The sequence below is a fragment of the Amblyomma mixtum genome, chromosome 1, assembly GCF_055824585.1.
Source record: "Amblyomma mixtum isolate Tamu chromosome 1, ASM5582458v1, whole genome shotgun sequence".
Classification (NCBI taxonomy): Eukaryota; Metazoa; Arthropoda; class Arachnida; order Ixodida; family Ixodidae; genus Amblyomma; species Amblyomma mixtum.
Genome location: NC_143012.1, coordinates 64993597 through 65125436, shown reverse-complemented (window position 1 = coordinate 65125436; position 131840 = coordinate 64993597). Strand labels below are relative to the sequence as shown.

Genomic DNA, 131840 nt, shown 5'->3' with positions numbered 1-131840 from the left:
ATCGAAACAAGAGCGGAGCTCTTTCATTACGAATCCTGCGGCGCTGAAATTTTTCTCGCTGCTTGAATTGGTGGCCGCAACGGCTAATACTTCCATAGCAAGAGAAACGCTTGAAGTATGAAGGGGAATGACAGACGTGGTGCCGTAAGCCATGGATGGCGTGCCACAACAGGAAGACTTTTTGACTTGTTAGAGGATAAGCGAGCAAATAAGCGACAGGGCGGCGCTATACTGCGAATGCCGATGTGGCCGCGATGTCCCTGCTTGTACTATTCACGGGAAGGCACGGTGCTGTGTTCACTTTGCTGACAAGCGATTACGGCGAAACGCAGCACTGCGCCAGAATAGTACAAGCTGAGCCGTAGTGGAGGCGCCAGTGACATTCTTCTAATGCCTTTCATGTGGTGGCCCCCCCCCCCCCCCCTCCTTCGCTCTCGCCCGCGACTATTGTCCGTCTCCCCGGCCGGAACCTGCCGGGTAGGCGGACAAGAGAGAAGGCTGTGGCTGCCGGCTCTGCGGTGCGCTGCGAGTGGCGAGTGGAAGAATTTAACCTTTTCCCGATGTGCTGCTGCAGCGCTACTCCGTGACCCCGCGACCTCGCGTGCGCCGTACGCAGCCCTGCCTCCGCTTCCCAGAACCATCCTTTCTTCTTACAAGGCGCCCAAAACTGGTTGCTTTGCCCCAACGTTGGTACTTGCTAGAACGAAAAATGCGTTTCTAGCCCCAGCTAGCTTTTTTTTTTTTTAGCGTTTGTACTATCCTCCCGTCCTTGTACATGCCCTCCTGGATGGTCTAGACACAAATCACTTCCTGCTGTGCATGCAAGACGCCCAGCGCACCACAGCCATATTCGCACTTCCACATATATGATACATGCTTTGCCCAACTTAGAGCCTTGGGCGTTTGGTTGTGAGTAACACCGTATGGCGCGTAATGCATTCCCATCAGGCAGAATTAAAATATGCGAAAATTCATCGCAAGATATATTTCCTTGTATTCTCCAAGTAAATTACTTCTATACTAACTCCTCCCTTCTGAAGTGACCAAAAGATAAAACAACTCAGCGTGTGAAAAAGGTGAATGCAAAAATACACTACTTTTGTGCAAAATTCACAGGAAGTGCACTTAAATTGCCACAAGTGCATGGCCAATTAAGGAAAAAAAAACAATGGCAAAGGACGGAGACGCACAACAGGAACACAGGACGACGCTGTGTTCTGTGTTCCTGTATTCTGTGTTCCCAGTTCTGTATCCCCGTCTTTTGCGCTGGTTTTCTTTCTACAATCGTGAACCAATTAACTCGCCCAGCTCTCCACTCTACTGGACCAATAAGGCATCAAGCTTCACAGTGCATTAGTGTTATATCTTACGCTACATATTTTCGAATTGTTTTTGCTCGGCATACACGTCTTTCATTTGCTTAGGAAGAAAGCAGCGCAGTCAAGAAAGTTACTCCCTCCTGCCAGCGAAAATTAAAAAAATGCGGGTTTTTCAGCGCCAGTATAAAATCTTTGCATGCTGACGGCATGTTGAAATTTTCGTTAATGCACCGTAATAATTATCTCATGAAGCCCCAGCTCTTGTGGCCCAGGACGAAGAGTACGATGATTTATGGCAATATTTGAGGTGCATTTATGAGCCAAGTTCTTATTGCTCTAACGTTCTCCTAAGCAAATAAAACTGAAAATTGTGATAATTTTGATAATGCTTTATGGAGCTAACACTACCAGGACGTGGTAAATAAACAAAAAATAAATTCTTTGATAAAGGCCTGTACGCTGCACTTGTGCTGCTCATTTATTTCATGCTGTCCATTTTCTCAGTGCAGTGTCTTCTTTGATATGCATATTTCTGGCTCATTACATACTTTGCTTCGGTTCACAATTCTTCTTTTAGCTATATTTCATCCACTTTCCTGCCATAATCTCTATTCAAACGTAATTTGTGTAATTTTGCTTTGTCCGGGCTCCTGCAATGTTCTAGTATATATGAATGATGTGAAGACCTGTTTCAAGCTGTTGCACTATAATTCAGTCTAACCTCCTCGATCACGATCACCTAAGCCTTTCCTTATCTGTTGCCATACTTTTTTATGGAAACACTTAAAAACAAAGCACCATGATCTATTTCAGTATTGTTTTATTTGCCGATCTAATTTTTTCGAAGATAACATGGAATCCCAACTCCCCTTTAATGTCCCCGTTCTCGTCTCGAAGTCGCGAATTTTTAGATGTGCGCTCAGTATTCTTGTTAGTGCATTTGTGCTCACAAGGGACTATAACAGCCAACGCGGCTAATACGCTAGATTTAATCCTGACAAATCGATCTGACATAGTCTCACCTATTACATACCTGCCAGGCATCAGCGACCACTTGCTAATGCACTATGACATTAATCTAGCCACTCCGAACACTAACAAAAAGAAAAAAAAATAATAATACGAGACTACAATGGAGCAAATTTTCAGGCGATAAATAATGAACTATTTTTTTTTATCGATGCTTTCCCATAGCTTTGGTGTCCGCAGCATTCAAACCAACTGGAGCATGTTCACAGCTATAATCACCCAACTCACAGAACAATACACTCCTGAACGCACTGCTACCACCCACTCAATAGCTCCCTAGTGTAATAATCACATTAAACGTTTATCTAACAAAAAGAAAGCCTCTACCGCATCGCAAAGTTCTCGCCAACTAGTGAGCGATCGGACTTCGTATTCAGCGGCTTCCAACATGTATGTTCAGGCGCTCAAAAGCGCTAAAAGCACTTCCACTCACATGTAACCACCAATGTCAAAAATTCTGGCGGGTCATTAATCTTTCCACCGACGATAGTTTTGCGTTATCTGACCCGTTAGGCGACCTCATCCCTTCCGACGTTCGCGTCACGATTCTTAACCGCGTAATCACTGACAACTTTACACCCATATCTGATGTATACATATGCCTACAACTCACCACTTCAACTATGTTTTCATGCCACCTATAACTGTTGCTCCTACTGGTGTGAATAAGCTTATTGATGGACTCAGTGTTCATTCCGCTCCGGGTTATGACTGCGTTACTTAAAAAGCACTGCAGCTTATTCGCCCATTATACTAACCAAACTTTTCCAGCATTGACCAGTCAACGCTGCTACTGAGTGGAAGATCGGAAAGGTGGTTACAGTCTACAAATCCGGCAGCAAAGCATCCCCTATTAATTATCGTCCCATATCCCTTACCAATACTTGACCCAAAATGTTCAAACATATAATATTCACCAACCTTGTTAACTTCCTTTCATTGAACAACTTTTTATGTCAGCGCAACATTGTTTTCGAAAACTTTACTCTTGCGAAACACAGTTAATATAGTTTACACATGCATTGCACTGTATTCTAGACCTATCATCACTAACTGGCTGTATATTTCTGAATTTTTCAAAGGCTTTCGACGATGTATGTCACAACCTTTTGGCTCACAAACTAAAACATCTTAATATTGACTGTAACTTATTGAAATGGATTGAATGTCTACTTAATCGCTCACAATTAGTTATTGCTTACGGTTATAACACCTGTTTTACAGAGGTGTCTTCCGGAGTTCCACAAGGTTCAGTTCTTGGACCCTAGCTACTGTTCCTGATCTAACATTAATGATCCCCGCTCTCTTATGGATTCTCATATTCACCTATTCGCTGATGTTTGCGTCATTTTTAGAGAAATAACCAACACTAACAACCTTACATTACTTCAGTCAGTGGCGGTCACAGAGAGTGGTTTTAGGGGGAGCGGACAGACTGCTGTATATAAAAAATGAAAAAATAGAAACAACGATTTTTCATTTTATTTGCACAAAATTTTTTTTGCGCTTTGTTATTGAAAAATAAATGGCGAAAGGTATAGACGTTATACCATTACTCAATCTTTGAATGTTAACGTTTACGCGAGCAATATTCATTTCGATACCAGGGGAAACGAGTCGACGTCTGAGATAATTGCCACGACATGTCCACTAAGGTCAAAGCACCTGCCCGGACATTTCACCAGTGGGGTTAGCGGCCTTCATTTATCAGTTCTGGGAAGTGGCTTAATTTGTTCTGCCCTCAGTCCCCAAGGCGGCTGGTCGGCGCTCCTTGTCAAGCCAGAAAGGGATGGTCCCCTCGCTTGCGTCGCTGTGTCCCTGGTGGGATAAAGACATGAATGGGTGGCTCCCCCCCCCCCCCCCCTCCTCCCGCCGACGAGGTTGTTGGCCACCGCAACCGCAGGTAAATGGCACCGCCGTCGCCGCCGCGCCGGCGGCATGGCAAGACAACGGTGGCGGGAACTTGATTACTTTTGTATTTTGTAAATAGTGTACAAAGCTCTCCCCTGTCCTTTCTTGCTGTCGCTCCCCTCTATACTTCTCCTTACTATCCTCTCCCTTTCCCTGTCGTTTCCGCCGGCTGCAGCTCGGGTGCTTAAGATATTAGATAGCAATAGGCCGATTTCACAAAGCCTACTGCGCATGCGCGCGTTTACCGGAAGTAGCCAGCCGCCATCTTGGCTGTAGTCCTTCGTGGCGTCGTCTGCACGACAGCCTACATTACTTTGCGCTTTGACTGGCATTATAGCCGGCCGCAGTAGCTTTCCGCCGTTTCGTTTATTGTGTTGAGCTCTATAAAGGAAACAGAGGCTCCACGGCGGAGTTTCGAGGGGTGCAATGCTAATCGCGGTAGGAGCAGCGCAGAGAGGGTGGTCAGTTGCCGCATGAAGTGGACTGGCCGCGGTGGCGACGCTGCATTTGTTCCTCGAACCTTGCTTTGGAAAATGCGGCAGGTGGCGATAAAAACGCGCTTGACCGCCGCTTTCGTTAATTTTGTCAGCAGAACATTTGAACGCATAGCGATGCACGCGATTTAGTTGACGTTTTCAGACAGTATTTACATTTCTTGCCACCTCATTTTGCTGTTTCAGTATTCGCTGTATTCACCAAGGCATTCGCTATAGACGTGTCACACAGCGTTTGTTGCCTTTATTTTTTCATCATAGCCCTTGGTCAAAACCGGCCATGCGATTGATTTTTTTTTTGGTCACGTAAACACATACATGTATTCACGACGTGCTCGGCGGGTCACCAGCAGGAAAGGTGAGCGATTCGAGCGAGCTATGCCGTTTTTCTAAATGGAGATGTGACAAATGCTTGTGTTCAGTACAAAATAAGAAAAGGAGAAGCCAATCGGGGAGCTTTTGAGTACGCCTCATTAGGGTTTAGGGGATTTTAATTTCGTGACGAATAGTTTTATTTTGATTATTGATACACTAATTACTTTTTTATTTAGGTTAGTATAATCTTCTGCCAGGGCGTCTCCCGTGCGACTCACTTTCGCTATTTTCGCAGTACGAGTCTGAACACGTTGACTGATTGGTAAACACTAGATGGCCTTTTTTATCGAAAACAACTGACAAAATATGGGTGATATCCCGGCATAAATGACATGTGGCTGTTACTGGAATACCATGTATGCTCAACGACCAGTGAGCAACAAAACATTGGAAATTATTCCACATTTCGGCAGTGTTATAGCCTCGCTTTCTCATTCCGTGAAATAGAGAAAGCATTATCGCTAGTATGGGGGCTCGAGACATCAGGAGTGAATACGTGCACCAAGCTAACATTGTGGATTCCTGAATATAACAATAAATCTGAGCACACTTGTTCCCTTACAACCTCGCACAGGGCAGAAATCGCTGCAAAGAAGGCTTGAGGACGCAGCACGAAGGCAAATCCGATTGCCTCCTTTTTAACAATTTAAGGGACTGCCTCAAAGCTGAGCGCCGCGTAAAAGGCATTTAATACAGTTCAGAACTTGAAAATTTGTCATTGTCCACTGATCAACAGGGACAGTACGGCTAAATGTACTGAACAGCACTTCTTCGGCTGCATCTCGTGAACAGCTTCTACGCAATGTCGTTTGGACATTTCTCTTCTAGAAAACGAAAAATCCGGGACGCTCTGCTTCGCACAGTTGTCGGAGCTCACGACACACCTCAGGCGAACGCACTTGTCCCGCAAATACAGCATTCACGCAGAGAAACACCGTGTGGCAACGCAAACAGGGCTGCTTCTCGCGCGTGCGCCACGCACCGCGCTGACGCGGCCGCCGGCCGGAGTACCACAACTCCCAGAGTGCATCGCGGCGGCGGTGGCGTAGCGCAACTGCTTGTGAAATCGGTCTATTGCCGCAGCCGGCAACACTCTTTTGCTTCCTTTTTTTTTAAATAAACCACTACCACCAAGGCAGGAACACGATACCTATCAACGTGTAGAACGTGGAATTGTGTGAAATAAGACAGCCGCTAACAAGGTGAACGTACAAAGCAGGGGACTACTTGACGAGACCGCCACTGACTTCAGTGCGAAGAATGGTGAATGCAGCTATATATGAACAAATGCAAAGTCATGCGTGTATCTAGAAAAACTTCCGTCCCACCTCACTACTACATCGATAACATTTCGTTGGAATCAGCCTCATCATATAAGTGCATCGGCGTCCACATTACTTATTATCTTAACTGGTCTCTTCATACCGAGAACATAATTGAAAATGCTAATCGCATGCTTTGCTACTTACGTCGCAACTTCTTTAACGTTCCTTCCAATTTGAAACTACTGCTTTATCAAACACTAATACGATAAAAACTCGAGCATGCAACACGTGTATGGCACCCTGCTCATGACTTCATTAATGATCTTGAGCTGGTGCAAAATAACTCTGTGCGTTTAATCCTTGTTAACTACAACCGCACAGCTATGAAGTCTAATATCTGCCTCCCATAACTGACATCGCGTAGAAAAGTGTTTCGTATCACCCTGTTCCACAAGCTGTACCATCATCCCGCTCTTCGTGATCACCTCATCCCCCGTACAATTTCTGTATCCCGCCGCATTGATCATGATCACAAAGTTGGAAGTATGTCATGCAACAGAAAATGCTGCTCGCAGTCATTCCTGCCGCGAACCTCATGCGACTGGAACCACCTTACCGCAGAAGTTGCCGGCACTGAAAATTACGAGCAGTTCCGCGTAGCACTAGCTAACATTGTATATTCAGGCGCTGTTTAATGTTCATGTCATCAACTGTATTTTTCTCTCAGTTTTAGTATATTTACCATTCCCCCTGTGTAATGCCACTAGCCCGTTGTGCTCTAAGCGGTGCGGGCCGGGCTCTATTATTTTACTTTCCTTTTAGACTAGCCCACCCTAACATCTGTGTAATGCCACTGGCCTTGAGGGGTAAATAAATAAATAAACAAACAGAGTAATATGCAAGCCTCTCACACAACATTCACTAATATTTCTTTCTTTCTGTAATAACAATTTGTAGACAGCCTAAAGGCTCATATTTCACTGACGTGAAGGTTCATTTTTCAGTCACAGTTCCATACTGTAGAGCGCAGGATAGCGCTTGTGCTGCATAGTTATTCTTCTGTGTGTGTCATTGTAGGCGCTATTGTTTGTTTTCTCAAGTACTATGCACCGTGTATCCCAAACTGAAGTTCTTCTAAATCTTCTTTGATATTAGCAGTTGCAAATTCAAGCCTTCTGCAGGATTTGAAGGAGGCCCAAGGAGACGAGGACTAATTTTATGCATATGCAAATGTAAACAGCTAATCTATCTGTACTATTGTAACTTGCATTCTCTTTTTTGCTTTATGTGCTGTTCTTATATTTCGTGCCATAACGCTGAATGTCGTGATTTTTGTATGTATTATAGTGTAAATTGATACTGTATGTCTGCTGTCAAAGTGTTTTCTTTTTCTTTACTGTAATGCGCGATTGTAATGTTTATCTCTTATATTGTTTGGTGTACTTTCCATGTTCTTTTAAAGTACCAACTCGTTTTTCCTACGTTCAAAACTGTCATCTAATGGTCCCCTGGGCCTTGTCAAGCTGTGTGCACAGCTTTTAGCCCAGGGTGACCAGCCAGATTTTTCTGGTAAATAAAGTGCATTGACTGATTTATTAATTCATTGATATGCAACTTACAAATGATTGGAAATGAGGGGAACATGTGCACAGGGCGGAAAGCGCGTGGTCTGCCAGGAAACACTGAGGTGGCCCCGAGAAGGGCCTTTAGTAAGGACGACATCCGTTTTGTGCCTCTTCACTAAGCAGCGACGACACGGCGTGCGCAGTCCTCGTTTTGCACGAGCTGTCGAAGCAATCCTTGGTAAAAAAAAAACACGAGGGAACAAAGTCGTGCTGTGTATGCAGATGCGATCGCCTCGTGGTTCCATTCACGGCGAACAACCATCCGGCAAGCCTGGCTCTTTCGACGGATTCAGGAAACGACTGAAAAGAACAAAAGTAAGGAGCGAAGAAAGGTGCACTGCTTACAGGTTAGAACACAAAAACAAAGCTAGGCGCTGCACTCGGTTAACCCATTCAACGAGGCGTGGCGTGAGCTTTAAATCCGATTTCGACAAGGCGTGAGAAGTCGCTAAAGAAGCAAAGGCACACTGCACTGAATGAATGATATAGATAGACTAAGCGCAAGTCATAACTTCTCTAAAGCCACACTGCACTCGTTTAACCCTGCAACGAGGCCTAGCGCGGGTTCTGATGTCTGGCGCCGATTTCGACAAAGAGAGGGAACACGGCCGCGAGATTGATGCCCGCAATCTTCCAGGAAGCAATGAAGCGGCCCTGAAAAGGGCCGTTTGGAGCAGCTCTTCAACGTCAACCTACAGCGGCGTGGCGGCGAGCAGTAGGCCCAGCGTCCGCGGCGAACAATGACATCGGCTTCCGAGAAGCATATCCAGGGAACGACGCTGCAAAAAAAAAAAAAAAGTTTCGTTACAAGCACCGCAATTTGGTGAGTCCTCAATGCACGAGAAAACTTGCGACAATGTAGTTCAGTCCTTACCTCAGGGTTGAGAATGCGCACCCCCGACAAGCGCGTCAGCGTAGCTGTCAAACGGCGGTCCTCAAAGCGCGCCTGATGCGGATCCTTGTAGTGCCGCGGCAAAAACTTTAAATACGAGCACGACACTAGCCACGTGCTCGTGGGGAAACGGCGAAAGCCGCAAGCAAAAACTGCACAGAAATTTCAGCTGGCTGTCGCCGCCGAGCGCACCACGCACGAACGCCATAGCTGCACACGCCTCGAAACGAGCGCGCCGAGGATCACGAAACGAATGCGGCATGCCCGCTCACCACGCACGCGCGGCGCGGCGGGTGCACCTAGCGATTCCCCAGGCGCTCCAGGGAGAGGTCGAGAAAGGCGCGCTGACGCCACGTCCGGTTGAGAACGAGGGCGAAGTCAAAAAACGTCACGGAGAAGCGCATCCCATCGACCAATCAGCGTTTCCAGCCTGCCGTCCCGCAAACGCTTCTGCTATGCCTCTGTTCGAGGAGACGCCACACTGGGGCGCCACCCGCGCCGTCGACAAAATATCGAAGCAGGGATGACTGACAGCCATTCGTCTCGGTGCTTGGCGGCAGGCGTCGTGTTGTCTCCCTGGCGGTGGTACGCACGTGGTCGCAGGGTTCATTGCCGTGGCGTTGGGGGCAGTGAAGCCGTAGTGGAAGAAAGGAGTCGTCTAGACTCAGTCTCCGTCTGTCGTGTCGGGCGCCACGGTTCTTTGCAAGCGTCGCATGGGAGCGCGTACTCGGAGAACGCACTGCTGTAGCACAACCCCGCACTGCCTTTGGGAATGGTCTAAGGGAAGACGACTATGGCAGGAATGCACAAAAAAGGGGGGGGGGGGGGGGGGTAGAGTCACAATAGCGCTTACCCACGGCACTGTGGCCAAGGTCATCGGCACAACTTTTTCCGGGGGGGGGGGCACCCGATGGCTGTGGTTGGGGGAGGCGGTAGGTTAGCACCAAAAAGGAACTATTTATGGTCGCGCGCACTTATTTTCGGACAATGCTTGGACATTAGCGCGCGAGCGGCGCGAACTTGATTACTTTTGTATTTTGTAAATAGTGTACAAAGCTCTCCCCTTTCTTGCTGTCGCTCCCCTCTATACTTCTCCTCACTATCCTTTCCCTTTCGTTTCCGCCGGCTGCAGCTCGGGTGCTTAAGATATTAGATAGCAATTGCCGCGGCCGGCAACACTCTCTTGCTTCACTTTTTTATTATTTTTTTATTTTTTTTAAAATAAACCACTACTACTAAATTAGTGGTAGGCTTGGTGAACATACATGGAATTTTATTAATGAACAAAGAATTAAAGTAAATAAGCAAAATGCGAAAAGTTACTATCACTTAAGCGTGCTAATCAAGCTGTGTAGTTGTTTGCTCTGCTAGTGCATGAATAATATCCCTAATTCCAGGCCAGGGGGGGGGGGGGGGTGCAACCGCTCCACCCCCCCCCCCCCTTGCCCCCCCTTCCGGACGCCCATGGCTGTGACTCAACAAATTTTGGCTATTTCGGAGAGTTACATGCGCTGGAGAGATTGCTTTGCCTGCAAGCTTGTCGAAAGTGCGTATGCTTTGGCGAGATGAAGCCAGAATTTTCTGGGCCACAGCGCCGAGGGTAACCGCGTTTTCGAAATTCCAAAAACTGATACAAATATTACTCACCGTGGGCTACACGCCTGTCAGTAATAAGAAGCCTAACAGTAACAGTTAAAAAGTTAACTATTCAGTATTAGTTAAACAACCTCCTAGTTAGCACGTCTTCGCTGTATTGTGATGTATACTACACCGCTTACAATGCTGTGCCTAAAAAAGCGCCCTTCTAGCTCAAAAAGCCTTCAAAATTGTGTAAAGTCTCAGGTGAAACACCCTATAAACAGGATGTGTGGCTCATGCCTCCACTTCGTTGGTGCTGGCCACACCGGGCGCACATCATAACGCGGAGCTGTAGGCTGGGGATCACTGAAGATTTATTTATTTCGTAAATATTTTGTAAATAGCGTACAAAGCTCTCCCTTGTCCTTTCTTGCTATCGCTCCTCACTATCCTCTCCCTTTCATTTTCGCGGGCTGCAGCAGATAGCAATTGCCGCGGCCGGCAACACTCTTTTGCTTCACCTTTTTTACTTTTTGTTTTAAAAAATAAACCACTACCGCCACCAACACTTCGGAGCCACCCGCCTCCTCGGTGTGGTGGGAAGGGAGGACGGGGCTAAGATAATCGAGGCGGCCGAGGCCTTCGAAGAACTCTCTCTTGTCCGCGGTGCCTTCTTCGCTACACATGACCCGCGCAGTCACGGCCGGTCTCGAGGGGAGCGTTTGCGAGCGTGGTTCGCTGTCTTCGAGTTCAACCGTGGCGCAACACGACACGCTGCTGGGCCATCGCTTTCTGTTCCGGTACGGTTTCGCGCGAAGACCAGCCATAGAGCCCCGCTCGAAGAACAGAAACCATGCGTTCCAGGAAGGGGCGTCATAAACAGACAGACTGAACTGGTCTGAGCATATCACGAAACTTGTGGCGGACACATCTAAAACACTTGGCTTCATCAGGCGTTCTCTCTCTTTATCCCCCAGTAACATTCGTAAGCTCGCATATGAAGTATACATTAGACCTAAACTTGAATATGCCTGCGCAATATGGAGCCCTCATCAACAATACTTAATTGATTTACTAGAAAGCATCCAGAATCGTGCAGCTCGCTTCATCTGCTCAAAATATGATACACGGATCAGCGTTAGTGCCATCAAATCATCCATTGATCTCGACTCGTTAACTCATCGAAGGAAGACATTACGGCTGAGTTTATTTCATAATCTATATTACAACCGCCCTGACCTGCGAACCTCCCTTCTGGTACCACCTGTACGAACGTCCCGTCGGCTCTTCAATTCCCTGAGCGTGCAGCGTATGACTGGTTCCACAAATGCATTCAATAAATCATTCTTACCCTTGGCTATTGATGAATGGAATTCACTTCCCGAAACTATTGTCCATGAGCGTGACAACTCAAAATTCAGGCAGTTAACATCCGCTCATTTTTCTAAATAAACTGATGAGCAACAATAGGATTTCGTTTTTCTTTTGCTTTACTTTTCTCTAATACACTGCATTTTTTGTTCAGTACCCGATTGCTTTTCCTTTTTGTGTGTGAATATACTGTTTTGTTGTTTGTTAAAAGTATGCGGACCATAACTGCCTGTGTAATTTTCGTCCGTTTGTTTTCCCTGTATTTCAAAATGCACGGATCATAGAAATGCACGTACATCACCATGCCTCGTTGTGTTTTTTTTTGTCTGTATAAATATGACCATGGCCATACTTTCTTGTCCCCCCCCCCCCTTATGTAATGCCCAAACCAGGGCCCTTAATAAATGATGATGATGATGATCTTTCGAATCAGCGCCTCCAGACAGGTTTATTCTCTTCCTCCCGTTCCGGAAGAGGGATCCATTCGCGGCATATGTTTCGGCCGGCGTTCCCCAGCTGAGATGACAGATGGTCAAGGGCGTCCGCAGAACTTTTTGCGGGGGTGGGCACCATCAAAAAGGAACTATTTGGGGTCTAAACTGCGCACATGAAACAAAAATTAGAAACAGAAAATTAGTGCTAGGCTTGGAGAACATACATTGGATTTTATTAATGAACAAATAATTAAAGTAAATAAGCAAAATGCGAAAAGTTAAATCACCTAAGCGTGCTAATCAAGCTGTGTAGTTGTTTCCTGCTAGTGCATAAATAATATATCCTAATTCCAGGGGGGCAACCGTTCCTCTTGCTCCCCTTCCGGACGCCTATGCAGATAGTAGAGAATGCGTGACACAAATAATGATTTTAGATGAGTGATTTTAACTTGTGTTGCAAGTGCTTCCTTTCTGTGTTGAGAACAGAACTGCTAAACGGAAACGGCTGAGTCGCTTTGATTACTAACAGGACTGCGCGGATAGTGGTAATGAAAAGCCTTTATTGACTATGGGGGTTATTCCTGTAGTAACGCTCAAAGGGCTAGAAGCAGTTGTCGCTCTCTAGCACCAGCGTGCCAGCCCTAGCAGTCAGAGCTGTGACCCCCAACCCGCGGTGCGGTGAGTCGCAACCACGGCGGGTTCGGGCCAGAGGGGACAAACACGAGTATGCTACTCGGAGGAGCGTTTATTGCTCCCGAGCAATACAATGCAGCAGCAACAATACAACCGCCGTAACGAGGGCGAGTGTTCCGCTCGCGTACGGGGGTGGAAAACACAAAGGGCAGAACGCACGCAAAAATGTGGGGGAAGAAGGTTCCGCTCACCTCGCGTGGTTCCTCGCTCACGGCCCGCGGCGGTCAAGTCACACACGGTGGCCGGGCGATAAGGGCAGCGGTCTCTGTGGCAGATCTCTGATCCGTGCGTGTGCACGGCTCCCGCCAGAAGACGAGCGAGCCTCGGGAGAAACGCGCCTTCTTCCCGGGCTGTGGAGAGGAGGTCTCTCCGTTGTAAGAGAGGAAAGAGGGAAAGTCGCCGCCGCGGCGTCGCGGCGGGGAGCGAAAGGAAGCGGGGGTGGCGAGAGTGCCCTCCCTCGCAAAACCTCCCGAACGGCGCGCGCATAGCATCGCGTGATAATTACGCGCGGCCGTTACAATGGGGCAGGGGATTCGTGTGTATCCCCACATCACTCAAAAAGGAGGTGAGGCTCTTTAAAGAGCCCCGTAATGGGTAGAGTCCTTATTTCGGAACCCCTTGGTCGAAGCCGCCAGCTTAGCTCTCTTGTTCAAGGCCTTTTGGGCTTGAAGGTCCGAGCAAGCAAGCAGAACCGCCTCCTATTCTTATCTGGTAGGACTGTGCGTAGACTTTCGTCGACGGAGCCGCGCGCCCAGGAGCCTCACAGCTGTAAACGATGCTCTCTAATTGGCTTCCATTTTAAGATTAGTGCCGTGCGAACTGCGCCGTCGACCCGTCTACTCTCGGGTGCTCGTCTCTCCGTGTCCTTCAGTCAGTTTCTTCCCCCCCGGTCGCGTGATGTCTCCTCTTCCCTTCGGAGTGCGGGAGGCGTCGCGGGGTCCCCTCTTTCCTGTGACGAGCCGGTGGCTCTACACGTTAATCCCTTTTGTAGGCGCGGTGCGCTCTCGTCGGGGTCCGCTTTCTTCTGGCCATAAATTTGTAGAAAGTGCGTGCTGTCCGAAGGTCGAAGCAGTTAGCGAATTCTTGGAACGTCCTTGGACTGGGCGAGAAATGTACCCGTCGGCAGCATGCTGCAGACCTAACGTTCTGGTAACGTTCGTTACCAGATTATTTCAGGATCCCTCTTACATATTCGATTTCAGATCACTTTCTCTCCGCTGCTACAACGAAACGTCCAAAGATCAAAGGATACACTACGGACAACTTTAGAAGTTAAAGACGCTTGCAAAAACGTTTCGTGTGCTACACACACAGGGTCTCAACAAAAATCCCCGAGCTACAAATCACTGCGTTGTCAACAAAAAGAGGAGGAGCAGGAAATCCACAAGCATCTGTTTCCCATCAAAGGCAAAAATAAACAAGAATATACCATAGCCTTTGCCGGGAAGGGGGGTCCGTTCGCTACGGCGGCAAGCGACCCTTCCCGCCAATGACCCCGCACATTGCCTCATCCTTTGCAAAGATCAAGGAAAGCCGCCCCTCCCAGTTCTCCCTTTCTATCTGCCCGCCTAGCCGAGCATTGAAGAAAGAAAAAGAACAGAGACCGACGGCCCCCTCGACGGGACAGACGTCCTGGAAAAGGGGAGAGATCACGGCTCCGGTCGGGAACGCTGTTGAACATGTTCCTCTCCAAGGCCACCCCGGTCGACGCCGAGAGCAAAGAAAAAGGGGTGGGGGGGGGGGGGGGGGGGGAGGCGGGGAAGGGTGCTGAAAAGCAAACAGCAGCGGCACCTGCGCTGATTCCAGCGAGCGAAGAAACAGCCGGGGCAGCACAAAAACGTCAAGTGTTGGGGGGGGTGTTCCTTTTTCCTTGCTGTCACCGAGCTCTCTACGAAGCTTTTGCGAAGGCCCCATTACTCGCTTGGTTTCCCTTGGATTGTTTGGTTTCGCTGAACATCGCCTCCCTAAGTGGTCTCTGATGAATGCGACGGACAGGCGTTCAAACTACGTCTGAAATTCGCAGGATCGTTTCAGACACATTATTCACAACTTCACCAGCGCTGCGACGAGGAACAAAGACAGAGAAGGAAGGACAAGGACAAACGCTACTAACAACTGAAAGTTTATTTGAAAAAACACAGATTATAAATCTGTCTCTTCATTACAGAGATTGTCATCTGAACAAACCCGGTGTGTCCAAGGTGTCTAATAAAAAAGCACGCTTTCCACTGCTTTACAGGGCTAAGATTAAATTTAGACATCAAGATCAGCTGACTAGGGAGTTGTGTGAAGCCTATCACATTCACAAGAACAGCGACACGTGCGTTAGCACACCTTCTGTAACCATACATGAGTGTGAAATTTCGTATCTAGATTCGTAACTTTCTTTTGCGTGCTTTTTTGCGGGAAGCGCAGGCGCTTTGGGTTGTCAGTTGTGAGCATATAATCTGTGTTTTTTTCAAATAAACTTTCAGTTGTTAGTAGCGCTTGTCCTTATCATTCCTTCGCTGTCTTTGTTCCTCGTCGCAGCGCTGGTGAAGTTGTGAAGATGTACCAACTAGCTCAAACCACGATTTTGTTCCAGATCGTTTCAGAATGTGTCGCAAACCGAAGACGTAAAGCTGAACAGGATGGCGTCGAAGTGACTCCCAGACGCCCGAGCTGCACCGTCGTGCTACGCCCGTCGGAAGTTTCGGCTTACGGTTGGCGTGCTTTCTGATCCTGGCGTCTCTTCTCTTCCTAGCACTGCGAGGTCTCACGTCGGTATCCTGCTGCCATTGGCACTTTTGCTGTGCATCGATCGTGGAAGACGAGACTCGCTAAAGACTCGCTAAAGTTCGCTAAAGCTTCACGCTTGTAATGAGCTTAGCTATGCACCCTCCTCAGAGGCACCGTGTATTGCGCCCGTACCTCTCCGTGCCTCGAACTTGCCCCGCCGGTATTCTTTTCGTGCCTCATCATCATTTCGGTCTTCATCAATAAGATTTATGCTGACTCTCTGGCGACGGCCCGATATGTATCACTGTGGTAACTAACGTGCTCACACTGCGGGCTCTCCTGCCGGGCGGACCTTGCACATTTACTTTGGCAATGTGCTACATTTGCAACTGGACACGGATGTACACGGATGTACTGCATTCGAAAGCGCGAGAATGGTCCTACAGTCACTCCAGAACACGGATTACCCTACCGCGCTGCTCACGGATTCACACACGGCACCTATTAATTTCCGCATATGAGAGCCAAAGAGGCTTGGTCAGGGCGGTGTAGCGGTACCGGCTAAAGCCCTGCTGATCAGGTGTGTATAAAGAGCGACTGCCTGATACGTATCATGATGTCTCGCATTTACCACAAGTGTCCTGTTCTACATGAGACAAAGGCGCGAGCCCTACCATATATCACCTTTTTATGGGAGTGTGTCGGACTACAACGAAGCCGCGCCCAGCACATTACCCCGGATTCGGCTGCCTACAGGATTTGATTATGCACCGCAACTCTGCTAGCGGCGTCGACCGCCACATATGACCTTCTACTCAACTTCCTCTCTCAATAACTGGGCCACTGAGCCATCCTACTTGAAATAAAGGGTTTCAGTCAACCAACGTGCTACTCATTTTCCCCACTTACAGCGGTCTCGTGTCTTCCTGTTCAAAATAAAAGGACTTTCAGTCAATCAATGAACGTGGTCGTCGCTGGCAGTAGGCAACGTCTACGCAACGCTGAGCGACGTCACAGCGAAGGTGGCCGATTTATGGGTCTCTTGTTGGAGGACGCCTTTAGGGGTGGTGCATATGGAATCAAATCAAATCAAATCAAATCTTTATTTCAGCACCGCAAAAATGCTGAGGGTCGTGGACAGCGGGACAGCGTGGACAGCGGGACTTATGGGCTTGACTAGGCCCACGGCCCTTTTCTACATGGCAGCATGGCATACAGCAAGAGAAAATTGTTCTAAGTTAATTGTACACAGCTCTCAGAAAAAAAGAGAAAAAAAAAGAAAAAAAAGAAAGAAAAGGAACACAAATGGAAGTTCACAGAAGGTAAGCGACTTGGTACAGTTGTTAGGAATATAAATACAGGCATGTATAAAACAAATCTACTATGAAGGCAGTTCTTAATAGCATAGAAATATTGCATGAAATGTCAACAAGAGAATGGCTGCAATAAAAAACTAAACAATGACTAAAGAAATATAAAATTCGTAACAAAAAGAAAACCGGAAAAAAAAATAAACTTCTACCTACATTTGTTTAAGTATTTGGGAAGGAGATGACGCAACATTTGAAGCCCATAATTTGTTCGTGAGTATGGAATTTCCCAGGTTTCAGCTTGTCGTGTAGTACGAATACTAGTTTTTAGCTTTAGGTTTGCAATCTTAAGCACCCAACATCAGGGTCAAATGCCCCGCTTTCAACCAATCGTCGCTCCTCCATCGTGCCTGAACCGCTCTAACCACTAACCAGAAAGAAATAACAAGAAAGACGATCGACGAGAAAAGTTACACCATTCCTTGTCTGTCCCGGTCCATATACGTATACCGCCATTGAAGCAGCGTTGTACGTAAACAAGCTGTCGTACCGACACAAGGCTCCAAAAACTTTTCTAACACTAAATCAGGGTGTCAGACGCAAGCAAGAGGACAAGGCTACGGGTTCGTTTCGGTACATCAAAAAAAAAAAAAGTCAAGGCGCCATTCGTAGCCAGCTACTCAATCGCTAAAACCACTAAAAAAAAGAACACACACATAACGCACACACGCGCACACACACACACACACACACACACACACACACACACACACACACACACACACACACACACACACACACACACACACACACACGCACGCACGCACGCACGCACGCACGTGTGCATCGTTCTGACCCATCACTCCCCTCAGCGAAGTACTTGGCGAACACATACACCACCGAGCCACCCCGTCGCGAACACGCGCATCCTCTTCCGCGAACTGTGAAGTCAAACCCACGTCCCTCGGTCCTTTCAGCAGGTCACGCCGACAGCAAACGAGCGCAGCGCGCCTTGTTCCCTTCGACAGTACTCCTTTTTGTGGCACTTTCTCCCGCCATTGTGAACGCTCCCTTAGTTTATGGCTTTCCTTATCTGCGCCGCGGTGCCATCGTAACTTATGCCAAGGCTCCCAGATTTCGTCTTTCGTCTTTTCTCGAGCTATTCCCCCGGCAGCTTAGAACAGTTCACGCCGCGGACGCCTGAATCGACAGCAGCTGTTCTTGTTGCCTCTGAAGCAGTGGCGGTCCTAGGGGGGGGGGGACGGCGGAGGGGGCGGTCGCCCCCCCAAAAGCCTTTGCACATTTTTCCGAACGTCCGTTTTCGGGCTCTCATAGGGCGAGATGCAATTTTTTACGTAGAACTGGAAAGCTTTTTCTTCCGTGATGAAGTAGTCCCCTACTTTTCATGTTCACCGTGTTGGCGGCTGCCTTATTTCACACAATTCCACATTCTACACGCTGGTAGTTATACGAGCGGAATTCGTTGTGATTTTCGAGGTATCGTGGTCCTGCCGTGCCCCCACCGGTGTCTTGCCATGCCGCCGGCGCGGCGACGACGGCGGTGCCATTCACCTGCGGTTGCGGTGGCCAGCAACCTCGTCGGGGCGGCAAAGAGCCACCCATTCATGTCTTTATCCCACAGCGACGCCAGAGGGGATCATCCCTTTTTGGCTTGACAAGGAGCGCCGACCAGCCGCCTTGTCGGAGGGGACTGAGGGCGGGACAAAGCCACTTCCCAGAACTGAGTAATGAAGGCCGCTAATCCCACTGGGGAAATGTCCGGGCAGGTGCTTTGACCTTCATGGACACGCCGTGGCGGGATATCTCAGCCGTCGGCTTGTTTCCCCTGGTATCGAAATGAATATTGCTCGCGTAAACGTTAACATTCAAAGATTGAGTAATGGTATAACATCTATACCGTTCGCCATTTATTTTTCAACAACAAAGCGCACAAATTTTTTTTGTGTAAATAAAATAAATAAAAAATCGTTGTTTATAGTTTTTCTTTTTGATGTACAGAAATCTGCCCCCCCCCTTCCGCCCCCCCTAAAACCACGCTCTGGGACCGCCACTGCTCTGAAGCGATGGCACTCACCCACGGTGGGGGATTGGCCAAGGTTTGGTGCAGGTCCAGACAGGAAAAAAACTCATCCAGGTTTATCTCTAGCGGCTATTACATATAAATGGGTAAATCTGTGAAAAAAAAACCCCGAATTTTGAGAGATCTTGGGGAAATCGGAAAGAAAATTGAGGAAACAAAGCGGTGTGGGTGGAATAACTAAATTTTAAAGCAATAGTCAGAAATAAAATAATTTTGAGAGAATAGTAAAGGCGTCGAGAAGTTAACGCAAAAATCTCCCGGTTTCAAAATATACTTGTGAAGAAGCTGACACACCTGCTGAAGGGCACGCCCTTTGACGGTAGCTCCGAAGGAGAGGAGGACGGGAAGAGTAAACGGCCAGCCCTAGTTGAGCGAGAGGATTTTGCAAAAACTGATTTTTTTGCCGCGCCAACCGCCGGCAGAATAGAGGATGAAATGATCTGTCGTTTCACCGTCTCCGCATGACGCACACAGATTCGACAGCGTGAACCCAACGGCATAACTATAGATTAAGGAGAGGAACCCTGCCGCTCAACAGTGTCAGGGGAACCTCAAATTGCCTTGATGCGCAATAACGTAGGTTCCATGGGAATTTTAAATATTCGATATGTTATAAATGTTCCTTACGGTGCCGGAGTCTCGCCTTCTTCGGCACATCCAGATGAATGCAGTCATCACCCCGTCCCGCCTCTTTCTCTATCGCTATCCATCGGACCCTTCCTGTCCCAACTGCCCCTGTATCTATGTGGACCTGGCCCATTTCCTCTTTAATTGCCCGGCTACTCAGCAGTCGGGTTCCTACCCCCCACCCTCTCTATTCTGTATCTATGCGGACCTGGCCCATTGCCTCTTCTATTGCCCGGCTGCTCAGCAGTCGGGTTCCTTCCCCCACCCTCCCTATCCATCACCACCTGGCTCGACTGGCTTGGCGCTGAAGGGGAAGAAGAACAGCGACTTCTGGTCGCCCAGGCGGTCGACATGCTTGGCCTGTAAATTATGGTCGAATAAAGGTCTTTTACTACTAGTACTACTTAAATGTTTTAAATGTCCGAGCTGACAGTACACTTCTTCCTTCTCAGCGCCTCAGGCCCACGGCCTGAAGCTAATGTTGGACCCACACAGAGCAAAACGCGACGGCTATCTTCTGGAAAGAACCAAATTCATTGCTGGTCTAAACACCATTTCATCGGCATTCCCCAAGCCGGCAGTGCTTTTCCATTTGTTTTCTTTTTCACTCAGCGACCAGTGCCGACGGCGCTATGGTCGAAGCCTGTGCACGCGCACCAGAAGCTCGTGCGCCACGTCTCTGGTTCCTGCTTGGGCCACGTATACCAGTCTGCAGTAGGCGAGCGTCGTGAGCTGACGTGCATCATTCGTGCTCCAGGATCGAGTCTGTGCTTGCCGGCCGCTACGTTGGTCGGGTCTCTTCGCCGCTGGGATCAGGGCTTCAGCTGTATCTTGAGTCCGAGGTGACCGGGCCCCCCCCCCTCTGAAGGCAAGTTGCGTCACTGTTATTTTCCTGTTATGCCGTCTTCCGAAGGCGACGGGCTGCGGAACCGGGCGACTCGGCGGCAGCGAATGCTGAGAGCCAGGTGGAATTCGAACGCTTCGCCCTTATGCGTCTCATCATGCTTTCCTTTTTACCTCCCTGCGTCTCATGCTGAACGCAAGGGTCTACCTCAGTGCTGCCGCCTCGCGGTGGCAGCGGGACAGCGGATTTAGTAGAGCAGTTCCTTCTCTCCTCCGTGTTCGAACGCGTCTCCGGAGTGCTACGTGGCAGTGCTGCTAGGCGGCGCTGCTAGCACTGCCTGATTCTAGGACTCCTTCGAACGCGTTGTCCGTTGTGAGTTGACCATAAGTCTGCAACAATTTGCTAGATCTTCTAGGTTTATATTTTATCCCTTGCCAAGGGCTGCTTCTCGTTGCATCTTTTGGGACTGCGGATGACGAACCATTCCGAGTAGTGAAGAGGAGGCAGAAAACGCGCCGGCAAACAACGCGCTGTAGGACTGAGCGCCGAGTCATGTTGGATTTTTGCTTCCTCAGCCTCCTGCATAGCAGGTAAGGGTTAGCAGATGCCGGTGGGGGTTGAGTAATGGCACCTCGCGCCTCACTGTGCCACATCTCCCAGCATGCATTGGCGCTGTGTAGTCCTCTTTATCATGAGTGCAGTGACATGTTCGATTTTTGTTCATCCCAAGCCTAAACATGCTTCTTTAGGGTTATCGATCTTAGTGCCACGTAAGCTTACATAGGCCTAGTTAGGGTTAGCCAAGGCCGGTAATGGTGTATAGATGGCAGCACCACCTACCTTTGTGGCACAGCCCGGCAGGCCACAGGCGTGCACTGCGGTCTTGTGTGCGTTTTCTTGTTCGATATTCGTTATACCTTAGCTTACGTAATCCCAAGTTAGGGTTAAAAGCCGTTCGTGATGCATAGTACTACGTGGCACCTCCTGCCCTGCGCTGCGCAAGTCTTGTCTACGCTTTTACGGAACGCACTTCCGAGACATTCGAACGCTTGGAAAAAGCCATGCTGAGACGCCGAGACGCTTTCGAACGCTTAGAACAAGCCGTGCTGAAACTCCGAGACGCTTTCGAACGTTTAGAACGTTCATGATTATGTGGAGCCGCTGGCTTGAACCCTTGCGGTGGTTTGCACGTTGGGTGCAGCGTTGATCTGCCTTTTTGCACTTAGCTCTGCACACCAAAGGACGCTGAACGCCGCCAGATGTGGCCACTTCTCTTCGCCATTTTACTCTCTCCCTCATGGTCTTCAGTTGTTACCACAACCCACCGCGTTGGCTCATTGGTTAGAGCTGTCGGCTACGGAGCCAGCACAAACGTGTTCGAACCCGGACGCATCGGCCGCGTTTCGATGGAGGCGAAACGCAAAAGGCACCCGCGTGTGCTGTGTGGTGTCAGTGCACGTTAAAGAACCCCAGCTGGTCCAAATTATTCCGGAGCCCTCCACTACGGTACCTCTTATATTTTACGCCCACCTTCCTCCTTTAACCTGTCGCCGCGGTTGAGGTGTCCACTGAGAAGTGCAACTGCGCCATTCCCTCCAAACCAATATTTTTAGAGCGCAGCTCTTTGGCGCCCGTTTCTGCGTTTCACGGTGTCGCCGTCGCCCTGGTCCCTCGTAACCAGCATGGACACCTTAGTTGCGCTTTAAGCTGCGAAGCCAATGGAGCGGGAGCTTGGAAAGCAGAGGGCAAATTTTTTTTTGTTAACCATAGTTTTCCGTGCATCTTGGACTTAGCTACGGCGGACGCCAGCCCACGCGCCGCAAGGAAAAATAGTTTGTTTTGAGGAAAGGCAGGACTTTGAAACTCTCGCTCCTCGTCGGACACCTCTCCCGTGCCGCGTGAGGGAAGGTATGGAGGGAGCGTATTCGAACGTATGGAAGATGCGATGCACCTGTTGGGTCGTCAACGATACCGCACTTGTCAAGAACCCTTGGAAGACCCCGGCGATCATCTCCGGAGCACTTCAGGCACTGTTATGCCTGTTATCGTGAAGTGCCCCCCCCCCCCCCCCTCCCCCGTCTCACTCCTCAACGGACAGCTTAGCTCAGCCGCGCCGTGTTGAAATTCACTAAATAGGGGTCGAAAGAAGGGAGAGAGGCGCTCTAGTGGAGGGCTCAGGATTTATTTCCCCCGGGTAGAGAATTTCGTTCGCCTCCATCGAAACGCGGCCGCCACGGCCGGGATTGAACCGGCGTCCTAATGGGAACGGGCAGTAGGGAGTTTTAGAATAGCTGTAGGCCCTATCGATTAGGGGAATAGCGAGATGCCAGTGCGTATGCCCAGGAAACTTTTAAAATAGGGTGACCCTATCGGTTAGGGGAATGGAATAGCTGGTCAGCACTCCTTCCATTACGTAAATTCATGAATCTTCTACCAGACCAGTTTTCGTTGAACGTTAGATTTAATTACGCCCCTTCGGGTATTAATTGTCCTGCGCACTGGCGCCCCGCTATTCTCATATGCCCCTAACCAATAGGGCCCCCTGTTCCAAAAATTCATTTTTAGTGCCTTCGCCGCGGACTGCGTTTAGGTAGGCATCATTTGCGCCATCCCCGATTCGCTTGCTTCAACACATTTTATTTCAAACTCCAGGCTGCCCCCGTTCCGCGACAAGTTTGTTCTACAGCCATACAGTGCTGACTAAATATGCTGCGCTGTTCGGTCGGCGCGGATGCTAGCCGCGGTTACATGGCTGTGACATAAGCGTAACGGAACGAGCTATAGCGCGCTGCAAAAAGGCCCCTCTATTCACAAACCGATTGAGCCGTTTACATATGACATCGACCCCAGGAAAAGCGGTCTATAGCTGTGACTCGTCGAAGCTATGTAAACCCTGCCATGGCCTCTATGACCCTGCTAATCCTTCCTTTCCTTCCGGTGAATCGACCGGACGAATTCCTCACAAGTGTTTCTTTCTACTGGATTGCATAGCGCATTTTCCCCACTTCATTTCATCCAACAAACAATGCCTGCTCGTTGGCGCTGACGGGGCCTAGTTGTTCGAACGTTATCGCTACTTTGACGGGGAGGGTGCGGTTGCATATCTTTGATACGGGGAAAAAAAAAAAACGCAGACTGGAGTAAACACCTCCAGCTCCGTTGTTTTCCCCCTTCATTGGCATGATATGCTTCAGAGCGAATGGAGTACTACTTGATAAGCAACCGATGTGTTCAACGTCATCGCATGCTTCTTTGCTTATCGCGTAATTGTGCTGCTTTGTGCGCTCGTTAAACGAACCCTTTAGCGGAACAATGCACACTGCAGGGAGCGGCGAATGCTTGACGCGAACGTGCGACTTAACGTACGGTGAAAGATGCCTCAGCACCGGTTTCATTCGAATTAACGACAGACGAGCAGAATCTTAATCGGTTTTCGAGGACGCGTCGGCCATGCAGCTGCCGCCACGGAATGTCAGGAAAAAGTGGCGAGTCTCGAAAACACCGAAAGGCCGAGTTGTGTCTGGGTACAAAAAATTAAAAAAAAAAAAACGGTGCAGTGCGCTTCTTTATAGAATTTGTTTTATTTATATATTGCTATTCCTATCACTGCAGCCAGCTCTGCCGCAAAATTATGTACCCGCATATGATGCGAAGTTAAAAGGCACTTCAGGATTTTTGAGACACCGGCAAGACAGCGACAAACCCTTCTCGTTCCAGAAACTGTTAATATTAGTAACGAACGAAATGACGCACAACCACTTGGAATGGCTGAACAATTGTTTAATCTTTTTTTTTTGCAATTTTGATCTCTCGTTGCAAATGTCTACAATGAAAATTATAACGTTTGCGCATTTATGCATAAAAGCTGGGGGCGTAAATTAGCGCCTTCATCAACGGGCTAGATTAACCATGTTGCCTTAAAAATAGCTAGTGTCGATCTGGCGGCGTAAAGTGAAGCGAGCGTAAATAAAATTATGCTCTAGAAACGGGACCGACCAAAAGTGACGAAGCTACAGCTAGCCTTCGCAACAAGATGCCGACGCTATCACAAAGCGCTCAGCATGTAGCGCGAATCGCGTCGCGTCAACCCTTATCGAGGACTGCGCGAAGAATGCCGACGGCTGGGGTAAAAAAAAAAAAAAAACTGCGCGATGTGTCACTGCATCGTTACGCGTTGTAAAAATAGCCGCACGTTTTCCTTGCGCTTTCTTTTTCCGTTAGCGCCACCGCCGTCTTCTCGCTGAATCCGAAAAGTACGCAGATAGAAAGAAATTATCTGCATGAATCCGGCAAAAGTTTGAGAGGAAGAAGCGCGCATTCGCCTGTGAGCCATACTGATGGATTATAGCACTGAGCTGTTATTTGTGGGACGAAAAAGGCGAACTGTGTGCAGCGAAAACAAAAAAAAGCTGGCAATTCAGTTGTTTATTCTAATCAATTCGTGTAGGCGCGAGTTAGATGTGGTAGCGAGCGCCCTCTCATCTAAAAAAAATGAAAAAAAGATCAGCGACTGGCGCGCTCTCTACAGTGACCACGTGACAGAGTGCGGCTAGTGCGGGCAAGCGCGCTCGCGCCACTCGCACTTTGCTACCTTGTGGAACACGGAGGCTGACCGTCGAGGTGAGGCGGTGTCGCGCTTTTCTGTCGCGTCTTGGTTATTTTTGACACGCTTGGAACTGCATCTCGCAGCGTTGTTTTCGTTCCGTCCGCCCGAGCTTTTTGCGCGCGTTAGTTGCTCGAACGCGCGCAGTCCGTTGGGACAAACGCTAGGCCTCCGCAGTGTTTGACTTAACGGTTGCCCGCACTTTCGCTCTTGAACCCCCTGCGGATTAAGAATGGCCAGCGCTGCTTCGTAAGCGTGATTAATGGGGCATATATCTCGCCGCGCAGAGCTCGAGTTTTGCATTGTGAAGACAGCGGTGTGAGAAATGCGCGCTGTGTTAGCATTCACTTGTCAAAACTCAACACGTGGTTCCATTGTCGCGCTTCGCGTTAATTTTTAGCTTTGCCTAGCCTTCCTTTCGCCTTTGAATGAATGACATTAAGCGTTCAGTTCTTGTAAATGTGCTTGGCGTGCTCCCGTTCATTTTTTTTCTGTTGTCAGGAGGGTGGAGGCGCGGAGGGCAAAGGTTCTTTGTTGTGGAGAGCACTTGTTTGTGTGATGTCCGTCAAAGGCGTCTAAGAGAAACGCCGCCGCCGCCGCTTCTGAGTACGACCTTGTGTGTTTTTGTTTTGCAGGGGGCTTGAAATGGCAGAAGTGACTGGGTTTACTGCCGGCGGCTTCGGGTGAGTTTTCATTTTCCTTCGTTCTGCGCGGAAGCCTTCCTTCCCGAGCCGGGAAGACTTACTTATTCGTGGCGCACTTACTTATTCGTGGCGGCTACGCGAACACTTAACCCGCTCATCGTGGCACCCGGCAGGAAGCCCTAGTTTGCGCCGCGGACCTTGCACTGCGAGGTTTTGTTTTTGCGTGAAGCGTAGATAGGTGTCGTGCTTGTAAGGCAGTCTAAAAAGGCGCTTGGCTGTTTTCGTCGCGCCAGTATTATCAATGCGCGCCTTTAGTTTAGGAATTGGCGCGTAGACAGGAAATGGCGGCGACGTAAAGGGGTGTTGGGCGGCCTCGTTTGCCGAGCGCCGGTGACAGTTGTTGCAGTAAGGCCCAGACTGCGAGTTTGACAGGCCTGCCACGAGGCGTGCGAACTCTTCTCCGTACGTGGATCAAATTTGCATCGAATCATTCGTGTTGACGTGTAGTCTCTAGTCTGTAAATACCGTAAATAAATAAAAATTGTAGTCTGTAAATATCGCGTGGTCATGCATTGTGCAAACTCCGTGCTCGGCAACAGAGGGGTAAGACATGCTGGAATAATTGGCGTTCACGAAGCATGTGATGGTCGAACACAGATAGATGGATGTCAAAGTGGAGTAGATTAGCTGAGGAAGGTGTGGCCAGAAAGCATCCAAAATATTTGCAGTGTTCATGGGTGAATTGCTTCGGGCAGGTACAGAGCTTCACCGATAATTTGGCCTGAGCGCGGCGGGATAGAAATGCAACAATGCGCACACATGTTCAGTGCTTGTAGCAAAGTGAGTGCGTTATTTGTCCATTTACTCTGCAGTGGGCCCCACTAGACAAGCGTATTCGCTCACCTCTGCAAAGCTACTTGTGGGGATTTAAAATTTGCTGCTCGAAATTCAGCATATGCAGATAAAAGGCACAGGTTACTACAGCCCATTAAATTCAGGAATGTGTAAAGCTGCTGTTAAGTAAAGCCCGAATTTTAATCTTGGTGGTCAAGCTCGCGTGGTTATCACTGCCAGTGAGCTTAGGTACAGTCCCCGTCAAAAGTATACAGCCCAAGGGGTTTGCTTGCGAGACCTGCGGCATGCGTCGTTATATACTCACCAACCATAATCTCATGAAAGATGAAGGGCTTTGAGTTCTCAATCCCGCCAAGCTTTGGACTGCTGGATATGCTAGGGAACCCCGTTAAACATCTTGGGCTGTATACTTTTTGACGGGGGCTGTACATGTTGGGAATTGACGGCACTGTTTTATCGTATTCCTGCGACCTTGTGTACTCGCCAGCGTGCACTACTGTGCATAGATGGAGCTTTTGCAGTGCAGGCAGTTGCTGGAGAGTATTGTGGAGGTGTTTGCCTTGTATGGTGGCACGCTTAGCTGAGCAGGTTGGATGAGTTGCGAGTTAGCTGATGTACGCTGTGGGTCAGTAATTAGATATAGGGTTGGTGTTGTCGGTGCGCATGTATGTGTGCATGTGTTAACTATAAGTGCTTGCCTTCTGGAAGAAAGCTGTTAGCCTGTGTCACTGCGTGAGTAGAGGGTAGAGTTCAGTGTTGACAGTAGCCTGTGGCAGGTGTGTCTGTAGGGAGACTGCCAGCACTGCATTTTATTGCTACCTACCTCACTACCTCCCTAGAGTGCTTGCTTGCAAATTGCATTTGTGCAAGATGTCAGGTACAAGTTGCTTCTGCATCTGACAGCATTAATGCTTGTTGTATTCAGATTTTTAATGCCTTGTCACTGAGGTCTGTACTTGGCTACATATTGGGCATCGCTGTTTGAAATTCAGCTGCCATCATCATACATTACACTAACTTTAGTGATGCTGATGAAGTGTGAAAAGGTGTCATGCACTTTTTTTCATGGTCTGATTGATAAAATGGATGACTTGCTTAGACAAGCAAGCCGTGTTCTGTGCTGGGGATAGGGCAGTGTGGAGATGGGTACTGGCTGCTTCTTTACTTTTGCCTTAGTGTGCTTGTTGCACCCACTAGCCCTAACTGCCACCTTGGTCATGCAGCTCTTGGTCACTGTCGCCGTGTGTGCACAAACTTGTTTGGCTTTGCTTACTGCTGGGCTGTAATGTGCAGTGTGCGGCTGGAACCTTTTGTGAAGCAGCCTTGTAGTACTGTTAAGGCAGGCATACCATAGTAGGATAAAACTTAAGGGGGCACACTACCCAAAAAGTGAACTTTGAACCGCTTGCTCGATTTCATTGAAACTTGAGAATATCACTGCTGGGACGACCTCTGCCAAATTTTATCATTCAGCTGGGGGCCTGTCTTGAACATTAATTATAGTGCTTAAAATAAAATGGGGTGATTTTCAATCGTGAGTATTTTCCTCATCGCCTGTTTCTTCAGTAAACTGTCAGCTTAGAAAAACTATTCCAATATTATTTGATAATATTGGTATTGTAGCAGGTTTTCTGGAGTGAAATTTTATGAGGAACACAACTGTATGCTCAGTTTGTCTATTTTTGTTCCTTTTTTCACACTAAAAAATGACTTAAAAAATTGACATAAAACGAAAATCTAATGTCATTCTTTATATGGTATCATTCTTTCAAAATATAGAACTAAGCAAAATAATTCAACAGTTGTGTGCTCTGGACATTCCCAATACCACATAACACAAAAATTGAAAAAAAAAAAACCCTTATTTTTCAAACAGTAGTTATCCTAAGTAAGCATAGTCATCCTTGGCATAAAGGTTGCATAACCTGCTTCATACTTATTCTAGAATAATTAAATTTTGGCTGAGGTGGTTCCACCAATAATATAAACTAGCCCCACTAGTTCCAGTGAAATCGAGCAAGTGGTTCAAAAGTTCACTGTTTAGGGTAGTGTCCGCCCCTTAAAAAAGAAACTGCAGTTAACACTGGGTCACGTGCGAGCAGTCCTGTATAACTACGCTAGTCGAGCGCAAACAGTAAACGAAGTCGGCTTTTTAATGTTCGACTTTTTCACGAGCCAGGGAGCAGAATCCTAAAGCTTATTGTCTTGTTAACCGACAAGAAGCTAACCACGATGGACTACTTTTTTGTTTGAAGAATTCTGTGCGGCGGTCCGGAATGTGAGCGGAGATTCACTGCAGACTTCAGTTCTATCAGACTATAATGCAAATCATTCTGGGGGTACAGGATAGGCAAAAAAGGGTGTGAAAGCATTCATTTTTTTTCTTGTTCCATCCGTGAAGGTATTTTTTCCTGCATCTTTTCTTCTAGTATCACATATCTTCCTTCCCAGTATATTTTCCTCTAAATAATAGTTTTTAAAAAGGGAAAGTGCCAGGCCCCGTATTTTGTGAAGGCAGTGTTTTACATGCACTTTGAAGCAAAATTTTATGATCGCAACTCGAATGTGTTTTTCTGTTGGAGTAAAAACATATCTGGCAACAATCTTGGAGCTCTCAGCCTCCTTAACCTGAGTCTTTATTCACATCTGGAAGCAAGCACCAAAAAGATGCCTCTCTACAATCAGATGCCCTAAGGAGTTCAGCAGTAGATGCTGTTGAACTCCTTAGGGCATCAACATTCAGCGGCAGCAACGTGGCAAAATCCAAGGTTAGCCTTTGGGCTAACCTGAAGCCATAACACACTCCACCGGCTGATAAAGAGTTGGCCAGTGTAAAGTTTTGGTCTGCTGATGGAGCAGCACATGAGTAAAGAAGCACGAAGATGATTTGAATGACTGTGGATGCTGTGCCTACGGAGTAAATTGGTCAGCAGATGTTGGCGAAGCGCATAGCTTTGTATTTAAGTTAATTATTTTCAAAACGAGACCAGGCAGAACGCTCATTCCTTGCCTGTACCTTATAATGGTCATGAGGAAATATACTGAACCAAAACCGGGCATGAACAATGAATTTTAACGGATTGAAACTGTACCAGTGACCTTAAATATAGTCTTCGAGAGAGTTGCTTCAAGCTAGCGGTCCAGGTTTACATAGTTTTGGTTCAGTAGAATGAGCACAAATCTTATAAACAGGTGGCCACTAATTTGATTGGGTGTTGAGAAAAGTGCACCAGAACATATTCTAAAATACATGGGAAGGTGGGGTTTGCACCATCCCCTTAATTGCATGCCTGTGTTTTGCTGGAGCTCTGGTGTCGCTGGCACTGGTTCTAGTTTCTCAAGCATGAACAGTGCCTAAAATGAGTCTTGTTTACGTAGTGATATGACTGGAGTGAGTCAAGTGTTACTGAACCTGAGAGATAGACATGAAGACTGGTTGGAAGTTGCCTAATTGCCTAAAAGGCCAAATATTTTCTTAGTAGTCATGACATGTTCTTCAAATCTGTTGTTGTTACTGGAGTCGCTGTTAGGAACCCACATTTTGCCTTCACTTGGTGGGTGGGGAAGAGTGTTGGGTGGATTGTCCTTGACATCTTGTGCATTTTTACCCTGCAGCGTGGGCCGAGGTCGCGGAATGAAGGCGGCAGTTGGACCTGCCACGTCTACCAGGCAACCTGGTGAGTTGAAGCAGTTCCTTCTTAGTGAATGTTAAGCCCCCAGTCGTTAATCTGGAACCCTCCGTATCGTGTCGGGGGCGTTCTCATTCTGCTGCATGTGCTGCATGCTAAGTATCGGAACTTCACCGACCACCTTTGGAAGTGTTTGTGGAGCACTCGGAATGTATCATTAGCTCAAGTGTTGCCGAGCCGTCCGCGTGGCACGGGCATCGCCAGCCCACATGACGTGGGCGTTGTGCGGGTGGTTGGGCGCACGGGATTTCTGGCGGGTGTTTTGCAATCCTTTCTCCCCCTCCCCCCTTTCCTGCTCAGGTGAGGAGTCTAACAACGGATGGAGCAAAAGTGCCACCAGCACAGGTCCCTCTGGGTGAGTGTTCTTGCCTGTCGAGTTGGCTGCGGTCGTTTTGCCACATTTACCGTCCCCATCCAGAGCTTCTGGGCAAGCCCTGTGGGAGGAGTGCCGGACGCTTGGTCATGTCTTATTAAGCAAGAACCCTCTGATACATGGCATGCACATGCGACCTTATTGAGCCATAATTCTGATGTGAAGTCGTACAATTTCGGCTTCAACCGAACACTACTCCAAGCAAACTGCATTGCTGGCATTCCCATAGTCTCTGAAGCGCCTTGGAACTCTAAAGGCAGTGGTTGAGCTTTTTTAAGGCGAAAGCCTTGGATCATACTCGTGGTCATGACTCTTGTGTCCATTGCATTTGAAATGAGTCGTAACTAGTCATTACAAGTTAAGTCTTGACTAACTAGTCATTACAAGTCGTCTTGACTAACTAGTCATTAACCAGTCACGACTGGCTAGTCATGACTAGTCATCGCTAGATAGTCGTTACCAATCATGACTAGTCATTAACAAATCGTGACTGTTAGTCATGGGTCATACTAATTAGTCATGACTAGCCAATCCAAGTTGCCCCATAGCTGCCTCGTGTGTGCCTACGGCCGTCGAGCCAAAGTTGCATGGAAAGGCTTTCGCCTCGCGGACTTCAGATCGTCAAAGTGCCTCCTGAATTTTTTTTTTGCTCTGGGTAATTATTCAGAGCTATGATGTGCAGTTCTTTCCTTCAAAAAGTGCAGTGACTATCTTGCTTAGTTTCAGCTGTTTGCTGTATAGGCTGCGCGTGCAGTACTTTGGCTGTGGTTACCTTGTTGTGGACGCTGTGTGTGCGAGGTTTTAGAAGTTCTGGGGTGTAACACGTACACAAACCCGTGTTCTCACAGCTGGGGTGCGGGCGGTTGTCCGGACAGTAATCCAACGGACTGTGGCTGGTGTAACACGTACACAAACCGTGTTCTCACAGCTTGGGTGGTGCGGGCGGTTGTACGGACAGTAATCCAACGGACTGTGGCTGGTGTAACACGTACACAGTGTTCTCACAGCTGGGGTGCGGGCGGTTGCACGGACAGTAATCCAACGGACTGTGGCTGGTGTAACACGTACACAAACCGTGTTCTCACAGCTGGGGTGCGGGCGGTTGTACGGACAGTAATCCAACGGACTGTGGCTGGGGGACCAGCAACGGGAGTGCCCCGGACCCCGCCTGGAACAACAATGGCTCGGGCGACAACAACAATGGGGCCAGTGCTGCCCCAGCTGCCAGTGACGGCTGGCAGGAGGAAGATTCTGGCTGGAGCGAGGAACCCTCTTCTACCAGCTACGGCGGAGGAGGAGGCGGAGGCTCCAGCTACGGCGGAGGCTCCTCCAGCTATGGAGGTGGCCGATCCGGCGGAGGTGGTGGAGGCAGTCGTGGTGAGTGTCTCCTGTGGTCATGCTTGTTCTTCCTCGCCTTGTGTGCCTGAGTTGAAGCAGAGTGCCATCCCACTGGTTGGTTCAGTTCTTTTGAGGTTAGTCTTAACGCCTGCGATTGTTGTGAAAGGGGAGAAATGATTGTGGCCGGTTCTGTTTGTTGGGACTTGCTTGTGCAAGTTTGCACAACTCTGCAATTGGACGGGTGGTAGTCATTTGAAATTGTTTGCAAACCGTTGGAATCATTAACACCATCCCTAGTTAATCATTTCTGCCGATATTTTTTTGTGGGTACTGTACATTTGAAAATCCTGGTTAGCTGAGTTTAGCTCCAGTCTTGAATAGGTAGGCGTGGATGTTCCGAAAATCTTAGGCGGTTTCTTGTGGGCAAGTATTGTGCATTTTTTGAGCGAGGGGTGTGGTAATGGGCAGCTGGGGCTAAATTATGGGACAATCAATCTCAGCAGTTGCAAAGCCTTGTTCTTTTGATCTTTGTTATCGACCAATATGAGCGAGGCTTTGAGGCTGTTTGAGACTTAGTTTTGAGATAATGAATCTCCTAATTCTGTGCAATTTTGTCTTGCCAAAGCATAGTTGAGGTTTGTGAAAGATATAGCTGTCGCCCATTGGTGTCGTTTGGCTCTATGACCTTCAAAATGTATTGTAGGCTGTTTGCCTCTGGGCCAGTTAGGCCTGGCCATGAAGCAATTCAAATGGGCTGAGCTGCATACCGAAGGGAAACTGGGTGCTTGTAATATGGGAGCCGTAATTTTTTTTTTCTATCGGCACTTATTCTCTTCTGATGGATATATTAAAGAAGCGCCCAGTTCTTTTAACTGAAAAGAGCACTTGGGGGGCCATATTGAGGGTCGCCGGCAAGGTGATAAATATAGGCGGTGGAAATGTGCAACGTTAGTGCAGTATGCGATGCTAGTGCAAATGACACCCAAGCTTTTGGAGGTGAAGCGAGCATTTTAGAGTAAAGTTGACACCTGCGTGGGGTGTGGTTTGCCTGGTGGTTGGGAGCCATGCCAGGATAGTGAGACTGCTTTTAAATCCTTTCCATACTATCTTTGCATTTCCCAATGACGAGCAGTGGGGAATGCAAAACTGAAACAGAACCTTAACAAGTCCTACTTTGTGATCATGTGCGTTGTTTTGGGTGGAATGTCTTCATCCTGACACCTGCGCCTACGACCACAGGCCGCTCTGGCTGGGACAACCGAGGAGGCCGTTCGGAAGGGCGTCGTACAGGCGGCAGAGGTGAAGCGGTAAACGCCACCCGGGCTATCTCTGCCCCCTCTCGCTGTGCTTGCTGTGTGGGGGGGAGAGGCTTAGCTTGTCCCGTAAAGATGCACAAAAAGCAAACCTTGTATGCTGCTGGTTTTAGGGGGAAAAGGGTGCACATGCCAGTGTTGTGGTGTGGTGTTGGACCTTGGTGGTGCCTGCTTCCTCCCTGTAGTTGCACCGCTTGACTAGTCACGTGACCCAAGCCTGCTTCCCGTGCTGATGCTGGCTGTCGTGCAGCTGTGCCTGCTTATGCGTGTGTGCACACCCTGCTTGTGTACTGCACAGCCTATACCCCCAGCAGCACGAGTAATTGGCCCAATATTGGATATTGGTGGTTTCACTGTGGGCCTTTATAGGACTGGCCTTCATAGGACCGGGCATTCATAGGACCGGGCATTCATAGGACCGGGCCTTTATAGCACCAGGCCTTTATAGCACCAGGCCTTTATAGGACCAGCCTTTGCCAGTACATTTCCAATATTGGGCCAATTACCCGTGCTGCTTGGGATACTTCCTGCCCCGCTGGCTGCCTCTGTGTGCCAAGCCTTTGAGTCAGTGCCAAGCTCCTGGAGGGGTTGGAAGGTGGGGCGCTTGGTCAGTGTATGCTAAAGTGGGAACATCCAGTAGCTGAGAAAGTCCCTTTATGGCCTTTTTTGTTTGTTTACTGGAACCTGTAAGTTCAGAATTTCACTTTCAAGCCTTGGATAGTCTTAAGTGTGCATATGCTTCTTGAAGACGTGCGAGAACTCGCGGGGAGGGGTTGAAAGCACTGAATGTTAGGAGTAGGGTCATCTTTTCCTCTTGCCTAGCTGTTGGAGCTCAGTTGATTTTTTTTTCATTGGCATTACCTTTTGTGCTCGCCTGAACAAGTATTGCATTTTCCACTGTTTTTGTTGTCTCTGTAATGCCAAGTGGAGGTTTCAGTGGCCACGTTGAGCTGCCCAGAGCAGCTTTTAGTCCTGTGACCCTTCCAGTGCTGTCTGGAAAATGAAAATTAAGTATAGTGAATATTTGGTGGGACAGTTCGCACGTGTGTTGTGTAAGCTGGTTGACTTTTCCAGACAGGTTGTGCGAGGAGGGAGAGTTGTAATCTAACTAGTCGAGCCTAAGTAGTTAGTCGAGCCTAAGTAGTTAGTCGAGCCTAAGTAGTTAGTCGAGCCTAAGTAGTTAGTCGAGCCTAAGTAGTTAGTCGAGCCTAAGTAGTTAGTCGAGCCTAAGTAGTTAGTCGAGCCTAAGTAGTTAGTCGAGCCTAAGTAGTTAGTCGAGCCTAAGTAGTTAGTCGAGCCTAAGTAGTTAGTCGAGCCTAAGTAGTTAGTCGAGCCTAAGTAGTTAGTCGAGCCTAAGTAGTTAGTCGAGCCTAAGTAGTTAGTCGAGCCTAAGTAGTTAGTCGAGCCTAAGTAGTTAGTCGAGCCTAAGTAGTTAGTCGAGCCTAAGTAGTTAGTCGAGCCTAAGTAGTTAGTCGAGCCTAAGTAGTTAGTCGAGCCTAAGTAGTTAGTCGAGCCTAAGTAGTTAGTCGAGCCTAAGTAGTTAGTCGAGCCTAAGTAGTTAGTCGAGCCTAAGTAGTTAGTCGAGCCTAAGTAGTTAGTCGAGCCTAAGTAGTTAGTCGAGCCTAAGTAGTTAGTCGAGCCTAAGTAGTTAGTCGAGCCTAAGTAGTTGGTAGTCTAACCGGTTAACTGGCTGGAGTTAGTAGCCTAACTGGTTAGTAGTCTAACTAGTCTCTAGTAACTAGTTGTAGTCGAGTGAGTGCATACATTGTTGCTGCCCTGTTCTCTGTAGCTTTCATAGCTCTGTGCTTTGGCTTATTAGGGCTGGTCCCCCCCCCCCTCGGAGTGCTATGGACGTTGTTCCCCTTAGGTCTATTTAGTGGGGCTGTGTGTGCGGAGGTGCTTGCACTGTCTGTAGAGGCTTGGCAAGAGTGGTGGGCAGTGGGGAGCTGTTCTGGCCATGCCTCACACTGTTCTCCTCTTTGAACGCAGCCTGCTTCAAATGCAACCAGGAAGGACACATGAGTAGGGACTGTCCCAATGCGGACTCTGGTGGAGGTGGCGGCCGCGGAAGAGGTGGGTCATTGGTTAATCTCACTGCTGCACTGTTTATTGATGCTAGTTTTACGTGCTTGTGGGAATTGCTCCAGGTGGAGCAATTTCGGTACAGAGGAAGTAGCTTCCTTACATGGATGTTATTGTGTGCAGTAGAACCTTGATTGCTTGCAGCCCGTACGATGTAACTGGCGATGTTGACGTTAGCAATAACGGGCCGTGCACCATAGTTCACTGCTTTCGGTGCATGCCACATAACTGGCGATGACAGCATTTGGTGTGCGGGCCAGGCAGTGAGTGGAGTGTACCGCAGGACTGGCGATCACAACGTTTGATGTTTGGGCAGCGCTTGGTTTGCGAGGGTGCAATCGCAGCTCTCACGTTTGTATCATCCACAGTGTGAATTAGCTTCAGCAGGTCTGAGTAGTAAGGGCATGGGTGTTGCTGTTTACTGCTTTAGCTTCAGGGGTAAGAGGTTCTTAGAAATAAATTTTTATTAATGAAGTCACAATTATGAAACATTCAGGGAACGTGCATTTTGCATGCTGATTCCAAATACTATGTAATTTAATTTTATGTACAACAAGTCGTGTGGGTGGTGCTTAGCATTCAAGGGTGCAGTTGTGGTCCGCTTGTTCATAGCATCTGAAATTCTGCCCCTTGTACGCAGTACGCTCTGTCTAATTTGACATATTTGTATCAGACGTGCACATTGAGGTTCAGTTGTAATTGCTCAATTTACAATTCACTGTCAAGGGGGAATGGATGGAGTGAAGTAGGACTCACTGTTGTAGGGGGTCCTCCATGTGCATTCAACGTATCTAGAAGGATAAGTTTGAAAGAAACCATTCGTTTTCATTCTTTAAGCAGCTGAATTTTGGAAGCTGTGCTAAAGGACTGAAGCACGACCAGCAGTGACCAACTTGCTTTCCCCTATAGCTTGGCGTATTGTTTGACTCCTTGTGGCTGTGCTGAATTTTTGTTCAGCAGCTACATTTTTTTATTTATTTTTATTTCTGAGAAAATTGGGTTTAAAATTTTCCCTTGCCTCTGTATTTGCAACTTGAGGCATCAGTATGGAAAACGCTTGAACATCTGTGAACTGGTGGAACAACCTATCCTGTGGGCTGATGATCTATATTGGTAGTTTGTCGATTGATTGTTTATTGTTAGAGGCCAACCTCAATTTTCAATAGGTGTCCCTTCAAAATAGCCTTCATCAAAAGCTTTATATAGCTGTGTGGCATCATCGGGCAATGCACTGAGGTGACTCGTCATTCAGTGCCACTAGCAGCGAAAAAAAAATGTCAAGGCCAGGAACAGAGTTCAGTAACATCAATGAAGGTGTTGGAAAGCGATGTTTCAAGCGTGGAGGTTTCTACTTGTGGCATTATGTGGCACCTGTTTACGCCGGTGTTTCCTAGTGTTTGTGTACGTGTGCTAAGGGTTCTTGCTTGTTCCGTGTGCAGGCTGCTTCAAGTGTGGGGAGGAAGGACATATGAGCAGAGATTGTCCAAAGGCGGACTCGTCTGGTGGTGGAAGAGGCAGAGGTGAGAACCCAGGTTTTGTTTGGTGTTAGGAGTGTACCGCAGGACTGGCGATCGCCATGTCTGCAGTTTGTGGGCAGCGCTTGTACTCTGTTTCATACATAGCAGGCAACGCTGCGGAGGCCGCGGAAGTAGTTCGTCCGCGAAGCCATATTACTCCGCCACTCATAATTTATTTTTCTCGTCGCCTGGCTGAGTATTTGATAGAAAACGAAGAACAGTGTACAACGAAACGGTAGCGCTGAAGATCAGTCAGAGCTGTGAGGTGCTCAGAGTTCGGACCCTCTGGCTATAACTTTTACCAGAGTGCGGACTACTTTTTAGGCGCGGATGGAGGAAGAGCGATTCGTCCTACCAGCGGAGAATCATACCGCCACGTGTCTTTCTTGATTCTCGAAGTCTCGATAAGCCACAGGACGGAAATGTGCCAAGTGGAAAACCGAAGTCAGGAGGTTGTCATTCACGGCACTTGAGATTTGCTGCAACGAAATATCTCTGTGCTCAATGTGGTTGTATGGCGAACTACTTTTTTTGGCGCGGGCTTAGCCTGTGTGAACAGGCGGGCTAGCTTTGGCAGCGTTGCCTGCTATGTATGAAACAGAGTATAGTTCGCTAGGGTTCAGTCTCAGCTCGCTTGTTTCTATCATCCACAGTGTTGTGGGACAGTGTTCATAACGTCAGAAATTCTGCGCATTGTGCACAGTGCACTCTGGCCAGGAAAGCGTTTGTGTCGCAAGATTCTACTGTGTAGTATTTTGTGAATTAGCTGCAGCAAATCTGAGTAGTAATGGCATGGGTGTTGCTGTTTTTATTGCTTCAGCTTAGGGGGGACCCTGGTCTTGAAAAAAAAAATTTATTAATGAAGTCGCGGTTATAAAATTTTCAGGCCACATGTATTTTTGTGCGCTGATTCTAGATATGTCATTTAATTTCATGTAAACCAATTCTTTGAGCACTTGTGCGATTTTTATGCAAGTATTTTGGGAAAAGTATTGCAGAAAATTTGCTGCAGGAAACTCGCTGAAATGTATGCCATTGGGTTCTCTTGACACCAAGGAATGCAATAAGGGTAAAGTTATCATCCTGGCTATCATAGAACTTGAGTTAGAGTTCTGAAGTTGTCGCTTCAGGAATGAGAAGTGTGTATTCCTGTTTCTGAAGTGGCAGCTTCAGTACCCTATAATTCAATTTCTATGATAACCAGGATGATAATTTCACCCTTATTGCATTCCTTGGTGTCAAGAGAACCCAATGGCACATTTCAGCGAGTTTCCTGCAGCAAATTTTCTGCAAAACTTTTCCCAAAATACTAGCACAAAAATTGCACAAGTGCTCCAGGAATTGTTTTACATAAAATCAAATGACATACCTAGAATCGGGGCACAAAAATACATGTGCCCGGAAAATTTCATAACTATGACTAAATTAATAAAATTTTGTTTTCAAGACCAGTGTCCCCCCTTAATGAGGAGTTTGATGTCCGAAAATAAACTAATGACGACAGGCAGCCTGGGCCACAGGTGATCTGGCCCAATGTGATGGGCGTAACTGGGTTCGCAGACAGTTCGCTTTTGAAAAGCAGAACTGTCGAGTGTGATGAATAGTGGTTGAAGCTCCAGCGAGACAACGGTGCTCCAGTGGGAAGATGTGTGTGCCCTTGCTGGTTGCAGGCATTGCATTGTAGGCTGCCTTGGTTTTGTCCCGGAGGAGTGACGCTGGTCTTCCTTTGCAGGCTGCTTCAAGTGTGGCGAGGAAGGGCACATGAGCAGGGATTGCCCTAACGCTGGCTCATCCGGAGGCGGAGGCGGCGGCGGAAGAGGTGAGTGCAGCTAAACCTCAGCGTAACGAACTTCAGTGTAATTAAATGCTGCTGTTGTCTTAAGGGGGGAGGCTACCCTTGAGCATCAACTTTATTATTTCTTGAGATATCTGGATGAAATTTTCAGGGCAAGCTTGTAGCACAAACATTTGAAGAACTACCAAGTTTCATGGAGCTGTAACCTCTGGTTCTCAAGTTATAGGAGTATATCAAGGTAGTTTACATGGGTTCCTTGGGACATACCTGGAGAATCTGCAAAATGTGCTGGCACTTTGAAATTCAGCATAGTCATTCCTGGATAGGTACCCCAGGGCAAGACAAGGCCCTTTTTGTAAATTTCTTTGCTGAAAAAGTTTAGCACAGCCCTGAATTTAGTGTTACTTATTAGATCTTCATTAACCAAATTTTAATTGTTTATTACAAATTCCAGAGACAATATCTTAAAAAAATGGGCTTGTCTTGCCCTCAGAAATTTATTCAGGTATGGTGCAAAAGAAACCCCATGAAATTCTGATAAGTGGTTCCCAAGATATGGCTTTCCCTAGCAGCCATGCCAGGCAAAATATTTATTCTGAGAAAATGGCCTTAGAAGATTGAGAGAACACCAACTTTTTTGCTTCTTGAGATATCTAGATGAAATTTTCAGGGTAGGCTCACAGCATAAACACCCGAAGAATTACTAAGTTTCACAGAGTTGTGCCCTCTGGTTCTGAAGTTACAGGAGTATATCGAGGTGGTTTACAAGGGTTCTTTGGGACAGGCCAGGAGAATATGCAGATTGTGTTGGCACTATGAAGTTAATTTATGATAATTCCTGGATAGGCACCTCAGGCAACAACAAGGCCCTTCGAAAATTCTTTGGTAAAAAATTTTAGCACATCACTGAATTTAATTACTACTTAGACATACACTAATTAACCAAATTTTATTTATCAACAATTCCAAACACAATATCTTCAATAAATTGGCTTTTCTTGCCCCCCAAAATTTATTTATGTATAGGGTAAAAAGACCACACAGAAATCCGAAATCTGAGATATGCTGGGGTGAGCAGCCATACAAGGAAAAAAAAAAAAATTCAGAGAAAATGACCCTCGAAAGTTGAGACATTTCCAGGTCTAAAACGATCCCGCTGAATAGCTGGAGCTGTCTCCGTGCTTTCTTTTTTTTTGCCGCCTCTGAGTTGTCACTTCATTCTGTTCCTCAGCCTTGCCCATGCGCAGGGCATCTTTCTCCGCCGCTGACCGACCCGCACATATCTAGGACGCTGGATGCGTCGATGCAGTCGTCGGCAGCGCGCTTCGCCATGCGGATGGACCTCGTAGAATGTGTCCGTGCACAGAACGCGTGTTGCGTATTGAATTTCGTTGTAGGCATCGTGACCGACCGCGCAACGATCAACAAGCTACACGACACTGTTCAAAGGGCACGGCGACAGACTGTAAAGACGGCGATCGCAAAAATGGCGAACACACCGCACAAAGGAGAGCGAGCAGCCGGAGCAGACGACGCGCAGGGAGCAGCCGGCGGAGACCATCGCGTCAGCGCGCGCAGCAGCCAATAGCAGCCGCCCGTTCCCCCGCGTTCTCGAGGAGCGCGCGCTTGGTCCAATCGTAGCCTCGGATTTCGGACGCGGGAAACTCGAAAGCAGCCGCGGGGCCCCCAATCAAAAGCTAGCCACACCTCGAGCACGCTGCCGCCGTCGCCGCCGGAAGCAGCAAAGAAAAGCGCAAGAATAATTCACGAACAAAACAAGACCAAAATGGCGGCGCTCGGTTCAGCGTGGGAGGAATGGCGCGCGCGCGAAGTTGGGGCATTTTCGGCGCTTGCTCGCGGCTCAGGGGCCGCCGTGGCTTGTTATATTTCTAATTTTCAATATTTTTACTGTGAATTAGGCATTGATAATTACAGAAAAGGTAGTTTATAACATATACAAACAGAATATATACTTTTCCAAAAATAGACTTTTTCGCGATTTTCCGGTTTTCAAAGGTAGCGTCCCCCCTTAAGGGGGGACATGGCTCTTAAAGCTGTTTTTATTATTTTCTGGCCAAATTTGATAAAATTTACCTGTATTATTCAGTTTCTTCCACTGATTTCAAATATCTAATTTGTTTTTCAATAGGCCAATTAGTTACGAAGATAAATGAAATTAATGGTTCATAATTTGCAGAAACAATGAAAAAATAACCACACTACAGAAATTGATATTAACACATGGCTAGGTACTAGAAAGCATAAGGAATACAATGTTAGTACTTTTTTGATGCAACAAATATTCGCGATGCTAGAGCAATCCAAAGTTCACTGTTCAAAACGTGGGCACCCTATTGTCTGATATAGAGCAGAACTGCTAAATTTTAAAACCCAAATTCCAAAATCTGCTCCTAACATTGTGTGCTCTGCACTCTTAGCTACATTCCACAACAAAAATTATGGTTCTACCTGCCTTGAAGGCAGAGATATCGTGTCCACAAATTTGAAAGAAGTCAAAAATAGGCATTTTGAGAAAATGATAAAAAAGAAATAAATTCACTTTTAACCAAAAATGCACAAAAAATAGTGCAATATTTTACATCCTGTGTGACTAAAAGCCACCAGGAATGTAGTCAGTCTGACTACAGCCCCCCAAATGGCGCTTTTTGAAGGCGTGCTGCATGTCCAAAGTGGTCTTGTGCTTCTTTGCAGATGCCACTGCTCGGCGGTGGTCTTTCTCCGCCATGCGCTTTGTGCTCAGTGCTCCAGGTTTGAGGTGCAGCTCTTTCAATATTGCTGTGGACGTCCTCTCATAGCCAGCATTGAATCGCATCACAGCCTCAGCCACTGCAGCTTGTACAGTGAAGAGTGAGGCATGCTGTTCCTTCGGAGCCAGTGCCCATATCAGGGAGTGAAGGGATTCATTGCTGTTCTGAGTACTGCCCCGTTGGCACCGCTCAAGAAGTTTCTCGTCAGAAAGGCGCTCATAAATGGGCAGCAGGGCCTCACAGACGTATGGAGGCAGATTGTAACGGTGCTTAGGAGCTGCCTCGCCCTTAGCGCTTGCTGCATTCTGGCGGCACCATGAGCCTGGTCCTGGTGGGCAATGGCTGTGGTCTGACACCAGGTCATTTGATGTCGTGTGGTGATAGGTGGCCATCACTGCTTCCTTCATTCCCTGCACATCACCCTTGTGAGTCTTCAGGGCCCAGCCATAGTACCGCGTTAGCTTTGAAACTAGGTCAGCAGTTAGTTTGCCTTTACCGCCAAGGCTCTCTAATCCAGGTCCTTTATGTTTTGTGATGAGGTTTCGCAAGCTTGTGCCCATCCGTTTCTGTACATGGTTGACACAGTCTTCTTTCTCCACCGAAATGTACCCATACACTTTGGCCTCCTGCAGCACAAGGAAAGCACGGCTGTCACCATCTGAGAGTAGGGTGGTGTACCTCAGGTTATGTCGTTGTAGTGACCTCTCGAAAAGGATGAGGGCGGCTTCAACTTCCATTTCACCGGCTTTCTTAGTGGTGTTTTTCTGGCAGGCGTGGCTCTCCTTCCAAGCTTCGTAAGTCGGATCACCTTCCTTTGGCCCACGCTCACAACCAGCACAGAAGTTGCTGAGCACAACGAAATCGAGGACTAGCCCCGTGAAGAGCTCGATGACAGTGCTGACGTAAATGTGCGACGAGTGGCCGCGCGTCATCCAGGAACCATCGTATGACACAGCAATGTTTCCGGAATTCCCAAGCTTCAAGTCATCGTACAGCTCCCGAACCGATTGCGCGCACTGAGTCGTCTGCTTCTCGGCAGCAAGAGGCGCCGCGGGCGCCAACTTCGTCTTCACATACCTCTGCCATGTTTTGGTGTGAAGGCCGCGGTGGGAGATGTTCTAGAGGCCCCGAAATTCTAGAGGCCCCTGTACTGTACGGCATCCCTCGTAGCCTCAGTCCCTTTGGGACGTCAAACCTCCATAGACCTGTAAGGTCGGCTTGTGCCAATATCCGAAATGCAGTACTTTCTAACTGTTAGCAGGGACGCTGCTACTGCGTTGCGCCTGTACACTGTTTTCTTTGTTGTGTGCCAATGTACACGGGCTGATGTCGGTCTGTTTGCAGGCTGCTTCAAGTGTGGCGAGGAGGGTCACATGAGCAGGGATTGCCCTAACCCCAGCTCATCCGGAGGCGGAGGCGGAGGTGGCGGCAGAGGTGAGTACGCTGTTGAAGTTTCATCAGAGTAGCAGATTCAGCTAGTTTATGTGTGTCTACCTTACGAAATGCTGAAAAAAAAAGATAAGTTACAGGACACTTGCTGGTGGGCATTCATTCCCCTCCCCTCCGGCTCACATGGATGGCTGTTCGAACTCCTTGGTTTAATATTTTTACATGTGTTGGCTCTTAAGGGGGGATACTGGTCTTGAAAAAAAAATTTTAGTAATGAAGTCACAGTTACGAAATCTTCAGGGAATATGTATTTTTGTGTGCCGATTCTGAATGTGTCATTTAATTTCATGCAAAACAATTCCTTGAGCACTTATGCACTTTTCATGCTAGTATTTTGCAAAGAGTTTTGAAGAAAATTTGCTGCAGGAAACTCGCTGAAATGTATGCCATTGGGTTCTCTTGACACCAAGGAATACAATAAGGGTGAAACTGTCTTCCTGCCTATCATAGAACTTGAGTTATAGAGTTTTGAAGTTGTCGCTTCAGAAATGAGAAGGAAAGTGTGTATTCCTGTTTCTGAAGTGGCAGCTTCAGTACCGTATTACTCAAGGTCTATGAGAGCCAGGATGATAATTTTACCCTTATTATATGTATTCCTTGGTGTCAAGAGAACCCAATGGCATACATTTCAGCGAGTTTCCCGCAGCAAATTTTCTTCAAAACTCTCCGCAAAATACTTGCATAAAAGGTGCATAGGTGCTCAAGGAATTGTTTTACATGAAATTAAATGACATATCTAGAATCAGTGCACAAAACTACATGTGCCCTGATAATTTCATAACTATGACTAAATTAATAAAATTTTCTTTTCAAGACCAGTGTCCCCCCCTTAATATGCAAGAATTTCATTTGGTGTCGTCCAAAATGTTCGGTTTTCTTGTGCTTTCAAAAGGGGGATGAGGGTCTTTATAAAGACGAAAAAATTATGTGGGCGAAAATTATGTGCACATGAAGCAGTTCTTTTGGCCCACTTTTCTTTTTTCCTCGAATTACCGGCTGTCAATATGGGGGTCTGATAAGGAGGGCTGCATTGCGGCTGAATTAGGTGGCCATTTTTTTTTCTCTCAAGTGTAGCTCTAAGGAATAGAAAATGTTTTTTAATTATCTCACTGATTTATCTGAAAACCAGTAGCATATTTCAAATCTGCTAAAAAAAAACTGGATAGGAGTGCAGTTTCATCCAGATTCAAGCAAAAGGTGTCTGCACACAAATGTGTATGAAAATAGGCTGCAAGCGTGGAAAAGGTACCATGCGGGAGGAAAAAGCTGGTCACATTACATGCCCGGGTCTTGTCAGCAATTTTGAAGTGCAAGTGTGCTATTTTTCACGTCCTGCCATGAATTTTATTAGCATAGTGTAATATGTGGAGCACATCACGTTGCAAGCATATTTCTTAATTTCTGCGTTGAAATTTTTAGAATGGCACTTTATATTACCCCTGTGTTGCCACGTTTCCTGCACCGAAATTCATTGGGCAATAAAATACAGAATAATCAAGCAATAAAAGTGTTCGCAACGTTGTTATTCTTTCTGGTATCTAGCAAAGCATAGTTCTTTACCAAGTGGTTATTTTCCTGTTTCTGCAAAGTTTAGAGTGCTGTGTGCAGTTATTCTGAGAACTAATTGGTCCGGAAAAAAAATGAAATGCATTTTTGGAATCTGCACAAAAACGTGCATAAGCCTGTAGAGTTGGTAATTTTGGTTGGAAAGCAAGGAAAATGGTCTTAACATCAGTGTCCTTGCCCCCCCCCCCCTCATATTTGCGGTCTGATCGACTTCGAAGGTTTTTACTGTACTTCGTACTACATTGATATTCTAGCCGCCGCGGTGGCTCAGTGGTTATGGTGCTCGGCTGCTGACCCGAAATGTGCGGGTTCGATCCCGGCCGCGGCGGCCGAATTTCTTTGGAGGAGAAATTCTAGAGGCCCGTGTGCTGTGCGATGTCAGTGCATGTTAAAAGAACCCCAGGTGGTCGAAATTTCCGGTGCCCTCCACTACGGCGTCTCTCATAGCCTGAGTCGCTTTGGGACGTTAAACACCATAAACCAAACCAAACATTGATATTCTATCATGCTGTACTGCAAGTCCACTGGAATTAAAATTGTCATTTCCACGCGGTTTTCACTCACTAGACGACCATTGCCTGTTTTTTTTTTTTTTTCAACAGAATAATTTGGTGCAGTGTGAAATTTTTTTAGTAGCCATCTGATGGTTCGACTTTGGGTTATTCGGACCTTTTTCCAGTCCCTTGGGGTTCCAGAAGAACTTTTTGTTGGGCTAGATGGTGCATGTTGTAAGAGAAACTGTAGCGCAACCAAGATGTACACAAGAGAGGACCACACAGGACTAGCACTAATCGCGGGTATGATCTCCTTTCGAAGTTAACGCTAGTCCTGTGTGGTCTCTTGTGTACTTCTTGGTTGTGCTACAGTTCCTTTCTTACAGCCTTGAGGTTCCATTTGCCCTGAGATCACTAAATTAGGAAACCAGTGTTCCTTTTGAGTAAACATATCTTTTAGCCTTTTACGCTGTTTTCTCTGTTGCGTCCCTATACACACGGTCCGATGTTGGATCTGTTTGCAGGCTGCTTCAAGTGTGGCGAGGAGGGCCACATGAGCAGAGACTGCCCTAACCCCGGCTCATCCGGAGGCGGAGGAGGTGGTGGCGGCAGAGGTGAGCACGCTGTTGCCAGCTTCATTTAGAGTAGCAGATTCGGCTATTTGCTTATCCACCTTGGCTACAGGACACTTGGCTGGGTCGGCATTCTTAGCCTGAGGATCAGTTCATGACCAAAGCTACAAAAGCAGTCATCGCTAAAGCCTTGACCTTGAAAAAACTATATGCTCGGAAGGGCGGCACTTTTTTAACGGTCCCTCACACAGGACCGGCATTTTTCATAGTTTTTTGCAGCGTCCTTTTTATGCTGAAACGCTCAACGACGAATGATTGCAGTCCCGGCGAATCCTTCTAATACCTGGTGCATTGAAAGTGCGTGGTAGAGAATTAGCGCAGTCCCGGTGAATCCTTCTACAGTCAAGTCCACTTATGGAATTGTTATCAACGGTCGCACGAAACAAAGCATAACTGCAAAGAGGAGTCGCAGACGGCAAGTGACATGCGAGCTCCACTGAGGCATCGTTTTGGTGGCCCCGTAAGGGGCCTCGTAAAAAATACGGGAAGGTTGCCGCGGCCGCCTCCATGGTTGAGAAATCCCGAAGAAACACTGGGGTGAAATCGCCACAAGCATCTGGCCATGTACTTCTCACTGGCTTGCATGAGAAAACCCCATGTCCGTCAGCATTGCTTGCCGACATCCTTCTCCATGGCATCCAGCTACTCCACGTAGTGCAGCGGAAGGTCCCCTGCGAAAACGAAGCCCCGAGGGGCTGACACAGTCGGTTGCGATAGTGCGTACTTCTTAACCAAGTCACGCACTTTCTTAGTCTTTGTAGTTCTTCACGATACTGCACTTCATCTCCAAATCGATAGCCGTGTGCTTTCTTTTCACCGGCAACGTCGTCCGATAATCAGCGGGCGGATCAGCTGTCTTCCGTTTCGGAGGCGATTCAAACAAGATGGAGAAACCACGGGGCCAGGAACGACTTTGACGCAATCAACACAAACAACCAAATCCGTTGGCAGAACTGCGCAGAATGAGGGGCGAGCGAGCAGCAGGCTGCAGGCGCATTGGCAAGGTCCATTCGTGTTTCAGAGGGTGGCGCGGCATAGAGCTATGGGTGCAGCCCATTTCTTTTTGGAGGGGTGGAAGGGTGCCGGGAGAGAGGTGCGAGGTGCTGGCGGTGCGGAGAAGGCCGGAAAGCAGGTTCTATTGTATGAGCGTGCGGCGGGGAGGGTGCAGCGGCTCGGAATTTTTTCTTCTTTTCAAGGATTTCACATTCCACTCCCTTTTGGCACGAGCACTCAGGAGCCAGACTTCATTGTTATAACTGATAATGCGGCATGGGGGCATTGTAGGAAGCGGGTTATTTTAACATAGAAAACATACAAAAGTGGACAGTGCAGCAGCTTTTCATTGTTGTAACCGATGTTTTGTTAAAACCGGTATCGTTATAAGTAGGTTCGACTGCAATACCTAGTGCATTGAAAGTATGGATGATAGATTGCGTGCCCGACGACTGGCATGAATTAATCTCTAAGAGTAAATCAAATTGCTAGATCAGTTTACAGGGGGACATAACGTGGTTGTAAGTTGGGACCAAGATGCTCCAAAGATATGGCATGCCACGCGTGTGATCTGTGGCTGTCAGCTCCCAGTGTAACGCACCATGTGGGCAAAATTATGCTCACATGAAGCGATGCTTCATGTTTGAAGCAATGAAGCAAACATGAAGCATCGCAATTCTGGCCATTCGCGATGGGACAGCGAACCTGCCACTTTGGTGGGTGGCAGTTGGTGATGGCAGACGGCCGAGACTTGCCAGTGAAATGTGCGTTGCTTGTGTGGTGTGCAGGCTGCTACAAGTGTGGTGAGGAGGGTCACATGAGCAGAGATTGCCCCTCTGCGTCCAGTGACGATCGCCCCAAGAGGGGTGAGTGGTGATCCTTCAGCAGTTACTCTTGGTGGGCGCACAGCACTGCACTGCCTGGTCTAGTTCAAAGAGAATTCCCACCCAAACTCTTTAAGATATCAAGGAAATTGATAAATCAGAGGCGCATCCGTGTGTTCACTCATCATCTTGCTCATCGCAAGATTGATCGCTGTTTGTGTGTGTTCTGCATAACATGTCAGGTGACAGGTGCTGTGTTAGCAGGTGCAGTCGCCGACCGATTTATTGGACTCTGCGGGTCCCGAAAAATGGTCCGAATAATCGAACAGTTCAGAAAATATGTGAACTTAAAAAAACTTTTCTGCGAAAAACCAGCTTTCAGAATCGCACTAATGCACTTGCCGCAAGAACAGTCAGTTTGCATGGGGTGGTGGGGCTCGTGGAGACGGAGGTAACCCATGGTAACCCACACTATTAATGCAGCCCCTCCCCCTCCCACCCTCTACGGCGTTTGCTGCCCCGCACCGCGGGGTGCGTCGTCCAAGCCATGGTGGACGCTGCAGCTGTCCCACTGTCCCGTTGTACCGTTTTCAATGCGATTGCCGCGCTCTTCGTAGGCCATATCAGTGGCAATAAATAGCCAAGCCTATCCAAGCCAGTCAGATTGCACCCGCTGAGCCAAAAATCCAAGATGGCACCTCTCACGGTGGCGGGGAACGGTTGGTTGTGACAGCGATGCCGCTCGTGTCTATATTAGGCCGAAATAACTTGATTTTTGTGTTCGATTCTTTCAGTGATGTGCTCACAAGATACAGTAGTGGACATTTTTGGAATCCGGAAAAACTTCGAAATATTCAGTTCAGTGGAGAAGAATGAACTTCATAGTACCGCTCGTATCCAAACTTTGGCATCCAAAACACATTTCGTGAACCTCATAGGAACCTGTATGTAATCACCACCTGTGTTTTGGATGCCAAAGTTTGGATACAAGCAGTGCTCTGAAGTTCGTTCTTTGAGTCGCCACCGAACTGAAAGTTTCGAAGTTTTTCGACCTAAACAAAAGCGAGCTTGCATTGCTGTTGCAACCAGTCTACCCTTTGCTGCCATGAAAGGTTCCGTATTGGATTAACACAGGGTCAGTTGTCCAGACTGCCCTGGCTCTTTGTTGCTCATTTTTGCCACTTGAGTGTGTCAAGCTCTTCATTGCATTGAGGTGGCCTAAAGGCCTGGGCATGTGATTGCATTCCTGGGTCAGATACGGTCTGTTTCTTGTGAATGGAATGCAGATGACTGCAGAGTTCGCGATTTTCAAGCAGTTTTCTTGTATCGGTGTGCTTTTTTGTAGTTTACGCATTTGACTTTTCCGGACTTCGATTGTCGGAATGTTCTTCGGGTCCTAGAGTCCGAAAATAGGTCGGTGACTGTCTTGTCTTGGAACATCGCTGGAACTTATTGAAGGCTTTTGGGCAAAAAAGCAAAAAAGTTTGAGAACCCCTGAACTAGAACATGCGCGCTGGAGCAGGGCCACTTGTGCAGGTCTGTAGTTCAGTAGGTCTTGCTCCCTCCAACCCCCCCTCCCCCCCTTTCATTCCCTCCTCTAATTGATTGTTGTGGATGTTGAGGAGTGAACAGTGTGTGCTGCATGCCGAAGGAGGGTTGTGCAGGAAAGCGATGTGCTATGATGCTGTGTCCTATTTGCAGGCTGTTTCAAGTGCGGCGAGGAAGGACACATGAGCCGCGAGTGTCCCAACTCAGAGTCCTCGGGTGATGGAGCAGACCGCCCGAAGGGGTGCTTCAAGTGTCAGCAGGAGGGGCACATGGCCAAGGATTGCACCAACGAGCCAGTCCCGCGCATGGGTCCAGACGGTGAGGGCACCTGCACCAGTTGTGGTGCTTGCTTTGTAGTTGGCGGCATCACTGGGTTTTCGATGTTGTTGGCAAGGTTGCGGAAGGTCCTCCTTCATCCCTTCCTGCTAAAGTTTCACAGTGCTTTCAGATCTGCGGCGTGTCTGAAAAATGCCCGAATTCAGTGACAGATTATGGAGAATAAGAAAGCGTGCCATAAGCAGTCAACGCTGAAAACTCGTTAATTTGAAATGATTGGGACTGAGAAAAATATTCTTATTAACAGAACAAAAAAAAATCTGACCTAGGCAGAAAATTTGTTGTTGAAATGCGAATACACCACATGCCCTCCACCCCCGATTTTATGCTCTGGGCTCATCGGAGACATAGAAAACTGGTTAAAGCCATTTGCTGGAGGGCTGTTTGCTGCTTTCTTCTTGAGCTGTATCATAAGACTCTGGAGAGGTGAAATGCAATGCCGCCATGGTGGCTCTGTGTATGGTGTTAGGCCGCTGACCCTATGGCTCGATTTATGGTGTTAGGCCGCTGACCCTAAGGAAGTGTTCGATCCCAGCCTGCAGCGGTCTCATTTTGCGAAATGCTAGAGGCTGCCCATGTACTGTGCGATGTGGGCGCACGATGAAATACCTCAGGTCTTGCAATTTATTCCAGAGCCTTCCACTGCGGCGTCCCTCATGGCCAGAATCGCTTTGGCGCGCTATGACCCATGAAACAAAAAAAAAGCATGAGATTCATCTGTGTATATTTAGTTTGGATTGTTTGTACAGTCAGCTGTAAACTTGTACTTGAGGCAGGGGACAGGATGTGGGACGTAGCATGGTGTGCTTGCGTTATATGAATTTCCTGACTGCAGGCAAGCCCATGGAGGCACCATATGTGCCACCATCGCTGCCCACGGATGAGGACACACTCTTCTCAACAATCTCCACGGGCATCAACTTTTCCAAGTACGACACCATTCCGGTGGAAGTGAGCGACCCGGAGTACACAACCCCATTCTCGAGCTTTGAGGAGATGGGTCTGTGCGACCTGCTGCTCCAAAACCTCCGCCGGGCAAAGTATGCCAAGCCCACTCCTGTGCAGAAGTATGCGGTCAAGATTGTCCTGGGTGGCAGGGACCTCATGGCTTGTGCACAGACTGGCTCTGGGAAGACGGTGAGGCATAGATTTTCGTTGCTTGGATTTGCTTTGTACTTGGACCAGGGTTGGAGGGTGTAGCTGCAATAGGACTTTTTACGTAAATTGTTCTTTGTTCCGTTTAACGGCAATTGTTTGTTCCGTTTAACGGAAATTGTTCATTCCGTTTCAGGCGGCCTTCATGTTGCCCATCCTGCACACCCTCCTCAGCGACAGTGCTTTGGAGAACCCATCATTTCAGCCCATTCAAACTCCGCAGGCAGTCATTCTGTCACCAACGCGGGAGCTCGCCATCCAGATTGCGCAGGACGCGCATAAGTATGCATACGACTCCATATTAAAGACTGTCCTTATTTATGGAGGCACCTCGGTTCAGCACCAATTAGCGCAGCTCTCGCGGGGCTGCCACATCTTGGTGGCAACGACCGGACGGCTTAAGGACTTCGTTGAGAAGGGAAAGGTGGGTTGCATTCTTTCGTGTTGCATGTCTCTCTGCGCTGTTTATCGTTCTGCTCTTCCTTGGGCTCCTTGCATCACCGCGCTGCTTGCTCCGTTTTGTCGCGCAGATCTCGTTTGAGAAGCTCCGTTTCCTGGTTCTGGACGAGGCTGACCGTATGCTTGACATGGGCTTCGAGCCCGACGTGCGTGCTCTGGTGGGGCACTCTTCCATGCCGCAGCGGGGGGCGCGGCGCACCCTGATGTTTTCCGCCACTTTCCCGGAACAGATTCAGATGTTGGCCAAGGAGTTTTTGGAGAACTCTATCTTCCTCAAGGTGGGGATCCTTGGGGGGGCCAACTCTGACGTCAAGCAGCAGGTGTTTCAAGTGACCCAGTTCGAGAAGCGGCAGAAGCTTCTGGACATCCTCAGCGATGAGGGCAGTGACCGGGTGATGGTCTTTGTGGAGAAGAAGAAGACGGCGGACTTCCTGGCGGCCTTCCTGTCCCAGAAGGGGCTGAAGACGACCAGCATCCACGGCGACAGGTACCAGCGGCAGAGGGAGGAGGCTCTGCTGGAGTTCCGGCGGGGCACCTGCCCGGTTATTGTGGCCACGGCCGTGGCTGCCAGGGGCCTTGACATCAAGGATGTGAGGCATGTCGTGAACTATGACCTGCCCCAGTCCATCGACGAGTATGTCCACCGCGTGGGCCGCACGGGTCGGGTGGGCAACCTTGGCAAGGCTACAAGCTTCTACGACTCTGAAGCGAATGGGGCTCTGGCTGGAGCACTTATCAAGATTCTTGCTGAGGTGAGTGTACTCTCATCATAGTCCCTTGACTACAGCGGTGAGGCAGTAGGAGAGGGTTTACTTGGGACTGTCAAGGTTTGTAGGTGCCTGTGAGCAGTGGAGGTTGAGCGCGGTGAGTGTGAGCGGCGGTGCGCGGCACTCGGCCCGCGCAGTGTCTTCACCAATCTTGCTGTGTAAACCGTGAGTAATGAGGTTTGGCCAAGCAGCCGTAAATGCAGTGAACCATAAACAGATCTGTGTGAATGCGTTTCCTGCAGTTCTGCTTATGGATTTGGTTAGTTTTTGGGTGATAAATTTTTTTTCTATTTGCGGCAACGTGGTACTATTGAGGTTCTATCGCAACTAAAGGTTCCAAGTTTAGGGCGCCTTATTTGGAAGGTGGAAAGGTACTCTTCAAAGTGTGTAACACCTTACTACAGGTGCAGGTTTGTTGTAGTGTGAAGTCATGAGTAGCGTCGGCCTGTTGCTTCCTCGAATTTGGTGATTGAAAAGTGCTGCATCACAGCAGCTTGCATGTTATAACTGGCCCTCTCCCTACTGATCTGGCCGAAGTTGTCTTACAAGGAACTTTCAAGCTTCATTCAAGATGGCGCCTCGCCGCGGTGGCACACTGGTTACAGCGCTCTGCTGCTGACCCGAAAGACGCGGGTTCGATCCCGGCCGCGGCGGCCTTATTTCGATGACGGCGAAATTCTAGAGGGACGTGTACTGTGCGATGTCAGTTGCACATTAAAGAACCCCAGGTGGTCAAAATTTCCAGAGCCCTTCACTACGGCGTCCCTCATAGCCTCAGTCGCTTTGGGGCGTAAACCAATCATTCAAGATGGCTACTTTTCCAGTTCGATAGTGCATGCATGCAGCCTGTTGAAAGTGGCCAAATTCGCTGCTTGTGGACGTGAATGAAACTGCTTGTCTCACTGCCAAAATGAGCCTTGAAGATTGCACATTGCCACTGGTTCTCTGGGCAAGTGTGCACTCACGCTGGGCAAGTGTGCACTCACGCTGGGCAAGTGTGCACTCACGCTGGGCAAGTGTGCACTCACGCTGGGCAAGTGTGCACTCACGCTGGGCAAGTGTGCACTCAGTCGGCCCCATTGCCACACTGGCCTTGTGTAACTGTGCGTGCACATAACGGCTGACGGTGTGTGTGCTGTGTGCAGAGCCAGCAGGAGGTTCCGGAATGGCTGGAGAACGAGGCCAAGTACGGCGGCGGAGGAGGAGGAGGCGGCGGATTTGGTGGAGGCGGCAGCAACTTTGGCGGTGGCGGCGGTTCACGGGTGAGCGCGCCTTTTCTCCTCTGCGACCATGTGGCGCAGCAACAAAGGGATTTCTGGAAGTGCTTTGCTTGAAGCCAGTGTTTTCTCGAGACTATAAATTCTGATCCACAGCTTTGCTCCACTTTTCATACACCTCAGCAGTCTTCTCATTCCTGAGAAGAATGCTGAGGTTTTTACTTGAATGGCTGGGAGCCTTGGGATCCTTGCCCAGCTAAGGATTGCCATTGAGGTTACTCGACCTTCTTTAAAGGTTTTTGTACTAATACCGGTATTTCCAAAATTCCTTTCCTCAGCATTGCAGTGTAGCAGCAGCTGAATTTTTAGTCTCTTTAGACAAATTTTTTTTTCGCTTTTCGGTAAAATTCTACAGAAACCAATTTTCGTACACGTTGAGCTTGGTGCATGACAGCCTTAGATGCTTATGCGCCACTAAACCCAACACACAACACAGAGCTCATAATGTGTGGTTTGGTTTAAAGCTCAACAGCTCCAAAACTTCGCTTAGTAAGACTGTGGTTGCTTCTACTAACACCAGGGGGTTGATTGCTTCTGCTCTACATTCATGCGCATGAATGTACCGAGTGCTGGGAGTTCTACACGTGCCACCAGTTCGGTTGGCTTCACTTGAATTTTTCGTCTTCAAGACGGTTTGCAGAATGATTTGCTTGGTTTCTAAGAAACAAAGTCCATGTGTGAATGTTTGAGGCCTTCTTTTTCGTACTGCTGCTCTGTTTTGCAAAATTGTTTGTGCCCTTTTGTGCAGGGATTTGGCGGTGGCAACGACCAGTGGGGTGGCTCTGGTGGTGCAGCCCAGCAGGCTGAAGAGCCTGCAGAGGAGGAGTGGGGCTGAGCTGAGTCAAGCCTCCAGGGGGCCAGCCTCCGTGTGTGTGTGTGTTTGAAGAGGACCTGACTGTGTGTCCCTTCTTTTTTTTTTTTTTTTTCAAATGAAGTGGTGTTTTTGCTCACCCCTGCCCAAGGACTTGGCAGGCATTCTTTTGTAAATAATCATTCACCAAGTCAGGTGTTGACAAATAGAATCTTTTACCACATTGTTCCATGCAAATAAAGATGTTTTCCACTTTGTTCATTGTCAGTGTTTCGTGCACTTGTCATGTGTGGGGGAGGGACATATGTGCTATGGCATATGCACATGCATAGGCCGATGTCATCCGTACTGTAGCAAACATATTTGCACATGTACACAATCCTCATTTCATGAAGTCATTGGCCAGGGAGCTGGGTTCGGTGTAATTAGATTGCCACCCCTTGTGCCAAACTGCTTTGAAATTTAGCTATGCTGTGCACCAGCTATTAAACCAAGACAACCAAGGTTTTGAAACGCTTGGTCGACATCATGCACATGCACAGTTTGAAGCCTGCATAATGCAGGTTCCCATGGCACGTTAGTTTCTTCTGCTAGAAGGCCATCAGCTGTGCAGCCAGCACTGAGGTCAATGGGAAACTGACGGCGCCCAACGGGCATTATTGTAGGGGGGAGGACAGAAAAAAAGGGGGAAAAAGAGTAATCCGTGCATACATACGTTCATTCATACACTGCGGTTACTGTCAGGTCAACACTTCCTTTAAAACATCTAAAAAAAAAAGTATGATTACGTTTCATACATTTAATACGCAGGCTCTGCACGACAGTTGGCCGATTTCAAGAACAGTGGTTAGAAGACTGCCTATGTTGGCCTTTCAAAAGTGAAGTGTACCTATGGGGAAAAGTTTTGTCATTGGAACTGCTGTAACACTTCTGTTATGCAAGTTTCTGCTTGTAATGTGCCATGCTTGAGAAGAGTACGCTGTAGGGCAAACAAGCTAAAGATTGCAATGCATGTTTGGAAAAAGACGGCCAGTCTGCCATGGGAGGCATCAGCATGTCTAGCAGTTTAAGAGGTCTGCAGCATGATGCATGCTGTATTGCTTCTTCATTGCTATCCTGTGCTGTACTAAAAGAAATTTGAAGGCAAAGAGATTGGACATACTAGAAGTAAGCTTACGGGTTCCCTCGACATTCTAACATATTCGAGCTTCCGTAGAAAAATGCAGTGGCTGTCTTTACCTTTTTTTAGGCTTCTAAATATATGGCCTTTTATTGTTTCATATTTTTATAAAGGCTCATTGTTTACTAAGTTGAGTACCATCGACAAAAGGAGGTAACAAATTTAGTCTTGAAAGATGAGATTTTAGATGGGAGTGGTAAGGTTCTTTAATTGCCTAAGATGGAATGTAGATAGGTCTGTAACTACTGTGTTGGTCAGTTACCTTTTAAACCTTGAGAAAATTGAGGATATGAGGCTGCTTTAGTAATGATATGTCCTCTAAAATGGAGATTTCCTAAACCCCGTCCCATTTTGCGGAATAAAGTTTTATACTACTACTGCTACTACTGGCAGTTAATTGTGGATGAATTGGGGCCTGCATCAGTGGTTTCAAGTGAATTCTTCGTGAAGAATTGTTTCTAAGCAGCGGTAGCAAACATGAACGATGACTGTGAGGTTATGGGGAACCACTCGAATACTGGGTGTGTGAATCGATCGTTCTTTTAGGCAAATCTGTTTTGGTTACTTTTTAAAAATTTATCATAAATTTGTTGTCACTTTCATCTTACATTACATTGCTGATATTTAGAGTTATTTTATTTCAATAATAGCATAAGCACTTTTTAGTGCAATTTTGTGCTGCTCAAACGCATTTCAACCAGTGCCTCCTAAACAAGTGCCTCCTTGTTATGCATCAGCTCAACATCAAAGTGCTGAGAGTTTGCCCTTTTGTTAACGATAGGATTTTTCAGCCGAGGTTAATTCACACATATCCCATCGATAGCTCATAACAGGCCTGGTAATGATCTGCTGAGGCACGGCCTTCAAACTATCGTAGCTTTTATTGTGACTAGTTTTAATCGATTAACATTATTGGTTTGGTTTATTGGGGTTTAACGTCCCAAAGCGACTCAGGCTATGAGGGACGCCGTAGTGAAGGGCTCCGGAAATTTCGACCACCTGGGGTTACATTATGATTAACATCTTATAATCAGCTACATCTATGGGAAAAGCCATTGCTGAGAGAGCAGCTAAGCTGATGAGGCCGATGATACCACAAATGATGTCTTTGTTATCAGTGTTATTGCACAATGGATTTCTGGAAGATTTTCCGTCACAAATTTTAATGTACATATGGCAAATGTGACCGACGGACTTCGATGATGAAACGATCATTTTTCTCCTAACGTACTGCTTCAGGTGTGAGCAAGAAAACGTTCTAGTAATTCAATTAATTTCATACAAAACTACGCGGTGTAGACCAATTTTCAGTTTGTGTAGAGTATGCGTTTTTCTCTCTCTCTCTCTCTCTCTCTTTCTTTCTTTCTTTCTTCCGCTCAGCGGGCTGAGCGGCGGCAAGCCACAGATCCAAACGGGCATCTAATTATTCAGCAACAACAAGAAAAATCACCCATAACGTTTGCTGATAGGTAGCAATAATTACAACGACTAAGCTCAACCACTTTTGCGCAAGTTTTTTTTTTTCCTTATGGTACTTCTACTGCTTCTACAGAGCGCTAAATTTCGCTCGGCACTACGGAGTCCGTCTGGCAACGCGGGTCCTCCTCACAATTGAGAGTTTTTCTCATGCGTGTGGTAACAGCGTCGCTTTCCGAAGGTGGAGATGTTTATGTTTCTGCTCAGGCGGAACGGCGACAATGTTACCTTCGTCCGGCTATTTTAGCCAGCTGCCGTGCCCTTTCTTCGCGTCGGGTCTCTGCGAGCGGCCGCACTGCCACTTCAGCCATGAGAAAAAGGGTGAGCCCCACCGTCCGGCGACCCTGCGCGATTTTTCACTCGTGCAAATAAAAAAAAAAGCACTGTGTTTTGGCCGAGATGTGCCTTCTCAACGCCACTGATGCGCAAACCGCACCACGCGGGACGAGCACCGATGTCTCCCTGTGTTGAGGTGTGGTCTAGCTGAATTAGCTTCGGCCCAGGTTTCCCTCGAAGAACAGGCCCGCAACAAGCTCGCAGCGACTGAGGGCATGATCTGCGGGCATGTTGTTTCGAGGACCGTTTCGCGAACAAGACCGAAAACAAACAATGCTTCTACCAGGAGCTTCTACACACACGTGTCCCTCAGCACAAACCTAAACTGGAACCTGCAGAAACTCGGAAGCCTATAGTTCATTTGTGGACAGCGTCTCACCTGTTGTAAGATTTCGCTCGCGAACCAAACAATGCAGCGAGCCCGAAAGAAACCTAGAGAGGCAATAAATGCGGCTGAAATATTACTAGCGCAGGCTCTAAACCTTTAGCTCCTCGGTTGCAGCGTACCGAGCGATCGAGTAGCGCTGTAGGGATGAACGTTCAGCTTAAGTGCAGCTAAAGCTGCCTTGGCCTTTGAGAGTTGGTGAAAAAGCTTCCTTTTGCCGTCTTCTGGGGTTCACAAGGCGATACTGAGGTGGTTGTCAGTTAGAGGCAGCGGGAGGAGTTAGTCAAACTCGATGGCTATGTGGTCTCTGTACAGCTAGTTACGAAAGCGTCTCGGAAATGTGCACTTGGTGCGGTGGGCTCTGACATGCCAGCACGTGTTTGCGGCTTGGCCGTTCGAGGACAGCTTTTTGTGACACTACAATTGATAAGCCTTAGTTGTTATTTCGCGAGTTCCTGACTGGGTGCACATGCGTTTTTAGTACCGGTGCAGAGATTTTATTATTTTGCAGTACTGCCTATCTCATACTCGCAGTGGGCATAGCTGAATTGGTGTGTAGTTTCGCATATTTCACTTTGTAAAGCTTCTTACTAAGCTCACAGAACTGTTTACCTTACCTGTATGGTTTTCCCTAGTCTTCCCGTTCCCTTTAACTCGTGCGGGTTGCCACATGTAATTATTGCCTACTGCATAAAACCGATTGAATTAGTTTATGAGGAACAGACCGTTGTCATGGTTAAACCTGAGTTATAATCAATTTTTGGGAGACTGCAGATTAGTTTGTGGAGTCTATAATTTAATTTTGTTAGTGAAAGTGCCCGACTCCAAGGCTGACTTCAGGTTAATCATGTCTTGTTTTCTAAACTGAAAAACAAATTCTCACTTAAGATGTTTTGAATTTACCTTGTGTTTGACGTATCATAGCCTCAGTTGCCTATGTGCGAAAAAATCAAATATAACTTATAGTCGGAAACAACAGAATTCCTCCATAACAGAAATGTAGTCCGTTGTTAAAAACTTTTCTTGTTACCTAAACAATAAGCTAATCGCAAGAACAAAATTATCAGGTAAAAAATTTTGATACCTGGCTTGTTCGTAAAGTCAAACATTAAAAAGCTGACTTCGTTTAGTGTTGTTATTGGCTAGCACAGTAATACGTGACGCCTTGGACCGTGGTCCTGTGTTGCCAACTGCTGTTTTGTAAAGTTGTATCGTACTGTAGTAACTAGCTAACTGAAAAGTTACTGAACCGAACTGCTTCACTCGTTATATTGTCGTAAATAACTGGTACTACAAATGCTTGTTTTCAACCTGAATAAATGATGGACCTGCATTCGATACTATTTTTTAAACTAGCAGCATGGACCCACTGAAGTTATGAAATTTCTCATGAAATTACAATTCACATTAAATCACGTGAAATAATGAGAAACACTTAACAGTGCATTGCCTTTCCTGTGCTACCAATAGAGTGACAAGAAAAAGTGGAAAGGGGTTAATGGAAAACATGAGCTGTAAGGTCTGCTCCACGCTCGGTGCCTACCAACAGAATGTGCCTACAGGTACTGAGTGTTTGTAAAAGGGGTTTCTGCTGTAGGTTGGGTCAATTTTGTATGCTCCTTGCAAAGAGCTGAGAGAATTAAATGGTTGCAATGTCTTTCATACTCTGTATGCCTCGATCTATCCAGCTCGGGATAGCTTCTGAACTCCAGCTCTATGATTGATAAGACTACCGATAACACGTAGTGCCTTTAAAGGGATACTGAGGGCAAACTGAAGTTGGTCTTATCGAAAGGGTGCCGTTATCTAATCATGAAGAGACACTTTAATAGGAAACGGAGCTTTTGCAAGGCAGAAAAGATGGCAGAAAAATAAAAAAAAAACAGATGGCGCCACTATCCGCAAATTTCGCAACTGAAATGCATGTGTCATTACTGATTTTTCGGGCACAGATTCCCGAGGCTATGGTACGTCGCCATTCATTTCAAAAGGGTGATTCCGGAGTCCTTTTCGGCGTAGATGTAACGAGTTTGAATCCACCAGCGGGAATATCTTCAAATCCAATTATCTCTGCGATAAATGCATCTTTTGCTACTGGATAAACGTCAACCTAGACTGAAAAGCCTGAGAATCAATTTTTACTGGGAAAAATAATTGGATGGAGCTGTCTTCAGTGTTGCTTTAAGGACTGCACTAAAGGAATTCGCACTAAAAAGGTATAAATCACTTTGTGCAAACCTTGAGGGCTTGTAGTGTTACCATAAATGTTAATTAAAGGAAGTTTAGTGAAAATTCATTTTTTAGATAGCACGAATAGCGTGGAAACCTTAATGTGAATTTCACGTGGAGACACTCTTGACTGGCTATTACGTTGCTGGCTTGGATTTGGTACACATGGACTTAAGGACCTCTAAACAATTTTTAGTCCTAAATTTCATGGCATTCTGAGGGCGTTAAGGAAAACTGTGCTTTAATAACCTTTTTGAAAGGCTGTGCGTAATTGTATGGAGGTGTGAGTGAAAGGTGTAAGAAAGATGTGAAATGCTTACAGTGTTACAGTTGTGCCTACATTTAGGACCTTGCAAAAAAAAAAAAAACTGTTGGTGACAAATTCCGGTAACTTTTCTGTGATTACTTTTGTGAGTACCAGTAAATTCGGCTGAAGTAGACTCCAGCCTGCTTTTTGTTGTGTCAGTTGTGTAGGTTGTGACTAGTTTTATTTGGGCCTAGTGGATTTCCTGGCTTCTTGTAGCATGTATCAATATATGTATATATATGGGTTTGGGCAGGGCATGTAATGCGAAAGCAGGATAACCGCTGGTCCTTAAGGGTAACGGAGTGGATTCCAAGAGAAGGCAAGCGTAGCAGGGGGCGGCAGAAAGTTAGGTGGGCGGATGAGATTAAGGAGTTTGTGGGGGTGCGGTGGCTGCAACTTGCAAAGGACAGGGTTAATTGGAGAGACATGGGAGAGGCCTTTGCCGTGCAGTGGGAGTAGTCAGGCTGATGATGATGATGATATATAAATAAATTCACTGCTGTATTTTGTGTTCCACCTTCCGTATTGTAACCCACTACCCTCTGCAATGCCCTCTGGCCGTGAGGGCAATGAAATAAATAAATAAATAAACAAACAAATAAATGCGAACACTGTGAACAGTGATCTCGTGGTGCCAGAAAACAAAATGTTACATTCTAACCGCTGATCATATTCACTTTCTGGAAATTACATATGTAAACTCAAGAACCACTTGACAGCCCTCCAGATTTAGGTGTACAGTCAGGGACAAAAGTCTCCGGACCACGTGTTCCTCAAACGAGGCTTGTAGCTCTACTATCAGACAGCGGCTGGAGACCGCACTTGTGAACGTGAAAGAACAAAAATTTATCTTTCACCTCCACAAGTGTGGTCTCCAGCTGCCGACTAATAGCAGAGCTATCGGCTTCCTTAGAGGAGTACGTGGTCCGGAGACTTTTGTCCCCGACTGTACATGTAGCCACCTCTTGTGGTCAGCTGTGGTCGGGACCGGCCAGAATGTGCCAGTGTTTTTTTTTTTTTTTACTTTTCTCCAGCAGTGGAATGGCCGTTTAAATTCTGGCAAGGCACTGAGATTGGAGGTACTGGAGCTGCCATTTTTGTTCTATGTTGCTTTTTGTTATCATCATGATCATCATCATCATTTATTTTCCCTTAAAGGCTTCATTGGGGCATTACATAAGGGGGGGGGGAACTAATGGTCATAACGGGTCACAAGGGTAGAACACAAATATAAATGGCAAGCACAAACAAACACAGTAAACATGTGGAAATTAGCGAGGCAATAAATAGGTAAATAAGGATTTTTACAGGGCGCGCAACAAGTGTTGGAAGGTATACATACAGGTGGAGTATAGCGCATGCACTAACTGCATCGTTAGGCTAGTCATATGTCGTCATGCTGCGTTTGCAATAAGGCTTTGAGGCCTATAAACACTGTGACTACGAAGCACTAATTTCATTGAGCTGTTGTTGCTCATATGCTGTCGAGCATCAAAACATCATAAAATCAAATCCTTAATTGTGAGAATGAACCCACTAATTTGTGTGGGTTAGGCTTTCATTGATGAAACTGTCACCACAGCAGAGATCAAATATGCATCAAGGTACAGAAAGTTGAGACTTTGGTGTAAAAAAAACTAACAAAATTTGGCTACATCGCACCACAATGTAAGCGCTTTCGAAAAGCTTGCAGGCAAAGCAACTGCAGATTTAACTTTTTAACTATTAGCGTTAGCCCTCTCAATTATTCAGAGGCGTGTAGCACATCGTAAGTAATATCCATATCAGTTTTTCGAATTTTGAAAATGCTCTTCCCCTCAGCGCTGTGGCCTAATAAATTTGGCAATGTCGCGCCAAAATATATGTGCTTTAGAGATGCTTGGAGGCAAAGCAACCTCTCCAGTGCAGTTAACTCGTCGAAATAGCCAAAATTTGTTGGGCCAGAATGCCGAGGGCAACCGCGTTTTCAAAATTATAAAAATTGACATGGATATTAATTACGGTGGGCTACACGCCTCTCAATAATTAAGGAGCCTAACGGCAATAGTTAAAAGTTAACTATTCAGTATTAGTTCACCTGCCTGCTAGTTAGCACGTCCTAACTGTATTCTGATGTACTACACTGCTGACATTACTGAAAAATGCTCTTCTGACTCAAAAAACCTATTTTTAAAAATTGTGCATAGTCCTAGGTTAAACACCTTGTGGAAAAATCCTCAGTGTTAGTAGCCTTTTTATTTATTCGGTACAGCAGCCTGATGAGAAATTCTGGAACAGTTTTTAAAAAAGGTTGATATTTTCTGAGTTATCAAATAAAAAGGTTGTACTTCATTTTCATTACCACTGTTTTGAAAAATACAAAGCACAAAACAAAGGACCTTTGCTCTTTGCATAGATTTAATCACTTGTCTACCCAAATAACTTCAATACTCTTTCAGATGCTTTGAAAGATTGCATAGTAGACGTAGCAATTAAATTAAAATTCTTGCAGAATTTTGGCGCACAGTCTGAGAAATGCATAGCAAAGCAAGCTTAAAGGAAAATTTAAATTGCAACGTGTTAGAAGTTGTTTAGGAAAAGATTCAGATTACTGGTAAATGTGTCACGGTCAGGTATGATTCAAATGCCTGCTGGTAGCTCATTATGTGATAGAATGCACGAAGAACTCTCAATGTAAAAAATAGTGCTTTTACGAATATATCAGAAAGGCACAAAATCTGTGGAGGACACTTAATTATGTTATGCGTGGGGAGTGTGATACCATTAGAATCAGCGCATTTTACAACCACAACATCGGTTTTTTTTTATGATGGTTGGGCTGTTTGTAGCAATGCAGGTGAAGAGAGGGGGGGAGACGGCAAAGGTGGGGAGGGGCTGGCAGGCGTCGTATATGGTGCGTCATGTGACCTGATGTTGCCGTAACTGACTTGACCAATCAGTAAATTTTATGACGGATCACAACGCTGGGTTTTTTCTGTGCTCAGGCCTGTAATGCTTTCGCATTAAAAACTGTGAACAGGGAACAGTTGTGGAATATGTGGCAGGTACGGATTAATTACTTCCGTAGCTTTTTCTTTCTCCCAGTGTCTTGTCCATTCTCTGTGGCAAATGTCTAATTACCCAGGCCTCGTTAGTCATTGGCATGGAAAGCTACACGAACTTCCGCTTTGTTATTTGACGGTGACAAGTCTGAAAGGCTACTTATAGATAGTCGCCATTTGTGTTTATCACACCCTCCCTCTTCTCTCTTTCCTTTCTCTAAACTGGACCTGAATAGGGTGAACGTTCCTGTGCTTCCCTTAGCTACACTCATTATTTGTTCATTATAGCAAGTATTGTTTAGCATCATACTTCGTTAGTGCAGGGGCCATCGAGGGAACACATTAGCATCTAATTGGAGCTGGTTTCAAAGGTTGGAGCTAGGTGCGATTCATGCAAAATACATTTTTTTTTTGAGCCACTATCTACCAGACTGTGTACTCAGCAAGCCCGCAGCCTTTTCTAAGAGTGCTTTATAGCTTGCTATGATTCCTTTGTTTCAGATAAATTTGGCACTCATTGAATCGTCCGTTGGGGTGCTTTTTTACACCAGCTAGCGAATCCTGTCAATAATGCTTCTGGAGATGGTCAGCTTGGCAGCATGTCTCTTGACACAGTCATGGGGGCAGTTCTTGGCAGCCCGTAATAATGTCATTGTATTCTGGGTTTCTTGCATCATGTTCACCATAAGCACATGCGTGCGTGTGCGTGCGTGCGTGTGTGAACAAGATCTTACTATTCCTCAAGTGCTTGGTTGGTTGATAAGTTGCCTGGAAACAGTGTAGCACACCAGAATGAAGACAAAGAAGAGACACAGAAAGGCTGCAACTTTCAACTGATGTTTAATGAACACTTGGTATCATCGCACGACAGTCATGCAGTCACTACCACACTGCACCATCACATCATATTTCACGTATACCATTGTGAGCCCTTGTACAAAATTTTTGCACATGCTTTTGGGAAATTAACACCTGGTGTCTTATGTTGCAGGGGTAGGTAAACAGATCTTCTGAAGCATGCACAGACTGTCTAACTGTAAAAAAAAATGTTTGTTCTGAATAGGTGACCAGCATCTGAAAGAGTTTTGTGTGCTCTGTCTATATGCGCTCTTTTGCTCAGGAGAGCCCCCCTTCGGTCTCCTCCCGAACCCCATCGAGGACGGAACGGACCAACGCAGTGAGCTGCTGCAGTGTGTGGATGCCGCCCTGCGTCGAGTTCAGCAGGACATCGCTCAGGTGTCCTCGTATGGGTGAGTGCACTACAGCCACCGTATCCACCTCCCACCCATGGGTGTCAGTTCAGGCTTTGCATCACGGTAGCCCGTCCAGTTATCCTTTTACGGGCACCCCTCAAGTAACCTTGTTCCATCGGACGTCGAGGAAGACTTGATGGAATTTTGTTTTTGGAAAAAATTGATTGTTGGGCTGTTTGTAGCCATTCGCACAATTGAATGGCAACTACGCAATAGTTAGTGCATAAAAAAGCATTAGCTGACATGCGATGGTTGTGACGAACAGAATGATGCAGCCCGTTTGGGATGCCTGTGTGGGCCCTCCTCGCTATGGTGGCGCTCCTCTGCGTAGATGCGAAATGACTACGAACACAGACATGCCTTATCAGGGAACCTTCGCCCTGTTTCTTTTGGGAAAGTTTGTGCAAGACGCGAGGCTTAGGTTATATAGACGGGGCGGTCGCATGATCACTCACACCTCCCCTCCCCTTCCCTTCCCTCCCTCCTTCCATAACCCGCCGCGGTGGCTCAGTGGTTACGGCGCTCAGCTGCTGACCCGAAAGACGCAGGTGCGATCCCGGCCGCGGCGGCTGAATTTTGATGGAGGCGAAATTCAAGAGGCCCGTGTACTGTGCGATGTCAGTGCACGTTAAAGAACCCCAGGTGGTCGAAATTTCCGGAGCCCTCCACTACGGCATCACTCATAGCCTTAGTCACTTTGGGATGTTAAACCCCAATAAACCATAAACCAAACCTACCAGTGACACATGGCTGCATGGGTGTTTTCTGACTACGGCTATGATGGCAAACGCGCTTTGCCCAGGAACCTTCACCTTAATAGCTGACGCTGTCAAAAGCTTGAGAGTTTTCCTTTTGTTTGTTGCGCTATCATTGCTTCGTCAGCCTAGTTGACATTTAGCCATTGTGCTGCATGGTGCAGGTACGTACCGACGCCCGTGGCACCACGGCCACCGGAGCCCCGGCCCAGGCGCTACATACCGGCGCAGAGCGTTCCGCAGTACCGGCCCACACCTCTGTCTGAACTGCGGAAACGGCGGCCCCTGCCCGTGCGTGTGGCACCCCAGTTGAACCAGGCGAACACCGTGCCGAAAGGTGAGGCCAGATGTGTCCCTGATCTCTGTCCCCTGCAGCTAAGCCCGTTGTGCCAACCGGCAGTGTGGGTAGGGCACCTTTCTTCTTTCTTTTTCTCGCCAATATATGTCCTCTGTAGCTTAGGGGCTTTGGCATTCAACTGCGGAGCGGAAGGCCATGGGATGGAGTCCTGGTTGCAGCAGTGGCTTGTTTGCATATCACCTTGGTGTCAGAATTCAAGTATGCTTGTGTGCTGTCTGGTGTATGTGCATGTTAAAAGAACCCCACGTGGTCAAAGTTAAAGGTGCACTGAAGAGGATGCTGAACTTGTCTTTTTGCCGCGGGAACTCGATCCACACGTTCCGAGCATTCTTAGAAACTGCAACTTATTGCCCTGTATGGCCGATTTCCCTAATTAAAACGAATTAACGTCCGGCTCCCGCCCTTTTTTTTAATTCTGTCTCGTACGATGGGCGGAGTCGACCAACGCGTGAAGTTCCTTTCAGCCAGCTCCGTGGAGGCTTTGCTTTCGCTTTATTTGGTTTTTTAGGTTTCCATGAATAAATAGTTTCATTCGCAGATAATACAGCCGCAAAATAAGCCCGCAGAAATAAAAATACGCGCGGACTATTTGCTACTACGGACTACTACGTATTACTCCGCCGATGGCAGAGCGGCAAGCCGCCACGGGACTGGGTGAAAGGCACTCCATGCGTTGGTCGACTCCGCCCACCGTAGGAGGCAGAATTAAAAAAAAAAGGGCGGGAGCCGGCCGTTAATTCGATTTAATTTGGGAAATCGGCCATACAGGGCAATAAGTCGCAGTTTCTAAGAATGCTAGAAACGTGTAGATCGAGTTCCCGCGGCAAAAAGACAAGTTCAGATTCCTCTTCAGTGCACCTTTAAGTGTAGAGCCCTCCGCTGTGCCGTCCTTCACAGCGTACGTGCAGCTTTGAGATATACCACTTGTGTACTTGCAGCGTCAGGCCCCTCCTTTTGTGGGGCACAGGCCTTTGGCTGTTCTTTGGCTTGCATTCTTCTTTTTTTTTTCTGCAGCAATTTGCACGCTATTTTTTCGCAAGACTCCTGACCTTGCTGACTTTCTCTTCGTTTACCCCTTGCCTTTGTTCTGAATGAGGTCGCCAAGTCTTGATGCAGTCGCAATTTTCTGCATGCGCTTCGTTTCTGGAGTTTTTACCAGGCATGACTCTTCAGTTAGTTGGGCAGATTTCTTGTGATAGGTGGGTAGATATGAGATGAGGAAGATTGAGTTCCGTGCTTGTTTGGAAATAACGTGCTGATTTTGTCACTGATTAAAATAACTATTGGAGAATTTTTCACCATTCACGCAGCGAAGCAGGCGACAACTCCTTGGCTCTAAAGGGGTATGTGGAGCAAAAAGTACCGTTCTGACCAAAAAAAAAAAAATACATTTCTGGGTTATTGTTGTACACAGTTCATAAGTTAATAAAGAACGCGTCTGCCAGGTTTAGCTGTGATCTCAGCAGTAGAAGTGCTTAAAATGAAGTTCTTTAGATGGAGGTGTTGTGCTGAGTGACTGCGGCAGTGCCCATAAATGGCGCTGGCAGTGTGCAGCGTAGTGGCGAACAGGCATGTTGTAGTTTGTTTTGCAGCACAGCTGTTAGGTGTCCGTTTCTGCATTACGCGTCGGCGTTGTTGGCGTAACCGGTTGTCCAAGTAACAGAGCGAAGTGCCACCTGGAAGGTGGCTGTCACGGCAAGATCCCGGAGGGGAGCTAGCGGCATAACATGTCGCCTTCCAGTTGTGGCAGGTGATGTGTGAAGAACTGCGCTCAAATCTTGCATTACTGACTGTCGTAATCGTTTGTCAATTATTTGCCCTTTCTGGCCTGTTTGGGCATCTTGTCAAGGCTGCACCAGAAACGAATTGAAAATGCAAGCAACAGTGGTAGAGCCTTGGGCCTTGCATGCAGTAATTGGGGGCAAAATGAATCTGAGTGGTTAGCATAAATGCCTCGGGCGACTTTTGAGAACCGATTTCTGGTTTTTAGTATTCATAAAAAGTTGGTTTTATTGCAGCCTTCACCACTCCTATATATGTTAGGCTTAGTTCCTGAGCACCTTCAGAGTCACCGCTCAGTTAAACTGAAAACAGTTGCTACTCAACAGCGTTGCATCGAAGAAGAAACTCCTACCTGGAAAGCAAGGACTTTTGATTGAGAAAATAGTCCATGATGCAAAATTACAGCTTCTCAAATCTGTGAAGCCTTTTTCTCAAGTCACTTTGGTCAAACTGCACATTGAGGAAAGCTGTCGTTTTTGTGCTGCAGTGCCACAGTTTATTTCCAATGTGCTTTTTGAATAAAGTGTAATGGGGAACAAGATATAGCATCTGTCAGAAAGTGTGGACATAGAATAACAATCCCTTCCCTTTATCCTGTACGAGGGGCTTTTCTTGGACTATCTATGGGAAAAAGGTGAACAAATTGCAAGCTTTCCAATTCTGACACACTCACCAGCATGTTGTGATGTGAACAACTTTTCTCTCACTTTGGGATACAATATTGAAATTTTGGTTTTATGTTCTAATGGCAAAAGTGTACATCATCCCTTACAGTTGCATCAAAATCGGTGCAGCGGTTCAAAAAGTTTATCCTCCAGCCCCGCATTCCCCGTTAATGCGTAGTGTACAGCAGTGCACTGAACACAGTTTCTTGTCGGCATTGTTATTTCTCTGTGAATAGCGCTGCAATGACAGCATAGCTAGGCTGGCATGTTCTAGAAGAATGCAGGAAAAGTAAGAAGTGTAACAATGCAAGCATAGTATATTTTCATTCTCAAAGTTGGCTGTGTGAAACAAAAATAATGGAAAAACGAATGACAGGGTCCTTTAGCCACAAAATTTCATGTGTCTATATTTCTTCAAAACCTCTTCAGTGCCTGTTAAATGAGAGCGAGAATCTATCCTTTGTCCAAAATATAGGAGACTGGGACTGGGAGGTCGGGCTGTCATTTAAAGTGTTTTTTGAGGAGAGCTAGGTGCACCTCATAATGATATATGACCATAATTTTATTTTGAAATTTGGTACCTAATCGTTCCGTAGCGAATGCAGTGCATTGCGTGATGATGATTTTGTTCAGTGCCCCCAGTTAGTTTGCAAGTCTTTAAAACAGCTGAATAGTGTTATCACGTGTTTGTGCGGCTTTCCTGTTTCACACATTTGCTTTATTTTCCAGCTGAGCCAGTCAAGCCAGCGGAGCCAGTTGAGCCGGATAGCAAGTCGCCAGACGATGGGGGCAGCATGGCAAATGGCAGCGTCGAAGCTGATGACGAGGACACAGACATGGTACAAGAAGAAGTGGATGCCATTGTCGGCCTCAAGGACAGGCGTCCCGGTCGCTCGGACGCAGCCGCCGCGAAGCCTGCCTCCGGAGCCGAAGCGGCTGCTCCTGCTACCAAGCGTGTAGAAGACAAGGCACCAGCAGAGCCAGCTGAGGAGGAGAAGGAAAACCAGGAGAAGGCAAGCGTTGCGGAAGAAGTAGATGAGAAAGTGGCTAAAGGTGATAATGAACAGCCACCGAAAAAGAAGGAGCTCAGCGAACAGAATCTCTCAGGGGCATCAACCGACAAGGGGCATTCGTCAAGTAAGCACTCATCCTCCAAGCGTTCATCGTCGAAGAGCTCATCCAGCAAAACCTCATCATCATCTAAGCATTCATCATCGAAGCACTCATCCAAGGTAGCTTCCTCCAAAGAGTCATCATCAAAGGAATCCTCTGCTAAGAAATCGTCCAAGGGAACATCCAAGGAGTCTTCGTCCAAAGGATCATCCAAGGAATCCTCCAAGGTGTCCTCTAAGGAGTCCTCTAAGGAACACTCATCTAAAGGATCTCTTAAGGATTCCTCTTCTAAGGACTCCTTATCCAAGGATACCTCATCTAAGGACTCTCCATCTGAAGAGTGCCCATGTGAAAGGTTACCTGAGGATTCCTCAACCAAGGAGTCTTCTTCTGATGAGCCTTCATCAAAGGTGTCTTCATCTAAAGGTTCATCTAAAGAGTCTCCTACAAAGGATTCCTTGTCTAAGGGCTCCTCGCCTAAGGATTCTCCAGAAAATTCCTTGCCCAAGGAAGCATCAAAGCCATCGTCTAAGGAGTCGTCTACAACAAAGCATACATCATCGAAGCACTCGTCATCAAAGCATTCTTCATCAAGGCATTCCTCATCAAAACGGTCACCCTCTCGGCATTCTTCATCGAAACACTCGTCTAATCACTCTTCTTCTAAACACTCGTCTTCTAATCACTCTTCTTCAAAGCACTCTTCATCGAAGCACTCATCTTCAAATCACTCCTCTTCAAAGCCTTCATCTTCTAAACATTCATCTTCGAACCACTCATCCTCAAAGCAGTCATCTTCAAAGCATTCATCCTCAAAGCACTCATCTTCGAAACACTCATCGTCAAAACACACATCAGAGGTTTCATCATCGAGCCGTTCATCAAAGAAGACCTCGTCCGAGCGTTCGTCCTCCGAGAAGAAAAAAGAGTCCGGTTCCGAATCTAGTCACCACAGATCGACCAAACGGTCGTCTGGCCGGAGGAACAGCAGCAGTTCGCCGCACAAGAAGGAAGCCAAAGTGGAGGAGTCCGACGGAGCGAAGCGCACAGCCAGCGAGTCGGAATCCTCGTCAGATGGCTCCTGCAGCCAGGGCAGGGCTTCCGACGGAGGGAAGAAGAGCAACGGCCAGAAAGGGGAGGCTGGGGGGGAGGCGCCCTCGTTTGAGCTCGAGTGGGAGCTCGACTCGGAAGATGAGGAGGAAGAGGACCCGGTGGCAGAGTGCTTGCGGATATTCAATGAGGCTGCCCAGCCCAGTGTTGCTCCGGTGTTGCCAACTCAGGTATGTTATTGTGGAACAAACGCGGGTTAATGACGTCCAGGTCGAAATCAAGAGAAAGAAATGGGCTTGGGCAGGGCATGTGATGCGAAGGCAAGATAACCGCTGGTCCTTAAGGGTAACGGAGTGGATTCCAAGAGAAGGCAAGCGTAGCAGGGGATGGCAGAAAGTTAGGTGGGCGGATGAGATTAAGAAGTTTGCGGAGATACAATGGCTGCAACTGGGGTGGTATTCTCCCGGTGTTGCCTTTTGCGACATGTCGCATTCGCTCTTCACTGATTGGCTCGAGCCGCGGTGACGGCGGCGTGACGACACGGATCCGCCTTCCTGCTACGTCATCGTGACGTCGCCCCAATTTACTACGCTTAGTCGAACAACGGAATGCGCTGAAGCGATTCGCGCGGGCGACGGGCTACCGTTAGCGTACGAACGCAATCGGCAGCTGCGGCTTTTGCGCCCTTAGCGTGAAAACATGGCGGCTTCCTTCCAAGCGAGAGCCGCCCGCTTCAGCCAATTCAACAGTCCTTGCGATTCCGGTCGGCACGTTTACCGGCAACTACTGGTGTTGTTGCTTTTCGCTATGACTTACCTTGCTTTGACGATGAAGTTTAAGCTGCAATTCAGCCTAGTTTTTGAGATACGCTCTCGATTCTGGAGCGCGCAAGCCTAATGGGACCTCCAGCTACACTGCTACCGTCTGCAACTGCCCGAAACGCAGCCGAAACCTAGCACAACCATGCGGAACAAACAAAATTGCATTTGGAGCTTTTTTGCGGTGTTTTATAGACTTAAATGAAGTAAAGCGAGTTTATATTAAATTTGCAAATGTTTTTTGAACATTAGACGTCATGTGATGGCAAATATTCTTGCTATGAAAGATACGAAGCTACTGCTGCTAGTGAATCAGCAGTGGTAAATTGTCGCTTCTCGGAGTGAATGAAAGCACCGCAGACGAAAGTGCCAGGGGGTTTTCCGTTTCCTCGAGCAACTGTACGCACTTTTTTAGGCCCCGCCCTAATGCGAGATGTCGCAAAAGGTGACACCGGCAGAATACCACCCCTGGTGAAGGACAGGGTTAATTGGAGAGACATGGAGAGGCCTTTGCCCTGCAGTGAGCGTAGCCAGGCTGATTATGATCACGATGATGATGATGATGAGATTCTTTTGATCGGCTTCTTTTTATCAGCAGAGAAGCAGTTAGGGCTGAATAAGGCAATTTATTGCGCTTTGTATTCTGTCATGTGCCCTGTTTTGGTTAGCTGAACTAGACCTGTGGGAAACTATTGAGCCATTTTCTTTCATCAGCACTGGATGAGGGGCTTGAGCTCCGAAAACTATTTCATTGTATAGCTTGAAAAAGTGGTGCTGTGAGTGTGGACAAGCATAGTTTTTGTGGGAAGTAAAGATCGGGGGTTATTTTTGTATTGAGTAGAGCTCAGCCACATTGGGGACAAGTCCCATTGTCGTGACTCTGTGGTTATGGCATCTGGCTGCTGAGCCCAAGGTTGTGGGACCAAATCATGGCCACGGCTGCTGCATTTCAGTGGTGATAAAATGAAAAAAAAAAAAACTTGGGTGCTGTGCTCTGTTGGCACGTGTTAGGAAGCACTAGATGGCTGGAAATAATCTGGAGCCTTCCACTGTGGTGTTCCTTGCAGCCGACACGCAGCTTCTGGATGTTAACCTCGCACACCACGAAACCACCACATATGGGAGAAGTTTTTTAGAAAGGTAAAACCGTAGAGCAAAGAAACAAGGACACGGAAAGACAGACAACACACAGCGCCATGTGTTGTCCGTCTTTCTGTGTCCTTGTTTCTTTGCGCTACGGTTTTACCTTTCAAATATGAACCAACAAGCCCAAGCATACACCCTTCTGATAGTTTTTTAGCTCTGTCACTGGAAAGCTTTAGGTGCAATGAAGAGAAGTGCAGTGAGAGGGTGGGGGATACAGTATCTAACTTGACACCTTTTTCGGGGGTGAAACCAGCGCAGGCTTACTGCTTGTTCAAGAACATTGGGCGATTCATCTTCGTAAGTTCTAGCAGAATCGGTGTCGTGAAAGTCGCGTGATTTCTTTGATACTACACCATCAGCATGAGAACGGCTGGGCTGCTTTCGACTGTTCTTGGTGCTGAGGACCTATTTGACTTGCTCAGTGATTGACTTAGTCGACTCCATCGAATACTGCATGCTGTCATGATAGTGCTTTGGATGTTCTGCTTTTGGTATCAAGAAGTAATTGTTACCGCCAAAGCTGAAGAGCAAAGATTGTACTCTATATTCGTTACTACAGAAGAAGTCTCACTGCTGTGCTGTGCCTATGAAAGAGAGCTTCGTCAGTTTTGAGTATGCCATTTTCTCACTTTGCAGGCTCATAATCACGTGTCCAATATCCCCGTGGCGATTTCCTGCGAGTGTAGCCAACTCTCAGTGATTTTAGCTCAAAAGAGGAGCGAAAATTTGCCCCAAATAGCCAGCTTATGCATTATGGCGAGGGTCCCACGCTTACACGACCACTGGCCATTTTGCACAATGTTTGTGCATTTGCTGTAGTCCTCCCACTTATGATAGGAAAACAAGTTTAGCTCATTAAAAAGTTAAATGTGTTAATGTTTCAACGGTATGCGTTGTTAATAGAAGTAATTGTTGGTACGAGTGGAGTGAGCAAGAAATGTTGCTTATGAAATAGTACTTTTGTTTGCCTTGCCTGCTGTGAGCTGCATTTGGCAAAAATTGCTGCACCGAAAACAGGATTGCTTTTGTACAATTTAAATTAAATGTTAATCTCTTCGTACGTTCAGAGTGATTTTTGGCTCCAGTGGGTAGTTATTGAAACTGATATGGCTGTTGCTAACGGCCGGCTACAAATCTCTAATTACACCTAGGTGCCTGACTCTACTAGTTAGAAAGTTGATTATTAAAAATTAGTTAACCAGCTTACTACCTAAGACGATTCCCCGGTTTTCTGGTGTACGGCAGCACTGGTAATACTATGCCGCATAAGCCATATTTTTACCCCAAACAGCCTATTTCTGAAAATTTTTTGAAAGTGTTCGCTGAAACACCCGGTATATAGGAGCGTATGCGCGCATGGGAGCAATCGAAATTGTTTTTGTTGCATTCGTGATAACAAAGTTATTTGTACAGAACAGATAAGGAGAACTGAGCGCTTTATCTGCCACTGCACTCATCCATTTGCCCCTTTTTGTGATCAAAAAGGCACTGCAAATCTCTCTTGCAGCCTATGCTTGGAACTGTGTGTTGATTGGCTGCACAGCTGTAATGATCCAGGCTGTTAAACATCGTGCGCGATGTTCACCCAGACGCCCTCCTCGTTGTTTGCAGGAACGAGTGCAGCTGAAACGAGCTGCAGAGTCGACGGTGGAGCCCGCCGTGCCCGCCAAGAAGCGTGTCGCCCACAACCCAGAACTGGCTCGGGTGAGGGCACCAATTGATTGATTGAAACCACATTGATTGATTGAGGCCACCAGGACATTCGGGTGTCGGGCAGCTGTGCGACCTTTTGAACTTGGGCTTGAATGAATCAACAGCTGCATTATAAGGACCCAGTTTTTTTTCGCCGCAATAGAAAGCTGTGTGTTGTGTGCAAGGTGCTCAATTCTGTAACGGTTTTGTTGTAAATGCTATGCAGGATTTTTGCTGGGAACTTTTTTATTGATGGATGTTGCTATTTTCATTTATCTCGAGGCTGGCAACCAAGATCAACGAGTGTGATAGCTGGTGCTCGCTGGCAAGAGTGATGACCTAAAAACTGACCTAGCCTCAGCCGGCGGACAGTAGTTAGACTTATTTATTTATTCAGGTACCTACAGCACCTGTTGAGGGCATTTTTGTAGGGGGGATACAGTTGCAAAGCATACATCGTCATGCAGGTGACACTGTGTAAAAAAAAAAAAACAGTAAAAATACAACACATTCCAATACTGAGCAAACTGATAACAAAAGAATCATGAAAGCAAGAAAGACGTAAAAAAGGTCGATTCAACAAAAGTCGCGACAAAGCATTTTCAGAAGAAGATTGCAGTGCTAAGACAACTTCTTCTGGTAATTTATTCCAATCATGCACTGTTCTGGGAAAAAATGAGTTCTTAAAGACATTTATATGGCACTGATATTCTTGAACCTTTAAAGAATGGTCTAAATGGCAGGATATATAACTGGGAGCTATATAGCTATATATATATATAGCTGTAGTGTAGCGCAGTGTCCATTTCAGTTTTCGCACCCAAAGCAGCTACGGTACCGTGTTTTATTGGACTGTTGCTACCACTACAACCATGAAATGCGAAACACTGAGATGCCGTCTGTTAGCAAAAGCTCAAAGCATTTCATTGCCAATTCGAAGGGCGCTTTTCTTTTTATTAAAGGGCATGCTGGAAAGAGTGCAAACTACAATAATATAAGACGAACACTTTTCTAAGTGTGTGCAGTAAAGATGGACTGTATTTTGCAACTTTTTTCCTTTTTTTTCGTTGTTTTAGCACACACCAGGGACTTCTTTGTGGCGATGACGACATTCATGTTGTTGAGCACGGCTCCACACGAGAGCTGCTTTGTTGGCCATAGCACTAGGACAACTACAACTGGCGCATATATGTGGTGCGCCCACCTGCTCCCCTTAGCTAGGCTGTGCAAAGGTTCTGACGTTGCGCCAACTCTGACTCCCACCATCTCTTTTAAGGCGGAAGCCTTAAATGCCTCATCGTTGTCAACAGAAGGTTGTCAGCAGAGGTGTCACGCTTTTCGGTTGGTCGGAATAGTTATGATGTCAGAGTGCGCGGATTCGAAGTAATGAGGTCACCCACAGATGCCTGACGCCCCCTTTTGGAACAGACGACAACTAATAAAAAATAGTTGTCGTCTGCTCCGACAGGGGGCGTAAGGCGTCCGTGGATGACCACATTGCATACCTCATTACTGCGAACAGAGCCATGGATACAACCGAACTCATCGAAGCAGAGAGAGAGTCGTGCTAAAGAAGCAGTCAAAGTTGGCAGTCAAAGTGTTTAATTGTAATGTGCAGTAAAAGTGTGTAGTAAAATAAAGCACTAGTACAGCACAAACAGTCTCGCAGTCAATGCCAAACAGTGTGCCAGGAAAGGCTTTCGCCTTGCAGCACTTTAGAGAGCCAAAGTGCCCCCTGAATTTTTTTTTTCTTTAAGCTCTACCATCAGGCTGGGCAAAAGTTATGGTATTTCTTCAAATCTGGCTTCCATCATCTGCTTCCCTTTTAGTTCTCTATCATCTTTGCCGCCGCCTTCTTAGTTCTATCTTCACGGTGGCTCTCGCATCATGCCACCTGTGTCATCGGATTACACTGAAGCCTGGTTCAAGGGGGGGGGGGGGGGGGGGGGGGGGGGGAAGGGGGGCTCCGTAAAACAGCTGTCGCCGTAAAAACATTGCCTAATAGTGTTGCAACAGAGCTTATCTCCAATTAGCCCAGTGGCAAGCAGGCAGCGCAGTCCCACAATGCCTGTGTGTGTCCGCATGTGCAGCGTCCGTCAGCGGCACCGCGAGGGCTCTTGGCGCACGTGTCCGCTGCGCAGGCGATGCACAACCGCTTTGCCCAGCTGCAGCAGCGATACCAGTCGGGACAGGTGAGTCCCCGGTCCCTTCTTGTTTGTTTGTTTGTTTGCTTTAGCTCAAGGTCCCGTGCTGTCTCGTGTACCATGTCTCCCTAGTCCTCAGGAGTGAGAGACTGGGCTTTCATCGAGTGCTCAGTTAGCTGTCAAGTGCCAACACCTGTTCAGGCTAGATCTTGAAGCCATCAGGTTGTACTGTATTCAGTAGAGCTTTGCTTGATGCTTTGTGTTGCTGAGTTTTTTTTTTAAAAGAGTTTATACGGCTGAGTTTTACTGAAAAGGAGTAAAGAGAGTTATAGTTTGATACTTATTTTAATTTGAGTTAGTTCCAAACACGGGGATGCTTGTACGACAGACGTTTTCATCATTCCACTTCCTCATTGGTTCAGTACCATATTTACATAATATGTGCGAGGTTAACTCTAATAGCCAGCAAGTGACACTGGATTGTCAAGAGTCATTGAACTTGGGAGACAGAAGTGGTGATATACTACAATGCAGCTTCCCTGCCAACGGCATAAGGTGAAAGCTTGCTTGAACGGAGTGTCATTGGTTTTTTGAGGCTAGGATCGGGAGACTTTTATTATGGCTAAGCCAACTTCGCTCCAACGGCGCTTGCCTACCAGTACTAAAGAACAGGAAGCTTTTTGATGCAGGAGGCATATTCACAGTTGTTGTGTTTTTTTGTGGTGGCAAATATCTGCATGGTTCGAGTAATGACTGCATGCGTACCTGTCAAAAAATCCACGTGTAATTGCTATTTCATCCTCGTCTGATTAAGCCAATGACTTAATAATTGGGCAGAGTGCCTTGTGGGGACACCAACATAAGAATTGAAGTCTTTTACGATGAAATGCGCATGATGTCATCAAGCAACTTCACTTATGCAGGTGTTAACCAGGGTGATTTAGTGTGGAATCCAGCGAGTCCACTTTGCCTCGTGAAGCCTTACTTTGTTTGTGCAATGTGACACAGGAAAGAAGAAAGTAATTGAGAATGGACTTTTTTGAGCAGTATACTATGCATGCACCTTGCCTCTTTGCCACCATCCTTGCTAGGCGAAACTACCGAACCTGTTCGCCCACTACAGGCATTTTCCCGGGCAACGAAACGACAAACTGCGGTACAATATATTACGTGCAGCGGTAGCATTGACCAGGTCCCACACAGAGGTGCAGATAGTCCCTGCATCGACCTTAATCAAGAGAGATGAAGTGGTCCTGTTCGCTAGCATCCTTGAGTTGGGGATCTGATGAAGGGCAGATCTGACAGTGTGGCACCTGACAGGTGTGACCAAAGATGGTGAAAGTACATCTGCTCAGGCTACACAATGCCAGCGCTGTTGCAAATTGTTTTCCCTATGTAAGGCCCAGCCAGCATTGTACAGTAATTTTCACCAAACAGGGAAGCTGATTATGTGCCTGGGCGGTGTCGAGAGTATTTAAACTGTGTGTGGAATGAGTTTGTCGAATGTGTTCTGCAACGAACATCACGAAAGTTGAGTGCATGGCACACTGCATAGTGACTTTGGGACTGGAGGGGTGCGCAGCCATGTGCCGACAATTTACATTTAAACTGAAATGATGGGCCACGGCAGCGGCACAAATGAACACAATTGAGGAGGTCAAGCTGATGATATTGTTACGTGGAAAGATCGTCCAGAATCCATAGATCCTAGCAATATCATTGTTATCAGCATGTTCTGACACTGTAACTTATTTATAACGGTTGCACATCTACTATAGTCCTCCATAAAGTCAGCGATAAAATTCGAATAAGGGAGGGTGTCAGGAAGGGAGACACAATCTCGCCAGTGCTATTCATCGCCTGTTTACAGGAGACATTCAGAGGCCTGGATTGGGAACATTTGGGGATAAGAGTTTATGAAGAATACCTTAGTAATCTGTGATTCACTGATGACAAGGCACGCAGGAGATGAACTGCAAAGCATACATAATCAATGAGTTAGACAGGCGGAGCGGAACGGTAGGTCTTAAGATTAACTTGCAGAAAACCAAAGTAATGTTCAACAGTCTCGGAAGGGAACAGCAGCTCGCAGTTGGTAGAGAGGTGCTGGAAGTGGTAATGGAATACATCTACATAGGGCTGGTAGTGACCGCAGATTCGAATCACGAGAAGGAAATAGCTAGAAGAATAAGAATGGGGTGGAGTGCATTTGCATGCAGGTTCTCTCAGATTGTGAATGGCAGTTTACCAGTATCCCTCAAGAGCGAAAGTATACAACAGGTGTATCTTACCTGTACTCATCTATGGCAGTTTACCAATATCCCTAAAGAGAAAAGTATACAACAGGTGTACCTTACCGGTACTCACCTATGGGGCAGAAATGTGGAGGCTAACAAAGAGGGTTCAGCTTAAGTTAAGGACAACGCAGCGAGCTATGGAAAGAAAAATGGTAGGTGTAACGTTAAGAGATCAAAAGCGGGCGGAGTGGGTGAGAGAACAAACGCGCGTTAATGATATCCTAGTTGAAATCAAGAGGAAGAAGTGGGCTTGGGCAGGGCATGTAATGCGAAGGCACGATAACAGCTGTTCTTTAAGGGTAATGGAGTGGATTCCAAGAGAAGGCAAGCATAGCAGGGGGCGGCAGAAAGTTAGCTGGGCGGATGAGATTAGGAAATTTGCGGGAATGTGGTGGCCGCGGCTGGCTAAGGAGACATGGGAGAGGCCTTTGCCCTGCAGTGGGCGTAGTCAGGCTGATGATGATGATGATGACTCATCTATGGGGCAGAAACGGGGAGGATAGCGAACATTGCGAACTGACATTGCCGTGAGGTGGCATATGCTCTGCCTCAAAGAACAAGATGCCAGCGAGAGGTCCCCCTGTTTCAGGGACGGGTGGCCCCAGTGGCCAATGCGCCCCTGCTGGCGGCGGCGCGCCGCTCCGCCCTGGCCCAACTGCCCCAGGGGACCAAGACCGGAGCACACGTGGTGGCCAGCCAACCCAAGGGGCAGCCGCGGGTGGCACACGTACCGGCTGTGGTGAGTGTGCTTTCGCAGTGCCTCAACATTGCATTTGAGCCTCTTGATCCTCGCCCACTGATGGAAATGAAGATTCTCGGCCACTGGCTGCGGCGATCGTCGGCCTCCAAGGCACTGCTCTGCCTCTTGCAAACTTCTGGCCTGCATGATAGGCTGTGACTTCAACGAACACTGACTTTTCAGAGTGACTACAGTTTTCTGCTACTCCCCTATCTCTTTCATGTTTTATCCCCTCACTCCTTTCCCCCCGTGTAGGGTAGCCAACCGAGCAGCCGGTTAACCTCCCTGCCTTTCCCCTCTTCTTCCTCCTCCTTGGGCAAGTGGCGCCATCTCTCTTTGTGGAAACAGCATTGCAGAGAAACGGAGGATAGAGAAGTGAGATAAAGGGGATGATGTGAAAACTCTCGCTAGAGCAATGCAGAGGGAGCTGTCAGTGCAAGCACATGAAATGAGCACTTAAGTGGCAAGGGAAGATGAAAGGAAAGATGGTGCAAAGTATATAGTATGCAGGCAGTATATATGCATTATATATGCATCATATATGCAGTATATATGTAGTATATACCGTGTGTCCCAAAAATGACTGATGGATTTTGAAAATCAATAAAAAAAAGATGGAATGAGGTAGAATTCTATTATTTGTGGCCTTACGCTTAGGAAATCAGGGAATTTTATCCCTTCAAAATTCAAATTCAGTTTACATTTCCACAAACAGGTGGTGCTGATAGCTATAAAAAAAATAAAACACCTGTATCAAAATTTTGCTAGGACTGTTGCAAAAAACTAAAGAATGACATTTTCAATGTAACCACCGGATGCTGCGATGACTTGGTGCAGTCTGTGGCAAAAGTTCCCAGACACCCGTTGTAACATGTCACTTGGAATTGTCTCACATGCTGTACAGATGTGCGGCTTCAGCTCCGCAATTGTGTGTGGAGTTTGGTGGTAAACCAAATCTTTCAGGTACCCCCAAAGAAAAAAGTCGCAGGGTGTCAAGTCTGGCGAATAAGGAGGCCATGCCATGCCACTTCCTGTATGCTTGTCATAATCCAAGGCAATCACATGCTCACTGAAATGTTCGTTCAAGAAATCAAATACTGCACGCGTTCGGTATGGACGAGCGCCATCTTGCATGAACCAGGAGGCGTTGAAACAATCCTCCAAAGTGGAATGAATCGCCACAAATTCTTCCAGTATCCCAAGATATCATACAGCATTTACCGGTTGCTCTAAAAAAATTGGCCCTATTATTTCTTTTGAGGAAACCGCAGCCCATACCAATAATTTTGGTGAATGCAGGGAGGATGGTTCAGCAATGTGAGGATCTTCACCTCCCCAAAATCGCGAGTTCTGCTTGTTGACGTATTGAGGTGAAAATACGCTTCAACTGAGAACCATACTGATAAAATTCCCTGATTTCCTAAGCGTAAGACCGCAAACAATACAATTCTATCTCATTCCGTCTTTTTTTTATTGATTTTCAAAATCCATCAGTCATTTTTGGGACACACGGTATGTAGTATACATGCAAAGTATGCAGGCAGTGTATAAACTTGTTAAGGATGCAAATTTCGGGTGGTAATTTCAGGGTCTGACCGGGAAAGAAATTGTGCTTTCAGGATTTCCGTCAAGGTTTGCTGAAAGACAAACAAGTGTGTGTTCATATCCTGAGAGGGTACTTTCGTGTTGTGCAGGTCCTGTCCAAGCGACCCACCATCCCGGCCGAGTACGGCAGCCGAGTGCCCACTGTTGTCCGGCAGCGCTACCTCGACCTCTTCCTGAACGAGTGTGCCAAGTGCTGCAGCACTGAAGACGAGGCCATCGAAAAGGTGCGTTGGGTGCCGGTCCAATGCTGTCCCCCGTCTGCTTGCGCCGTTCTCACTGGGGCAAGAGGCTCTCATTGCCTTGTCAAACGACAATAGCTTTAGTCTCGCCGGGAGTGGTTGTGGTCCTTGCGGGGTTGTTGGTTGGTAAACATTTATTAAAACAGTCAAGGGGCCGAAGGCCCAGATCTAGGGGTCAGCCAAGACTCCTTGGAATCTGGCAGCCTCTAGAGCGAGACCGATGAGCGTTCGTTGGTCGTCTGCGTAGACGAGCCTCCCAGGTGTGTTGTGTGGGTGTTGGCACGTGTTGTCGTGTACAAGTCCAGACCACATGAAGGAGGTCTGCTGGGATATTGCAGTGTTTACACATCGGCATGTACCGTTCAGGAAATATATTATGGAATCTTTTGGGATCGGGGAAGCTATCCGTCTGGAGTTGGTGCCATATGACGGCCTCTGTCTTTGTAAGTTCTTGGTTGCGGACCTGGATAGAGTTGGCGAGAAAGACGATAGTGTTGGAGCAGGTCGCGTGAAGTGATTATGGTGTCCTTCCTGAACAAGGCGGGCATGTTGGAGGCGGGATGATAAGCTGCTCGGAAAGTGAGCCCTCGAGCTAGCTCATGTGCTCCCTTGTTACCCTTCAGACCCATGTGGGCTGGAGCCCATGTCAGGAGGGTCAAGTGCTTGGGACTTCCTTGTGTCAATGTCCATGCATTCGCTGCAGCTTGATTGTGGATGGTTCGGTTTGATAATGGAGCTACCTTTATTGCTTTTTTGGTTGTCTTGTTGTCCTCTTCATGTGATGATTTCTTGCACCGTTTTCCCGTTGTCACTGTTGTCAGTTCACGGCAGTATTCGGCATAGGTTGGCCAGGGTACGGAAAAAATTTGGCGACCTTCTGTGGTGTGTCACGCACTTACGAGAAGCATTAGGTTTTCATGAATATGTTTATGAGTATGAGTATGTTTACGAGTATGGGTATGTTTACGGGTATGAGTATTTTTCTTCAGAGTAGGTGCACTCGTGTTTAAAATGCCACAGATTCTGGTGGCATCTCGTGGCAAAATGTTGGAGGTCACGAATGCCCCTCCATCACGCTATGGTGCCAGCACATAGCTCTTGTTCTTCCCTCTGTATATGGTGGTCCAGCTTTCTCATGGCAGTACATGTTGTTTATTTTAGAATAAGTTGGTTCGTTAGCATCAACTTGTTGTAATTCTCTCGTTGCTTTCCTTCTTTAGGGAGCTAGTAAGCGGCTGCCAGTGCGCCTACGTCGGAATGTTTCGAAGCGCATTGTGTGAATTCATGATTTTCCTATTCCCTTTTACTCTTTTCTGTGAAGGGATTGCTTTGCTGTGGAAGAGGGCCTTAGGACAAAATTGAGGCTGTCTTGTATTGATTGATTACTGCTTTCTAGAGACAAAGATGCCACTTTCATGGAAAACTGAACCTTAAATTTAACGCATATGCAGTGCTGTTTGGGGGTTTTCACTGTGGATCACTGATGGCAAACACTGCTAGCCAGTTCAAGTTGGGGATCACAGAGTCCTCAGTGTACGCTGTGATGAGTTTTATTCGAATGGGGCCAAATATTTCAGCTGCAGCTCTGAATCTGTCAGCAATAAATGCGTCTATTCCTGTAGAAGAAGTGCGAACAGAGGTGCAGAAAGCAGGGCAGTTGAATTTCACTAAGGACAAAATTATATTCAAGTTGTCATCAGTGTCGCTTTAATGTCCACAGCGTGGCGGTGACATGGCTCGCGCTGTGGCTCCTGACATGTCTTATGCATCACAGGCGGCTCCTGATATGTCTTATGTGTCGCAGGCGGCTCCTGACATGTCTTATGCGTCGCAGGCGGCTCCTGATATGTCTTTTGCGTCGCAGGTGTCTCCTGACATGTCTTATGAGTCGCACGCGGCTCCTGATATGTCTTATGCGTCGCAGGCGGCTCCTGATATGTCTTATGCGTCGCAGGTGTCTCCTGACATGTCTTATGCGTCACAGGCGGCTCCTGACATGTCTTATGCGTCGCAGGCGGCTCCTGACATGTCTTATGCGTCGGAGGCGGCTCCTGACATGTATTATCCGTCGCAGGCGGTTCTTGACATGTATTGTGCGTCGCAGGCGGCTCCTGACATGTCTTATGCGTCGCAGGCTCTGTCGGAGGAGAAGCAGACCTATGACCGCAGCTCCAGCAAGACCGTCTACCTCAACGTGGCCGTGACCACGCTCAGGCGACTGCGAAAGGAGGCCCAAGAGAGTGGCGGGTCTTCTGCTGACACTGCCTCCGCGGGACCCAGTACTGGCCCCACGCCTAGCCCTAGTCCCAACCCTCCCCCACCCGGCAACCGGGTGGTCTCGCACGAGATGCTGCTGCACGGCGCTCGCGCGGCACGCACGAGCTTCAGCATCGAGAAGAACCGTTACCGCAAGCCACCTCAGGAACTGACGGGTGAGCGCAATAAAAGAATGCGGCTTGGCATGGCTGCACAAAGTGCATTTGAGCGACCTGTTCAGGGAAAGAAAACAAGGGAAGGGGAATGAGGGGCTCGTTATAAATATGAGAGAAGCCAACAGCCACAGAAACCAAGAAGCACAGGGGTTTTTTAATTTTTTTTTTGTGGTGTTGATCAAGTAAGAATATTACTGAATATGTTGTCGCTTAAAGCTAATTGATTAGAAAAGCAGAAGAAAAAACAACCACATGCCGCCGGTGGGATCCGAACCCACGACCTCCGAATTACGCGTCCGGTGCTCTACCTCTAAGCTACGGCGATGGCTGTCAAACCTTCTGCTTTCGGGGGCATTTATGTTTTACAAATAACCTAACCTTGAGAGTGTTCATCAGCGCCACCCACGTTCGTAAGCGGCGGACGTGGAACGTCCTGAGTTACCGCCGGTGTGACGTAGAACGCCATCGAACGGCAAGGGTGGAAGCTGTGTGAGAACCCTCTTATGCTTCCTATGGGTTCGGATCCCACCGGCGGCATGTGGTTGTTTTTTCTTCTGCTTTTCTAATCAATTAGCTTTAAGCGACAACATATTCAGTAATATTCTTACTTGATCAACACCACAAAATAAAAAAAATTAAAAAACCCCTGTGCTTCTTGGTTTCTGTGGCTGTTGGCTTCTCTCCTGTTCAGGGAAAGTGATTGAGAGGAACCGACGGACCTGTCGAGGTGGATAAGTGGCTTTTGCATTTGGTTGTTTATCGCAAGGTCGCGGGATCAAATGCCAAACACAGGGACCGCATTTCAATGGAGGTGAAGTACAAACGGTGCCCATATGCTGGGCAATTTCAGTACGGGTTAAAGAACCCCACGCGGCGTGAATTAATCCTGAGCCCTTCACTATGGTGTCCCTCATAGCCCGTGTGTCTCTTTAGGCTGTTAAACTCCGCAGCATAAAAAAAAACGACAGGTCTGAAAAGTGATGTCACCCTGCTGCCCCTTCGACGACACGCACCGACAGCTTCTCAGAAGTAAAGCACCCAAAGCATAGAAGATTTTCTGCAGTATGTTTTGGATTCAGTCTGCATGAAAAATGTCCAGCAGAAACTGAAGAGAAAGCAAGGCTAGTGTAATACCACGTTTCTTTTTTTTTTTTTCAATATTTTCTCAATTTTTACCATATGCCATGCTGATTAGCTTTTACGTGTATGGCATTTCATGGGCTCAGGGTGGAAATGTGAAGGTAACAAAATGGAAGTACAGTAGAATCTCGATGATACGATTATGGTCGAAGCGAATTTCGAGATGATACGAATTTCAAAAGTGTCTTGGACGGTCTACATTTTACAGAACCCGTTACGATTCGGGGGAATATACGAACAATTTTGCAAGCCGGTGCGAATGATTGAACGCACAACCAACCACCCACGCACGCAGGCGAGTCCATGTAGAGGGGGAGAGGGTATGGGCTACTGCCGCTGGCCCTCTCGACCCCCGCGTCCCTTCCGCTGGTCTCGATGGGCACGCGCTACAATGCATTGCCTGTAGCAACCCGACGAGTCAAGGTGAGTCACGTGCCCGACAGGGCTACGTCACCCACTTGCTGGCAGCTCATTGGCCTATCGAAAAAGTTGTCTCGCCAGCTGCTGGGAGCTGGCCGGGAGGCCGCTGCCGCTGGCTGCGCCCATTTTCCTCGTTCATCGCTGCCGTGTGCGTTTTGCCAAGTGCAACGTGGCCTGCCCAAACCTGACAAAGACGTAAGCTGCGCAAGCGTTCGCTGTTGACATGTTGCAGAAGCGGAAGGCACTTTCTTTTAAGCAGAAGCTTGATATACTCAATAAGTTCGATGAAACCCCGGCGAAGAAAAGTGTCGACTTGGCAAAAGAGTGAGGGCTGGCACCGTTGACTCGAGGCCCGTGTACTGTGCGATGTCAGTGCACGTTAAAGAACCCCAGGTGGTCGAAATTTTCGGAGCCCTCCACTACGGCGTCCCTCATAGCCTTAGTCGCTTTGGGACGTTAAACCCCATAAACCAAACCAAACCATCAAGCTCTGCACCATTGTTGGGCAGAGAGATGTTATTTTGAAGGACGCTCAGAACTTTGGTGTCGACGTGAAGCAAGCGAAGACGGCGATGCATGGTAAGCTGGAAGAGATCCTGCTGACATGGTTTCGCGGAGTCACAGCGGCCAGCGTCAACGTGGACGGCAAGGTACTGCGAGAAAAAGCTGACAACATCGCACTTTCTCTTGGAATCGAAAGTTTCCAGGCTTCTGGAGGTTGGCTGCACCGATTTAAAGAGAGGCATGGACTTGTGTACGGAGTCATCTCTGGTGAAGGAAAGGAAGTGGGCGAGTCAGCTGTCGACAATTGGCTGAACACACTGCTGGCTCTGATTTCGGAGTGGACTTTGTGCGTGAAAGGCCAGGCATGCCAGGGCGGCCAGAAAAGCAAGGAACGAATGACAGTGCCTATCCCACAGCTGAGAATAGCCAATGGGATGTGGCAGCTTTCGTGATGCAGCCGCCGCTGTGGCTCAGTGGTTATGGCGCTTGGCTGCTGGCGCGAAAGGTGCGGGTTCGATCCCGGCCACGGTGGTCGTATTTCGTTGGAGGTGAAATGCTAGAGACCCGTGTACCGTGCAGTGCCAGCGTACGTTAAAGAACCCCAGGTGGTTGAAATCATCCGGAGCCCTGCACTACGGCGTCCCTCATAGCCTTGGTCGCTTTGGGACTTTAAACCCCTCAAACCAATCAAACCAAGCAGCTTATGCGGCCAGCTTTCGCAAACCAAGTGCTCATGAAGCCGTTCTCAGCCGGTTTTTTTCTCTCCGAGTCAGTCCTTGATGTTTTGCTGTCGGCATGTTATAGTGCGCGCATCTGCGTGGCCCATGGTGCGGGCGTCTACAGCTAGGAAGCTTTTCTACTGTCAATTTGGCCCGCTGCCATAGTGGCTGGTCCCCGCATGTACGTGCAGTGGGGATATCACCACGCGCTATCACATGATGTGATCACTACAGTCGGATACAACTTGAGTCTGCAGTGAAGCTCTTCCCACATTCAACCTCCGCGCACAGAATACCTCCACGAGGAAAAAGTAGTCCGCTGGTTAAACGTTTCTTGTTACCTAAATAAGAAGCTTATCACAAGAAAAAGATTATGAGCTCTAGAATTTTGATAGGTAGATTGTTTGATAGAGCCTCGCATTAAAAAGCTCATTTCGCTTACTGTTGCGATTGGCCAGCGGAGTAATACATAACGCCGCGGACCGCGGCCTAGTGTTAGCAACTGCTGTTTTTTTAAAGTTGTATCCTAATATAAGGGGGACCGACACTCGTTTTTTCCTTTTTTAGAGCGAAGAAGCTCTACTCCTCCCATGCTGAGCCTGAAGGCCAACTGGCTCTTTGATTTGACCTCCAACGGGAGGCGCGCCGCATGCGCAAAATCGCGCTTGTCAGGTGCCTCGATCTTCATCTTCGTCACCACAGTTGCGCGCTTGGCAGTCACGTCCGCTGCGGCGCCGACCGCCGCTCTGGACGCGATTTGCTCTTGCTGAAGCCTTGAACCAATAAAGATGAACCAAACCCAAACCGTGTTTAACCATGCTTCTTTCGCTCTGTATTCCGCTGAGCCACAGTCACTTTTTTTATGACCAGGCTTCGAGGTTATCGCCGGTCGCGCCCTTCCGAGTATTTATTTTTTTTTTCTCCGTGGTAAAAATGCAGGAGGCGTAGACTTCACTCCGTGGTGCTACGGGACGACGGCGCGGGAAGTGTGAGCGGGGCTTTACTATTGGCCGCCGCAGCACTGTTATATTAAATCATCCCTTACTTGTTCCATGTGCCACATACTGTTGTTAGTGGAAGGTTTTTTTCACGCGCTACTGCCGATTGCTTCCTTCCAAGCCTGATTTCTTTCAAGTCACGCGCTTTCGCAAGGGCTACTGGGAGTCTTTGACCGACGGCGTAGCCAATGGTAACGCTGGGCGCAGCGGCGTCGTCTGCTGCAATGCCTGCCGCGCTTGCGCAAGCGCGCTGAGACGGCGGCCAAGTAGGGGTGGGGGGGAGCCGGCTTCAAAAAATGTGGCTTAATCGCCTCTCCTGAGTTCTTTTCTTCCTCCATGGGTAACAAGGAGCCACATCACGGCTGCCGCAGATGCCAAGACAGCGAGCAACGCATCAATGGCGGCAGCACATAGGGGGGGGGGGGGGGGGGGGGGAGAGAAACCGAAACCGAAAGTACCGAAAGTTTGCGGTGGTCAGCCTAAGCTGCGCGGCGAAACCGGGTCACGTGACAACCATAAATGCTAGATGTAGCGGCGGGCTCACTAGGACCTGGTCTGAGCGGACTCCGGTGCCTGCGGTCGGGGTGGCGGCCGCGCAGCGGGTGTGGAGAGGGTACGTTGTGTCCCTGGCGACGGAAGGGAGAGGGAAGCGCATTTTGCGCGGTCGCGGAGGTTCTTTCTCTTCGGGCTTGACGGCAGCTGGTGTGGGCGCCACGTGCTTGCGGCGGGTCGGTGTCAACGTTTCTCCGCGTGCGTTGGGGGCCTCCTTGAGATGCGGCCCATAGCTCGTTGCTGCGCTACGAGATGCCCCCCTCATCTTCAGTCGCGATGGCAGGTACGCGCTAACTGGGACGTTCGCGATAAGCGGCGGGTATACGCGCCCAGTGTACGATGTTTGATTAATGGAAGCAGGTCAGGGATTTCATGCTACTTAGCCTCGGGGGAACTGCTGCACACCTTAACATGGTTTTGCCGCCGCGGTGGCTCAGTGGTTACGGTGTTCGGCTGCTGACTCGAAAGACGCGGGTTCGATCCCGGCCGCGGCGGTCGAATTTCGGTGGAGGCGAAATTCTAGAGGCTCGTGTACTGTGCGATGTCAGTGCACGTTAAAGAACCCCAGGTGGTCGAAATTTCCGGAGCCCTTCACTACGGCGTCTCTCATCGCGTAAGTCGCTTTGGGACGTTAAACCCCATAAACCAACCAACCAACCTTAACATGGTTTTTACTGTAAAGCATTGCATTACTATGCCTTTATGTACCAGCATGATCAGAGCAAAGAATGGGCAGTTTGTGCACTTGTGAAGTCAAATCAGAGTTGGTGTGTTGGTGTGTCAATGATAAAGCATCAGAGTGTAAGCAGTTGGAGAAGACTGGGAGGGGGGGGGGGGGGGGGGGGGCGGGGCACTGCCCTTTATGGAAAAATTTTGGGGAGGCAGAGCCCCCCACCCCCCTCCCCCCCCCTCGCGTTCCGGAGTCCCTGCCTTTTTTTACTGGCTAGCTGAACCTAACTAGCATGGTGCCTTTTGGGCATGTTGCAGCATCCCGCTTCTATGAGCTGCTGGATGCTTACCGGCTCAGCACCGAGCAGCTGGTGGAGTACAACTATCCGCGGGCACATCCGACGGAGCGAGGCCGGGCCCTGTTTGGAGGAACTGATAGCCGGCAGTACTCGAAGCCGAATGGTGAGCCCCCTTTTTTTTTCTTGTTACTTCCAGGTTCCCAGATCACTGTTGGCAGCGCCTGTTCTTGTCTTGACCTGCACTATTCTTGGGCTGGATAAAAAAAAGAAAAGCAAATCTGTTTCCTTTGTGCTGATTAGTGGGAGGGAATTGATTCTCGTTGGCAGTGTCATCAGAACAAGAGTAAGGATCGGTGTCTGCACTGTTCTGTGCTTTGGGATGTTGTTTCTGTAGGAGTAGTCTTTGACTTAAACTTCTGGTTTAAGCATCTAGTTTTAGTATATCTGCAACCTAACACTTATACACACACGCAGAAAAAAGATATTTAATGCACGTTCTGTCTCAAGGCATACAATATCATTCCAGGTGTGTCTTTTTCACATTTTTATGTGAACCTTGGTGGACCATATGTATCAGCAGCGCGGCCACAAAACAGGAAGAAGAAGAAGATAGTACAGACTTCCAACTTTCTCTCTGTACTATCTTCTCCTTCTTCCTGTTTTGTGGTTGCGCTGTTGATACATATCGATTGCAACCAACTAGCCCGGCAGATGGTGTTATTCTTGGTGGACCGTTTTATGAAGTGCTTTACTGTATTAATGCGTATGTGCTTTGTGTTTCTGTGTGATAATTTAGCTGAGAAAAGTATGTGCAAAGTGGTGGTGCGGAGATCTGATTGACATTTAAACGTGTCTTTTCCATGCAATACAACCAGTGCAGTTTAGCAAGTCATAAGTCTATGCCGTATTATAGTGTTCTGTCAGTGAAGAGATAAATACCTTTAGTACTACAGCAGCAGTGGCTCATAGGAGGGATCTGTTCATGAACTATACTCTATCCCATAACTAACTTGCAGCCCTACCAAAAGCAGAGAGCTCCTCAGCCGATCAGGAGAGCGTGTTAAACGTGTTCCTCCCCGCCTCGCCGTCTGTATGTCGTCTGCTCGTGGAGTACACAGATATGGTTAGAAAAGAGCATAAATTGATGCCATCTACATACTGTCTTCCCATGCATGCTTACATTTGCTAAATGCTAGCATTTTGCATGACGTTACGCTATTTGTCACATTCATACTTTTAGTTCAGCGCACACAAACTGAGAATGATAAGGTGAGCCCAGTGGCGCCATCTGGCGGTTAGAACAGGAAGCATTTTTGTCAACAATCAACGCTTCCCTTTAGGACCAGAAGGGGCAGAATCGTTACTCTGAATAAAAAAATAAAGCAAAGTTATTGCTCATACACTTTATTATAGGTGAGACCAGACGAAGTGAAAGCCCGGTGCTCCATTTATGGCCTCTGAACGTACTGAAAACGGCAGCAACAATGACGAATTCAGTCTTAGGCAAGAGGTCGTGCTTCGAAAGGGGCTGCCATTTTGGAAACAATGTTTTAGAGCATGCAGGAGTCACGTGCTTAAAACTCTGGAAATAACATACGTAACGTGAGCTTACATTAAGGCTCGATATGATATATCGTTTGGCGAATGAGCACTTTAAAGCTGTCCCATATGCCCGTACACATATTTTATCCTGGCACTACTATCCACAGTGTCAAAACATTGCCTGCGCACTCGTCACAGCTTTGGTAGTGCTGCAAGGTACTACTGGGATGGAGTATAGCTGCTGCTGACTGTTTGACTAAGTGAGTGTTCTGAAGTGGGAGCACAGCAGGAAGTGTGAGAATTAACCCTCCCTGCAGGTGAAGGCTTGTCAGGAGACTTCGCCGCTTCTGCCTGCATTTAGTGTTGGCGAACGTAGCCACCGACAGAAAAATGGGGACTCCCAATTCCATTATATATTGGCAATGTGATAGCATTAGTAGCTGTTGATGCCTTTACCGGAAGTGCCATCGCTTCCTGTCTGGTGCTGTCACTTCTTGCCTGGTGATGTCACTTCCTGTCTTTTACCAGAAGTGACATCACTTCCTGTCTGGTGGTGTCACTTCCTGCCTGGTGACACTTCCTGCCTGGTGATGTCACTTCCCTTCAGCCAGTGGGCAAATGCTATGACCGACCATGCATTTTGGTCCCATAAGGTTTTCTAATGCTGTCTCATTAAAAATATGAATCAACTGCTGGGCCGAGAAGAGTGGCCAGCTTGACCCTCTGTGCTGACGTGTCCCTGTGCCCTGCTTGCAGATCCGGTGCTGCGGTGCAGTCGGTGCGGAGCCACCTTCTCGCTGACCGAGGACGGAGACTACACACGCCCAGAAGAATGCGTCCACCACTGGGGCCGACTCTGGAAGAAGCGGAGTGAGTGGGCAGCGACCCCTTTACATGTCCCGGGGTTGCCACTTGCTTTTTCTTAGTGCGCCACTCTTAGGCAGCCGTCACATTGACTTCGTTCTTCCCGTTATAGTGGAAGGTCGTTGATTCGAACTTGCTCGATTCGAAGCTTTGTTTAATAGGTGCACTAGGTGTAGTGCACCTATTAAACAAAGGCTTCCCCTAATTTGAACTCCATGTAATTGGAATGGATTTTCAGTCCCCTCTGAATTCGAATTGTTGAAGTTTGACTATTCCACCCTTAGATATCTTGGGTTACAGGGTAACTATGGAAAGAAAAATGGTGTGTAACATTAAGAGATCGGAAGTGGGCGTAGCGAGTGAGGGAACAAACGTGAGTTAATGACATCATGGTCGGAACCAAGAAGAAGAAATTGGCTTGTGCAGCAGAGGCAAGATAACCACTGGTCCTTAAGGGTAACGGAGTGGATTCCAAGAGAAGGCAAGCGTAGCAGGGGGTGGCAGAAAGTTAGGCGGGCGGGTGAGATTAAGAAGTTTGGGGGGATAGGGTGGCCTTAACTGGGAAAGGACGGGGTTAATTGGAGAGACATGGGAGAGGCCTTTGCCCTGCAGTGGGCGTAGTCAGGCTGATGATGATGATGACACAGTAACTGAAGGAGGACAGTTGTGAGGATGTTCGACCACATCCCCTTTAAGCTACTTCTGTGGTTTTGTTTTACTAGGGCATTCTGGCTACTTGACCCAGTGGGTTTTCAGCATTCAGTCCCGTTTCCCTGTCGTTGACACAGTTGTATCAGCAGTGGCCTATGATAACCAAGCTGTAGTTCTGGTTGTGAGGATGTCTTTCAGCTGTCGAACTGAATGTCAGGCATTGCAGTGAGTGATGTTTCAAAGCAGGTTGGTTGTCGGAAGGTGTTGTGCTTTGCAGTAACTTAACTCTTTCGCTACCGCGGAAAAATGCACAATTTGGAGTGTACTGAAAGAATTTTTTTTCACAAGAACTAATACACCCAGCACATATTGCAATGCATGAAATTGTAGCTTATTAGTTACACTTCTGAATGAAACAAACAGAAGAGTTGTGTGTGCAAAAGTAAATGAACATTTATTTGTGAAATTTGCTAAAAATACAAAAAAAGTATATAGCAAGAACAAAAATTACCGGCTGCACTAAGCCCGAATTTGATTAGAGGAAAACTGGAATATACAAACTGTTGCGCATGTTTATAGCTGTCATTATTCACAGTTTCAGCTATGAGAAAAATTTACTGCACTTTCCATGGCTTTTCAAGTCAAGGGTCATGACTGTGGTGCCACTGTGAAGAGCGATCAGGGGTGAAGATGTGAAGCAGAGGTAGACTGACAAGTGCTTCACATAAGGTTTTATCTTTGTTCTTCCCTTGTTCTGTGATAGCCGAGCTTGCAGTTTCTTCTTTTTTTTCATTCTTTTTGGTTGGTGTTGAATGGATTCTATGGGGGAGGATTGGGGGCATGGACTTCTTTTCCCTCATCATACCCGAAGATTTCTTGAATAAGCTGCTCCCTGAAAGCCAGCTGATAAAATTTGGCATTTTAGGCAAGCTCTAAAACATCAGGAAGTTTTATCTATGTGGTTCAAAAACCAGGACACTTTCCAAGTCTTGCCAATAGAAGCTGCCGCCACTGAATCATCCGGGTCCGTTACGTGAAAAAAACAAACAAATAAAAAGCGAAAAACCAATTTTGAGAAATGATTTTTGATGGCAGAGGGCCAGAATAGATTATTCTGGTATTTCTGTAGAGATACAGTCGTGGCAGGTCAACAATTCCAATGTATATGATGATTCCAATGAACATCAGAATATCCAACAGATTCACGTCTTCCCATGAGCCGTCGCGTCGAATTTGCTGAAAATCTTCATCCATGCATATTTATTGGTGTTTCTGCACACGGTCTTCATCATTTCCGCCGTGAAGAGCATAAAAAAAAGTCGAGAAGTCGAGCGAATCTCCGAGCGCCGCTCCGCAGCGATGCGCCGATATGGACGCCTAGCTGTCGTCTTGGTTGAAAAACGCGACGCGACCTTGAGCATTTGGCAAACTGCCTTCGCCATACGTTGTCAAGACCTTGAAGCACAAAAATAAACCACTGTCATCAATTTCAAACCGTATGCACCGCAGAAAACACACAGCGAACGAAAACAGAACTTACATGCAAGTGCGCGCTGACGTTCCAGGCTCCCGAGGCGAAGTCTCGCTGTCGAAACCGAAATCCGACGTTTGTACATTGTTGCCCGACTAATAACCACTGCTTTCGTCGCAAAAAACGAAACCGAAACCAGCCGACGTGCTCGGTGTCAGCTTTCGCTTTGGAGGAGCGCGCGGCGACGCGGGCGCCATTTTCTCCGGCTGACGCTGCTGCGGTCGTTCAAAGTTTTATTTTTCACGGCGCCCCCTCTTGTCAAAACACTGAAACCAAGGCTGCAATCGAAAGAGCAGTTGTTGAGCTCGCTAACTAGATGGCGTAGGACGTCCACGACGCTCCAAAATGAGCGTTTTTGAGCGGGAGATTTGAATCGATCATATGCGAACGAAGTCCTATGGCGCGGTAGCGAAAGAGTTAAGCAGTGCTGTGCTTAAACAGCGTGCAAATCGACAGATATCCTGTTCTGACTTTAAACATGGCAGGGAGTAGCCTGCGTGACCTTTCAAGACAAGGAACTTGTGCTCTTGGGATGGTTGGGGTGACAGCATCTAGAGGTGCAACGGCATTACGAAGGGAAGGCCTGTTGTGGCTACTGTTGTTTTAAAGTATGTGCTACTGCTGAGAGAAAAGTAGACACTAGGACCATACCACGTGGCTCAGACAATATGGTCTGCAGCGTTTTCTCTATGAAGAAATAATAATAAAGAACATTGCGAGATGTCGGGTGCACCCGGTACCAGTTGGTTTCCAACTAATTTGCGGTTTTGCATTGAAAACTTCCAAAAACGTGGTCTCTTGTTTGACTGAGTTGACATGGCTTCCACGTTGTAGGCAAGTCGCGTCATACCCCATTTTGATTTTCAGTTGCTGGGGCCCTGGAGAGTCGCTACAGCTGCTGCGAAGGGGACGGAGAGTCGGACGGCTGCTGCGTTGCCAAGGTGAGGAGAGAGTGGCACACATCGACAGAGGGATTTTGCCACACCACTGCATTCGCATACAGTTTCTTAAGGGGACTGCAATGCTGGTAGCTCTCAGTGTCTTGCTCCTGTGCATGCATGTGCAGCGAGCAACCTCGAGCCTTGTGTTGAGACAAGCCGCATATATTTTGCTGGCATCTTTTTAGTGTCATCTTTCCTTCGCATCTGTTGGCAAGGTGGAGAGGCAGAAGAGAGGGCAAAATTTGGCTCCTCTCCTTGCAATCTGTTTCCATTAAGCCCATGGCAGGAGGTAGTGTGTACCTACCCTGATGTCGTATGTACTATGGTCCCAGGGGTGTGTTGCGATGGACTATATAGAAAACTGAGCAAATGGCAATGCCCTGATGTGACATGTACTCTGGTCCGAGGGGCGTGCTCTGATAGACCATAAAGGTGTCTATATATTGTTACAAGGAAATTCCCCGCACCTCCACCAAAGTTGTTACGGGAAAATGCTATTTACATATATTTACAAGTGGTAGGTGAATAGTTCCTAGCTCGAAGCAGCAGGGAGCCCCAATGCAAACAGGAAGCCCCATCAACCTCTTCTACTTCGTCCGTTCCTTTCACGCGGGAGGTCACTTCGTCTTCCACTTCCACTTCGTCATGGCAGTATCTAAAGGCGACGTGGATGGGAGCCAACTTAGGTTGCAAAAGGCAAAGGTCACAGCTTACACTAGAATCTCGATGGTATGAACCTCATTGGGCTGCAAAAAAATTCGTGTCATCTGAAATTTCGTACCGTATGAATCAAATGAAATTCCTGTGCAGAAGTGTGGGAAATGCATTCACGCTTATTGCTTTTGTGGCTGAGGGGAATTATTTACGGCTGCTTGGCCACAGCTCACTACTCACGGTGAGTAGAGCATGACTGGCGATTGCGACGTTAGCGTGTCAACCGTTATTCGTATCAACCGCGTCCGTATCACTGAGGTTCTATTGTATATTGTCTGCATTGGCATTAGATGCATCAGTGTTTGTTGCACAAATGGCCTTTTTTTTTAGTGCAATAGCACTACTGGGCACATTTTCCGATTTCGGGCACACATACTTGCCTGAAGCCTGCTTTGGGGCAGGTGTCCTTATGTACTAAAGGCTTTCGACCTAAAGGCCTTTACCTGGAAGGCATTTTCCATGATGGCCTTTGGGTAAAGGCCTTCAAGTGAAGGCCTTTTAGAAGGACATCACGGAAAATGCCTTCCAGGTAAAGGCCTTTATGTCAAAAGCCTTTAGTACATAAGGACACCTGCCACGAAGCAGGCTTCAGACGATTACGTATGCCCGAAATCGGAAAATGTGCCCAGTAGTGCTACTGCACTAAAGAAACAGCCAAAGGCCATCACGGAAAATGCCTTCCAGGTCAAATGCCTTTAGGTCAAAAGCCTTTAGTACATAAGGAGCCTAAACGTCCACCGTAACTAGTGCTACCGCGTGGTATTCTGTATTTAGCTATGCTAAACCGTTTGCTAATTTTTTTGTTGAGCCTAGTGATGAGCTGTGTGGGGATGCAGTGTAGAGCGTGTTGAACATAGCTAAGTAGTTTCTTCATGTGCGTGTGGTTGTCACGAGACCGAGCCCTCCTGATTGCTGTGTAACTTCCCTCTCCCGCTATGCTGGCCAGGATCGCAGCACCCCACTCAGTTATGTCTCTACCTGCCCCACCCTTCCCCATTGCAGGGCCATGTACACGAAGGCCTAGAGCCAAGCCAGCTGACGGGCTTTGTGTCTACGCTCGCCAAGAGCCCACCCCCCGGAGGGGGCAGTCCTGGAGTTTACGCACTCGACTGTGAAATGGCAAGTGCCCCAAGCAACCTCACTGGCTTAGCATGGACAGGACACTATGTAAAGCAGTTTGAACGCATTGCACCGTGTGCCCTTAATGCATTGGTCTAACATCTGGGGTCACTTCAGTTATTAAAGGGGCCCAGAAACACAATCTTAGTTAACTGTTTTGCCTGTTGATTGCATACAGTCAGTTATAATGGTGCTATTAGCGTCAGTAACACCGCATATATTCCGCTTTTTAATATTTTAATGTCCTCCCAAAAACAACTTCATGGCTCTGATGGTGTCGCCACACAGTGTCGGGTTTTTAGCAGCGGATATGACATCACCTGGTGCGAGCTTGATGATCGGACAAACAGTAAATATACTGCAAATTGTGTGAATAAATAGAGACACATTTTGTCACCTGTCTGCGTTTTATATTAGATCAACAAAACCAACTTGTTTGTCTGAGATAAAAGCCCTGCAAAGCAAGTAAAATAAAAATACACCACCAGGGGCGCTCTGGCGTGGAAACGACGGTGCCAGTCTCAGCAAGAACGAGTTACAGAGAGCAGGCAACCATGGAGTACAAACTTCCGTGACGTGCTCTGGCTGGCTGTTTTGATTGGTTGCGCCAGGTGCTGTCATTGGGAGAGCGAAATAGGAGTGGGAAGCCTCGCCAAAATCGAGTTGAGGGCAGCATTTTATTTGCTTGTATTTTGAAATTTCTTCTCTGAATAACTCCCGTTCCTGTGCATCGATTCCTGTAATTCTTTTTAAGTCAGCATCTGTGTGACATAAAGAACCCACCTGAAGTATAGCCGGTATCCCCACAAGCAGTGTTTCACAGCCCCTTTAAGGCGAAAGCCTTTAATGGCGCATAATGCTGTGACCGAGAGGTGTTAGCAAATTTGTTGGAATTTTGGGTGTCCACCGAAATATGTGAGACAGTTACTGTGCAATTTCCTTTCCTCAAATACAATTTTCCACTTGTGTCCACAGTTACTGGGTAAATTCTTTTTCTCAAATACAATTTTCATTTTCTTCATTAGGGCCCCTCTTTCTCAGGGGCCCCTCTTTCTCTTTCTTCTTTCACTCCTACTTCCTCCCTTCCTGTAGGTGGGATTCAGGTGTCCACTGAGATGACAGAGAATTACTGTGCCATTTCCTTTCCTCAAAAAGCATTGTGTTCAATGCATCCCACTGAACAGGTGGTAACATTCCATGGACTCCCTGGCAGCGCTACAACACACTGTTGCGTTCCACTCCTAAAGGCAAAAGATTAAGCGTCATTAATTGGCAGTTAATTAAAGGGTCCCTGAAACGGTGTCCATGTAGGCAAAGAGAAGTCGAAGTATTGATACACACTGAACGATCCATCATCCTACCGCAAAAATTTTTGATCTAGCTTGTGTGGAACCAGAGATAATGGCTATTAAAAATGACCACCATCCTTTTCCCTCTCAACTCGTACACCGGAGCGAACGATAAAAAAATAAAGATTACAGGCCGGGACCATGCTCCGCCCACAAATACGTCATCGACGAGATCGGTTTGTTTACTTCCGGTTGACGCGCTCTTTCGCTCGCTCGCTCGCTTTCCCGCTGTCTGCTGTGTTCACCTGTGTCTCGCAACCGTCGCTGCGGCTTCTCTCGTACTATGGACCCCGACCTGAAGGAACGACGGGAAGCGGGTACGAGCGCGGAGAGCGGCAGCGTCATGATGCCGTACAGCGCGCTGCTCAGGGCGCTCGGCGCCGAGCCACGCCGGGCCGGCCTGCCAGCCTTGATGCCGGCCGCCGGCGACTGAAAAACGCGCTAGTATTGTTTGTTCTCGTCCATAGCAAGCCCTAGGATAGATGCATGTCAAAAATGCATAATTTCTGACGATCGTTAACCAATACCGAGTTGCTGGTAAAAGTGATGACTGCGATACAAGCAAATGTAATCCAACAGCCGCTTTGGTGCTGCTGCTACTTGGTGCGATTCGCCTACCGTCTGCTAGCTTCGTTGCTGAAGGCATCGTGGAAATCGACCATATATTTTATTATGGGATGAGTTCGCAGTAAAGCGATGTGAATAGTAGGCCTTTTCTTATAGCGCAGGCAACTTCCGAAGCGCAGTCAGCTGTGGTTTCGATGCGAAACCAGATAGGCCTAGCGACGACTAGGGCAGCCTGGGGCCAGCGCGCAGTTCGTCGCGCGGCGTTGCCGCAGGCGGTGTCGTTGCCGAAAGATCGACTTTTGCACAGACATATTTTCGTTGCTCGAATCTAGGAAGCATCCTCGCTGGTATCATGGCTGTTTTGCATTTTCTTGTGCGAACGTGATGTACGCCGAGCATGCCGGCCGGCCAGCCGGCCAGCCTGGATCCCGTCTGCCGGCGACATAAAAACGAGCTAAAGTGTGTTCTTGACGCAAATAATAAACCCTGGGATAAGAAATGTGAAAAATGTGTCATTTTTGAAGATCGCTGACCAATACTGAGCTGCTGGTAAAGGTAACGACTGTAATACGAGCCAATTTCTTGCCACAACCGTCTCGCAGCTACCGCTGGCCCGACGTGGGGTCCGGCTCGCCTGGCGCCCGCTCGCTGCGCTGCTGAAGGAGTCGCGGAAAGTGACCATACTATTATTTTATTGTGAGATGACGCTGTTGACTGCAAAGCGATGTGTAGAGTAAGCCTTTTATTATAGCTCAGGCGACTTCCGAAGCGCCGGCCGCTGCAGCTTCGATGCCACAGAGGCAATAGGCCTAGCGACGACCACGGCAGCCAGGCAGCAGCAGAGCTCGTCGCCCGGAGAACCCGCGAGCGCCGCGAGCGGTGCCGTTGCCGAAAGCTCGCAACATAAGCAGGCATGCTTTGTCGCTGCTCGAGAAGTATTTCTGATAACAAGGCGATCTTGCCTTGTGATATTTGTACGCCATCCCAAGCAGCGCTAAGGCATTGCTGCACGGCGGCGAAGAGCGACACCGGTTGTGAGCGGAGCTTGGGTAGAGCGGCGCAGCGATGCTCACCGCTCCGAGTCTCCCTGCTTGTAGTGGGGCGGCAGTTCGCAAGCGATGATCGGTGCGGCGCGTCGGCCAAGTTTTTAAGGACACGGCGTTCAGAAATCGGGCGCTGAATCCTGACGACGACGACAGCTCGCTCACTTCCATCTTTCGGCAGACAGTGCCGAAGGGCAACATCTTGCCGAACCCTGGCTTTGCAACCAACGACACAGCACGGCCGGTCCATTTTTATTGCGCATGCGACGGAGGTCGCGACAGAAATCAGTAGTGCGGTGACTCTAAATTGCACCTCGATTCGGTTCGACGGCGGCGCCGGCGGAGTGACACAAGCGGCACGAGCAGACGAAAACATTGTAAACCGGAAGTGCAGTACTAATTTCTGACACCCAACACACAATAACTGCGTAAACATGCATATAAACGACAACTCTGCTTGCTGAAATGCGAAATGTTTCCGAAAAGAGTAAGAGTGTGAAGTATCTAGAACTTCTAGTTTGTTAAATGCGTGATTTCACGTTGGCACCGCGAACCAATCATAGCCCAGCACTTGTGACGTAAAGAGTACAAACTGACGTAATGAGTACGGATTCGGGCGGAAGTTCACCGCCGCTGGTCGCCGCGAGGCTCGGGAGAGGTAGTTTTTGAAAATGTATTATAAATTATCTACTCGCCTTTGATGTATTGTACGCGGCCTGAACGTTCAGTGGCCTACGCTCTACATAATGCAAGTATTTTTTTGCCAACCTCAGACACCCCTTTCAGGGACCCTTTAATGCACCAACAGAATGTGAGGTGAACAATCGCGTAGCAGAATGCAGCACTCAGGCTTTCGCCTTTCACCACTTTAGCCACTAAAGTTCCTCGTAATTTTTTAATCAGACAGCTCTTTCTCTACCATCTTTTAACAGTTCTGGTTAGTTCTCCTGGGGCCTGGATGCTTGACTGTTACAGTGGACGGAACATGCATGATGATGACGATGGTGATGTCAGTTTGCGTGGGATCCTCAAGATGGTGTGTAACTCAGGACATTGGCTATTAGCTGTTTTGTTAGCGTAGTAGCGTCAACGGCCTCATTGTAGCAGAATGCAGCACTCAGGCTTTCGCCTTTCACCACTTTAGCCACTAAAGTTCCTCGTAATTTTTTAATCAGACAGCTCTTTCTCTACCATCTTTTAACAGTTCTGGTTAGTTCTCCCGGGGCCTGTATGCTTGACTGTTGCAGTGGACGGAACATGCATGATGATGATGATGATGATGGTGATGTCAGTTTGCGTGGGATCCTCAAGATGGTGTGTAACTCAGGACATTGGCTATTAGCTGTTCTGTTAGCGTAGTAGCGTCATCAACGGCCTCATTTTAGCAGAATGCAGCACTCAGGCTTTCGCCTTTCACCACTTTAGCCACTAAAGTTCCTCGTAATTTTTCAATCAGACAGCTCTTTCTCTACCATCTTTTAACAGTTCTGGTTAGTTCTCCTGGGGCCTAGATACTTGACTGTTGCAGTGGACGGAACATGCATGATGATGATGATGATGGTGATGTCAGTTTGCGTGGGATCCTCAAGATGGCTGATGTGTGTAACTCAGGACATTGGCTATTAGCTGTTCTGTTAGTGTAGTAGCGTTAACGGCCTCATTGTCTGTAAAATCTGGAGCAGCAGTGTGTGCACGTTTTTGAAAGCCTTCTTGATATACAGTGTATGTAGTGTATGTGGAAAGCCTTCTTGATATGTCGTATATAGATATATAACTGTGTGGGCCTGGTATCTTTACAGATACCAGGCCCACACGCCATAAGCACTCTCGTACTTTAAACGAGTACACTTTCCGGACCGACTGCTTTAAACACTCATTCTTCCCACTAACCATACGCGAATGGAATACCCTTGACCCAACCATCACAAGCTGCTCATCATTAAATACCTTTGTAGCCCTCGTCGAACACCAACTGGGTACGGAATAAATGCTTGACGTACTTTTTCATATGTACCCGTCTTCCAGTCAGGCACAAATCGTGTTCATTGTGTGCGCTTTTCTATATGTTCTTCCGTTGCATTACCTTCCATTTTTGCCTATTATTTTTAAAATATTGATTCATTGGCTTCCAGTGTCTGTTCTGTTCCATGATTACTGTTTTCTGTTCCGTCCATTTGAAAGTTTATACCCCTTTACTTCTATTCTTGAGTTTTTGTTAAACATCTTACCCCCACAACGCTGAGTGTTTACCTTTGTATATTATGCTTGCTTTGCCTTATTGTGCTTTAGACTGTTCAACTTATGCCCTTCCTGTTATAATCCCATATGGGATGGACAGTATGTACCAATAAATAAATAAATAAAATAAATATGCAGTATATATGGTGCCAGCTGTACATATTGTGCTTCTTAGTTGCATACTGCAGTTTCTACCACATAGGTTTTGTAGACACCGAGATAGAGGATCGTTTTCTCTAGACTTGCTGTCTGCCAGTTTTTTTTTTGTCGCCTGATTGCACTGGGTCTTGGAGAATGTGTTTGCATTATGCGACGAGCGTCACGCTTGAATTGTGTCTGTTATGTGCAGTGCTACACGTCGGAAGGTATCGAGCTAACAAGGGTGACGGTGGTCGGCTGGGACCTGCAGCCTGTGTACGAAACTCTCGTCAAGCCCAAAGGGAATATTCTCGACTACAACACACGGTTAGTGCCCCCCCCCCCCCCCCAAGTGCATTGTGCCAAAGGGGGCCATTCTCTGTCTCTTTTCCTCATCCGCAACTTTTTTTTTGTGGTCCACTTTGCACTGTGTGTCTTGTGGTATGTGTGTGTGCTGTGCACTGCTGTGTGCTTTGCATTGCATATTATTGCAATGCAATGCAATGTGCCCGCACCTGTGATGTCAAAAGACCCATAACTGACCCTGTCCCCTACGACCCCCCTCACCCACACCCACGGGCTTTGAGCCCCTCTTGACAAACAGATTTATTCATCAGTGTACATCGCTACGTTTAGCAGTGTTTTTAGCAGCGCTCAGAACCATAGGTGTTGTTCCGAGTATTATTTTCGAAGCACAGATTCCATCTGCAAGCTTTACAGACAGTGAAAGTTACCGTGCTGAGGAAATTGAATGGGTTCTCAATAAGCAGAACTAGGCTAATTTGAACTTCTAGTTTATTCGAACCGACGGTTTGGTCCGACCAGCATCAAGTGTGTTAAAACGGCTCCTCTTTAATGCAAACAAACTTTCGGTTCTTCTTTGAGTTCAGGTTATTGAGAATTGACTGCATTGGCAAATATACTCGTCATTCTAACAGCCTGCCCTTGGAGTGGCTACAGCTACAATAAGAGGCCACAGTGACATGTGAAGCCAACTGTGCTGAGATCTTCCCATCATTACTGTGCTGCATGAACTGCCCAATGAGCACCTGTCAGTAGCTTTGTACGAAATGTTGTGGGCACAATGCACCAGCTATTTTCATGCTTGTCACTGATGCTGTCAGGAGAGCTGGCACAGCAGCATTGAAGCCCGAGACAGAGCATGACAACAGTCATAGTGGAATTGTGCAACTCTAGTCAACCAAAATGAGGACCTGGTGGTTTGAGCTTTTGCTGTGTGCAGTAGGCGCTGAGTTCAATCCCCAGTGCCGCTGCTGTCCACTGGATTGCCAGCGGATACAAGCTTTTCTCCTAGCCTGGTGTTCCTAGCCTATAGCTCTGCCCACATCATGCAGACCAAACTCTGTTTGGTCAAGTTACCTTTATGCCATTTAAATTCAAGTAATGGTAATCTTATAATTCTGGTCCATCAGGGCGTGAGGCGAGTGGTATAAAGCATGCTCCTCTCAGGTGGTGTTGTTCAGTTACTGTCATCAGTTTAACCCTCTCGGACACGGACTGTATTCTGATACAGTAGAACCCCGCTGTTACGTTCCTCACTGCTGCGTTTTCCCGGCTGTTACGTCGTTTTCTTCGGGTCCCGGCATAGCTTCCATAGGATCCAATGTATTGGGAACCCCGCTGTTACGTCGTAGCCGAGGAAACGATCCCGCATGATACGTCGCAACCGGGCTCCCCGAACCCACCCGGGCAATGCGCGCCAACCGGCATTTTGATTTTTGACGAGTCTTGGCCAGGCTTGGCTACGGAACTGGCTGCAAGAAGCCGCACGCGAGTTGGAGAGGCCGCCACTAGATGGCTATCTGCCTCGCGAACGCCGAATGCCGGGATCTTTATCGTGGGAGGTGGTGACGAGGAGGCGCGGCTGCGGGCGCTTATCTGTTCTTCTCATCCAGCGTATGCTTCGGCGGACGCAGTTGTTGCGACGCGCGTCTTTTCTTTTCTTTCGCTCTTTCTTTTTATCTTTTAACTCTCCTCTATCTGCAAGTGACAGCAGTGGTGGCTCGGCTGGAGTCAGTCGGCAGGCCCGTGCAATTTCCTTTTCATCCTTCTCTCAGTCGCAACAACATCTTTATCGTGCTTTGATGGCGTGATAGCTTTGCGTAAGTGGAAGGCGCTTCCCCTTGAGGAAAAGCTGGACGTACTAAATGCAGTCGACAGGCAGTCAGGGCGGCCTACGCGGAGCAGCGCGGCGAGCAGCCTACGAAAATTTCAGTGCTTGACGCTGTGCACAACGTCGCTTCAGCGTGGACTGCAGTGAGCGCGTGAACTGCACAGCACTGCTGTGTGCGGTGTGGCCGCACCGCAAAGCGACGCTGACAGCAATGCGGCCTTTGCTATTGAGAAACGCGTTGTTCTTTCCAGCGAGCGAAAGAAACTGCAATCCACCATTCTCGATTTTTTAAAGTCCTAGGGTCAATTTGCGGAAATAAATTGTGTCAAGTCAAAGCTGCACTGTTTTCATTAATTTTCGGTGCTTTCCTCACTGTTGCGTTTTCCCGGCTGTTACGTTTTTTTTCCCGGTCCGGTGAAAAACGTATGAACGGGGTTCTACTGTATTGAGAAAAATCTGAAAATTTGTGTGTGTATATTGCGGATCCCCTACTTCACAAATATAATGTCAACAGCTCAAAAACTTGAGAGGAATTCACACACGCTGTGCGCTTCCACGCTCGAGGAATTGCAGCCCTCCTGTTCTTCATAAAATGCGTTAAAGGGGTCGTGAAACGTTTTCCGAAAATTTTGAACGACGTGTGTATTTGGAATTCTGACCCTTCATTCTATAGTATACCTTGGTTCGTTTCATCGTCTGGGTTGATTGAATAGCGAAAAAAACTAAATTTCGGTTTCCCAGCGCGCGTCCCCCTCAACTCACAGCAAACGTCATTTTAAGAAGCCAATCAGAGGCTTCCGTCGTCAACACAACATGGCGGCTTAGCGAGGCCTGTTTAGCCATAGTTGACCGAGGTTACAGCATGCATGTTGACTCGAATGTGGCACTGTCGTCTGCTCAGAATGGAGTCTGCTAGCTGTCAAGCTGACATATATGCGAAAACTTGGCCGGCGCGCCGCACCAGTCGCCGCTTGCGAACGGCCGCCTACTGCAAGCAGGGACACGGAGCGGCAAGCATCTTTGCGCCGCTAGACTCATGCCCGGCCCACATCCGGTGGAACACTTTTCCACCGCACGCCAGCGCCAGCGCGCTGCTTGGCTGCTGAAGTTCGCACCAGAAAAGACAAAATAGCGGTGTGATAAGAAAGACTGCCGGCTCTACTCGGGCGGCGACAAAGCAAAGCAAGCGGGCGGCGACAAAGCGGGCGCGCCGGGCGACGAACTGCACTGCTCTCTGGCTGCCCTGGTCGTCGCATCGAAGCCGCGGTGGACAGCGCTTCGGAAGTAGCCTGGGTTATAATAAAATACCTGCTTTTGGCATCGCTTTACTGTCAGCACCATCGTCTCACAACAAAAAATATGGTCATTGTTGCGGTGCGCTCGGCAGCGGAGCTATATAGCGGACGCCAGGCGCGCAAGCCGGACCGCACGGCCGGGCAGCGGCAGCTGAGCGGCGGTTGTGGCAAGAAATTCGCTCGTATTACAGTTGCTGCTTCTACCAGCAACTCGGAATTGTTCAACGATCCTCAAAAATGATCTATTTTCCACACTTCTTGCTTCCACAGTTTATTATTTACGTGAAGAAAAATCTTTGCTCATTTTTATGACGCCAGCGGACGGGATCCAGGTTTGCCGGCCGGCCTGCAGACTCGCTGTATTTCACATTCGCACCAGAAATGACGAAACAGCCATGCTATCAGAAAGGCTACCTGTGATGTTCGAACAGTGGCAGCATGCCGAGGTTTCGGCAACGACGACGCCTGCGGACGCGCCGGGCGATGAACTGCGAGGCTTGCCGGCGGCCCTGGTCGTCGCTAAGCCTACCTGGTTTTGCATCGATACTATCGATACCGCAGCTGAGGGAGCTTCGGAATTGGTCAGCGCTGTAAAAGGTACTACTCTCGTCACCCCTTTAACAGTGAACCTGTCCCGTAATAAAATAAAGATATGCTCGATTCTGCGACGCCAGCGGAGCTAGCAAATGCCAGCTATGCGAGCGGCGACCAGGCAGTAAACAAAGCGGTCATGAGATGAAATTTGCTTGTATCGCCGAATTAAATACTGCCAGAAACTCGCCATCAGCCAACGATCCTCAAAAATGATTCATTTTTGGCATTCATCTATTCCAGGGCTTGTTATGAGCGTGAACAAATAATACTAGCGTGTTTTTCTGACGCCGGCGGCCGGCATCCAAGCTGACAGGCCGGCCCCGAGAATCGCGCCCCCGCGTCATTATGATGCTGGCACTCTGCGCTCTCGCATTCTGCCCCTTGTCAGTGCGCCGCGCCGCGTGCGGCCTGTCATTGGCATCGGTTGGGCGCAGGCGGCGAGCTGCTGTCAGTCGTTGTTACGCCGCTCGCAACGGCACGTCGCGCGCCCGGCAAGTAGCAGTCATGCCGAGAGCCCGCGACATCTCTGCCTGCGGGAGCCCGACCGTGAACCTCCGAACCCGGTCGTGGACTCGAGTCTTTATCTCTATCGCAAGGGGTGGGTTGACTCGCAGCCCCGTCTGCAAATTATGCCTAACCCTCTTCACGCTTCTGGAATATATTTTTCTGCAGCAAAGAAGAGAAGCGCGGAGCCGATGCGCGCAACGATAGCTGACTCGTTCGTATCGAGTTCATGTAAACAGAGAGTCGTCGAGATGGGCTGACCTTGCTCAGCTCAATTCTCTGACTCAAACCACCGCTGTCAAGGAACACCGCCTAGATAGGTTCACGTAAGCAAGGCTATATCGAGCCGCTGATACTGAAGCCAAGGAGGATGGAGAAGCAGAACCGAAACCGAAACTGGTCCCAGGTCAGTGATTGATGTGAGCACGCGCTGCAGTTTAAAGTGTAATTACGCGTGCAAATAATTGGAAAACCTTGTTTCACTTTCTGAATTTCTCATAAAGCTATTATTTTAGGGCAAACTAAAGTTGAAGATATCCGTACGTTTCTGAAGATCTTAAAATGACGTAGTCGAGTAGTGCGTGTTCCAGCCGACGGCGGCGCATGGTCGTTTCATGAGCACAAAAAGGCAGCGATTTCGAACGGGCTTTATTAAATGCAGACTCAATATTGAGTCGAAATATTACGGAATCAGCATGTCTAATGTTTATGGAAGCAGTAAAAATTAAAACCGGGCAGCTTCATTTTCTTTTCACAACCCCTTTAATGCCCAATCATCCAAAGCTTTTTCTGCGACGAAGACTCGGCTACAGTGTCCTTTGGTAAAACAATCCACCATGTGAGAGAAGGAAAAAGTGGCAGTGGCAGACAATGCCCCCTAGACCGACCATATAACTTTGTGTAGTCCATCTACCCGCTGCGGAGTTATGGTGCTTGGCTGCTGACCTGAAAGACGCAGGGCTCGATCCCGGCTGCGCCAGTTGAATTTCAATGGAGGTGAAATTCAAGAGGGCCATGTACTGTGCGATGTCAGTACTCATTAAAGGGACTATGAAATAAATTTATCGATATTACATACAGATAGGCAATTCATCACTTGTCACCCCAGCGCAAGAATTTTTGAGCTAGCATCAATAACAATGAAGTTATAGACGATTAAAAATCACGCTCCTCCTCTCCCCCCTCAACTCGTACGCGCGGGGCACCATAAAGAAATAAAGAAAACAGCTCCGGGACTGGGCACCGCCCATGAATACGTCATTCGCTGACGTTCGGTTTACGACTTCCGGTTGTCCCACTCCCGAGGAGCAGCGTGCGTCGGCAGTGTCTCTCCGGTCTCTGCGCTTTCTTGGCTCCCGAACTCGCGACAGAAAGAGGCGGCAGAGGTAAATTGAAAACATATGCGCAAGGGCAATGCCCTGGCTCGCGCTTGCCCGAGTGGGTCGCGCGGCGGCTTGAGCAGACGATTTTCACCGCTACCGGAAGTGTGCCCGTGACGTCGTAGCTGCCGCGGCTCGAGCGAATGACAGCGTGTGGTGGCCTGCCAACGTCATGGGACTAGTGACGTCTGTTTTCCCGATTTTGGTTCCAAAATGGCTTCCTACGAAGACACCAAACGGCCCGCGAATTTTAAAAAACACGATTTTGAAAAATTCATAATAAATTGCCGGCTGAGTTCCGAAGACTCATACTTGGTGTCAATGCTTCTGAGCATCACTTCTAACATTTACAAGCGCTTTTTAATTCTTTGCATGGTCCCTTTAAAGAACCCCAGGTGGTTGAAATTTCCGGAGCCCTTCACTACGGCGTCCCTCATAGCCTGAGTCGCTTTGGGACGTTAAACCCCATAATCCAAAGCCAAGGCATGTTTGTTAAACGAGCCCATTTTTTTTAGGCACAAAATGGCCCAACCGTTTTGTCCGGCAGGGATTTCAAACGTTGCTGGTATCTCCGGCTTTGTGAAAACACCTCTAGCTGCTTCATTAGAAAGGTTGAAAAGTTGTGAGCACTATTGTAGGTGCCGTGCTACAAAGGGTTAGTTTGGAAGGCAGCTAGAATTAGCATGCGGCCTCGGTCGCCTGTTCACCCGATGCAACTGAGGATGTCCTGGCAGTGAGATGCGATGATGATTCTCATGATAAAGTCACTGCCCGCCGTCACGTGTTGTCCTCGGGGGTTTGCAGGTTCAGCGGCCTGAAGGAGGAGGACATGGTGGGTGTCCAGACGAGCCTGCGGGACGTGCAGGCGGTGTTGCTGGCGCTCTTCTCGACGGAGACCCTCCTGCTGGGCCACAGCCTGGACTCGGACCTGCGCGCCCTCCGTCTGGTGCATGGCCGGGTGGTGGACACAGCCGCCGTGTTCCCCCACCGCCGGGGGCTGCCCTACAAGCGCGCCCTGCGCACCCTCATGGCCGAGAATCTCAACAAGATCATCCAGAACGGAGGTGAGCCGAAATTATTCGGAGACCTCCATTACGGCACCCCTTTCTCTCTTTCTTCTTTCACTCCTACCTTCCTCCCTTCCCTTACGGTGCGGCGTGGTTCAGGTGTTCGGCATGGTTCAGGTGTCCGGCACGTTCAGGTGTCCGGTGTGGTTCAGGCGCACAGTTTCAGGGTTCAGGTGTCCGCTGAGATATGTGAGACAGATACTGCGCCATTTCCTTTCCTCAAAAATCAATTTACCCCCTCTCACTCTGGTGTACACGTGCACTGGGGGCTTGTTCCCCTAGCATTGGCTTCTTGTTTGCCGGGGCCCCTGGTCATGCCACTTGTGGCATGACCAGTGTGGCATAGCAGTGTCTACTGTTTAAAGGTCCCTTGTAGTTCCTTTTGAGTATAGCGTATAACTTCGATCGCTGGACTGTGTTGTCATGAATATGTACAGGGTTGGTCAAAAGCTCCCAGGCCACAGGGTCTACTGTTCTTCGGTATGTCCCGACACTTAAGATACCGATGGCGAGAAATCACGGAGTCTGTGTTATGTCATGTGCATGTCATGTTTCACGTCACTTAGTCCTGTGTCTTCATAAGAGAATCCCAAGTTTGAATCAGAGCAGCGGGAAAAGCTTTTTGAACTTCGAATCCAAATTTCTTAGAAATAAATGCATCTTTCGCTGCCGGCCAAGTGGCAACAAAGCCATGAAATGCCGAACTATCGGATCTTGCTTTAAAAAAAATATTAATAGAGCTCTCCTCACTGTCCCTTTAACCCTGTCCTTTGCCAGTTGCGGCCACCGTGTCCCCGCAAACTTCTTAATCTCATCCGCCCACCTAACTTTCTGCCGCCCCCTGCTATGCGCTTGCCTTCTCTTGGAATCCACTCCGCTACCCTCAAGGACCAGCGGTTATCTTGCCTTCGCATTACATGCCCTGCCCAAGCCCACTTCTTCCTCTTGATTTCAACTAGGATATCATTAATCCTCGTTTGTTCCCTTACCAACTCCGCCCGCTTCCAATCTCTTAAATACACCTATCATGCTATCTGTACATTGTCTGGTAAGTGCTGGTCAACTGGTTTTATTTGAGGCTGTACGATACAGAGAGATTGTGTGGCCACTTGGATAAAACACAGTTTACTTTGTCTGCCAGTCGGTCTTGATTAAAGCGGTCTAGATTTCCTTCACTATGCCTTATGCTGGTTTGCAGAACTGACCGTGACGGATTTCGCACTTGCAGTGGACGGTCACGACAGCCAGGAGGACGCGGCAGCCTGCATGGAGCTCATGCTGTGGAAAGTGCGTGAAGACCTCAAGAAAGGCATCCGATGACAGCGCGGACAACGCACTGGCAAAACCAGACGCAACGGCCAAAACTGCCGGCACACTTCCTTGGCCGGTGGAGGTGCGTCCTGGATGCCCCAGAAGACCAGGGCTGCCTGCAGTGAAAACATTTGTCCATTATTATGCCACATGCCCTGCCACGAGCAAAAACCGAGTGAACGTCAGGAAGGGCCCTTGTTGCACGTTTTTTTTTTAAATATATATTTCACGGCAGTCTGAGCTTGAGGCTGGGCCTGCTTAGAGCACAAGAATACCACCCATTCATCTGCTTCATCAGGGGGCTGGGTGATAGGTATCTTGTTTATTTAAAAGCCATTGAGGTAGTCGGTGATATATTGAGAGAATGCCATGAGTTAAATGAGAGGAAATATGGGGAGAACAGATGAGATTAGTTTGCAGGGAGAGGCAGACCGAATAGAAGACAAAAATTGTCATTTGTTAAAGAACGTTTTCAACTTGATGCTGATTGTGCGTGACTGATTTTGCAGCTTTATGTTCGAATGAAAACTGAAACAGAAGGAGCACAACTATAAGAAATTGAGCCAAGACTTTGGGCCTTGGAAGACATTTCACACTAATACCCCTTAGGTAGTTAACGGATCGTTCAGAAGGTCACAATCGAGAGGGATGGATTTGGCAAAACTGAGCTGTTTGTTGTGGGTTCAGGATGCTTTGAGGCAGTATTTTCTCGCATCCTCCATATCGCTGGATAATTTGCAACGGTGTAAGAGATGTGCACCATCGTCAGAAGGCTTGGCGAAAACTGGTTTCTTGCTGTGGTGTCGTCGGGCTTCTTTTAAGTCCGGCTGCTTTTAGCGCACAGGTAAGGTGTGCTCTCCTCCAAGCCTTGAGGAGGTGCAACCTTCCACCACCATCCTCATTTCCCGGAGGCGTGCGTGCAAGTGCTGGTCGCATGTGGTTCACGCACCGTCGACCGGAGAGCCCCTCTCTCTATCACATGCACAACTGGGATTGTGCTTCACGTTTTGCTCTCTCTGCATCTGAAGAAGGCCTCTGAAGATGGTTAACCTTTATTTATGTATATACCACACGAATTCTTTTCCTCTCACCTGCTTTTTCTCCCCTTAACTGTGAGCAATACAAGAGCCACGTTCAATAAAAGTGTTGTTTCAAAGTGACTGGCCTCTTTTTGTGCGTTGAATTCATCTGAAAACTACGTTCGAGCTATAGAGGAGGACCTAGTGGAGAGCTGCGGATTTTTGACCACATGGGAAGTATGTGCCGTCATCACATGCAGTGCGCAGCTCGTTTCACAACCTTGTTTGCATCAAAATGTTAGTGCCATGGCTGAATATTTGTGGACACCATGAACTTGTGCTTCGTCGTTTACCAAGTTTCAAATGCATAAGTGATTTCCAAGCTTCTTTGTCATTTCTAGTCGAAATCAGGAGGATGAAATGGGCTTGGGCAGAGCATGTAATGTGAAGGCAAGCTAACTGCTGGTCATTAAGGGTAACGGAGTGGATACCAAGAGAAGGCACGCGTAGCAGGGGGGGGGGGGGGGGGGGGCAGAAAGTTAGGTGGGCGGATGAGATTAAGAAGTTTGCGGGGACGCGGTGGGCGCAGCTGGCGAAGGACAGAGTTAATTGGATAGACACGGGAGAGATCTTTGCCCTGCAGTGGGAGTAGTCGGGCTGATGATGATGACCTTGTACTTCTGAACACTATAGTCAGTGTCGCCATGGGAGGTATAAGAATGGCTTGAATTCCGATCGGATCGATATGTGTGTTTTGCACTGTGGGCAGTGCGTGGTGTACCTGTTCATGGTGCCAACTGATTTATAAGAGCCCAAATATTTCTTGCATAGTGAAAGGCTTGGCGTCCAATCCTAGGTGCCTGATACCGCAAAGATGACGCCAGAAACCCCGAGTTGTGAACCTTTACAGCGCGACAGCTGTATATGGCACGTTCGGCGAAATCGCGGTGCCGTCGTTGGCGCCGACCGCGCAGCCGCCGGTGTTGGATAAGGCGGGCGTCCAGCACGACTCGCAGCGAGCCGTGAACGCGTGCGTCACGCTACCCTAACCTCTGTTTGTAGACACATTTAGCGTACCGTGTTACCGTTACCAGAGTACCGCCTATCTCCGGTGATCACGCGCTGATTGGTCCCGATGCTGCAGGGGCGCGCGTAGCTGCCAGGTACGTGGCGCCATCTGGCGAACGTCAAGGAGATTTGCGCATGCTCATTGGCTGCGCGCGGGCTCCCGGTAATCCGGTAACGGGAACACGGTATGTTAAAAGTGTCTGGTATGTTCTGCGCACAATACCCCTGTCTCCACTCTCACACCTCGTGAGTTCGCTACTCCAACTCTCTTTGCAAAACGCGAGCATTCTACAGCCATAACCAATTTAAGTTGCGAAAATCCCCGTACTGGCGTCGGCATGGGTATAGTGAACTAGAATTGTGTTCTAGTTCAGTATAGGCACGGGGGAGGTCAAACCCCATAAACGAATCTATATTTGTTGTCTCAGCAAAGGAAAAAAATCGAAGCACGCCTTCAACCATCGTCCGCCATCCCACAGCACGCGGAGACACACCGTGCGCGGAGAAGACGAAGATATTGCTAGACTGATATGGTGAAGAAGAAGAAGAACAAGCGCCGTGCGCAGGAACTCACGACTGGCGGAGTTTTGACTAAAATATTTGTCGACAAGTGAGTATTCCAACATTTCTAGTGTTAGGAGCGAAGCAGGTTCAGTCGCTAATCAGAAATGTGAACGGCGTTTGGTCCTTTTTGAAAATGAATAGTGACAGATCTTTCACGACATCATGGAAGACAGTTGGGCTAATTGGTGTGAATTCGTTAATGACTGCGACATTGCAACTAGCGTGGAAACACAAGGACAGCGACACAAGAAACCGACGGGACAGCACGCTAGACTTCAACTGACGTTTTAATGCACACATAACAGATTTTTACACTTCTATTCGGCGCATGCTCAGGAGACTGTACCCCCGCCCCCTTCTCTTTATCAGGAAGCAGGTTGTCAAGCAAACAGTAAAGATTTAAACCAAATTGACGCGCAAGTTTTTCGACAGATAGATTAACTCTTTTCTCGTGAGGGCTACTGAGGGTGTGCTCACGCACTTGTCCCCTGCCTTATCAATGCAAAATGCTTCAAATATCTCCCTATCACCCTGCCTATGAAGCCGCCTCAGCACTCTCGTACATGTGGCTAAAGAGTGGAACGCATTTTTCTTCATTTCCGCCTGTTGTTTTGACTTTGCATTTGCGGCAATGTGCGGCCAATGGCTCCCCGCCATCAGAGCTGCGACTGTAGTCCGGTGTTTTCGTAGCCTTTCGTTCAGGCACTGGCCTGTTTGGCCAATATAACATTTACCACAGGTCAGTGGGATAAGATACACCACACCGATGGTGCAGGCTGCTGCAATGACGGCCCGGGGGGACGTCCGGTGCCTGTGCCCTACATGCACAACTTGTCCCATCGCATTAAAAAGGCCGCGGGAAAGTGCGGCTCCCTGTCGTTTTGACTGCCCCACAAAAGCTGTCTAGGATGTGCCGAATGGTCAACAATGCTTACCAGGCAAAAACCTGCGCAACAAAACACGCCAGGCGGTTTGTGAACTGCACCATCGGTGTGGTGTATCTTATCCCACTGACCTGTGGTAAATGTTATATTGGCCAAACAGGCCAGTGCCTGAACGAAAGGCTACGAAAACACCGGACTACAGTCGCAGCTCTGATGGCGGGTGGCCATTTGGCCGCACATTGCCGCAAATGCAATTAGTCAAAACAACAGGCGGAAATGAAGAAAAATGCGTTCCACTCTTTAGCCACATGTACGAGAGTGCTGAGGCGGCTTCATAGGCAGGGTGATAGGGAGATATTTGAAGCATTTTGCATTGATAAGGCAGGGGACAAGTGCGTGAGCACACCCTCAGTAGCCCTCACGAGAAAAGAGTTAATCTATCTGTCGAAAAACTTGCGCGTCAATTTGGTTTAAATCTTTACTGTTTGCTTGACAACCTGCTTCCTGATAAAGAGAAGGGGGTGGGGGTACAGTCTCCTGAGCATGCGCCGAATAGAAGTGTAAAAATCTGTTATGTGTGCATTAAAACGTCAGTTGAAGTCTAGCGTGCTGTCCCGTCGGTTTCTTGTGTCGCTGTCCTTGTGTTTCCACGCTAGTTGCAATGTCGCAGTCATTAACGATTTCACGACATCTTCACGCCGGATTAGCTGCTTTCTTTCTGGGCCTTTCACGAATGTGTCCAACGCTAGCGTAATCACTCAGGCTATCTTTTATATATATAGCGTGGCTGGGAGCCAACATAAGTTGCAGAAGGTAAAGGCCAGTTTTTACAGTAGAATCTTGATGGTGCGAACCTCATCGGGCTGCAAAAAAATTCGTGTCATCTGAAATTTTTGTATCACCTGATAAATAAAGTTCATATGCAGAAGCGGGGGAAATGCATTCACGCATATTGGTTTCGTAGCTGAGGGGAATTATTTACGGCTGCTCGGCCACAGCTCACTACTCACAGTGAGTAGAGCATGACTGGTGATTGCGACGTTAGCGTATCAACTGTTATTCGTATCAACCGTGTCCGTATCACTGAGGTTCTATTGTATATTGTCTGTATTGGCATAAGATGCATCAGTATTTGTTGCACAAATGGCCGTTTTTTTAATGCAGTAGCACTACTGGGCACTTTTCCGATTTCGGGCATACGTAATCGTCTGAAGCCTGCTTTGTGGCAGGTGACCTTATGTACTAAAGGCTTTTGACCTAAAGGCCTTTACCTGGAAGGCATTTTCCATGATGGCCTTTGGGTAAAGGCCTTCACTTTGGGTAAAGGCCTTCAAGTGAAGGCCTTTTAGAAGGACATCACGGAAAATGCCTTCGAGGTAAAGGCCTTTAGGTCAAAAGCCTTTAGTACATAAGGACACCTGCCACGAAGCAGGCTTCAGACGATTACGTATGCCCGAAATCGGAAAATGTGCCCAGTAGTGCTACTGCACTAAAAAAACAGCCAAAGACCATCACGGAAAATGCCTTCCAGGTCAAATGCCTTTAGGTCAAAAGCCTTTAGTACATAAGGAGCCTAAACGTCCACCGTAACTAGTGCTACCCCATGGTATTCTGTATTTAGCTATGCTAAACCGTTTGCTAATTTTTTTTGTTGAGCCTATAGTGATGTGCTGTGTGGGGATGCAGTGTAGAGCGTGTCGAACATAGCTAGGTAGTTTCTTCATGTGCGTGTGGTTGTCACGAGACCGAGCCCTCCTGATTGCTGTGTAACTGCCCTCTCCCGCTGTGCTGGCCAGGATTGGAGCACCCCACTCAGTTGAGTCTCTACCTGCCCCACCCTTCCCCATTGCAGGGCCACGTACACGAAGGCCTAGAGCCAAGCCAGCTGACGGGCTTTGTGTCTACGCTCGCCAAGAGTCCACCCCCCGGAGGGGGTACGCCTGGAGTTTACGCACTCGACTGTGAAATGGCAAGTGCCCCGAGCAACCTCACGGGCTTAGCGTGGACAGGACACTTAGTAAAGCAGTTTGAACGCATTGCACCGCGGGCCCTTAATGCATTGGTCTAACATCTGGGGTCATTTCAGTTATTAAGGCGAAAGCCTTTAATGGCGCATAATGTTGTGACCAAGAGGTGTTAGCAAATTTGTTGGAATTTTGGGTGTCCACCGAAATACCTGAAAGTATTTCCTTTCCTCAAATACAATTTTCGACTCGTGTCCACAGTTACTGGGTAAATTCCTTTCCTCAAATACAATTTTCCTTTCCTTAAATACAATTTTCATTTTCTTCATTAGGGCCCCTCTTTCTCAGGGGCCCCTCTTTCTCTTTCTTCTTTCACTCCTACTTCCTCCCTTCCTGTAGGTGGGATTCAGGTGTCCACTGAGATGACAGAGAATTACTGTGCCGTTTCCTTTCCTCGAAAAGCATTGTGTTCAATGCATCCCACTGAACAGGTGGTGGCATTCCATGGACTCCCTGGCAGCGCTACAACACACTGTCGCGTTCCACTCCTAAAGGCAAAATATTAAGCGTCATTAATTGGCAGTTAATTAATGCACCAACAGAATGTGAGGTGAACAATCGCGTAGCAGAATGCAGCACTCAGGCTTTCGCCTTTCACCACTTTAGCCACTAAAGTTCCTCGTACGGTATTTTCCGGTGTATAAGACGCGGCTTTTTTTCAAAAATCTTGCTGGTGCGTCTTATATGCGAACTTTTCGGCTTTTTTTTTTGTGAGTTCAGAAATTACTCGGGTTCACGCTGAAGCTTTTTTCACCGGAAAAATAGCGCTACCAATAACGCGGTTGTAACACGGCTATAATACGGGGACCGCCATGCGCAACTTTTTTAGGTAACTTTATCATGAAATGGCGGGGATGATGACTTCCGGGATCATAAACACGCGGCCGTTTCAAAGGCCCCAAGCAAAAGTAATGTGAAATGCCAAAAAGATGGCGACAATCGCGCTTTTCGCCATTGTCAAGACAAGCCGGCAATTTTTTTAGTCTCCCTTTGCAACTTTGTTTGCTCTGTGTACGTAGTACGTGCATTGTGCCAAGAGAATGTTTCAGCTGCATTGCCTCCAGAAAGGGGGCAAACTTTTCGATAGCGCATCGGAAGATGAAGACTTCGAAGGTTTTAAGTGAAAATAAAATGTTGTTATGGGCATAAGGAGAGTTTTTGTTTTTTTTTTTGCTAGAACGTGGGCGGGTATGGCATGATTGTTGCCTTATCGATCCTTTAGCGTTGCTTAAGAACTCACAGGTACGGTGCATTTCACGATGGTCACACAAGCATGTTTATTTAAGCCTCACTAGCCTAACTGGGTAAATTGGGGTGCGTCTTATACACGGGTGCGTCTTATATGCCAACTTTTTCAATAACAGCCTGCATATATGGCAGGTGCGTCTTATACAAGGGTGCATCTTATACACCGGAAAATACGGTAATTTTTTAATCAGACAGCTCTTTCTCTACCATCTTTTAACAGTTCTGGTTTGTTCTCCTGGGGCCTAGATGCTTGACTGTTACAGTGGACGGAACATGCATGATGACGATGGTGATGTCAGTTTGCGTGGGATCCTCAAGATGGCTGATGTTTGTAACTCAGGACATTGGCTATTAGCTGTTCTGTTAGTGTAGTAGCGTTAACGGCCTCATTGTCCGCAAAATCTGGAGCAGCAGTGTGTGCACGTTTTTGAAAGCCTTCTTGATATATAGTGTATGCAGTATATGTGGAAAGCCTTCTTGATATGTCGTATATAGGTACATATATAACTGTGATATGCTGTATATATGGCGCCAGCTGTACATATTGTGCTTCTTAGTTGCATACTGCAATTTCTACCACATAGGTTTTGTAGACACCGAGATAAAGGATCGTTTTCTCTAGACTTGCTGTCTGCCAGTTCTTTTTTTGTCGCCTGATTGCACTGGGTCTTGGAGAATGTGTTTGCATTATGCGATGAGCGTCACGCTTGAATTGTGTCTGTTATGTGCAGTGCTACACGTCGGAAGGTATCGAGCTAACAAGGGTGACGGTGGTCGGCTGGGACCTGCAGCCTGTGTACGAAACTCTCGTCAAGCCCAAAGGGAATATTCTTGACTACAACACACGGTTAGTGCCCCCCCCCCCCCCAAGTGCATTGTGCCAAAGGGGGCCATTCTCTGTCTCTTTTCCTCATCCGCAACTTTTTTTTTGTGCTCCACTTTGCATTGCGTGTCTTGTGGTATGTGTGTGTGCTGTGCACTGCTGTGTGCTTTGCATCGCATATTATTGCAATGCAGTGTGCCCACACCTCTGACGTCGAAAGACCCATAACTGACCCTGTCCCCTACGACCCCCCTCACCCACGCCCATGGGCTCTGAGCCCCTCTTGACAAACAGGTTTATTCATCAGTGTACATCGCTATGTTTAGCAATGTTTTTAGCAGTGCTCAGAACCATATGTGCTGTCAGTGTTATTTTCAAAGCACAGATTCCTTTTGCAAGCTTTACAGACAGTGAAAGTTACCGTGCTGAGAAAAATTGAATGAGTTACAGTGGGTTCTTGATAATCAGAACTAGGCTAATTTGAACTTCTAGTTTATTCGAACCGGCACTTTGGTCCCACCAGCATAAAGTGTGTTAAAACGGCTCCTCCTTAATGCAAACAAATTTTCGGTTCTTTGAGTTCAGGTTATCGAGAATTGACTGCATTGGCAACTATACTCGTCATGCGAACAGTTTGGCCTTGTAGTGGCTACAGCAGCAATAAGAGGCCACAGTGACATGTGAAGCCAACTGTGCTGAGATCTTCCCATCGTTACTGTGCCGAATGAACTGCCCAATGAGCACCTGTCAGATTCGCCTGCAGTAGCTTTGTACGAAATGTTGTGGGCACAATGCACCAGCTATTTTCATGCTTGTCACTGATGCTGTCAGGAGAGCTGGCACAGCAGCATTGAAGCCTAAGACAGAGCACGATAACAGTCAGAATGGAAATATGTAACCCTAATCAGTAACAGTGATGATCCGGTGGTTTGAGCTCTTGCCGTGTGTGCAGTAGGCGCTGAGTTCAATCCCCAGTGCCGCTGCTGTCCACTGGATTGCCAGCGGATACAAGTTTTTCTCCTAGCCTGGTGTTCCTAGCATATATAGCTCTGTCCACATCATGCAGACCAAGCTCTGTTTGGTCAAGTTACCTTTGTGCCATTTAAATTCAAGTAGTAAAAGCTCGTTAATTCGACACTGACGGGACCGCGAAAAATTGTCGAATTATCCGAATGTCGAATTATCGAATGAACAGCAAAAAAACAATGTTTGCCGCAACCTTTATTTGGCAAAGAAATCTGTTATCGTTGCCTGCTTTTTCGAGCGAATTTGAGCGACTATGATAGCTCTAACAGCTGCCAGGTGCTGCGCGGCACACGCACTGTCAGGGATTTTTTCACAGAAGTCCTCTGGCACGGACAAGGCTTCTGCGGCTTCTTTCACCGTGCGTGCACTTCGGCATTTGGGGCAACTGCTCACAATCGTCACCTTCCGACGAATCGTCGTTGTCAGCGCCTGTCACTTATATTATTACATCTTCGGTCAGCTGACAGGACACAAAGGCGAGGCGCAAAGTGCCTGCGCGCTACCCAAACGAAAGCAGCCCAGGGAGGAGGTGAAGCGAGCACCGCTTCTGCCGCTTATCTGTTCTTTCAGCCAGCGTCTGCGCATGTCTTATCTTTTCTCTTTATCTTTCCTCTGATCTTCTAACTCTCCTCTATCTGCACTAGGCAGCGGTGGTTGCTGGGCTGAGCCAGTAGGCAGGCCCGTGCAATTTCCTTTCACCCTTCTCTCAGTCGCAACAAAACAGCAACAGCAAGCAGCCCAAAAAAGGCGCCGCCTTATGGTTAAATAACCGCGATCGATCGTAGCAGCAAGAACACGTGGAAACGACACACGACACCAACACGACTGCTGCGAAGCACAAAAAAAAAAGACGCCAGCCGCTTCGGCCGCCGCCGTGGCCGCCGCTAACCTCGCTTCCCTCGCCCTCGCTCACGCTGCTGACGGCGAGCACCATACAGATGGCCTATCAGGCGTACAGTAGCCCCACTCATGGCAGTGTTTTTTTCTTTTTGCTCTCGGCACACCGGCTTGGCGGGCTGCGAGTGAAGTCGAATTAACCGACGCACGGCAAAATTTGGTCGAATTAACGAGAGTTTCGCCCCATAGACTCCTATGTATAACTGTAGGGACCTCGCGTGCGCGTCGAATTATCCGATTTTCCGAATTAACGGGGGTCGAATTAACGAGCTTTCACTTAATGGTAATCTTATAATTCTGGTCCATCAGGGCGTGAGGCGAGTGGTATAAAGCATGCTCCTCTCAGGTGTTGTTGTTCAGTTACTGTCATCAGCTTAACCCTTTCGGACACGGACTGTATTCTGATATTGAGAAAAATCTGAAAATTTGTGCGTGTATATTGCGGATCCCCTATACTTCACAAATATAACGTCAACAGCTCAAAAACTTGAGAGGAATTCACACACGCTGTGCGCTTCCACGCTCGCGGAATTGCAGCCCTCCTGTTCTTCATAAAATGCGTTAATGCCCAATCATCCAAAGCTTTTTCTGCGACGAAGACTCGGCTACAGTGTCCTTTGGTAAAACTGTCCACCATGTGAGAGAAGAAAAAAGTGGCAGTGGCAGACAATGCCCCCTAGACCGACCATATAACTTTGTGTAGTCCATCTACCCGTCGCGGTGTTATGGTGCTTGGCTGCTGACCTGAAAGGCGCAGGGCTCGATCCCGGCTGTGCCGGTCGAATTTCGATGGAGGTGAAATTCCAAAGGCCCATGTACTGTGTGATGTCAGTACACATTAAAGAACCTCAGGTGGTCGAAATTTCCGGAGCCCTTCACTACGGCGTCCCTCATAGCCTGAGTTGCTTTGGGACGTTAAACCCCATAAACCAAAGCCAAGGCGTGTTTGTTAAACGAGCCCATTTTTTTTTAGGCATAAAATGGCCCGACCATTTTGTCCGGCAGGGATTTCAAACGTTGCTGGTATCTCCGGCTTTGTGAAAACACGTCTAGCTGCTTCATTAGAAAGGTTGAAAAGTTGTGAGCACTATTGTAGGTGCCGTGCTACAAAGGGTTAGTTTGGAAGGCAGCTAGAATTAGCATGCGGCCTCGGTCGCCCGTTCACCCGATGCAACTGAGGATGTCCTGGCAGTGAGAGGCGATGATGATTCTCATGATAAAGTCACTGCCCGCCGTCACGTGTTGTTCTTTGGGGTTTGCAGGTTCAGCGGCCTGAAGGAGGAGGACATGGTGGGTGTCCAGACGAGCCTGCGGGATGTGCAGGCGGTGTTGCTGGCGCTCTTCTCGGCGGAGACCCTCCTGCTGGGCCATAGCCTGGACTCGGACCTGCGCGCCCTCCGGTTGGTGCACGGCCGGGTGGTGGACACAGCCGCCGTGTTCCCCCACCGCCGGGGGCTGCCCTACAAGCGCGCCCTGCGCACCCTCATGGCCGAGAATCTCAACAAGATCATCCAGAACGGGGGTGAGTCGAAATTATTCGGAGACCTCCACTACGGCACCTCATTCTCTCTTTCTTCTTTCACTCCTACCGTCCTCCCTTCCCTTACGGCGCGGCGCGGTTCAGGTGCCCGGCACGGTTCAGGTGTCCGGCGCGGTTCAGGTGTCCGCACAGTTCCAGGGTTCAGGTGTCCGCTGAGATATGTGAGACAGATACTGTGCCATTTCCTTTCCTCAAAAATCAATTTACCCCCTCTCACTCTGGTGTACACGTGCGCTGGGGGCCTGTTCCCCCAGCATTGGCTTCTTGTTTGGCCCCTGGTCATGCCATTTGTGGCATGACCAGTGTGGCGTAGCAGTGTCTACTGTTTAAAGGTCCCCTGCAGCTCCTTTTGAGTGTAGTGTATAACTTCGGTCGCTGGACTGTGTTGTCATGAATATGTACAGGGTTGGTCAAAAGTTCCCAGGCCACAGGGTCTACTGTTCTTCAGTATGTCCTGACACTTAAGATACTGATGACGCTACCAAGGTAGTCAGATGTTAGAACAATACTTCTTGTACCCATACAGATATGCTGAGCTTTTTAGGTGTCGTAGGAGGGCGCTACGAGCGGCTGAGGCAAGCGGACGCGTCTCACATCGCCTCCGCGGTTTTTCGATGCTTTCTGCGGATTTAAGTCTGCGTCTTCAGAAACTTTTGCGGGGACCGACGCCGGAAGTCTGCAGGACTACCGGGATAACAAATCCACGGCAAGTGAACTGACTTTTTGTGCTCACATCACGATCTTCAGTTCGCCAGCTTGACGACCAAGCTAAGCCTACCGTCGACTCTGGCCGCCGACGCCCGTAGGGTGCCGGCGAGGCAAGTCACCGGCCTCTTGTGGCCCAGGACTGCACTCGGAGGCCGACATGGAAGTTACGGTTGAAGGTGAGACGCTATCGCCGGAGGACTTTTCCATCCAAGCCGGATGGTTTACGATTGATAAGTCAAAACGCAGCGCTCGTAAGAGCGACAGCCATGAGGCAGGGGGACGCCAGGATGGCGTTCCGAACGAAGGAAGACAACAAGATGGTCAGCGAGGGGCTGCCAACTCAGCTAAGACGGAGGGCAGGAAGATGGCAATGCGTTCGGTGGAAACGCAGCACGTTCGTCTTCCCCCCGGACTACATAAAGTCGTCATTAGACCGCAAGGCGGACTTCGACCGCTCTCAGCATGCAAAACTGAGACGGTCTCTGACATCGTGAAGTCGGCGGCAGGTATTGCGGCGGCTGACGCAAGAGATGATATCGTCCTTCTGAATCAGAAGCAAAACACCATTCTGGTAGGCACCGACAGCTCTGAACGAGTGCGGAAGTATATGAATATTGGGCATCTCACTTTAGGGACGGAAAAACTTGCAACGTTTGCGTATCTTGTGACGCCGGATGGACACGGCAAAGGAGTTATTCACGGAGTTCCGCTGACTCACACGATTGAACGGGTGCGTGAGAACCTGATCAACAAGTACAACCCTGAGATTGTCGGGGTTAGAAGATTAGGAAAAGACTCGAGCTCTATTCTGCTGCTCTTCGCAGATGAAAAGGTGCCATATTGGATCTACTACGCGAGCACCCCCTTTCGGTGCCTATTATATAAGAAAAAATACGAAGTGTGTTTCAAGTGTGGCCAGCTCGGACATCGCGCCGATGTCTGCCCGAACGCAGGCGTGGTCAAATGTCGAGGATGTGGCATGGACAACCCAACGCAAGACCACTCGTGTGAACTTAAGTGTGCTCTTTGTGGCAAAGGACATGAACTGGGACACAAAAAGTGCCGTGAGATGTATAGGATTCCTTACATACTCAAAAAGCGCCAGTGGGAGAAGAAGACCCACGACAAGACGGCAAATTCATCAGACAATACATCAAACCGGAAGAGCCGACCTAGGACCAAGGAGGAAGAGGGCTATCGCGGCCGCTCGGTTTCCTTCCCTCGTCTCGGGTCACGGGGCCATTCCAGCTCTAGGGACCGTTCCGGCTCCAGGGGCCGTTCAAGATCCAAGCCCCACTCTGGTTCCAGGACCGGGTCCCAGTCCAGGGGCCGCTTGAGCTCCCGAGGGCGATCACCGTCGGTGTCTTCAGCCAAGAACAAGACGGCAGACGACCATAAAGAGGTGAGCTGGGTAGGTCGATCCTCCCAAAATAATTCGGATAAGGGGGCAGATGAGCTCCTCCAATTGAGAAAGATGGTTGAGACCCTTACTGACACCGTAAGGAAACTTACTAAAAAAACAGAACAGTTAGAGAAGGAAAATTCAGAACTCCGGAAGATGGGCCAATCCCGGCTTACTCAACAACCAAAGATAACGCCTGCACTGGTGGAGGCGGCGGCCGGTGTCAGTGATGCCTCGGTGGCGCCACCATCGCTTCCCCCGCCTACAAAAAAGAGGACGTGTGACAACACGCAGCCCGAGCTCACGCTCGCAGAGGTATGCAGGAGGCTAGAGGACAAAATTGATGCCCAGGTTCAGGCCACAGATAACAAAATTCAGGCACAAATTCAGTCCATTTTTAACGTTGTTCAGGAAATCACTACAGAAACCAAAAGGCTAGGAAACGAGCTGTTAGCTATGAATGCATGGCGGCAGGCCGTAGAGAATAAGACAGACGCTATTACGATAACCCTTCAACAACTTCAAAATGGCCAGGCAACATAAGGACAATAGATATACGCTCTGGCAGTAGAACTGTCGGGGATACCGCCGGAAGCGAGCAGTTCTTCGACAACTCCTCATTGGTAAAGACTGCCCGGACGTGATCGCTCTTCAGGAAACTGGGGGGATTGCAAAATTATCAGGCTATCGATCTTTTAATACTTCTGGCGAGAAGGCGGGAGTTACCACCCTCGTCAAAAGAAACATAACGGCTATTGCGCATGACACGGGGATCAGTCACGTAGAGCACGTTCTTCTAGAACTCATTCCGAATAATAAAATTAAGACCAGCCTATTTGTGCTGAATATATACAGCAGTCCAAAACAAAGAAAGACTCGCTTCGGGTCGCTTCTTCAAAAAACTCTACGCATTGCTAACAAACAAGCGGTGGTGGTAATGGGGGACTTCAACGCCCATCACGCTGCTTGGGGGTACCAGAGAGAATGTGTCAAGGGTAGAGAGCTCTGGCTCGATATGCAACAAGGGGCCTTCACCCTACTTACGGACCCTCAGTCTCCCACTAGAACGGGAAATAGCGTCAGTACGGACACATCTCCGGACCTCACCCTCGTTAAGAACGTTGGCAGCGCAAATTGGGTTAACACTCAAGAAAATTTAGGCAGTGATCACTTTATTTTGGAAACGGTAATTACTGCTGGGCCCTATAAACGCCCAGGCCGACGTCACTCACTTGTTGAGTGGGACGCCTTCCGAAAAATCCGGGAACAGAGCGCTAACACCACAGAAATTGATGACATTGAGGAGTGGATAAGGCAGCTCCAATTGGACGCTCGTAAAGCGACCCAGACTGTGGCGGAAGACTCAGGCCTAGAAACAATGGACACCCGCCTCCTCCATATGTGGCAAGCCAAAACCAGTATGGAAAAGCGACTTAAAAGTCAAAAGTGGAATCGTAACCTTCGCAGAAGGATAGCAAGGCACAACAAAGAGATAGAGGAATATGCGCTCAAACTTTCTAGGCAAAACTGGGAATCGCTATGCGACAAAATGGACGGGAATATAAGTCTGGCTCGCACATGGAGTTTACTCAGATACCTCCTAGACCCTGACGGATGTAAAACGGCCCAGAGGCAAAACCTCCAAAAGATCCAGCATAAACATGAGGGTACAGAGCAAGAGCTGCTCGATGAGATTCGATCTAAGTACATAGGGGACACCGAGAAGGTACCTCTGCATGGTTACTGTGGGATACCCAACGATCGCTTGGACGAACCCATTACTGAATCCGAAGTGCGAGCAGAGCTTGCTAGATTAAATACTAATTCAGCGCCCGGACCGGATGGGGTAAGCAACAAATTGCTCAGAAATCTCGACGACAACTCTATAACAGCACTCACTGCCTACATGCAGAAATGTTGGGAGGCGGGTGAGATTCCTAAGCAGTGGAAGTCGGCTAAGGTGGTACTTATTCCTAAACCGGGGAAACCTTTGTCGATCGAGAATCTAAGGCCTATATCCCTAACCTCCTGTGCAGGGAAATTGATGGAGCATGTAGTGCAGACACGTCTCAACAACTACATGGAAGACCACCATCTTTATCCTATCTCCATGGTGGGATTCAGGTCTCATCTCTCAACGCAGGACGTGATGCTGCAACTAAAACATGAAATTCTGGACTGGACTCACAAACGCGGGACGCGAAGGTCATTCTGAGTCTTGACCTGGCGAAGGCTTTCGATAACGTCACGCACAAGGCGATCCTGGATAATCTCAGCCTCCTGGGAGTAGGCCCGAAAACCTACAACTATGTTAAAAATTTCCTTTCCGACAGAGTGGCCCAAATTAACTTCGGGGAAAGTAAATCAGACTACATAGAGCTAGGTAGCAAGGGGACCCCGCAGGGATCTGTACTGTCCCCGCTTCTTTTCAACGTGGCCATGATCGGGCTTCCTAGCAAACTAGCAGCGATTGAAGGTCTCAGTCATTGCATGTATGCGGATGACATTACTATGTGGATTGGCAAAGGAACTGACGGTCAAATAGAGGAGACTCTCCAAATGGCCATAGGAGAAGTTGAAAAGTATGTAAATGATAGGGGGCTTAGGTGCTCCCCGCAAAAATCGGAAATGCTTTTTTACCAACCAAAGAGGAAATCACGGTCGGATCCCCCGCGGATATCTCTTAAGGCTCAGGGACTCGATATCCCGACGGTGGACAGGATTAGAGTCTTAGGGCTGTACATTCAAAACAACGGTTTCAATGGAGAAGCAATAAAGAAGTTGGAGGTATGCGCGCAACAGACTATGCGGCTCATCCGCAGAATCGCAAATAGGCGCTATGGCATGAAAGAAACGAATCTAATCAGATTAGTTCAAGCCTTTGTAATAAGTAAGATTGCTTACGTAGCTCCTTTTCTTAATCTCAAGGCAGCGGAGAAGTCCAAGCTGGAAGGGATCATTCGCAGAAGTGTCAAGCAGGCGCTGGGTTTACCAATTCGGACCCCCACCGCAAAACTTTTAGAACTAGGTCTTCACAACACATTGGATGAAATTGTGGAAGGCGTGACAGTCTCGCAGTACGAAAGGCTGTCGGGAAGCGTTACAGGCAGGCAAATCCTCGCGAAACTAGGAATAAATTACGAGAGTCAGCGAGGTCCGAAAGTGGACATGCTTAAGAGCGTGCGCGATAGGCTGATGATCCCACCACTACCGAAAAATATGCATCCCGTCCACCACAAGGATCGCAGAGAGAAACGGGCTGAAGCCCTCGGCAAATGTTTCAAAAATTATCCGATAGAAGACGTGGCCTACGTGGACGCAGCTAATTGCGGGAGGGGGAGAATGGTGATAGCGGTAGCTAGCGCCGAGACATATCTCCGAGCCGGCGCTTCGATCACGACGGACAGTCCCGAAATTGCAGAAGAAGCCGCCATCGCACTTGCAATAGTGGGCACGGATGCGTCAATGGTAGTCAGTGACTCAAAGGTAGCAGTGATGAACTTTGCCAAGGGGAGGGTCTCCCCTCTGACGAACGGAATCCTGCGGACTGCAAGGGACAACCGCAAAATTCGCATAGTCTGGACACCTGCACACGCATCCCTGGCTGGAAATGAAGCAGCTCACGAACTGGCTCGAGGTCTTGCTTTCCGAGCCAGTGGCCATACCGAGGGCTTCGCAGACAGGGATCGTCTTGTAGGTTACAGAGAAATCACACAACATTATAGGCTCAATCGAACAAAGTACCCCGCTGCTGATAAATCATTGACAAAGAGTCAGGCCACCTCTTGGCGCCGTCTCCAAACTTATACGTTTCCGAACCCGGTTATGTGTAGTCGTTATTATCCGGGACAATATTCAAACGAGTGTAAGCAATGTAAGGCCAAAGCGGATCTCAACCATATTCTCTGGAAATGCCCTTTTGCCCCCCTGGAGGGACAAAAAATAAAGTCACTTGAACAATGGGAGGCTCTCCTACTCAGCTCCGATCCGGAGACTCAAACAAAAGTCGTCCAACTGGCCGAAGACGCCGCCAGGAGCCAAGACCTTCTGGCCGTCGTTTAGGCGGGGGGCCTATATGCCCTTCAGACTGTTGGCAATAAACGTTTTACAATCCAATTAGGTGTCGTAACTGCCTGACTATACTGCTCAAAAGCAGACCCTGTGGCCTGGGAACTTTTGACTGATCCTGTACACTGCTACTTGCAGCAGAGAACCCACAACAGAGCCCGGAAGTTGGCGAGCCCTTCTCAATACTCCTTTTTCATACTCGAGGACCTCCTCTGTGTACGTCGGTTAAGAGGTGGTGGTTGGTTAGATTCTTTCAGACGTCATGCAGCTGCCGTGGCCACATGTCAGTCAATGCGGAAAGTTTAGGACTTTCTAGGCATGAGAACCACGAAGCTTTGCAAATTCTGGAGAAGGGGGTTCCCCTTAGTACAAGTGAAACAAATAAAAGAAAACAAACAAACAGCAGGGAACGATGTACATCATTGCAATGAAAGATAAGGGGAAGCAACGTTCATTATTGAGGCAGGAATATTGTAGCTCTCACTTGTTCATATGAAACAAGCAAGCCGTAAACGTTTGAAATTTAAGCGTGGAACTGGTTCGCCATTTATGTCGTTCCATGCTTTGCTGTTTCGCACCACAAAGCACCATAGTGCATCATGTGTTCCTAAAGTAATCTGATGCAGGCCTGTGTTATGCTAGAAATCGTGCACCATAGCAGTTTGTTTATGAGCATCTTTGGCTTGGATAGAACTCTTGTATGGCCATTCCTCTGTTTCGAAAAAGCTTGTCAGAATTCTGTTGGTTGAATTTCGGAATATCCAAGAATGTCATCACTTTGGACTGCTTGCCATGGTCCTTTTTTTTTATTTATAAATACTGCGGTCTTGAACTACAAGACCATCGCAGGTGGGTACATGATTTGTGTAACACCAAAGGACAAAGAAAAGGAAATACAGCAGACAAGGCTTCACAGCAACGAAATTAGTACATCACACTGTACTGTATCAATTCACAACCTCAGAATATATATACTGCAGTCATAGAGCCAAGCATATAATTAAGTAAATCTAAACAAATTACTCATCAACCGAACATTCAAAATTTCTTCACTTGTTGCAGCCGCTCCTCAAAATGGGACAAATTATTCTCTTCGACTATATGACCAGCAAGGTTGTTCCATTCGGTAATGGTTCTCCTTGTGGCAGAAGACTAGATGTAGGTCATAGTTTGACCTGAAATAAATTCATTTCTTGCCCTGTCTTTCATCAACTTGACATACTATTCAAGTAAAGTACACCACTGCAATTCATTTTTACAAGAACGCCAATTGGATTATGTGAGTGAGTCGTCCTTAGGTTGATCTATCCTACACAGTATCTTTATTGTATCAAATGCCCATTGGTTCAGTGAACATGAAAGCTATCACCCTCACATTGATTCTGAATGCCTCTGAAGCGGTGGATGACCTCAAGCTTGGAAATGTTTCAGAATTTACTCAAAAATTACAGTTTGTGCAGATTTGCTATTTTTTTTTTGTTGCCACTAGGCTAGCAACTGCGAAAAAGCACCAGTGATTTCATAATTATTAATTGGCCTTTGGAAGCGTCAAGTGAGTGGCGGGACTGTCCATGTGTGGCTTTGTTCATCTGCCTATCACTGATCTTGGATTATGAAGGGGGTGATGGGCTGCCCTCATTAGTTATTAGTGATTCATTATTGTCTTGTGCGGGATCAATTAGATCCTTTGGTCTTTTGTCTTAATCACGAGTTTCTGTATAAGCTCATGGGTCTGCTCTAAGGCATGAGTGCTCATTTCCACACCTAAAGCATTTCTTGAGCAAGCAGTCTGGTTTAGAAATTTGTGGGGCTCGTATTACGGTATTGCACAACATGTATACGTGTGAAAGTGACAGCTGCGGACACATGCTGGGGATTGTCGTCACGAAATGATTGCAGAGTGAGTTCTGCATCGAGTGTCATCACACGTCACAGCAGAAGCCCCTATGGGCTGCATATTAACATGCACAGAGTGGCAGGGCCGCAAACTCCTTCCTCCGACACATTCTCTTACTCATGGGACAATGCCTCAGTTGGTAGAGAGTTCCCTCATTGGAGCCCGAAGGTCAGTGGTGCATGCTCATCATCATCATCAGCCTGGCTACGCCCACTGCGGGGCAAAGGCCTCACCCATGTCTCTCCTATTAACTCTGTCCTTTGCCAGTTGCAGCCACCTTATCTCCGCAAACTTCTGAATCTCATCCGCCCACCTAGCTTTCTGCCGCCCCCTGCTATGCTCTTGCCTTCTCTTGGAATCCACTCCGTTACCCTTAAGGACTAGTGGTTATCTTGCCTTCGCATTACATGCCCTGCCCAAGCCCATTTCTTCCTGTTGATTTCAACTAGGATGTCATTAACCCGCGTTTGTTCCCTGACCCACTCCGCCCGCTTCCAATCTCTTAAATGTTACACCTATCAAGCTATCTGTATAATGTCTGGTAAGTGCTGGTGAACTGCTTTTATTCGAGGCTGTACGATACAGAGAGATTGTGTGGCCAATTGGATAAAACACAGTTTACTTTATCTGCCAGCTAGTCTTGGATAAAGCGGTCTAGATTTCCTTCACTATGCTTTATGTTGGTTTGCAGAACTGACCGTGACGGATTTCGCACTTGCAGTGGACGGTCACGACAGCCAGGAGGACGCAGCAGCCTGCTTGGAGCTCATGCTCTGGAAAGTGCCTGAGGACCTCAAGAAAGGCATCCGATGACAGCGCGGACAACGGACTGGCAAAACCAGATGCAACGGCCAAAACTGCCGGGACACTTCCCTGGCCGGTGGAAGTGCGTCCTGGATGCCCCAGCAGACCAGGGCTGCCTGCAGTGAAAACATCTGCCCATTATTATGCCACATGCCCTGCTACGAGCGAAAACCGAGTGAACGTCGAGAAGGGCCCTTGTTGCACGTTTTTTTTTAAATATATATTTCACGGCAGTCTGAGCTTGAGGCTGGGCCTGCTTAGAGCACAGGGATATAACCCATTCATCTGCTTCATCAGGGGGCTGGGTGATAGGTATCTTGTTTATTTAAAAGCCATTGAGGTAGTCGGTGATATATCGAGAGAATGCCATGAGTTAAATGAGAGGAAATATGGGGAGAACAAATGAGATTAGTTTGCAGGGAGAGGCAGACCGAATAGAAGACAAAAATTGTCATTTGTTAAAGAACGTTCTCAACTTGATGCTGATTGTGCGCGACTGATATTGCTGGTTATTTTTGAATGTAAACTGAAACAGAAGGAGCACAAATACAAGAAATTAAACCACGACATTGGGCCATGGAAGACATTTCACACTATTACACCCCGTAGGTAGGTAACAAATAGTACAGAAGGTCACAATCGAGAGGGGTGGATTCGACAAAACTGAGCTGTTTGTTGAGGATTCAGGATTCTCTGAGGAAGTATTTTCTCGCATCCTCCATATACCTGGATGATTTTCAACGGTGTAATAGATGTGCACCATTGTCAGAAGGCTTGACAAAAACTGGTTTCTTGCTGTGGTGTCGTCGGGCTTCTTTTAAGTCCGGCTGCTTTTAACGCACAGGTAAGGTGTGCTCTCCTCCAAGCCTTGAGGAGGTGCAACCTTCCGCCACCATCCTCATTTCCCGGAGGCGTGCGTGCAAGTGCTGGTCGCATGTGGTTCACGCACCGTCGACCGGAGAGCCCCTCTCTCCATCACATGCACAACTGGGATTGTGCTTCACGTTTTGCTCTCTCTGCATCTGAAGAAGGCCTCTGAAGATGGTTAACCTTTATTTATGTATATACCACACGAATTCTTTTCCTCTCACCTGCTTTTTCTCCCCTTAACTGTGAGCAATACAAGAGCCACGTTCAATAAAAGTGTTGTTTCAAAGTGACTGGCCTCTTTTTGTGCGTTGAATGCATCTGAAAACTACGTTCGAGCTATGGAGGAGGACCTAGTGCAGAACTGTGGATTTTTGACCACATGGGAAGTATGTGCCGTCATCACATGCAGTGCGCAGCTCGTTTCACAACCTTGTTTGCATGAAAATGTTAGTGCGATGTCTGAATATTTGTGGCCATGACCTTGTACTTCGTCATTTAACAAGTTTCGAATGCATACATGATTGCCAAGCTTCTTTGTCATTTCTAGTCTAAATCAGGAGGATGAAATGGGCTTGGGCAGGGCATGTAATATGAAGGCAAGATAACTGCTGGTCATTAAGGGTAACGGAGTGGATTCCAAGAGAAGGCACGCGTAGCAGGGGGCAGCAAAAAGTGAGGTGTGTGGATGGGATTAAGAAGTTTGTGGGAATACGGTGGCCACAGCTGGCAAAGGACAGGGTTAATTAGACATGGGATAGACCTTTGTCCTGCAGTGGGCGTAGTCAGGATGATGATGATGACCTTGTACTCTTATCTCAACACTACAGTCAGTGTTGCCATGGGAGGTATAAGAATGGCTTCAGTTCCAATTGGATCGATATGTGTGGTTTGCACTGTGGGCAGTGCGTGGTGTACCTGTTCAAGGTGGCAACTGATATATAAGAGCCCAGATATTTCTGGCAGAGTGAAGGCTTGCCGTCCAATCCGTGGTGCCCGATATCGCAACGATGACGCCATAAACTCCGATTGGGAACTTTTAGAGCGCGACAGATGTATATGGCACGTTCGGCGAAATCGCGGTGTCGTCGTTGGCGCCGACCGCGCAGCCGCCGGTGTTGGATAAGGCGGGCGTCCAGCACGACTCGCAGCGAGCCGTGAACGCGTACGTAACGCTACCCAAACCCCTGTTAGTAGACACCTTTAGCATACCGTGTTACCGTTATTGGAGTACCGGGAGCCCTCCTACCGCCGGTGAGCACGCGCTGATTGGTCCCGATGCTGCAGGCGCGCGCGTAGCTGCCGGGTACGTGGCGCCATCTGACGACGTCAAGGAGATTTGCACATGCTCATTGGCTGCGCGCGGGCTCCCGGTACTCCAGTACCGGTAACGGGGACACGGTATGCTAATGGTGTCTAGTATGTTCTGGGCACAATACCCCTGTCCCCACTCTCACATCTGATGAGTTCGCTACTCCAACTCTCTTTGCAAAACGCAAGCATTCTACACCCATAAAAGGAGTTGCGAATAACGCAGTCCTGGCATCGGCATGGGGGAAGTCAAACCCCATAAACCAATCTATATTTGTTGGTTGGTTGGCCTCGAGTAGAATGGCACATACCCACTACGGGGGAGTGGCCAAGACACAGGCGGTGAACTGTTGGAATGATTAGGAGCTTTAGAGGAAAAGGAGAATTAATAGGGTATAGGCTGACAGATTGGACGACGCAACGAAAGGGGTCCTGTTAGCTGGGAGATCGAAGATGGGAGGACGGCATAATGTGCAGATTTGAATACAACAT

General features: G+C 48.0%; 3 protein-coding genes across 12 annotated transcripts; 2 read left to right on the top strand and 1 right to left on the bottom strand.

Moving 5' to 3' along the window:
* Positions 1-20459: 20459 nt before the first annotated feature.
* On the top strand, positions 20460-54131 carry LOC149366534 (ATP-dependent RNA helicase DDX4-like). Of its 10 annotated transcripts, XM_089551286.1 has the most exons (19): positions 20847-20958; positions 21026-21176; positions 25825-25872; positions 30304-30365; positions 30678-30732; positions 31838-32127; positions 33328-33387; positions 35391-35474; positions 36923-37003; positions 38733-38819; positions 42908-42997; positions 45597-45686; positions 47486-47563; positions 49223-49387; positions 50241-50542; positions 50697-50984; positions 51091-51771; positions 52932-53048; positions 53812-54131. In XM_089551286.1, exons 2-19 carry the CDS (start codon positions 21139-21141, stop codon positions 53896-53898), a joined length of 2703 nt encoding a protein of 900 aa, XP_089407412.1. In that variant the 5' UTR covers positions 20847-20958; positions 21026-21138; the 3' UTR covers positions 53899-54131. The 10 variants fall into 10 exon arrangements, with proteins under 10 accessions (XP_089407442.1, XP_089407412.1, XP_089407421.1 ...); XM_089551316.1 differs by lacking the exons at positions 20847-20958; positions 21026-21176 and adding an exon at positions 20460-20610; XM_089551295.1 differs by having other exon boundaries at positions 20882-21176; positions 31865-32127.
* Positions 41084-42431, bottom strand: LOC149366535 (uncharacterized). The gene has a single exon (XM_089551350.1). The coding sequence runs from the start codon at positions 42298-42300 to the stop codon at positions 41407-41409; it is 894 nt and encodes a 297-aa protein (XP_089407476.1). The 5' UTR covers positions 42301-42431; the 3' UTR covers positions 41084-41406.
* Positions 54132-56641: 2510 nt separating the features above from the next.
* Positions 56642-110358, top strand: LOC149366533 (uncharacterized). The gene is made up of 16 exons (XM_089551268.1): positions 56642-56851; positions 63949-64078; positions 65001-65173; positions 68371-70034; positions 73380-73472; positions 75551-75652; positions 78491-78640; positions 80335-80469; positions 82619-82916; positions 88237-88380; positions 90516-90629; positions 93673-93746; positions 95463-95579; positions 101126-101241; positions 107625-107884; positions 109116-110358. Exons 1-16 carry the CDS (start codon positions 56752-56754, stop codon positions 109205-109207), a joined length of 3762 nt encoding a protein of 1253 aa, XP_089407394.1. The 5' UTR covers positions 56642-56751; the 3' UTR covers positions 109208-110358.
* Positions 110359-131840: the final 21482 nt, after the last annotated feature.

Coding starts and splice junctions, on each gene's coding strand:
- LOC149366534 (XM_089551286.1), top strand. CDS start 21,139: ATGTTGGATTTTTGCTTCCTCAGCCTCCTGCATAGCAG. Junction 45,687..47,485: donor AGGAGGTGGTGGCGGCAGAG/GTGAGCACGCTG, acceptor TGTGGTGTGCAG/GCTGCTACAAGTGTGGTGAG. Junction 49,388..50,240: donor CCCGCGCATGGGTCCAGACG/GTGAGGGCACCT, acceptor TCCTGACTGCAG/GCAAGCCCATGGAGGCACCA.
- LOC149366535 (XM_089551350.1), bottom strand. CDS start 42,300: ATGGAAGTTGAAGCCGCCCTCATCCTTTTCGAGAGGTCACTACAACGA.
- LOC149366533 (XM_089551268.1), top strand. CDS start 56,752: ATGTTACCTTCGTCCGGCTATTTTAGCCAGCTGCCGTGCCCTTTCTTC. Junction 64,079..65,000: donor GCTCAGGTGTCCTCGTATGG/GTGAGTGCACTA, acceptor TGCATGGTGCAG/GTACGTACCGACGCCCGTGG. Junction 101,242..107,624: donor ATTCTCGACTACAACACACG/GTTAGTGCCCCC, acceptor GGGGGTTTGCAG/GTTCAGCGGCCTGAAGGAGG.